The 131,992-nt window shown below is 39.6% G+C and overlaps 2 protein-coding genes and 4 long non-coding RNA genes across 6 annotated transcripts; 5 read left to right on the top strand and 1 right to left on the bottom strand.

Moving 5' to 3' along the window:
* Window positions 1-18,209: 18,209 nt before the first annotated feature.
* Window positions 18,210-19,617, bottom strand: LOC119746189. Its single transcript, XR_005273704.1, has 2 exons — window positions 19,394-19,617; window positions 18,210-18,899 (listed from the first exon to the last, which is right to left on the bottom strand). It is a non-coding gene; the product is annotated as an uncharacterized LOC119746189 (long non-coding RNA).
* A 26,710-nt stretch (window positions 19,618-46,327) lies between these two features.
* On the top strand, window positions 46,328-70,889 carry LOC119744943 (fibropellin-1-like). Its single transcript, XM_038221166.1, has 49 exons — window positions 46,328-46,364; window positions 46,731-46,766; window positions 46,898-47,008; window positions 47,370-47,483; window positions 47,761-47,874; window positions 48,341-48,454; window positions 49,306-49,419; window positions 49,655-49,768; window positions 49,942-50,055; window positions 50,358-50,471; window positions 50,931-51,041; window positions 51,293-51,406; window positions 51,705-51,818; window positions 52,148-52,261; window positions 52,700-52,813; window positions 52,990-53,100; window positions 53,630-53,740; window positions 54,067-54,180; window positions 54,631-54,744; window positions 55,092-55,205; window positions 55,517-55,630; window positions 55,965-56,078; window positions 56,517-56,630; window positions 56,920-57,036; window positions 57,637-57,750; window positions 58,268-58,471; window positions 58,711-58,824; window positions 59,208-59,318; window positions 59,666-59,782; window positions 60,151-60,267; window positions 60,718-60,834; window positions 61,223-61,336; window positions 61,633-61,752; window positions 62,536-62,694; window positions 63,290-63,378; window positions 63,687-63,828; window positions 64,468-64,587; window positions 64,697-64,810; window positions 64,910-65,023; window positions 65,188-65,337; window positions 65,944-66,032; window positions 66,822-66,969; window positions 67,240-67,353; window positions 67,685-67,798; window positions 68,040-68,159; window positions 68,540-68,692; window positions 69,468-69,553; window positions 69,852-69,996; window positions 70,428-70,889. Exons 1-49 carry the CDS (start codon window positions 46,328-46,330, stop codon window positions 70,430-70,432), a joined length of 5,562 nt encoding a protein of 1,853 aa, XP_038077094.1. The 3' UTR covers window positions 70,433-70,889.
* A 2,366-nt stretch (window positions 70,890-73,255) lies between these two features.
* On the top strand, window positions 73,256-75,152 carry LOC119746539. Its single transcript, XR_005273765.1, has 3 exons — window positions 73,256-73,373; window positions 74,007-74,115; window positions 75,047-75,152. It is a non-coding gene; the product is annotated as an uncharacterized LOC119746539 (long non-coding RNA).
* Window positions 75,153-75,272: 120 nt separating this feature from the next.
* On the top strand, window positions 75,273-77,271 carry LOC119746538. Its single transcript, XR_005273764.1, has 4 exons — window positions 75,273-75,416; window positions 75,740-75,800; window positions 76,176-76,246; window positions 76,515-77,271. It is a non-coding gene; the product is annotated as an uncharacterized LOC119746538 (long non-coding RNA).
* A 1,741-nt stretch (window positions 77,272-79,012) lies between these two features.
* On the top strand, window positions 79,013-83,776 carry LOC119718810 (tumor necrosis factor receptor superfamily member 16-like). Its single transcript, XM_038188229.1, has 8 exons — window positions 79,013-79,118; window positions 80,138-80,262; window positions 80,762-80,870; window positions 81,262-81,373; window positions 81,697-81,846; window positions 82,060-82,135; window positions 82,547-82,617; window positions 82,920-83,776. The coding sequence occupies exons 1-8, from the start codon at window positions 79,020-79,022 to the stop codon at window positions 82,943-82,945; spliced, it is 768 nt and encodes a 255-aa protein (XP_038044157.1). The 5' UTR covers window positions 79,013-79,019; the 3' UTR covers window positions 82,946-83,776.
* A 12,411-nt stretch (window positions 83,777-96,187) lies between these two features.
* Window positions 96,188-97,995, top strand: LOC119718809. The gene is made up of 4 exons (XR_005269850.1): window positions 96,188-96,333; window positions 96,541-96,625; window positions 97,095-97,132; window positions 97,444-97,995. It is a non-coding gene; the product is annotated as an uncharacterized LOC119718809 (long non-coding RNA).
* The last annotated feature ends 33,997 nt before the right edge of the window (window positions 97,996-131,992 follow it).

Here is a 131,992-nt window from a genome sequence, read left to right as displayed (position 1 = left end):
TTCCAAATTTGATTTTTAGTCCTTAAAACAAAACCACTACATGTATCTTGATTCCAAAGTGTGAAACTTCAGTGCATATTAGACATAAACTATGTATAAGTACAGTAACTTGACGATTTCAAGTGAAAATATCATTCGAAAAGAGCGAACTTTAAAATCGAGTATTAGGCCTAAAAGAAAAAATATTCGGTCTCTGGTCAGACCAAAGTTCCGGAATTGACGCGGGGACGCGGCTTTTTTTTTTTCTTCAAGCTTGGATTGTACAGACAAGGTGGGGTACTATTTTGCTATTTGGTGTCCTCATGTACATTGGTGTCCTCCATAATTTGCCTTCACGGTGCTCTCGATCATTTGCCTTGGTGCAAATTCCCATTCCTTGGTGCTCTTTGGTAAAAAAAAATTGAGGAAGTGCGGCAATAGAGGGCGCTGTTGGAGCTACCGCGGAACATTTTGGAAAAAAAAAAGATTGACGCGCATGATTAAAATCGACGCGCGCGCTGATTAGAGACCGACTTATTATTTTTTTTGGCCTTAACGCAACTTTTTACAAAGTTTTTCTATCCAAATTAGTGTGATTTTCACTCTAAATTATCTTTAAAATCAAAAACCATTAATTTTTTTAAGTGATATTATTACTAAGACATTCTAATATCGGCTAATTGTTAACGTTCCTGTACTGAATGACTTGTACTGGGTTCGGTGCATCGTCTGGTCGCGGATAGTCGTACTCCAGACTCCCGTTTCCCTCACTGAGAGCTAGGTAGTAGACATGCTGGGTCGCTTCACTTGCCGGCAGCGCGGAGGAGTGTTGCTCGGCTGGTGTCCCGTTGGTCGTAAGTCCCATGTACGGACTGCGTACCTCACCGGTGGGTTGTAACCCCATGTACGGTTCAACTCTGGGTGTCGGGGTTTCATCCTTATCTGTGCTCTCGCGATGTTTGAGGATGCAGTAAACGTTTAGGATAACTAAGGGTATGAGTAGACTGAGAAGCGCGGCAGTCGAAGCAATCCATGGAGTAAGAGACTGACCGTCATCACAAGTCGGCATCGGAGCTGATGCAGGCCTAGTCGAGGGAGGAATCTCGGTGGTAGGTCGAGGCAGAGGGGCTGTTGTAGACCTATTAGTCCAGGCAGGAATCTCGGTGGTAGGTCGAGGCATGACCGTCAAGGAGTAAGACCTAGCTGTCAAAACTGCACCGTCTGTACCCTTCACCCGGCAGAAGTACGAACCAGAGTCATGTTTATCAACATCACCGATGACAAGAATTTCCTCTCTGGTTGTAGAATCTATAGACCGGAGGGAGATGGTAAATCTGGGGTTACGGACTACCCCATTATTGGACAATATCTCCTCGGCATGAGCTGTAAGCACCAGTCTTGCCCACTCCATCACGTAGCCAGCCTGTAGGTCAGTAGCACGGCAAAACAGTTGAACTGCATCACCCACGACCGGATTACCATCGGGTTGTGATCGGTGCAAGGTTAAGGTGCCCACTCCATTGACGACAGGGAATCCACCGAACCATGCAACACAGAACAGAACGGACAACACCACACAAGACATTGTACCCATGGTTGATATCTTCAAGTTGCAATGCTGTGGGAGCGAGAGCGCCTAGGTCTGTGGCTACACGACACCGATGCTAAAATGAAACCAGATTTCCCACGAACCTGACGCAATAGGCTGAACTATTTCATTTCATTTCAGCTAGTACACTGCCACAAAGCCCAGATTTCCTCATTCCGCATAAAGACCCTGTCTTTACAAAGTGACCAGTTGACCATACAATACACGCTCTCGGGCCTTTTGAAAAGTTTTCTATTATATCGCACGTAACGCACGTTGAAAACTAACTGTCCTGACTAATATAAGGCAAAGGTGAATAATCCAGGGGAAAACCCGCCTCCTTTTGGGCAGGACAGACTTTTGTGCCGAACAAATTAGAAAAAGCCGATTATGACATCTTCAGTCAACATGAGCAAACACCATGGAGGGATCCAGAAAACAAACCGGAGGGGCCGGAGCCGGGGGGACGGAGAGGGGTCACGCACCTTACCAATATAAAATGATGTCGGTGACTTCTAACGTAATCAGGACGAGCTTCAATATACTGACCGGCAAGGCCTCGGCGGGGGCAAATTATTTGTACCCAAACAACATACCGTTTGGATGGTTGTTGAGCGCCCTCTGTGACGCTTTTATAATACGTACGCAGGTATATAAATGCCATGAATTACGCTGTCGAGCTCTCCGATGACTCAGCTGGATGGTTTTGAGATCGGAGGACGGTGTGAGTTCCAACCACATTTTCCCCATTGTTTTATCCTTTTCTAATATGCAGCTTTGGATGATTGTTTAAAGAAGGGAAATAAAGTCCGACTTTCAATATAGGTTCGACTTCATTTTTTTTTTTTTTTAGGCCTATATTATTTTTTTCTCATGTTTTTAGGAAGTAATGTCCAAAACCTCATAGCGTACAGCCCATCTGCTTTTGTCGTTTGGAAAAAAAATCGCGGAAGACGGGGGGGGGGGGGGGTCACTAGAAGGCGGTGTCCATAAGGGGAAGGCTAAAGTGGTTAAATTGGAGGAGGATGGGCTGATTCGGCTAAAGCAAGGAAGGGCAGGGGGTTGCCTCCTCATACCTCTGCAGTGAAGAGGACTGATTGTGGAAAAAGGCATGAATACAGACAAAAAGAACAGCAAAGACACTCCTGTATTACGTTTAATGTAAAGTATAGCAGTGCAAATCACTAGGACGACGTTAAGCCGTTATAGACCTACAATATGAAATGTTGAATATTTCTGCCATAAACAATGCCGCCACCTAGAGTAAACAAGTGTCCAACCCCTTCCCACCTCTCTGTTGTTCGAATATGTAAAGTCAGGAAAGAGGATTTTCCCATCACCTTTTCCCCAGTCGTCAACACAAAATGCGTCATTTGACCGGTCCAAGGGTTGTGATTTCCCGCACCAGTGTATAGGCCTACGGCATTCAGGCTTGGAATCCGTGTATCCATCAATCGCCCACACTGGTTTCCTTGTACGATGCATTCACTCAGGCTATAAATACAACAATCCTTTCAAATGATGCCATGGTGCTGACAAAAAGAAATCTGTTGTGTTGATGGCCTTGAATAATTGCACGTAGATAGAAACCAACATCATGAGTTAGCATTTCCAAATTGGTTTATTCGATGTTTGCCATGACACAGTGTTTCGTCTTTCGTCAGTCGGTATTTGGGAAATAATATCCAAAAGAATGACTGGTTGGTACTGGCGTGTATAAGGGATTTCTCGAGCCTGTATAACCGGCATTCATGTTGGGCAATAATGCACCAAAACGCCCACACAAGGATGTTTTGATTCAAAAACTCAAGATACATATTATTAAATTTTTACAATCAATCCATTCAAATAACGTCTGTGTTAACTGCTCAACTTGATTGCGTGCATTATGTTCTGTTTAAAACATTTAAAAAAAATACACAACATTAAAAAATATTTACTGAGTGCCGAATGCCTTTATTCACTCTTAGTGCGCAAAAAATGAACTTGTACGTGTATTTAAAAACAGTCGGGAAAGTAGAAGTCTCACTAAAACATTCGACAATCTGCAATGTTTATGTACTCGGAGGTAAATCTCACATCAGTCGCAATCTCTTAATTAGAAGTAATATTATTCGGAATGAGCAATCAACAAAATGATACACCAGAAAGATCACACTTTCCACAGTTAAAGATCAACTCCTAATAAGTTATAGGAATTTGTTTTATCCATGACAATGGAGCTATATACGGCCCCTTTTATTATCAACATGTTGCATCACATTCATTCAATATTAAAGATCACACACCAAACTTATTTGTATACTATAATATATAATACCCCTTAGTTATTGAATTGTTGACTAATAAAAATGATATACACGTTTTACTTGAAAAAAAAAGGATAAACGAAGAGATGCTGTACAATATAAAACACACAAAATAAAAACTAAAAGTTAAACTTCGGTTTTTCATGATCCCAACAACATAGAGCCGAGTTTTTTTTTTGCATAGGTGAGCTTAAAAACGTTCATAGAAACCAAAATAATGGGTAAGCATTTCCAAACTCAGATATTGCATTATGCAGGTTTTTGGAAAACAATTGAATAACTGATACTGATACTGATTCTGATAAAAATATGAAGAAATTCGTCTCATGTACACTGCCAAAGGTTTAAACACAGAAAAAATAAAATAAACAGATACAAATATATCCAATGAAATCGTCTTCTATCACAAAATAAAAATATATATACAAATAAAAGCAACAGTTATCGAGAAATATTCTGTCAATTATGTTGATTTCGTCTTTCGTCAGTCAATGTGCAATGTTAGGTGAAAATGCTAACAAAGATACAAACTGGATGGCGTGAGTATAAGAGATTTCTCGAGCCTGTATAACCGGCATTTACGATGGGCAATAGTGCACCAAACGCCCGCCCACACAATGAGTTTAGGATCCACAAACTCTTGGTATTGACAATTGCTGAATTTGGATTGAATTCTAGTGCTATATCTACAAAATCGTACGGGCTTTGCGCAGAGAACTAACGTACCGAATGATATCTCTCGGTGAGGTCCCACTGATTTGAATTACATCGCTGTTGATGTTTCATTCTGTGTGACAAAATCTGTACAAACTGTGCGCATTAGGCATTCACGCATCCTTAAAGCTATAGTCCATCATTTGTAATTAGTGCATTTTGTTCGTTTGAAGCAACAAAAGTGTTCAAAATCTAACGAAGGATACTGACCAACTTACTTGATGAAGTTTCAGCTCAGCTTCAGCTTCATATTCCGAGAAAAACAGCATTCTAGGATCTCAATTTAAAATCAAAAGTTGCTAAAGCATGCTTCGAATTGTTTTGAATTGCAGCTTTACGCGATGTCGCGCACTGATCCGACGAATTATAGCAACCGCGCGCGCCTGTGCGTCGTTCCAATGATTGTGCGCGCTGCGCCGAATAACAAAACGAACAACTAGTTTAAATTTTCCTACGGTGCTTCTTAAGAAGCAACGTTGGAAATGCCTTCTTTCGTTGATTTCTTCAAAATGAGAGCTTGCCAGAAAGGATAATTTCACAGGGAGTTTAGTCCCCTTACTACCTTTCAACCAGTATGTTTTTCAACAATAATTACGCCAGTTACTTTTTTGGATAGCTGCAAATGATGGACTCGGACTTTAAAGAAAATAGTAAAAATGTGAAACTGAGATCAGTTTCGTTTCCAAATTTGATTTTTAGTCCTTAAAAACAAAACCACTACATGTATCTTGATTCCAAAGTGTGAAACTTCAGTGCATATTAGACATAAACTATGTATAAGTACAGTAACTAGACGATTTCAAGTGAAAATATCATTCGAAAAGAGCGAACTTTAAAATCGAGTATTAGGCCTAAAAGAAAAAATATTCGGTCTCTGGTCAGACCAAAGTTCCGGAATTGACGCGGGGACGCGGCTTTTTTTTGTACATTGGTGTCCTCCATAATTTGCCTTCACGGTGCTCTCGATCATTTGCCTTGGTGCAAATTCCCATTCCTTGGTGCTCTTTGGTAAAAAAAAATTGAGGAGGTGCGGCAATAGAGGGCGCTGTTGGAGCTACCGCGGAACATTTTGGAAAAAAAAAAGATTGACGCGCATGATTAAAATCGACGCGCGCGCTGATTAGAGACCGACTTATTATTTTTTTTGGCCTTAACGCAACTTTTTACAAAGTTTTTCTATCCAAATTAGTGTGATTTTCACTCTAAATTATCTTTAAAATCAAAAACCATTAATTTTTTTTAGTGATATTATTACTAAGACATTCTAATATCGGCTAATTGTTAACGTTCCTGTACTGAATGACTTGTACTGGGTTCGGTGCATCGTCTGGTCGCGGATAGTCGTACTCCAGACTCCCGTTTCCCTCACTGAGAGCTAGGTAGTAGACATGCTGGGTCGCTTCACTTGCCGGCAGCGCGGAGGAGTGTTGCTCGGCTGGTGTCCCGTTGGTCGTAAGTCCCATGTACGGACTGCGTACCTCACCGGTGGGTTGTAACCCCATGTACGGTTCAACTCTGGGTGTCGGGGTTTCATCCTTATCTGTGCTCTCGCGATGTTTGAGGATGCAGTAAACGTTTAGGATAACTAAGGGTATGAGTAGACTGAGAAGCACGGCAGTCGAAGCAATCCATGGAGTAAGAGACTGACCGTCATCACAAGTCGGCATCGGAGCTGATGCAGGCCTAGTCGAGGGAGGAATCTCGGTGGTAGGTCGAGGCAGAGGGGCTGTTGTAGACCTATTAGTCCAGGCAGGAATCTCGGTGGTAGGTCGAGGCATGACCGTCAAGGAGTAAGACCTAGCTGTCAAAACTGCACCGTCTGTACCCTTCACCCGGCAGAAGTACGAACCAGAGTCATGTTTATCAACATCACCGATGACAAGAATTTCCTCTCTGGTTGTAGAATCTATAGACCGGAGGGAGATGGTAAATCTGGGGTTACGGACTACCCCATTATTGGACAATATCTCCTCGGCATGAGCTGTAAGCACCAGTCTTGCCCACTCCATCACGTAGCCAGCCTGTAGGTCAGTAGCACGGCAAAACAGTTGAACTACATCACCCACGACCGGATTACCATCGGGTTGTGATCGGTGCAAGGTTAAGGTGCCCACTCCATTGACGACAGGGAATCCACCGAACCATCCAACACAGAACAGAACGGACAACACCACACAAGACATTGTACCCATGGTTGATATCTTCAAGTTGCAATGCTGTGGGAGCGAGAGCGCCTAGGTCTGTGGCTACACGACACCGATGCTAAAATGAAACCAGATTTCCCACGAACCTGACGCAATAGGCTGAACTATTTCATTTCATTTCAGCTAGTACACTGCCACAAAGCCCAGATTTCCTCATTCCGCATAAAGACCCTGTCTTTACAAAGTGACCAGTTGACCATACAATACACGCTCTCGGGCCTTTTGAAAAGTTTTCTATTATATCGCACGTAACGCACGTTGAAAACTAACTGTCCTGACTAATATAATGCAAAGGTGAATAATCCAGGGGAAAACCCGCCTCCTTTTGGGCAGGACAGACTTTTGTGCCGAACAAATTAGAAAAAGCCGATTATGACATCTTCAGTCAACATGAGCAAACACCATGGAGGGATCCAGAAAACAAACCGGAGGGGCCGGAGCCGGGGGGACGGAGAGGGGTCACGCACCTTACCAATATAAAATGATGTCGGTGACTTCTAACGTAATCAGGACGAGCTTCAATATACTGACCGGCAAGGCCTCGGCGGGGGCAAATTATTTGTACCCAAACAACATACCGTTTGGATGGTTGTTGAGCGCCCTCTGTGACGCTTTTATAATACGTACGCAGGTATATAAATGCCATGAATTACGCTGTCGAGCTCTCCGATGACTCAGCTGGATGGTTTTGAGATCGGAGGACGGTGTGAGTTCCAACCACATTTCCCCCATTGTTTGATCCCTTTCTAATTTGCAGCTTTGGATGATTGTTTAAAAAAGGAAATAAAGTCCAACTTTCATTATAGGCTCGACTTCATTTCTTTTTTCTTTTTTAGGCCTATATTATTTTTTTCTCATGTTTTTAGGAAGTAAAGTCCAAAACCTCATAGCGTACAGCCCATCTGCTTTTGTCGTTTGGAAAAAAAATTGCGGAAGACGGGGGGGGGGGGGGGGGGGCACTAGAAGGCGGTGTCCGTAAGGGGAAGGCTAAGTGGTTAAATTGGAGGAGGAGGGGCTGATTCGGCTAAAGCAAGGAAGGGCAGGGGGTTGCCTCCTCAAACCTCTGCAGTGAAGACGACTAATTGTGGAAAAAGGCAAACTACAGACAAAAAGAACAGCAAAGACACTCATGTATTACGTTTAATAGCAGTGCAAACCACTAGGACGACGTTAAGCCGTCATAGACCTACAATATGAAATGTTGAATATTTCTGCCATAAACAATGCCGCCACCTAGAGTAAACAAGTGTCCAACACCTTCCCATGCATCCTATGTTTTTCGAATATGTAAAGTCAGGAAAGAGGATTTCCCCACTTGCAACATTTCCCCAGTCGTCAATACAAATTGACGCTATTTGACCAAGGGTTCTGATTTCCCGAGCCACACGATATTCCAGATATGAATCGGTGTGTCAAACGCCCTCACAAGTTTTCTTGTTGTACGATGTATTTGCTGGCTTTGTAAATGTAATCCTTTCAATGTCATGGTGCTAAAAAAGAAATCTGTAGATAACCTTGGACTAAATTTGCTGCGTGCAATTACAATAGCAATAATTGCTTGATAATAGAAACCAAAATAATGGGTAAGCATTTCCAAAATCAGATATTGTATTATGCAGGTTTTTGGCAAACATTGAATGACTGATACAATACATTATTGGTCTCCAGATAAAAATATGGAGAAATTCGTTCTATGAACACTGCCAGAGTTTTAAACACAGAAAATACAGTATACAGATAAAAATACATATCATACAAGCAACAGTTATTGATGAATATTCCGTAAATTATGTTGGTTTCGTCTTTCGTCAGTCAATGTGCAATATTCGCGGAAAATTCTAACAAAGATACAAACTGGATGGCGTGTATAAGAGATTTCTCGAGCCTGTATAACCGGCATTCACGATGGGCAATGTGCACCAAACGCCCGCCCACACAATGAGTTTAGGATCCACAAACTCTTGGTATTGACAATTGCTGAATTTGGATTGAATTCTAGTGCTATATCTACAAAATCGTACGGGCTTTGCGCAGAGAACTAACGTACCGAATGATATCTCTCGATGAGGTGCCACTGATTTGAATTACATCGCTGTTGATGTTTCATTCTGTGTGACAAAATCTGTACAAACCGTGCGCATTAGGCATGCACGCATCCTTAAAGAAAATAGTAAAAATGTGAAACTGAGATCAGTTTCGTTTCCAAATTTGATTTTTAGTCCTTAAAAACAAAACCACTACATGTATCTTGATTCCAAGGTGTGAAACTTCAGTGCATATTAGACATAAACTATGTATAAGTACAGTAACTTGACGATTTCGAGTGAAAATATCATTCGAAAAGAGCGAACTTTAAAATCGAGTATTAGGCCAAAAAGAAAAAATATTCGGTTTCTGGTCAGACCAAAGTTCCGGAATTGACGCGGGGACGCGGCTTTTTTTTTTTTTTTTTGGCTTTTTTTTTTCTTCAAGCTTGGATTGTACAGACAAGGTGGGGTACTATTTTGCTATTTGGTGTCCTCATGTACATTGGTGTCCTCCATAATTTGCCTTGATGCTCTCGATCATTTGCCTTGGTGCAAATTCCCATTCCTTGATGCTCTTTGGTAAAAAAAATTTGAGGAGGTGCGGCAATAGAGGGCGCTGTTGGAGCTACCGCGGAACAATTTGGAAAAAAAAGATTGACGCGCATGATTAAAATCGACGCGCGCGCTGACGAGAGACCAACTTATTTTTTTTTGGCCTTAACGCAACTTTTTACAAAGTATTTCTCTCTAAATTAGTGTGATTTTCACTCTAAATTATCTTTAAAAATCAAAAACCATTAATTTTTTTTAGTGATATTATTACTAATGACATTCTAATATCGGCTAATTGTTAACGTTCCTGTAGCCTACTGAATGACTTGTACTGGGTTCGGTGCATTGTCTGGTCGCGGATAGTCGTACTCCAGACTCCCGTTTCCCTCACTGAGAGCTAGGTAGTAGACATGCTGGGTCGCTTCACTTGCCGGCAGCGCGGAGGAGTGTTGCCCGGTTGGTGTCCCGTTGGTCGTAAGTCCCATGTACGGACTGCGTAGCTCACCGGTGGGTTGTAACCCTATGTACGGTTCAACTCTGGGTGTCGGGGTTTTATCCTTATCTGTGCTCTTGCGACGTTTGAGGATGCAGTAAACGTTAATGATGACTGAGGGTAGGAGTAGACCGAGGAGCGCGGCAGTCGAAGCAATCCATGGAGTGGGAGACTGACCATCATCACAAGTCGGCAGAGTCGTTCCTTGCTCTATGGACAGAGGGGCTGTTGTAGTCTCATTAGTCCACGGAGCATAGTGCTCTATGAACGGAGGAATCTCGGCGGTAGGTCGAGGCATGACTGTAAAGGTTAAAGACCTAGCCCTAACAACTGTACCGTTTGCATCCTTCAAACGGCAGAAGTAATCACCAGAATCCTGAACATCAACATCACTGATGACCAAAAATGCATCTCTCCTTGTAGGATCTATATTCTTAAGGACGATGGCTACTCTGGGGTTCTGGGCTACCCCATTATTGGCCAGTGTCTCCTCTGCACTACCTGTATCCACCAGTCGTGCCCACTCTATCACGCAGCCATCCTGTACGAGGTAATAAGCTACGGCGAGCAGTTGAACTGAATCACCCACGACGACCGGATTATCTTGGTGGGGTCGATATCGGTGAAGGGAACCTAATGAGCACACTCCATTGACGACAGGGATCCCACCGAACCATCCAACACAGCACAGAACGTACACCAACACACAAGACATTCTAGCCATGGTTAATATCTTGAAATTGCAAGGCTGTGGCAGCGAGAGTGCCTACGTGTTTGGCTACACGACACCGATACTAAAATGAAACCAGATTTCCCACGAACCTGACGCAATAGGCTGCATTTTTTTCATTTCATTTCAGCTAGTACCGTCTGCCACAAAGCCCAGATTTCCTCATTCCGCATAAAGACCCCGTCTTTACAAAGTGACCAGTTGACCATACAATACACTCTAAGGTCTTTTGAAAAGTTTTTTTGAAAACTAACTGTCGTGACTAATATAAGGCAAAGGTGAATAATCCAGGGGAAACCCCCTCATACCTCTGCAGTGAAGAGGCTAATCGAGAAGAAAAGGCAAATAGATGTACAGACAAAAAAAAACAGCAAAGACGCTCCTGTATCACGTTTAATAGCAGCAGGCGCGGTTCTAGAACCAATATTTTTTGGGGAGCTAGCAGGGTGGATCCAGAATTTTTTTTAGGGAGGCGCGCTGAAATGTAGACCGGTTACTTTTTCCAGACTCTTAGGCCTCCGAAAATCAATAGGGAGGGGGGGGGGGGGGGGGGGGGGGGAGGGGGGGGGGGGGGCTCATGCCATATTTTCAATGGGGAGCGCAAATAAAATCCTAAAGTCATTCACACTATATTTTAATACAGTGTGAATGATTAAAACTACAAACAACGATTAAAACAAATGATTAAAACAAATGATTAAAACTACAAATGCATCCTTGTCACGACTATTTCTTTAGGGGGAGACCTTTCGCATGTACATCACAATCCTTCTTTTTGCTAATGCAATTTTTTTTTTCAGAATTTATTTTTTTTGGGGGGGGGGGGGCTAAAGCCCCCCCCCCCAGCCCCCCCGTAGAACCGCGCCTGAATAGCAGTGCAAACCACTAGGACGACGTTAACTCGTTATAGACCCACAATATGAAATGTTGAATATTTCTGACATAAACAATGCCGCCACCTAGAGTAAACAAGTGTCCAACCCTTCCCACCTCTCTGTTGTTCGAAGATGTAAAGTCAAGAAAGAGGATTTTCCCATCACTTTTTCCCAGTCGCAGGGCAGGGGGTTGGCTCCTCATACCTCTGCAGTGCAGAGGACTAATTGTGGAAAAAGGCAAATTACAGCCAAAAAGAATAGCAAAGACACTCCTGTATCACGTTTAATGTAAAGTATAGCAGTGCAAACCACTTGGACGACGTTAAGCCGTTATAGACCCACAATATTAAATGTTGAATATTTCTGCCATAAACAATGCCGCCACCCAGAGTAAACAAGTGTCCAACCCCTTCCCACCTCTCTGTTTTTCGAAGATGTAAAGTCAGGAAAGAGGATTTTCCCATCACCTTTTCCCCAGTCGTCAACACAAAATGCGTCATTTGACCGGTCCAAGGGTTGTGATTTCCCGCACCAGTGTATAGGCCTACGGCATTCAGGCTTGGAATCCGTGTATCCATCAACCGCCCACACTGGTTTCCCTGTTGTACGATGCATTCACAGGCTTTATGTAACAATCCTTTCAAATGATATCATGGAGTTGAACAACAGTTGATGACCTTGGACTAACTTTGTTGCGTGCAATAAATATTATATATATATATATATTACAATAACAATATAGTTGCACGTTGACAGTGTCGTCTTAATCTTGCTGGCCACTGCGTCCGCCACCCTGAGCTTGCTGCCCACCCAACCATACTGTGGGAGCCCACCCAGGGCACTGCCTTAAGAGGGAGAAGAAGTCTGACCTTTGTGGACCAGCTCAAGAGGGACACTGATCTCACATCTGCAGAGGAGCTGCGCACCTGCCGGGTAGATCGAGACAGCTGGAGGAAGAGGACTCAGGGACTGGCTCGTGATGTCGTCACAACCCAGGCGACCCCGACATGATGATGATGATGATAGTAACCAAAATCACGAGTTAGCATTTCCAAAATGGGATATTCGATGTTTGCCCAACGCCCGCATATAATAACAAACAACAACCGTTATTGAGGAATATTCTGTAAATTATGTCAGTTTCATCTTTCGTTAGTCAATGCACAATTAATATTTGGGGAAATTACAACAAAGAGAAAAACTTGGATGGTGTGCATCATAGGGATTTCCTGTGAATGTGTAACCGGCATTCGCGTTTGGGAATTGGTGCACAAAACGCCCAGACAAGGATTTTGTTAATCCCGAAACTCAATATATTCATTGGTAAATTCTTACAATCAATCCATTCAATTTCTTACAATCAATCCATTCAATTAACGTCAGTGCTCAGTTCTCAACTTGTTTGCGTGCATTATGATCTATTTTGATTTTTTTTTAAAAAACAAATGACATTTAAAAAGAGTAATATATACTGAGTGCCGATTGCCTTTATTCTTTCATAGTGCGCCAAAAATGTACTTGCTATTTTAACGTTAAGTAACACAATATACGTGTATTTACAAACAGTCGGAAAAGTAGTAGTCTTACTAAAACATGCAACAAACTGCATTGTTCATATATGAGGTAAATCTCACATCAATCGCAATAATTAGAAGTACATTAGTTGGAAAGAGCAATCAACAAAATGATACGCAAGTAAGTTCACACTTTCCACCGTTTTTGTTTGTACCAAAAAGATCAACTCTAATAATTTATAGGAAAATTCCGCTGTACTGGTTAATCAAACTTCTTCCTCGTGTCGGTATTAAAAGCGACTGCAACAGTACTCACAAAGCTTTGTTAGTTGGATAAAACCACAATTTTGCTGGTCCCAGAGGGCCACACTATATATAAAACGATGTCTAGGTTTTAAACATGTTTACATGCACTTTATGTTTAACCCGTTAACCATGGTAAAGGACCTGTGCTCTTCTCCGGTTGCCAAATTTCCTAGGGGGGGGGGGGGGGGCTAGGATTTTTCATGGGGGCGTCGCCCTCAATCTTTGTTCATAATTTCACAAATTAAAAAAAGACACATCTGCAGGTAACTATATACACAATTTTAAAAGTCTATCCAAATGTTTATGCAGAAAGCAAACACACGACAAACCAACTTATTGAACTAAACATCCCATTATCACTCTGTTCATCGTTTTGACAAAAACATGTCAATCCAGATATAAAGAAAATGGAACCATGACCAAGCCAATTGAGCCCCGCTTGCCTTCTGGATATCAACTGGTAGACATTATGTACATGATGTATGTTTTCCGCCTAATCCTCGGCGGTATGTGCATTTTGGGCAAAGAGTTGATCCATTTCTTATAGTCACGTGGAGGGAGTCAGGCGTTTGAATATATCAGACATTGTACATACACTTACTTTCACGCACGTTTTCTATTAGTAATACTACAAAGCAATATCATTGTGAAAGGAGCAAAGTCAAATATCATCAAATTGTTCAAATTCCGAGTACTTTCTCTTGATTTACATTAAAGGGTAACAAAAAAAGCGTCATATATGTTATTCTGATATCGAGGATATTTAATTCTATTTACATCAATTGAAAGTAATGCTTGCATAATCATTATACAATGATAACTCATGTTTCGAGTCTTGGTTGTGATAGCCTTTGATGTTCAGCATGGACGTGTTTATTATATTTTTATCTAACAAACTATTTTAAACTCCATTTATTTTTGCCTTAAAAAGGCTTTAAACAATTATTCGATTAAAGATATAACTTGTCTATGACTACTGTTGGTATCAAAACAGGTGGCCTATACGCACAACTTTGAAAGAAACAGAAATCGCTGCCAATTTCCGAAGAATGAAACTGAAGACAACTAGAATGGAAAAAAAATAACATTGAAATACTTCGAAAAAAGAATAATTTTAATCGAAACTCGATTAAGGACTCCAACTTTTCGTTTGATCAAATTTCTATTTAAATCATTTCCCCTTAATATCAGTGGGATGGAGTTAATTTTCACACGCACGGGGTGAATGTTTTCTCTCTGGGAAAAAAGGAAAAAATTTGGTAATGGTTGTCTAGATATATTTTGCATGACACATTTACTTGATTTCAACCAATTCGTGCTCTGTGCTGGATCTCACCTCATGGAGAGTCTTCTCATCACCCTTGCTTCTCTTCACTGCGTCTTGGTAGCAGACGTGCTGCGACTTAAGATCCATGTAGACTCTGTTCTTGTTGTTTCCTGGCTGTAAGTCCATGTAGGGGTCAGTCTTAGGCACGTGGACTTCCTTGTCCTTCTTAGAGAGGTTAATAAGACGTTTCCGTCTCAGTAAAGCGATGTTGATGATGACAGAGACAATGAACAAGATGAGAAAGGTTGCAGAGATGGCGATCCATGGAGTGTTTGAAGCTTGCTGACGGGGCATTGCTGGGACTGAAGATTTCAATGGATCGGGTGTGGTTGCAGAGGAAGGTATCCGTAGCGGACAGAGAGGACAAAGATGACAGAAGGACTGATCAGTCCGCCGGTGAGATTGAGGAAGCCAGTCAGCTAGTGGATTGGTTGTTGCGGCTGGTAACACAGTGATCGGTCCGATGGTGCAGAAACTTTCTTTATCCAGGAAAGCTTTGGATGTAATCCGACATCTGACAGTATTACCATTATCGTTTGCGCCTACAGTCACTTCAGTAGATTGTTTCTGATCATCGTTGGTGCTCGAGTTTGCCCAATTGTAGAAAACACCGCAAGTTAAGGTCGACAGATGGACTTTAGGGATTCCTATCTCTGTGGTGCAGCTCATTGTTAGAGTGTCACCTTCACGTACAATAAACGGTCCATCTGGCACGCAAATAGGATACATCGGAGTTGGGAAGTAAAGCACCGACAAATCGTAAGAGTCAGTCACTGTAGATGAAGAATCGCTCATTGCCCGACAAATGTACCTGCCCGTGTTCTGCCTGGTAACGTTATACATGTATAGACGAACATTCCTGTATATGTCGGAATACACTCTCTCTGAGGCTCTATATCCATCGGTAAGACTCGTTCCATTTCTCGATAAAATTTCCTCAGAATTCGAGACAAGCCTTACCAATTCAATGACTGCACCGGGCAGCATGTAATAGGCATTGCAAGTAAGTTGCACGTCATCCCCACAAAGGGATGATCATCCCTCTCACAATGATCGTACGATGCTGAATCTTTACTGATAGACACCCATCGCCGACCGTTGACGATGTGTCGACTGATGTGCAACCACAGCACCAGTAAACACAGTAACCAATAACCTCGATTCATGCTGGCCAAGTAATCGTTGAGCTGATAATTTGCAGAATTTCTAAATAACTCAACTACAAATGGAACATCACTGTAGGGAAGATGTATGTATTACTCCCTATTATAGACCTTTCTTTTGCTTGCAACCATTGGCGCCATTTTATACGGGCTGCCAGAAGCACATAAATTGAGGCTATGGTTGGCAACATATTTTTCCAAAAAAAGTCCCCATAACGCCCTTTATACAAAATAAAAGGCCATGTTTAGAAATAATGTTGTAGCTTTGTTGACATTTATGACAATGTTGTATTACCAACAATCAAATAATATTTTGGTTATTGGTAATAAATCTTCTTCATTTTTGCAGTGTTGGACCTTCCATAGTTTTCAACCCGTGGTTGGCAAAAATGCAGTTTGCCAACCAAGCGTAGAAAGGTCAATAATACGTAAAGCTTCCGGGTTCAATGATACGGAGCCCCTAAAGGGACAGGCATGATAACGTTTTTTTTTATTTCGTTCCCTCGAAATATTATTTCGTTCCCTCAAAATATTATTTCATTCCCTCGAAATACATATCGTTCCCTCGAAATAATATTTCGTTCTCTCGAAATATTATTTCGTTCCCTCGAAATATTTTATTTCGTTCCCCTCGAAATAGTATTTCGTTCCCTCGAAATAATTATTTCGATCCCTCGAAGTAATCGCACGGAAGCTCAAAGTGACCATCCACATTTCAGGCGCGTATCGAAATGTTTGTTTGTCCGTTGTGAATGTCTTGCTTTGCCATTTAAAATGAACTAATATAATGAGCGTCACAAAGGATTCCCAAAATTACCAAATGATGAATACTGATTTTGTAATTGAACATCAATGGATTGAAAACCGTTTTGCATCGGACAAACAGACGTTTCACTATTTAGTGGAGCGGCATAGGGACAGAATTGTGCATACGGGAAATGGGTCATTTGGGAGACATTCCTATAGACTTGTGCCCAAAATGTTTCAAACTTCAATGTGCCCTAACCCAATATTTCCTTGTTTTTTTCCCACGAATTTCGGTATGTTCACTAATTAGACCACGAGCAAGAAATATAATCTAATTGCGACGCTAAAATTTTGCCTCTAAAGGGGGGCTGTGACATTAAGGAGACATGTCTCCCTAATGACCGATGTCTCGCATCGTGTGAAGAAATTACGATAAAATATTAATAATGATAATAATAATGAATTATAGCGCTTTACATGAAATCTCAAAACGCTTTACAAAATACCAAAACCACATAAAAAGTAAACCAGTTAATTAAAAAAAGTGGAATAGGTTTTGAAAAATAACATTATTGAAAAAATGTACACTTTAATTTGTAAAACAAATTCAATTTGGCGCTTATTTTGAGAACGAGGTATATCCTGCGTTTATTTTCGCAATAAATAGCATTCAAATAAATTAATGTGCATACAGTTTCATTTAAAAAATTACAAATACGTGATTAGACTTTCTAGGCCAACAGCTGAAACTCAAAAACCGGCTGTAAAACGAGTTTCGTTCCAGCAACACTGGGTCTACTTTTTTAATGCACATATGTGGGGTTCAGTACATCACAAACACCATGTCAAAAGTTCTCCAGTAAATCTGCTGCAGTTTTTTTTTTACACTTCATCAAAGTTTGCCAATGTTATGTACATGTATGTATGCTAAAAACCCACATTTTTCGGTTTGAGGCCGTGGGTTGGCAGTTCCGATTTCAAAACTACAGCACTATAGCGTGTCACATCCTACACTCTAGAAACTGCTGGGTCAGACTGACGTGCTATCTGAATCCAAATCTGCTTAGTCCTTTTCTGGGTCAACAATTTACCCCTTTTGGAGTCATAAATGACCCCTTTGGAGTAAAAAAAGACATTTTTCTCAGTCATTTTGACCGAAATGTGTATTTTTTTGACCCAGAAAAGGACTGAGCAAATTTTGATTCAAATTCTGGGTCAATCTGACCAAGGAGATTTTTAGAATTAAAGAATATGTTTTATGTATATTGGCAATTGGGTAACACAGCACATGACCCTTTGTTTTCGCATCTCGTAGACATTACCACAGTCCGTCTCCCAAAAATATTTCACTGTAATCTAACTCGTTATTTGGCAGCATACAACAATGCAATTATTTTGAACGTTTATAATGCAGTGGTGGAACCAGCTCATCATTAATGAAAGTGAGGGGGTGCCCAAAATGGAGGTGTCTTTAGAGTAAATGAATACCTGTACATGTAACCAGCAGGAGAAACAAGAAAGCAGACAAGACATGCCCCTTCAAACAAAGCAAACTAACATGTCAAAAAAAGAGTGCTATGCCCCAAACCCTCTGGATCTGCTGTGGTGAACCAGGAACCTTCTACTTGTAAGAAACACCACCTTTTTTTGTAATGAAACAGGCTTTAAATACAATTATAAATCAAAGGACCATCAGAAGTCAGTCTGGTTTAATAATTTCAGAAATCAACCATTGTACATGTATTTGCTATCTGATCAAAACAGCCCTGGCCATCTTGGTTTAGAGAAAAGCCTTAAGATCAGTCTTTTGTTAAAGAAAATTTCAGCTATTTATTTATTGATACATTGATTAGCACCGAAAAATGTTTACATGTATATCAATAAAATGAAAACAAAACATTACCTCATGCTATTTTGTATGCTTACACATTAAAGAGAGTGATTTGGATCGTCATATGTGGCTAGTCTCACTGTTAATATTCACAGAATTTGCTTTTCTACTGGTACTAACTTTTAATAAATGAAAAAAATTAAAATAAATAAAACCAACACTAATGAACAGAAGGATACATGTAGTTTTGAAATCTAGAAGTTACTCATTATTTTCATTCAAATTTCAAATGCTAACTAGTCGTGCTGATACAACTTCAAATAAATGTTATCACTTCATCAAACTTCTCATCAACAACAGGATGGAGCGTATGTCTTGCTTTCTAAGCCAAAGTTTCAGTTTTGAATCCTCCTCTGAAGTCCCCAGAGATTCAACCACACCTCCAGCAGATAAAGTAGCAGTGTAGATGATGTCGCATAATATTCAAGGAAAGACAGCTGTGGATATTCTCTTCTAAGCCGATTTGTCAACTTATCAGTTCTGTAAAAAAAAAAATAGTAACATATAGACAGGTTAGTATCTGATGATGAAAAACAAGGATTACTATGGACGTGCTCCAGAAGAAAACAACTTGTTCAATCTAGAGTTAAATTACCAGAAAGATCATGTGCCCGATCGTTTTGCCTTCCACTGTAAATATGTAAACATTGGTAGCTATTGAGAATAAACCTTTTCAGCTTCCAAAGCAGTGGCGTAGCCAGGGGGGGGGGGGGGCAACTGCCCCCCCATGAAACCTTGTCGCCCCCCCAGTCGCCCCCCCCCCACTGAGATTTTGAGTTTCTAAAAAACTTATCATTGATCTACATGACGCTCCCCCATGAAATGTTCCAGCCCCCCAGCAACCCCCCCCCCCCCAACTGAAAAATTCCTGGCTTCTTGATATTCCAAAGCAATATCAAGAAGCTTTCATTTTGAATATTCTATTAAAGTTTATTTTTGTTAGCACTCTGAATATAAAAATCAAAACATCTTACCGGTATAAAGATCCAAGGACAGTTCCTTCGGCTTCTAAATCATTTTCATGATTCCAACAGTTCAGCAAGCTGGGAAATTCTCATGAAACTTAGTTGTTGATTGGGGTTGAACAGTCAGTCGCAGAACATCTCCCTTTTCCTGACGTTCATCCTTTATATATATAGAATGAAATAGTAAATTCTATAAAAAGCTACTTTGCTATTTTATACAAACGGAAAGACTACCCTCATACATCCTCCAAAAAAGTATCCTCCTTCAACAATGGAGAAAGAGACTGCACAACATTTCATTATGGGATTTTGTGCAGTACCCGTTGTACTTTGGCAGCTTAATGTTAGACATTTATTTTCAGTGCCAGAGGTACTCGGTTTGAATCATGGAATTAAAATAAGATCTACTTGTCATTGAATACATTTTCCTTCATTGACTCTAGAGAATTTCCTTAAAAACAAAGTAAAGTCCAAGAACCATTCGGTAGACAAGTGACATACCCCACAGTTGACTGCCGTAGAGAAAAAAGGTGTTTTTTTATTACCAGGTATCTATTATCATTTTAAATGGTATCGTTTGCAAGAAAATGAAATTTTCTTACGCATTTTCAGTTGACGCCATCCAAATCAATGGGGTTCTGTGCATTCACGGTGCATCGTGGTGACCACCGGCTTTGCTTTCGCGTTGCGTTTTCATCGTTTTTATCGTTGTGTCACCCCCCGGTTTCCCTCAAAGAAATTAAAACCTTACCCTTAATTCAAGGCATCCCACTATGTCGTTGGCGAGTCCAATTTAACCCAAACATGGATTTTTTGTTCTCTTTTGGGGCACAATACACAATTGCCTTCATTATAATGACATGTAGGCCTACCTCCAACAGAAGTTCTGCTTGTTGTAGCAGCTTGTCCTTGAATTGAAGTTTTCATCGAAATCGAAATCCTGGTTGAGTTTGTGTGCAGCATGACACAGTTCATGTGGATAGGCAATTAAAAGAAACTTGAACTTTGCCCGGAGCTTTTTAGGTGAAGAAATCTGGGTCTCAGCTGAAGTGTCTGGTTTGCGTTTTCTTGCAGCATTGAGACGTTTACTATTTATAAAAACCGCCACGGGTGAGGCCGGCCGGCCGGACTGCCTTGTTTACATGCGCCGGTAGTGTACTGTCATGACTGTACATAGCAGATCCACTGCCCACACATCGTGGGTATATTCGGCGATGCCACTGTGAAATTCAGCCACTCTTTGGCACAGGAAATGAACTTACTATCACCGGACATCAGATCCTTCGTATTTCTCCCCTCAAACGTGACAGATTACGTGTGCAAACACTTTTTTGCACCGGTCGATGTTTACGTTGACGCACCGTCGGCAATGGACGCCGCCATGTTTGTTAAGTGTCATGACCTGCGACCTCATATCTGGTGTCTAATTTGACAGTTCACATCACGTGGTACGATGCGTCATACGCGACGGATTTTTTCAACGGAGGCGCGGTACGTTTTTGAACGTCCACAATGGACAAATCGCTTTTTTCCGAGTCAAATTATCAAAAAGCTGCAGGACGAAATGTGGAGAACTTCTGTAATATCATTCTTTGGTAATATCATTCTTTGGTAGTTTAAAAAATCTAGACCCGCGATTGCTTGAGCGATCGAAACGAACGAATTTTAGTTCAGTCGGAAAGGGGGTATATCGTGCACCCTCGGAAATCAATTTCTAATTGTCTCTAGGTCAGAAAAAAATGCGTAAAAAACGATTTGCTATGTTAAAAAACTCGAAAAATGTCCAACGTATTGTTTTTATGCAAATTAGTGCCGCCATTACCGAAAAATCTATTTTTAACTATATCTCAGCCAATATTGCAGATAACTAGCTGAACGAACTAGGTGTCTAAACCCATGTTTTCAAGGTCAGAGATCATAATAAAACTATTCTGGAAATGACCACATGTGTCTGTGGCATAGGAATATGCAAATTAGTGCCGCTAATACCGGACAATCATGTTTTTGGCATATCTCAGCCAATATATCACATAACTACACCAGTAAGGTGTCTAAACCCATGTTTTGAGGGTCAAGTATCATTAGAAGACCATGCATTCACGAAGTAATTATGTGTGTCCTTGGCAGGTAAATATGTAAATTATAAAGTGTCGGTTTATCAGATATTTGATTTTTAGCCAATATCTCGGCCAATATTGCACATAACTACACAAGTAAGGTGTCTAAACCCATGTTTTGAGGGTCAGGTATCATTAGAATACCATTCACGAAGTAACTTTGTGTGTCCTTGGCAGGTAAATGTAAATTCTAAAGTGCCGATTTATCAGAAATTTGATTTTTAGCCAATATCTCAGCCAATATTGCAGCTAATGTTGACAGAAAGGTTTTTGATAAGCTTTAATGATCAAAGTTGATTTTAAGCCATCATATTCAAAATAAACTGTAATATTGGCTGAAATTGAATATGATATTGGCTGAAAATCAAATTTTTGATAAACCGGCAGTTTAGAGTTTACATATTTTCATGCCAAAGACACACATAGTTACTTTGTGAATGGTCTTCTAATGATACCTGACCCTCAAAACATGGGTTTAGACACCTTACTTGTGTAGTTAAGTGCAATATTGGCCGAGATATTGGCTTAAACTCAAACATCTGATAAACCGACACTTTATAGTTTACATATTTTCATGCCAAAGACACACATAGTTACTTCGTGAATGGTCTTCTAATGATACTTGACCCTCAAAACATGGGTTTAGACACCTTACTGGTGTAGTAATGAGCTATATTGGCCGAGATATGCCAAAAACATATGATTGTCCGGTATTAGCGGCACTAATTTGCATATTCCTATGCCACAGACACATGTGGTCACTTCCAGAATAGTTTTATTGTGATCTCTGACCTTGAAAACATGGGTTTAGACACCTAGTTCGTTCAGTTATCTGCAAAATTGGCTGAGATATAGTTACAAATAGATTTTTCGGTAATGGGCGCACTAATTTGCATAAAAACAATACGTGGGACATTTTTTGAATTTTTTAACATAGCAAATCGTTTTCTACGCATTTTTTCTGACCTAGAGACGTTGATTAGAAATTGATTTCCGAGGGTGCACGATACCCCCCTTTTCCGACTAAACTAAACATCCAGCTGATAGGGAGGCTTGAGCTTATCGATAGGCCATTTCAAGCTTGCTACTGTACATTCAGTGAGGCCCCTTCAATGGCGAAGCAATTGCATCATCTATTGTATAAATTTCCAAAGCCCAGCTTAACCTCCGTTCCGGCAGCGCTATTTTTGTTCCATACCACACGCTGTTAGTTTATATATAATTGGCCCTATATATATGCAATAGTATAATGTTTACCACATCGATCGAGTCACTGCTGTAGTGTCATGGATATTACATCAGATTAAAAATCCGCTGGTGCGAGTTCGATTCCCATTGGATGCTTTTTGTTGTTTTGAGGGTTTTTTCTCAAGGGAGAAATAAAGTCCGAGAACCTGACTTGCAACTCAACGTATACTTCGAAATACGCCCATATGCATGTGGCACAGAAAAAAAGAAGTACGGGAAAAAATAGCGCGTTCCGGTGTAGCATAAATTAAGGTTTAATGAAATACGGACTCATTGGTGATTTTGCGTATGTACATACGAGAGGGAGCGGTCACGTGAGAGGGTTTAACCAATAAAAGGGAAAAGGAGTCCGATTTTCATACGAGTCCGATTTTCATGTGACACCGGCTCCGGCACCATTGCCAAACTGCATGAACGAAGAAAAAAAGGAAACAAAGCCAGTGTTTGGAAAACGGCGTCATCAACTACCCTATGACGGATTTACTGCACAACAGTCCGGCACAGTTTAAAAGGCGTGGCCTCCGTGAGTGCACAAAGATAGCGTGCTCGGATTGGTCTATATTGAGCTATATCACCAATTAGGTTTTTTTGGGCCGGGGGGGGGGGGGGGGAGCGCAGCGCGGGCAACTTCCCCCCCCCCGGCAGATTTGTTAAATACAAATTTCATTTTTTTTATTAACTATTTTCATAAATGGTAGAGAGGTCTGACATGAACGACAGATAAAGAAAACAAAACCAAAATACACTAAAGGCTTTTGATTTTGCCCCTCCCCTCAACCGACATCAATAGCTGGATACGCTGCTGATGAGAATAGGGCATTTGCTGTTTTTCTTTGAAACATTATGATGTCCACATTACGAATGGTTCATGTTTTCCATAAACTATTTCAACAGCAACCAACACTCACAATCGACTAAAGAATTCTTTTACCCACGTGCGCTTTTCGCTAAGACTCTATGGCGTAAGAAATCGTGTGTGCTACTGGTTACTGTGCTCATATTTGGTTCAGAAAAATTTAATTGGCCAAGGTCGAAAATTGGGACTGTCGTTTGGAAGACAAGATAGGACCCATCATTTCCTTCTCGTAATGTTTACAATCTTTTCTTGTCAAATTCATTTGAAATGATGGATTGAAGTGTTACCGTTTTCGTTCCACACCGCACTAGAAATACGTGGACATCAAACCTAGCTGGGTAAAAATTGTTTACTTGATGCAGTTTTCGATTTTAGGCAAGTAATTCGTAACTGAATGGTTGGATTCTCCGCACGTCCGCAGGTTCTTATTCTGACATACTCATTGATAAATAGATCACCAGGATCATATAATTATAAGGTGTTACGTATGAATAATGGTGAAGGAAGTCAAAATGAATTACAGGAGCTCATTGTGGATTTAGAACGCCCGTGTGGGCGTTCTTGTACGATGATGGTTTCCTTGTACGATGCATTCACTGAGGCTATAAATGCAACAATCCTTTCAAATGATGCCATGGTGCTGAAATCTGTTGATGACCTTGGACTAACTTTGTTGCGTGCAATTTATTTATTGTTTACAATAACAATAATTGCACGTTGATAGAAACCAAAATCATGAGTTAGCATTTCCAAAAATGGTATATTCGATGTTTGCTCAACACCTGAATATAATGACAAACAACAACCGTTATTGAGGAATATTCTGTAAATTATGTTGGTTTCGTCTTTCGTTAGTCAATGCACAATTAATATTTGGGAAAATTATAACAAAGAGAAAAACTAAGATGGTGTGTATAAGGGATTTCTCGTGAATGTGTAACCGGTATTCGCGTTTGGGAATTGGTGCACAAAACGCCCAGACAAGGATTTTTTTAATCCCAAAACTCAATATATTTATTGTTAAATTCTTACAATCAATCCATTCAATTAACGTCAGTGCTCAGTTGTCAACTTGTTTGCGTGCATTATGATCTATTTTAAGGGTTTTTAAAAAAGTTTTTTCTTTAAACAAACAACATTTAAAAAGAGTAATATATACTGAGTGCCGAATGCCTTTATTCCTTTATAGTGCGCAAAAAATGTACTTGCTATTTTAACATAAGTAAAACAATGTACGTGTATTTACAAACTGTCGAAAAAGTAGAAGTCTCACTGAAACATTCGACAATCTTCAGTGTTTATGTATGAGGTAAATCTCACATCAATCGCAATAAATTAGAAATACATAAGTCGGAAAGAGCAATCAACAACATGATATGCAAGAAAGATCACACTTTCCACCGTTTTTGTTTGTACCAAAAAAGATCAACTCCTATAGGAAAATTCCGCTGTACTGGTTAATAAAACTTCTTCCTCGTGTCAGCATTAAAAGCGACTGCAACAATACTCACAAAGCTTTGTTAATTGGATAAAACCACAATTTTGCTGGTCCCAGAGGGCCACACTATATATAAAACGATGTTTAGGTTTTAAACATGTTCACATGCACTTTATGTTTAACCCGTTAACCATGGTAAAGGACCTGTGCTCTTCTCCAGTTGCCAAATTTCCGGGGGGGGGGCTACGAATTTTCATGGGGGCGTCGCCCTCAATCTTTGTTGATAATTTCATGAATTAACAAATAGACACATCAGGTAACTATATACACAATTTTAAAAGTCTATCCAAATGTTTATGCAGAAAGCAAACCTACGCCAAATCAACTTATTAAACTAAAATCCCATTATCACTCTGTTCATCGTTTTGACAAAAACATGTAAATCCAGATATAAAGAGAATGGAGCCAAGACCTAGCCAATTGAGCCATGCTTGCCTCCTGGAAATCAACTGGTAGACATTATGTACAAGATGTATGTTTTTCGCCTAATCCTCGGCGGTCAAGGGCGGATCCAGGGGGGGGGGGCAAAGGGGGCCATGCCCCCCCCCAAAAAAAAACCAATTTTTTTTTTCTTATGTGACATCGCAATAAAGGCAGGCAATGAGTACACCACCATCCTTTCCTCAAAAAAACATTGGTTAATAGGTCAGAAATTGCCTCAGATAGCACCACAGAGCATCTAGAATCCAACATTTTTTTGACCCACTTTTTGGGGGACCAACATTTTTTTTGGCCCTCCCCAAAATTGTGTTCTGGATCCGCCCTTGTCGGCGGTATGTGCATTTTGGGCAAAGAGTTTCTTCATTTCTTATAGTCACGTGGAGGGAGTCAGGCTTTTGAATATATCAGATATTGTACATACATACTTTCACGCAAGTTTTCTATTAGTAATACTACAAAGCGATACCATTGTGAAAGAAACAAGGTCCAATATTATCAAATTGTTCAAATTCCGAGTACTTTCTCTTGATTTACATAAAAGGGTTACAAAAAATCGTCATATATGTCATACTGATATCGAGGATATTTCATTCTACTTACAACAATTTTAATAATATGCTTCCATGATCAATACTTATATACAACGATAACTCATGTTTTGAGTCATGGTTCTGATATAGCGTTTGATGTTAAGCATGAATGTGTATATATATCTTTTTTTTTTATCTAACAATCTATTTTAAAAACAGGGTGCCTACGCACAACTTCGAAAGAAACAAAAAATCACTGCCAATTTCCGAAGAATGAAACTGAAGACAACTAGAATAAAAAAAATAACATTGAAATACTTCGAAAAAAGAATCACTTTAATCGAAACTCGAATAAGGACTCCAACTTTTCGTTTGATCAAATTTCAATTTAAATCATTTCCCCTTAATATCAGTGGGATGGAGTTAATTTTCACACGCAGTGAATGTTCATTCTCTGGGAAATAAAGGGAATCGGTAGCGATTGTCTTGATATATTTTGCATGACATATTTACTTGATTTCAACCACTTCGTACTCTGTGCTGGATCTCACCTCAGGACGAGTCTTCTTATCACCCTTGCTTCTCTCCACTACGTCTTGGTAGAAGACGTGCTACGACTTAAGATCCATGTAGACTCTATTATTGTCGTTTTCTGGCTGTAAGTCCATGTAGGGGTCAGTCTTAGGCACGTGGACTTCCTTATTGTCCTCAGGGAGGTCATTAAGACGCGTCCGTCTCAGTAAAGCGATGTTGATGATGACAGAGACAATGAACAAGATGAGAAAGGTTGCAGAGATGGCTATCCATGGAGTGTTTGAAGCTTGCTGACGAGGCATTGCTGTGACTGAAGATTTTGCTGGATCGGGTGTGGTTGCTGAGGAAGGAATCCATGGGATGCTGCTAGAAGGAGGAGCTTGTTGCGGACAAAGAGGACAGAGATGACAGAAGGACTGATCAGTCACTGATGAGATTGAGGAAGCCAGTGGATTGGTTGTTGCGGCTGGTAACACAGTGATCGGTCCGATGGTGCAGAAACTTTCCTTATCCAGGAAAGTTGTCGAGCTAATCCGACATCTGACAGTATTACCATTATCGTTTGCGCCCACAGTCACCTCAGTAGATTGTTTCTGATCACCGTTGGTGCTCGAGTTTGCCCAATTGTAGAAAGCACCGCATGTTAAGGTCGACAGATGGACTTTCGGGTTTCCTATCTCTGTGGTGCAGCTCATTGTTAGAGTGTCACCTTCACGTACAATAAACGGTCCATCTGGCACGCAAATAGGGTACATCGGAGTTGGGAAGTAAAGCACCGTCAAATCGTAAGAGTCAGTCACTGTAGATGCAGAATCGCTCATTGCCCGACAAATGTACCTGCCCGTGTTCTGCCTGGTAACGTTATACATATTCAGCTCCACAGCTCTTAATCTGTTGGAAATAAGTGTGTCCGAGGCTGTATATCCATCGATAAGACTCGTTCCATTTCTCGTTAAAATTTCCTCAGAATTCGAGACAAGCCTTACCAATTCAATGACTTCACCGGGCAGCAAGTCAAGGGCACCGCAGCGAAGTTGCACGTCATCCCCCTCAAAGGGATGATCATCCCTCTCACAATGATCGTGCGATGCTGAATCTTTACTGATAGACACCCATCGCTGACCGTTGACGATGTGTCGACTGATGTGCAACCACAGTACGAGCACATACAGTAACCAATAACCTCGATTCATGCTGGCCAAGTAATCTCTGAGCTGATAATTTGCAGAATTTAAATAACTCAACTACAAATTGAACATCACTGTAGGGAAGATGTATGTATTACTCCCTATGATAGACCTTTCTTTTGCTTGCAAACATTGGCGCCATTTTATATGGGCTGCCGCAAGCACATAAATTGAGGCCATGGTTGGCAACATATTTTTCCAAAAAAAGTCTTCATAACGCCCTTAATACAAAATAAAAGGCCATGTTTAGAAATAATGTTGTAGCTTTGTTGACATTGATGACAATGTTGTATTTTCAACAATCAAATAATATATTGGTTATCTGGAATAAGTCTTCTTCATTTTTGCAGTGTTGGACCTTCCATAGTTTTCAACCCGTGGTTGGCAAAAATGCAGTTTGCCAACCAAGCGTAGAAAGGTCAATAATACGTAAAGCTTCCGGGTTCAATGATACGGAGCCCCTAAAGGGACAGGCATGATGACGTTTTTTTTAAATTTTGTTCCCTCAAAATATTATTTCGTTCCCTCGAAATATTATTTCGTTTCCTCAAAATATCGTTTCGTTCCCTCGAAATATTATTTCGTTCTCTCGAAATATTATTTCGTTCCCCTCGAAATATTTTATTTCGTTCCCTCGAAATATTATTTCGTTTCCTCGAAATAATCGTACGGAAGCTCAAAGTGACCATCCACATTTCAGGCGCGTAGCGAAAGGTTTGTTTGTCCGTTGTGAACGTCTTGTTTTGCCATTTAAAATGAACTAATATAATGAGCGTCACAAAGGATTCCCAAAATTACCAAATGATGAATACTGATTTCGTAATTGAACATCAATGGATTGAAAACCGTTTTGCATCGGACAAACAGACGTTTCGCTACTAGTGAGCGGCGTAGGGACAGAATTGTGCATACGGGAAATGGGTCATTATTTTGGGAGACATTCCTATAGACTTGTGCCCAAAATGTTTCAAACTTCAATGTGCCCTAACCCAATATTTCCTTGTTTTTTTCCCACGAATTTCGGTATGTTCACTAATTAGACCACGAGCAAGAAATATAATCTAATTGCGACGCTAAAATTTTGCCTCTAAAGGGGGGCTGTGACATTAAGGAGACGTGTCCTTAATGACCGATGTCTCCCATCGTGCGAAGAAATTACGATAAAATAATAATGATAATAATAATAATATAAATAATAATGTATTCTTAATAATCATAGCGCTTTACATGAAATCTAAAAACGCTTTACAAAATATCAACCACATAAAAAGTAAACCAGTTAATTAAAAAAAGTGGAATAGGTTTTGAAAAATGACATTATTGAAAAAAAATGCACATTTTAATTTGTAAAACATGAATTCAATTTGGCGCTTATTTTGAGAACGAGGTATATCCTGCGTTGATTTTCGCAATAACTGGCATTCAATTTTATATTGCATCATTCAAATAAATTAATGTGCATAACGTTTCATTTAAAGAATTACAAATACGTGATTAGACTTTCGGTTTCACGGGTGCGATGCTGACTATGACGAATTAAATTCGCAGAAATCGATTTTTTGTAATTGTAACACAGGCTGAATTGAACATTCTTTTTCATTTGTTATTGCGCTATTTAAATTTTTTTTTTTGCATTCAATTTATATAAAGTAAACAGGCCTACAGAGATCATGATACAGCTTTGATAAATTTAATTAATTAATCAATGTATTGTAGGCCTAATTGATCATTAATGTATTTGTTCTTATACACAAAGGCCTATTTGAAATGAAAGCAAATAAAATGTTAAACTGATTTTACCAAAATAAAATCAATCAAAATAATCTTGTAGGCATATTATTGGGACGGTAAAGGGGAACATGACGTGTCACGTAACATGGGATCTGGAGACTTTTCAGTGTTGGTTCGTTGTCTTAATTGTATTTTAATGTCATTCTGTATTTCTTAAAATGGTTTATTTAAATCACTGTCATCGTCGTTGATTGAGAAACTAAGGTTAATGACGAATCAAATTGTTGCTGGCATGCAGTACACACAAAATAAAGATTATGAACAAGTACAAGACAATACATCATGCATAATAAGGATTTATAGTTAGGTGATTCAGTAAATATGGGCTACGGTACAGTTGATCCATTAAAGCACGGATTGATACTTGCCAAATGTTATGAATTCAGACCGCCTGAAATGCGGATGGTCACTCCGGGCTTCCGTATAGTTATTTCGAGGGAACGAAATAATATTTCGAGGGAACGAAATGATTACCGTTAACCAGGGTAAAAGGACCTGTGCACTTCTCCAGTTGCCAAATTTCCGGGGGGGGGGGCCTACAATTTTTCAATGGTGGCGTCGCCCTCAATCTTTGTTCATAATTTCATGAATTAAAAAAAAGACACGTCAGGTAACTATATACACAATTATAAAAGTCTATCCAAATGTTTATACAAAAATCAAACACATGCCAAATCAACTTATTAAACTAAAAATCCCATTATCACTCTGTTCATCGTTTTGACAAAAACATGTAAATCCAGATATAAAGAGAATGGAGCCAAGACCAAGCCAATTGAGCCCTGCTCGCCTTCTGGAAAGAAACTGGTAGACATTATGCACATGATGTACATGATTGTTTTGTATGTATTGTGCGCCATGAGCATCTTGCTTGTTTTTCGCCTTATCCTCGGCGGTATGTGCATTTTGGGCAAAGAGTTTCTTCATTTCTTATAGTCACGTGGAGGGAGTCAGGCTTTTGAATATATCAGACATTGTACATACACTTACTTTCACACAAGTTTTCTATTAGTAATACTACAAAGCGATATCATTGTGAAAGAAACAAAGTCAAATATCATCAAATTGTTCAAATTCCGAGTACTTTCTCTTGATTTACATTAAAGGGTAACTAAAAAGCGTCATACATGTTATTCTGATATCGAGGATATTTCATTCTATTTACAGCAATTGATAATAATGCTTGCGTAATCAATATACAATGATAACTCATGTTTCGAGTCTTGGTTGTGATATAGCGTTTGATGTAAAGCATGAACGTGTTTATTATTTTTGTATCTAACAAACTATTTCAAACTCCATTTTTTTTGCCTTAAAAAGACTTTATATTAAAGATATATCTTGTTTATGACTACTGTTGGTATAAAAACAGGTGGCCTATACGTACAACTTTGAAAGAAACAAAAAAAATCACTGCCAATTTCCGGAGAATGAAACTGAAGACAACTAGAATGAAAAAAAAAATTAACATTGAAATACTTCGAAAAAGAATCACTTTAAGCGAGACTCCACTGAGGACTTAAATTTTTCTTTTGAACTAATTTCAATCTTAATCATCCCCCCCGAATATCAGTGGGATGGAGTTAATTTGACACGCACGGGGTGAATGTTCTCTCTCTGGAAAATAAAGGGAAAGGTTTTGGTAGCGATTGTCTTGATACATTTTGCATGACATATTTACTTGATTTCAACCACTTCGTACTCTGTGCTGGATCTCACCTCAGGGCGAGTCTTCTTATTACCCTTGCTTCTCTGCACTACGTCTTGGTAGTAGACGTGCTGCGACTTAGGATCCATGTAGACTCTGTTCTTGTCGTTTCCTGGCTGTAAGTCCATGTAGGGGTCAGTCTTAGGCACGTGGGCTGCCTTATTGTCCTCCTTCTTAGGGAGGTCATTAAGACGCCTCCGTCTCAGTAAAGCGATGTTGATGATGACAGAGACAATGAACAAGATGAGAAAGGTTGCAGAGACGGCGATCGCTGTGACTGAAGATTTCGTTGGATCGGGTGTGGTTGCAGAGGAAGGAATCCATGGGATGCTGCCAGAAGGAGGAGCTTGTTTCGGACAAAGAGGACAGAGATGACAGAAGGACTGATCAGTCACTGGTGAGATTGAGGAAGCCAGTGGGTTGGTTGTTGCGGCTGGTAACACAGTGATCGGTCCGATGGTGCAGAAACTTTCCTTATCCAGGAAAGCTGTCGAGATAAATTGACATCTGACAGTATTACCATTATCACCTGCACCTACAGTCACTTCAGCAGATCGTTTCTCTTCATCATTGATACCGGTACTTGAAATTGCCCATGTGTATACAGAGCCACATGTAACGACTGACACGTGAACATGAGGATTTCCTATATCGGTAGTGCAACTTATGTTGATCTTCGTTCCTTCTTGAACAGTAAACGGACCATCAGGGGAGCAGACGGGGTAGATAGCAGCTGGAAAGTATATAACTGACAAGTCCCTGTCGGATGACGCAAGGGTTGAGCTACCATCTCCTATTGAGTTCTTTACACGACAAATGTAGCGACCTGAGTTTTGTTTAGTAACATTAGCGATGGTAAGAATTTCATACCGATTCGTAGAAGCTATAAAATCCAGTGAAGCAGTATATCCACTGATCAAGGTTGTGAGGTTCCTCGCTATTATAACCTCGGTATTGTTCACAACTCTCGCCCACTCGATGATATTCCCTTCTTGTAATTCGAGGCCGTGGCATTGCAGTACCACTGACTGCCCCTCTCGCCTGGAACCCGAATAAAGAAACAGAAATGCGCCTTGTCGTTGTCCCCGCACAATGAGCGGACCAGTGAGGGAAAACCAAATGCTTATCAGGAGTAGATTCAGCAACCAGAACTTTCGATCCATTGTAACAAGGCGATCTCTGTTTTCGAAATATTCTGTAATTCTGCGACAACAGCCAGATACGTACACCCGAATAGGCCTACACTTACATGTAATAGGACAGCGAATATGTGAAACAGTGAATTACATGTCGTTGATTTTATTTCACATTAAGTTTCCGGGTATATCCATCGTTTGCTCCATAAACATAAAGCCCGGTTCATACTTCACGCGAAAGCTTGTGCGAAGCCTATTGTTGACGTCACGAATTTCGCTTCGCTTTCGCTTTCGCGTTAAGTATGAACCGGGCTTAAATATCTGCGACAAGCAGCTAGATACGTACGTACCCGAATAGGCCTACACTTAAATGTAATAGGATAGCAAATATGTGAAACAGTGAATGACATGCCGTTGATTTTTGTTCACATTAAGTTGTGTTTTTTTTGGTCCGGGTACAACAATCTTTGCATTTTCCCATATCCGATACTCCGATCGTCCTCAACAAAATAATCTGAAGGAAATTATTCGTTTTATCCGTTGGGATTTATGTCTCAATTTTTGTCTCAAAATTTGACAAGGTTTGGGCGGAGTCATGCGTCTTTTAATAGAGTGCACACGGGGGGGGGGGGGCAGAATAAAGACTAACATGTTTAGGTCCTCGCTTGGTACGTCGTTGGGAATCGTGTACAAATCAAATGAAAGGATTTGTAAAAAAGAAATGCAAGTTTGAGTATAAGATCAACTGGAAGTCCTCAATTGACTGCAGTATTGTGCAATGTCTTCAGAACTTAATTTATGTGCTTATAAAAATATCATTTATATTGATAAAGTTGACGAGATGATTGTTAATAATAACAATTATGTGGCATTTATGAATTTTTCAAAGGTGAATTTCAGCGTGTTTAACAGTGTCATTGAAAGTCCTAATTGTTTGGGGAATGTTTGGTTATGTTGCAAAAAACTGATTCCATGGGGGGGGGGGGGGCTAGCAACCGTTTCGTGAACAATTGAACAAACAAATTCCTTGCAACAGAATAGTAGCTTCCAGAATGGCAAAAATAGCCCAAAGGTCAACATGTACCTGCACATTACTGCCATTATAGCTTTCCCTTTCTGATCCAAAACGAAACCTTGCCCCTGAAGGTCACATCCGTTACAAAAAAATTATATGAACGCACAACCTAACAATACGTGGCATATCTTTCGAAACCGATATTATAGCTTTCAAGATTATATCTAATTTTAATTCTTTCACTTGCAAAATTGTGCCCTCCGTTTAGGCCAAAAAAAAAAGTCTCCGGTTTCTGGTATGGAGCTTGCCCCAAAAGTGGTGCGGCGACGCGGCTTTTTTTTTTTTACCTGGTTTTTTTTTTTGGGGGGGGGGCTTCAAATGTCGGCTGATGACTGCAAATGGTGCCCGACTAAACTTAGTGCAAATATATGGGAGTCCAGAGAGGCCACATAAAGCTTATTCTCGATAATAATTCCATTTAAAAACACGTAAAAATTGTGCAGCAGCAGGATACCAGTCAAACCAGTGAGTTTGGCGGTTTGGAGACATCATCTTGTATTGAAAAAAAAAAGTTTTCCATTTTGCCGACGCGCAAGGCTACGGCGACGCGCGCGCATACCAGAAACCGGAGACTTTTTTTGGCCTTAAAGGTAAAATCTACATATCTTTGCCACTATGATTATGCACAATTAAAGCGAAATTACATTGAACGATACATTTTTCCTTTGAAACAAAAACCATCCTCTATATTCAAACCGCATTTACAAACCACAAACGAAGAATGTCCAAAATGACTTAAAAAACCCTCTTTTTTAAGAGAAAGAGACGCGTCGCTCTCAATCTTTGTTCATAATTTCACGAATTAACAAAAAAGACACATCAGGTAACTATATACACAATTTTAAAAGTCTATCCAAATGTTTTTGCAGAAAGCAAACACACGCCAAATCAACTTATTAAACTAAAAATCCCATAATTACCCTGTTCATCGTTTTGACAGAGTCGATCCAGGTATAAAGAGAATGGAACCATGACCAAGCCAATTGAGCCCCGCTTGCCTTCTGGAAAGCAACTGGTAGACATTATGTACATGATGTATGTTTTTCGCCTAATCCTCGGCGGTATGTGCATTTTGGGCAAAGAGTTGATCCATTTCTTAGTGTAACGTGGAGGGAGTCAGGCTTTTGAATATATCAGACATTGTACATACACTTACTTTCACGCAAGTTTTCTATTAGTAATACTACAAAGCGATATCATTATGAAAGAAACAAAGTCAAATATCATCAAATTGTTCAAATTCCGAGTACTTAATTTCTCTTGATTTACATAAAAGGGTAACAAAAAAGCGTCATATATGTTATTCTGATATCGAGGATATTCTATTTACAGCAATTGATAATAATTCTTGCATAATCAATATTCAATGATAACTCATGTTTCGAGTTTTGGTTGTGATAGCCTTGATGTTAAGCATGAATGTGATTTTTTTTTTATCTAACAAACTATTTTAAACTCCATTTTTTGGCCTTAAAAAGGCTTTATACAATTATTCGATGAAAGATATAACTTGTCTATGACTACTGTTGGTATCAAAACGGGTGGCCTATACGCACAACTTTAAAAAAAATCGCTGCCAATTTCTGAAGAATAAAACTGAAGACAACTAGAATGAAAAAAATAACACTGAATTCATTCGAAAAAGAATCACTTTAATCGAAACTACAGTGAGGCTTTACATTTTTCTAAACTAATTTCAATCTTAATCATTCCCCAAAAACATCAGTGGGATGGAGTTAATTTGACACGCACGGGATGAATGTTCACTCTCTGGAAAATACAGGGAAAGTTTTTGGTAGCGATTGTCTTGATATATTTTGCATGACATATTTACTTGATTTCAACCACTTCGTACTCTGTGCTGGATCTCACCTCAGGGCGAGTCTTCTTATTACCCTTGCTTCTCTGCACTACGTCTTGGTAGTAGACGTGCTGCGACTTAGGATCCATGTAGACTCTGTTCTTTTTTCCTGGCTGTAGGTCCATGTAGGGGTCAGTTTTAGGCACGTGGACTTCCTTATTGTTCTTCTTCTCAGGGAGGTCATTAAGACGCCTCCGTCTCAGTAAAGCGATGTTGATGATGACAGAGACAATGAACAAGATGAGAAAGGTTGCAGAGATGGCGATCCATGGAGTGTTTGAAGCTTGCTGACGAGGCATTGCTGTGACTGGAGATTTCGCTGGATCGGGTGTGGTTGCAGAGGAAGGCATCCATGGGATGCTGCTAGAAGGAGGAGCTTGTTGCGGACAAAGAAGACAGAGATGACAGAAGGACTGATCAGTCACTGGTGAGATTGAGGAAGCCAGTGGATTAGTTGTTGCGGTTGGTAACACAATGATCGGTCCGATGGTGCAGAAACTTTCCTTATCCAGGAAAGCTGTCGAGCTAATCCGACATCTGACAGTATTACCATTATCGTTTGCGCCCACAGTCACTTCAGTAGATTGTTTCTGATCATCGTTGGTGCTCGAGTTTGCCCAATTGTAGAAAGCACCGCATGTTAAGGTCGACAGATGGACTTTAGGGTTTCCTATCTCTGTGGTGCAGCTCATTGTTAGAATTTCACCTTTACGTACAATAAACGGTCCATCTGGCACGCAAATAGGATACATCGGAGTTGGGAAGTAAAGCACCGTCAAATCGTAAGAGTCAGTCACTGTAGATGCAGAATCGCTCATTGCCCGACAAATGTACCTGCCCGTGTTATGCCTGGTAATTTTATACATGTATAGACGAACACTCCTGTATGTGTCGGAATACACTCTCTCTGAGGCTGTATATCCATCGATAAGACTCATTCCATTTCTCGTTAAAATTTCCTCGGAATTCGAGACAAGTCTTACCAATTCAATGACTTCACCGGGCAGCAAGCTATAGGCACTGCAACTCAGTCGCACTTCACTCCCCTCTAAAGGATCGCTCGATGGTGAATCTTTATGGATCGACACCCATCGCCGACCGTTGACGATGTGTCGAATTATGTGCAACCACAGCACCAGCAAACACAGTAACCAATAACCTCGATTCATGATGGTTAAGTAATCTCTGAGCTGATAAAATTGCAGAATTTCTTAACTACAAATGGAACATCATTGTAGGGAAAATTTACGTTTTACACTCCCTATATTTATACGCAAAGTTTCCGGGTTCAATGACAATTTGGCACTGTAAACATGCATCTTGGTGTGACCTCTTCAATAACCTCGATGTCATTGTCACTTAAGACTTGCCTGCCAACTTGCTAAGCTGAGTTCATGACAAACTTTGCATAGCATGGATCTATATACAGCGAGTAATTATTTACTCGCTGTATATAGATCCATGCTATGCGAAGTCTGTCATGAACTCAGCTCAGCAAGCTGGCACGCAAGTCTTAAGTGACAATAACATCGAGTTTACTGAATTTTTTTGGGTGGCCTCCGCCCCCCGCCCGGATCCGCCCATACTGTCCTCAGATATTGCTGAAGATTTTCCAAGTATTATTTGGAAAATCTTCAGCAATATCTGAAGACAGTATGGGCGAATCCGTGCGGGGGCGGAGGCCACCCAAAAAAAATCGGAGTAAAGACGCCCGTTTGTCTTAAATTTTCAGAAAAAAATAGAACGTTGCGCATCTCCCTCGCAAGCCACGCACTAATTCAGCCATCTTGAAAATTAGGTTTTTGATCCACCATCGAATACAATAAAGTATTTCCTTAAAGAAAGTTCCCATAATTCCATCTGATTAGACTTTTAGTTTAATCTTCGAAGTTTAAGCCGGTGGATCACTTCTTACTTAACGTAACTTTTAAATTGCGGAGATGACACGTAAGGAAACAACACCAAACTCAGCGAATGCAGAACGATACAACACACAAAACACTCGATCCCTTGTAACAAGACGATCCCCAAAGGACAAATAAAATTCATCAGCTCTTTCTTTCTTTATTTCAAGGCAACATTTTTTATATTTAAGTTCTATTTCCGGCATGGGAAGCCACTTTACGCTTCTGTGAAGCAGTGCATAGCTGCATTACCATCCTCAAAATGACTTCGCAACGATAAATCTTGACATCAGTCTTCCGGGTTCATTAACCTACAATCAGAACACTCGATTCGTTTAACACCAGCAAGGACAACGTTTAGCATTTACATGGACAAAAACATGACTAATAATCAAACATGCAACGATTACAACTGCCAAGAAAAAGAGAAAACTTCCCAGTTTCAACTGAGAATCGATTAATACGTGAAAGAGAATATATCTATGAAAGGATCGAATACAGAGTATCGAAGCTATTCTCCTCAGACGATCGTACAAACCGAGGAGCAATCATGTGCAAATATTGCCCTAAAAAAATCTTACTTTTCTTATAGTTATACTCGGTAAGTTCATATTACGAACACCACCACAATACTGAAAACTTGCTGAGCTGATACGAATGCACGATTGAAACTGGTCCGCTACTTTACAACGACTATACACAATACCATGTCTTATGTGTAAAAAACACTTTAATCTGTAATTGCCAAACTTCCAAACTGTTAATATATATGGAGGGTTCTTGAATCAGGGGGGCTTGAGCTTATAGACCAATTCAAGCTTGCGACTGTACATTCAGGGAGGCCTCTTCAATGTCGAAACAATATTGTATCATCTATTGTACAAAAGCCGTTTTTCAAACCCCAGTTTAGCCTCCGTTCCGGCTCCATCACCATTGCAAAACTGCATCCATGAACGAAGCGAAACGGAGACGAAGCCGGGGTTTAGAAAACGGCCTCAGCATACCCTATGACGGATTAACTGAACAATAGACCGGCACAGCTGAAAAGGCGTGGCCTCCGTGAGTGCACAGAGATAGCGTGCTCGGATTGGTCGATATTGAGCTAAATCACCAAATTAGGCCCCCCCCCCCGGTTTCTGGTATGGAGCTTGCCCCAAAAGTGGTGCGGCGACGCGGCTTTTTTGGGGGAGGGGGATAAATTTTTATTTCTTCAAATGTCGGCTGATTACTGCAAATGGTGGCCGACTAAATTTTTTGCAAAATGTATTGGAGCCCAGAGAGGCCACATAAAGCTTATACTCGATCTTAACCCCATCTAAAAACACGTTAAAATTGTGCAGCAGCAGGATTCCAGTCAAACCAGTGAGTTTGGCAGTTTTGAGACATCATCTTACATTGAAAAAAAAAATGCCGACGCGCATGGATACGGCGACGCGCGCGCATACTAGAAACCGAAATCTGGCGAAAGTGATGACGCCTTCTCGGGTATGTGTTAAGATAGGTGCCCTCTACAGCCGCTGCATAGAGCGCCCTCACCGACAGTAAGTCTTAGTTTTTCTGTGATACACATGAATGGATTTCCCCTTCACTGTGCTTTTGATTTGGTCCCCCCCCCTGGCCCCGATATCAAATGCCCGAAAAAAGCCCTCGACTATAAAGACTTTTGAGTTTGCCCTCCCCCCCCCCACATCAAAAGCTGGATACGCTGCTGAGAATAGGGTGTTGGCTGTTTTAGATTTCCTTTGAAACATTAGGACGTCCACATTACGAATGGCTTATGTTTTCCCGTAAACCATTTCAACAGTAACCAAACACTCATAATCGACTAAAGAATTCTTTTACCCACGTGCGCTTTTTGCTAAGACTCTACGGCGTAAGAAATCGTGTGTGCTACAGGTAAACTGTGCTCATATTAGGTTCAGAAAAATTGAATGGGTAAAGGACGAGAATTGGTACTGTCGTTTGGAAGACAGGATAGGACCCATCATTTCCTTCTCCTAATGTTTAAAATCTTTTCTTGTCCAATTCATTTGAAATGATGTATTGAAGTGTTACCGTTTTCGTTCCACACCGCACCAGTAATACGTGGACATCAAACCTAGCTGGGTAAATAGTGTACTTGATGCAGTTTTCGATTTTAGGCAAGTAATTAGTAACTGAATGGTTGGATTCTCCGCACGTCCGCAGGTTCGTATTCTGACATACTCATTGATAAATAGATCACCACGATCATATATAAGGTGTTACGTATGAATAATGGTGAAGGAAAGTGAAATGAATTACAGGAGCTCATAATGGATTCAGAACGCCCACACTGGTTTCCTTGTTGTACGATACATTCACTGAGGCTATAAATACAACAATCCTTTCAAATGATGCCATGGTGCTGACAATAACAATAATTACACGTTGATAGAAACCAAAATCATGAGTTAGCGTTTCCAAAATTGGATATGCGATATTTGCCCAACGCCCGCATATAATGACAAACAACAACCGTCATTGAGGAATATTCTGTAAATTATGTTGGATTCATCTTTCGTTAGTCAATGCACAATTAATACTTCGGGAAATTATAAAAAAAGAGAAAGACTTGGATGGTGCGTAAAAGGCTAAAAAAAGTCTCCGGTTTCTGGTATGGAGCTTGCCCAAAAAGTGGTGCGGCGACGCGACTTTTTTATTTTTTTTTATTTTATTTTTTTTTTTACCGTTTTTTTTTCTTCAAATGTCAGCTGATGACTGCAAATGGTGCCCGACTAAACTTAGTGCAAATATATGGGAGTCCAGAGAGGCCACATAAAGCTTATTCTCGATCATAACCCCATCTAAAAACACGTTTAAATTGTGCAGCAGCAGGATTCCAGTCAAACCAGTGAGTTTGGCGGTTTGGAGACATCATCTTGTATTGAAAAAAAAACTGTTTCATTTTGCCGACGCGCATGGCTACGGCGACGCGCGCGCATACCAGAAACCGTGCGGAGACTTTTTTTGGCCTAAGGGATTTCCCGTGAATTTGTAACCGGCATTCACGTTGGGAATTGCTGCACAATACGCCCAGACAAGGATTTTTTTTAATCCCAAAACTCAATATATTTATTGTTAAATTCTTACAATCAATCCATTCATTTAACGTCAGGGCTCAGTTCTCAACTTGTTAGCGTGCATTATGATCTATTTTAAGTTTTTTTTTAAACATACAACATTTAAAAAGAGTAATATATACAGAGTTCCGTATGCCTTTATTCTTTCATAGTGCGCAAAAAAAAATGTACTTGCTATTTTAACGTTAAGTAAAACAATGTACGAGTATTTACAAACGGTCGGAAAAGTAAGAGTCTCACTAAACATTCGAAAATCTGCAATGTTTATGTACTTGGAGGTGAATGTCACATCAATCGCAATAATATTAGAAGTACATATGTCGGAAAGAGCAAGCAACAAAATGATATGCAAGAAAATTCACACTTTCCACCGTTTTTGTTTGTACTAAAAAGGATCAACTCCTATAGGAAAATTCCGCTGTAATGGTTAATAATACTTCTTCCTCGTGTCAGCATTTAAAGCGACTGCAACAGAATATACTCACAAAGCTTTGTTAATTGGATATAACCACAATTTTGCTGGTCCCAGAGGGCCACACTATATATAAAACGATGTTTAGGTGTTAAACATGTTTACATGCACGTTATGTTTAACCCGTGAACCATGGTAAAGGACCTGTGCACTTCTCCGGTTGCCAAATTTCCTAGGGGGGGGGGGGGGGGGGGCTAGGATTTTTCATGGGGGCGTCGCCCTCAATCTTTGTTCATAATTTCACAAATTAAAAAAAGACACATCTGCAGGTAACTATATACACAATTTTAAAAGTCTATCCAAATGTTTATGCAGAAAGCAAACACACGACAAATCAACTTATTAAACTAAACATCCCATTATCACTCTGTTCATCGTTTTAACAAAAACATGTAAATCCAGATATAAAGAGAATGGAACCATGACCAGGCCAATTGAGCCCCGCTTGCCTTCTGGAAATCAACTGGTAGACATTATGTACATGATGTATGTTTTTCGCCTTATCCTAGGCGGTATGTGCATTTTAGGCAAAGAGTTCCTTCATTTCTTAAAGTCACGTGGAGGGAGTCAGGCTTTTAAATATATCAGACATTGTACATACACTTACTTTCACGCAAGTTTTCTATTAGTAATATTAAAAAGCGATATCATTGTGAAAGAAACAAAGTCAAATATCATCAAATTGTTCAAATTCCGAGTACTTTCTCTTGATTTACATCAAAGGGTAACTAAAAAGCGTCATGTTATTTTGATATCGAGGATATTTCATTCTATTTACAGCAATTGATAATAATGCTTGCGTAATCAAAATAAAATGATAACTCATGTTTCGAGTCTTGGTTGTGATAGCCTTGATGTTAAGCATGAACGTGTTTATTATTTTTTTATCTAACAAACTATTTTAAACTCCATTTTTTGGCCTTAAAAAGGCTTTATACAATTATTCGATTAAAGATATAACTTGTCTATGACTACTGTTGGTATCAAAACAGGTGGCCTATACGCACAACTTTGAAAGAAACAAAAAAAATTCACTGCCAATTTCCGAAAAATGAAACTGAAGACAACTAGAATGAAAAAGAATTAACATTGAAATACTTCGAAAAAGAATCACTTTAATCGAAACTCCACTGAGGACTTAAATTTTTCGTTTGAACTAATTTCAATCTTAATCATTCCCCCCCCCCCCCGAATATCAGGAGGATGGAGTTAATTTGACACGCACGGGGTGAATGTTCACTCTCTGGAAAATAAAGGGAAAGGTTTTGGTAGCGATTGTCTTGATACATTTTGCATGACATATTTACTTGATTTCAACCACTTCGTACTCTGTGCTGGATCTCACCTCAGGGCGAGTCTTCTTATCACCCTTGCTTCTCTGCACTACGTCTTGGTAGTAGACGTGCTGCGACTTAGGATCCATGTAGACTCTGTTCTTGTCGTTTCCTGGCTGTAAGTCCATGTAGGGGTCAGTCTTAGGCACGTGGGCTGCCTTATTGTCCTCCTTCTTAGGGAGGTCATTAAGACGCCTCCGTCTCAGTAAAGCGATGTTGATGATGACAGAGACAATGAACAAGATAAGAAAGGTTGCAGAGACGGCGATTGCTGTGACTGAAGATTTCGCTAGATCGGGTGTGGTTGCAGAGGAAGGCATCCGTGGGATGCTGCCAGAAGGAGGAGCTTGTTGCGGACAGAGAGGACAAAGATGGCAGAAGGACTGATCAGTCACCGGTGAGATTGAGGAAGCCAGTGGGTTGGTTGTTGCGGCTGGTAACACAGTGATCGGTCCGATGGTGCATAAACTTTCCTTATCCTGGAAAGCTGTCGAGATAAATTGACATCTGACAGTATTACCACTATCACCTGCGCCTACAGTCACTTCAGCAGATCGTTTCTCTTCATCATTGATACCGGTACTTGAAATCGCCCATGTGTATACAGAGCCACATGTAACGACTGACACGTGAACATGAGGATTTCCTATATCGGTAGTGCAACTCATGTTGATCTTCGTTCCTTCTTGAACAGTAAACGGACCATCAGGGGAGCAGACGGGGTAGATAGCAGATGGAAAGTATATAACTGACAGAACGTAGTAGTCTGTCGCAAGGGTTGAGCTACCATCTCCTGTTGAGTTCTTTACACGACAAATGTAAGGACCTGTGTTATGTTTAGTAACATTAGCGATGGTAAGCCTTTCATACCGATTCGTAGAAGATATATAATACAATGAAGCAGCATATCCACTGATCAAGGTTGTGAGGTTCCTCGCTATTATAACCTCGGTATTGTTCACAACTCTTGCCCACTCGATGATATTCCCTTCTTCTACGTTGTAGCCGTTGCATTGCAGAACCACTGACTGCCCCTCTCTGGAACCCGAAGATATATACAGAATAACACGTTGTTGTTGTCCGTGCACAATGAGCGGACCAGTGAGGGAAAACCAAATGCTTATCAGGAGCAGATTCAGCAACCAGAACTTTCGATCCATTAGGCCTATAACAAGCCGATCTCTGTTTTCGAAATATTCTGTAATTCTGCGACAACAGCCAGATACGTATACCCGAATAGGCCTACACTTAAATGTAATAGGATAGCAAATATGTGAAACAGTGAATTACATGTCGTTGATTTTATTTCACATTAAGTTTCCGGGTATATCCATCGTTTGCTCCATAAACATAAAGCCCGGTTCATACTTCACGCGAAAGCTTGTGCGAAGACTATTGTTGACGTCACGAATTTCGCTTTGCTTTCGCTTTCGCGTTAAGTATGACCCGGGCTTAATTATCTGCGACAAGCAGCCAGATACATATGTACCCGAATAGGCCTACACTTACATGTAATGGGATAGCAAATATGTGAAACAGTGAATTACATGCCGTTGATTTTTGTTCACATTTAGTTGTGTTTTTTTTTGGTCCGGGTACAAAAATCTTTGGATTATCCCATATCCGATACTCCGATCGTCCTGTACAAAATAATCTGAAGGAAATTATTCTTTTTATCCGTTGGGATTTATGTCTCAATTGTTGTCACAAATTTGACCAGTTCTGGGCGGGGTCATGCGTCTTTGAATAGAGTGCACACGGGGAGGCAGAATAAAGACTAACATGGTCCTCGCTTGGTAAGTCGTTAGGAATCGTGTACAAATCAAATGAAAGGATTTGTAAAAAACAAAAACAAATGCAAGTTTGAGTATAAGATCAACTGGAAGTCCTCAATTGACTGCAGTATTGTGCAATGTCTTCAGAACTTAATATATGTGCTTATAAAAAATAAGTTGGCGAGATGATTGTTAATAATAACAATTATGTGGCATTTATGAGTTTTTCAAAGGTGAATTTCAGCGTGTTTAACAGTGTCATTGAAAGTCCTAATTGTTTGGGATGTTTGGTTATGTTGCAAAAAACTGATTCTATGGGGGGGGGGGCTAGCAACCGTTTCGTGAACAATTGCACAAAAAAATCCTTGCAACAGAATAGTAGCTTCCAGAATGGCAAAAATAGCCCAATGAGGTCAACATGTACCTGCAAATTACCGCCATTATAGCTTTCCCTTTACCTATGTATGTTCCAAAACGAAACCATGCCCCTGAATGTCACATCCGTTACAAAAAAATAATATTAACGCACAACCTTACAAAACGTGGCATTTCTTTCGAAACCGATATGATAGCTTTCTCAGTATCTTACAAGATCATTTCTAATTTTAATACTTTCACTTGCAAAATTGTGCCCTCCGTTTAAAGGTAAAATCTACATATCTTTGCCACTATCATGCACAATTAAATCGATACGCATCAACGATACTTTTTTCCTTTGAAACAAAATCCATCCTCCATATACAAACCGCATTTACAAACCACAAACCACAAACGAACAATGTCCAAAATGACAAAAAAACCCTTTTTTTAAGAGAAAGAAACGCAGTCAACGCAGTCCTCGGGATAGGGCGCCCTCATTCGAGCGGCGCTTCAATGGAGATGCTTTCCCTCTTTCTTCTACCTACTACCGCCCTTTATAACATTAACATGGTCTTGATTCCGGAAAGGTATTACATTTGCACTCTAATACGAAAGGATTCCTTGGTTGTATTGCGCATACCTGAGCAAAAAGATTTAGAACAATTAGTCACGTGTGAGAGTAATTAGAGCCCAACATATAGGATGAAATTGATCAGATTTCATAGGACACCCACATTATACGACAACAAACTGTCTGAGTCTATTTGACCTGGACATAATTGGGTCAGGGAAATCGGATTCCTGGTTAATCCAATCCGTATTGTCTTCTAATTTATCAGCAATGTAGACCTACATGCAAATTAAAAAAAATCCTCGATCGGCTGTGGGACATTTATGGGTCGGATGCTTTGGCTGTTTTACGTTGCTCGTCAAAATCTGTTGTTGGACAATCGACCAAACGGACACAATGGGCGTGAACAAGCGTGCACAAACCAAAACCACCAAAACAAAAACCCTTATCAACGACAGGGCACTTGGTCAGTAACTGGATTCGAACCCTTGATCCTCCGATTGAACAGTCTAAACCACTCTGATGTGCCCCCAAACCCTGTGACTAAAATATGAGCAGACCATTTTGGGAACACTATTCAACAGAACACCCACCATTGTATTATGGGGAAAAAAACACATATAAAGTTGTTGAACATAGACAGTAGAGTTAGAACAATGGTATACAGTTTGTCTCTGGTTTGTTTCACTCAACTAATAATGTCTGTGAAGGACAATACATTTACATTTCAATCTTTTCTTTTCAAATTCGTGTGATGAAGGATTTCCGTTTTCATTCCACATCCACACCACACTAGGAATACGTGGGCATAAAACTTGGCTGGGTAAATAGTTCCATTAAGTTTACTTGATGCAGTTTTCGAGTTTAGGCAAGTAATTAGTTACTTAATGGTTGGATTCTCCGCACGTCCGCAGGTTATTCTGACATACCAATTGATAAATGAATCACCAGGATCATATATAAAGCACATGCATGAAAAATGGCGAAGAAAGTCGTAATGGATAACAGGAGCTCATTATGGATTTAGAATTTATTTCACTACAATAATTTCACACACACACAAAACTACATTGAAAAAAAAAAATAGATCTGATTCCGAAAGTAGGCGTGACCACATTCAAAAGTATGGTTTGAATAGTGCTGAAAAAGCACAATCGCCGACACAAATTGCAAACGGGTCCATATTTACTACAGGAGAAAACTAATTGATACCCTGCACCTGTTGCATAGCGAAGCTGTTAATGAAGTAATTAATGTACATTAATACAGAGTCGATGTCATTTATTCGTTAATTTTCTTTGCATTGTTTAAACATCTCTCGAATTGGCTCAATTGATGGGATATCTAGAATTGATCGCTTTCATAAATCTTTCCAGCGGATGATATAAAAAGAATGTGAAAGGAAGTCCCGTTCACTTCGGGCAGGGCCGAGATTCCAACCACCATGGATGCAGGGCTACTCTGTACGGTTCTCGTACTTGGTAAGTCGTTGAATCATTTTCATTTAAGTCCTAAAAAATTCAAATTCCATGTATCAGTCAAGACTTTAAGTGGCAAAAATCACCACCTCCAATTCAAAACAGAAAACGTCGTCGATGTACTTATATGTGTCTTGGTCGCATGTGTAACGCCAGGCTAGGCTGGGTTAGTACACAATATCACTGCCTGATATCCTAAGCTAAGTGTTAGCTGACAACCTCCCACATTGAAACAGTTCGTGGTGGGCTGGCATCCCTGCCTGGGTCCCAAGTTTTCTCTCATCCATGGCAAAACTGAGTTAACATTAAACATTATGGTAATGCTTATATAAGTAATCTAAAGTGTTTTCGTCCATCTTTATTTTCTAGGTCTGTCTCTCTACGTAAAAGAAGTTGCAGCTATCGGTAATAATTTCATATTTCGTTTTTGAACAAATAGACTAAATTTAGAAGTGCGCTTTCTAGGAAGTATTTCTCTTTAATCCGGATTTCTAATATTTGTGTCTGTGACTCACTGGTTTCCTGCTATATTTCAGATCATCCGTGTGCGAACAGCCCGTGTCTTAACAATGGGCACTGTATCGCTACGGGACCAGGGTACTTCTGCTTATGCATCAATGGATTCTCCGGCGACTTCTGCGAGATAGGTACAATTAGAACTCAAGTCATAATGTTATAATTCCACACGGGCCAATGAACCTCTTCACTTGAAGAAAGTGACTTGCCGTGTATTCTACTCCTATTATTTGAGGGAAATTTAGTTTGCTAACAGCAATCTTAACGACAGTAGGTCTACTGACAATGAAGCAATTTCAGAATAACTGGACTAGCTGCTACTATCCTCCATCCTATATCAATAAATGATATGATAACTTGGACATATTCTCCGGAAGAAACCATACTGTACATATTAAAAAAACCAAAATGAACTCTTTGCTTTGCAAGATTACCCTTAGAGCATCTTCAGGGGATCTAATGTCATTATATTGATTTTTGATTGGACGGCAGAGGCGAACGAATGTTTACCCAACCCATGCCTGAACGGTGCAGTATGTCATGATGTCGTGGGTGGTTACCAGTGCGAATGTGCACCAGGCTACGAAGGAACCATTTGCAACAATGGTAAGTGGTTACTTCATTTGTAACAGTGGTAAGGTCAATACGACCCAGAGCCTATCGTTAAATGACAGTCACTTGCCAGCTCCGAATACATGTAATACATACGTAGCACCATCACGCGCTAATTCAAACACTTTCTGATAACCAAAACTTGTATAAAACGGATTGGAAGATACAGCAAAATATCAAAACTTTGTATCTGTATCTGATGACGTTTAAAAGAGATAAGAATATCCACTCCCTTGCTATATATGTATTTCAATCTCAATTTTTCATCCAGAAATTGACGAGTGCTTACCTGCTCCGTGTAAGAACTGGGGACATTGTATCGACCATGTTAACGACTACGAATGCGAGTGCATGCAAGGATTCACCGGCAAAAATTGCGACCGAAGTAAGAGTGTCAACCATTAAATCTTACCCCACAAAACAACGATATTTGACATTAGAAATCAATGCACTACCTTTTAAGCAATCTTGTTATGACAGTTAAGTAATGACATGATACTTGGACGTGTATTAGGTGTACTCAATATAACTTATAATATCAAATATTTCTGATGGGCAAAACTTGTATAGAACGGATTGGAAGCTAGAGTAAAATGTCCAAACTTTGTATCTGAGACGTTAAAAGACATCATAATGTCGACTCCCTTAATATATACGTATTTCAATCTCATTTTTTTCTTCCAGAAATTGACGAATGCTTACCTGTTCCATGTAACGGAAAGCGCATATCATGCAAAATATACAGAGAATATTACTGTAACGAATATTCAATTTGTTAGGCTAACAATTTCATGAACAGAAGCACAATGAAAAAGTTCCATATAATTCATGCACCATTGTTATCGTTGCAGATGCCAACAATTGTGATCCTAACCCATGTCAAAATGGTGGTGTGTGTTCTGATGAGGTCAATGGATACTCCTGCGCATGCGCGGCAGGATATGAAGGAGACAACTGCGAGACTGGTAAATTATACATTTTTACATTTAAAATCAATATTTGATGTCTGATATTCAGTATTTGTTATTGGGTAATTTGATATTTGGTACATCCCTAACGCATAACTTTTAGGTTAGTTTCAGTCTCTCATACACCTACTTTTAATGGCAGTACCTGCACACATAAACAATTTGACGCCAATTATGTTGGAAGTCGAATATTAGAAATAACCCAAGGAAACCCTCGACGGGAGGCCGTGTGTATTAATTGTGTAAGCTGGTATGACTTGATATTCGGCTAAAACTCTACCTATAATATGTGTTGGTAAACAGCATAACATAATGTTTTGGAAGCTGCACTGCACAAACAGTTAAAGTCGTTTTATAATGTTTTTGAAATTAGCTCACATCCAAAGACTCACGACACTTCGAAAAAAATAACTTTTTCCTTTTCTTTATTTGTTGGACAGACATTGATGACTGCGAGAACGCCGAGTGTGTACATGGATCTCAATGCGTAGATGGTATCAACCGTTACGAGTGTATATGCACTGCGGGCTACGTGGGCGTACACTGCGAAACAGGTATAGAGACATCAACTCACCATTTTAATACACAGCAGTTATCATGCAACACGCTGCTATCTTGGTTGCGCAAGAGCATACTAAACAGACAATTCCACCAATCTATCCATGTGATATGCATAAGGTGCTAGACCCTTAGCACCTTGGTCTTTTATGTGGGTTGCGAGGTGAGAAATAAATTACATTTTAAATTTCAACATATTGTGAAAGTTTACGGGATGAAATTAAGCTTCGCGATATGTTTAGTCCTCAACAGGATCTGCTCTCATTGTTTTGTTGCCTTTGCTTGCTTAGATATTGACGACTGTGCTGGCAATCCGTGTCAGAATGGTGGATTCTGCTGGGACATGGTAGCATCTTACACCTGCTACTGTCCTCCAGGCTACGAGGGAACAAACTGTGAAATCGGTAACGATCTTATGATCAATTCTTATAACGGTTATGATGTCATAAGCATTCTCAGACTGGAATCACAGACGAAATTGCCAATTCTATACAATGAGTGTAAATGACGTAACGGAAACGAAAGTCTAAGACAGGCCAAAGATTTGGACAAGAGAATGACCGAGAAAAAACCTCAAAAACGTTTCTCGTAAATAATGTTTCGAAAGTGTGTAAAGATTGGTTCTTGTGTTTTCAACAGACATTGACTACTGCGCAGACCATCCATGCCAAAATGGCGGAGTATGCATCGATGGCGAAACCTCCTACACCTGCAACTGTATTCCCGGATACGATGGCGTTAACTGCGAAATAGGTAGATAAAAGTGTTTTTGTTTGGCAATATATTTATTAGGGCCTGCAAATGATTGTTAAATCAGAGTAATGCTTCCACTGCATGCACTAACACTCTACTAAAAATAAAGGTGGATAAATTCTTTACATTTCGAGAGTAAACTGCTGATACGCAATTCATGTTCTTACGGACAGATATCGACGACTGTTTCAATGTTGAATGCTTCAATGGTGGCACTTGCATCGATGAAGTCGATGGTTACCACTGCGCATGCGCTGTGGGTTTCGACGGAAACAACTGCGAGAACGGTAGGTAATTAAGTCGAACAAAATATGAATATTTATGAGCTACGATGGTCTTGACCCTTGTTAATAGCTCTTGATGTTTTTGTGACCGTTACAAATATTCGATCTTGTACTTTAACTACATGTGCAACAAGATGCAATTCATCGTCCACATTAATCCATAATTTCCACTTTGCTGCGTCCTTCCAATCTCGTTTGTTAAGTTAACAACTGGTAATTATTTTTTTTTAATTTCTTTCCCCTTTTGAATAGCTTATTGTGCTTATTTTCACATTTTCCCTGCTTAATATTGTCCTTTGTTTCAGATATCGACGATTGCGCTGGTAGCCCGTGTCTTAATGGAGGTATATGTCATGACGAAGTTAACGCCTACCGATGCACCTGCGTGCCTGGATACACCGGCACCCACTGCGAAGAAGGTACATCAACCAATCAAGAGGCCTGAAATCTAATGACGTCACGCTTTGTTTCATGTGCGCTTTCCTATGTGGTAGACGGTCCCTACTTCGTCTGGCGTCCCAACTTCGCTCCCATAGGAAAGCGCATATGTAAACAAAGCCATTACGTCATTATGTCTTATACCTATTATGGAACTCATGTCACTCGGTAAAAAAATAAAATCTTAACAATTTTGGAACGTCACCAAAGAGATTAGGAACATTTACAGGTTATCTAAGGAAAATTTGTGGCCATACAAACAGGTTTTTTTTTTTATCAACAAAGACACGTCTGCGTTTCTATTGATTTTCGTTTCGTTTGAACTAAATTTACAGATCACACAACTATTTCACTTCTCAATTTCAGCAGGATATGGTTACCTTTTAATATATCACTCAATACATCACAGGATATTTTCTTATTCTTTTTTATCCCGTTAGATATCGACGAGTGTTGGCCCGACCCATGCGTATATGGAACTTGCTACGATCTTGTCAACAGCTATCGATGTGAATGCGACGCAGGATACAGCGGGTTTAACTGCGACATTAGTACGAACCTTTCACAGTTATTATGACTGTCACTTTTACTTTGGTCTGCTGGTCATCTTGGTCTAGAAAAATACAAATTATTTAGCTTTTTTAAAGCAATTTCCCTTTTCTTTGATATACCTCACCCTTTATATTAAAATCAAATTATCATTGTGACGATGGATCAGATCTTTCATCGATTGCTTTGTTACTTGACTTTACACTTGTGGCAACGATTTTATGGTCGATGTTTTTTTAAAATTTGTTTTCAGACATTGATGACTGTGATGGAGCTCAATGTTTCAATGGTGGAGTATGTATCGATGGCATCAACTCGTTCACATGTGAATGTGCGGTGGGATACGAAGGACCACGATGCTCAATCGGTAAGCAAAAAAAACCACACAAGTTATTGTCCCTGATAATCCATTAAATGGCAAAACCTGGCCATAATTGTACTATTTGATAAACCTGGCCATAATTGTACTATTTGATAACTCAATTAATCAGAAAATGTCTGAAATGAAAATAAATGAACAGTGTTTTGTTCCCAATAAGTTCGTTCAGTTTACATTGGAGTGTGACTTAACGTTACAAATGTGTATTATTTCAATTTTAAGTTGATACTTATTTAGTGTTCCCCAAAGAAAGCAGAATTAATACAATGTATTTCCACGGTTGCAGATACTGATGACTGTATCGGCGTGGTATGCTTGAACGGAGGCACGTGTAAGGACGGACTGAATACCTACACCTGCAAATGTGTCGCGGGATACACAGGGACACATTGTGAAATTGGTAGGACTCATATTATTCCCAAGACCAAGAGAAATATTCCTTTCTAAACCTGTGCTTCAGCATCAAGTTACATTAGTAATACTTAATTTGCGTATTTTTTTTTTACATTGAATTCACATTGAGTTAGCATTAAACTGTGACTGTCGTAACATTAAGAAAAATATATCATTTTGGAATGTTCGACCAAAATGATTTGGAAACAAAAACTTGCTGTTTAGAAAAAAACAGGATGTTAAAAGGGAGTCAGTCTACGATGCAATTCGTTTTCAATTGTTTTCCATTTTAGTGTGTACATCTAATGCAATTTGTAATGCGATTGTTTTGACTAGACATCGATGAGTGCCTTGGTGTGGTTTGTCAACACGGAGGCGTTTGTGAGGATCATGTTAACGGCTACACGTGTGTATGCCAGCCGGGCTACGATGGAAACCACTGTGAGAACGGTAAGTAGCATCCTCTAAAACAGGTGGTTTTTAAGTGGAGAATACCACAAACTTGACAGCGACAGCAAACGTATTCAAATGCTTGAAGAACATCCAATATGACAATATCACCTTCCTGACGCAAAATTTCATCTTAATTTGTTGATTTTGGTACCCGCTGCTACATCAGATTCGAACCGGCCGACCGACCCAGGCATAACGAGTAGTTGCGTGGTAAGACGTCGGCCATAGTAAGCGCGAGATCGCTGCTTCCATCCTACTTTACCCATTCTATTGTTGCTCACAAGTCCTCGGAAAGCTTCGAGTGTACAGTGTTTATAAATCGGTTTACATACAAAAAAATAGCCATTAAAAAAAAAAAAACATTGAACATTTTTCCAACTTTCGCCCCTTTAACGAATGTCTTAACGAATGTCTTTTTATCCTTCTCTCGATAAGATATTGACGACTGTCTGTACGCTAACTGCCTGAACAACGGAGTGTGCATTGATTTAGTGAACGATTATAGATGCGACTGTCGGGCTGGATATATAGGAGACCGATGTGAAATAGGTAACGTATTCATTCAATTATGACGTCAAATACGTGGTCTTTGATGTTTGTGTATGTTTAGTTCCTACTATCGCAACGTCTTAGGGAAATATATAACAAGTGCTTCACATTTAGACGAATCACTTATTTCTAAAAGATTCAAAAATCTTGATCTTGTTTTTTTTCTTTCTCTTCAGATATTGATGACTGCGCAGGTAATCCTTGTGTGCATGGTTTTTGCATGGATTTGGTCAACGACTTCATGTGCACGTGCTTACCGGGATATGAAGGCAGACATTGTGAAATCGGTAAGAGTGATTTGAAGCCTATGAAGGACGTCAGGGAAGAACAATAGTCCTGAGACCTAATGACGTCACGCTTTGTTTACATGTGCGCTTTCCTATGTGGCAGCCGGTCCCTACTTCGTCTGGTGTCCCGACGTCGCTCCCATAGGAAAGCGCTTATGTGAACAAAGCCATTACGCCAATAGGTATCAGGTCTATTCGTAGAGGCCTGTGTACTAAAAAATTTTACAGTTTGTTTACTTGAAAGATTGTAGGCATAAAATGTTCAAAATAGACAGGTGTGCGTTGGTACACCGAGTGTACCATAGTCAATGAGAGTCAAGCGGGGGTGTCTCTCGGTGCATTAGTTACATAGGTATGTTACTGAGGAAAGACCGAGTGTTTTCGTTATGTCTCTACATCATTGGGATGTGTTGTTACTATTTATCTATGCTTGAATTTCTTTCTCCCTTTATCGACGTTAGATGGAATTGATCGAAATTTAATTAGCTGGATCATATTATTATATATTCTTATATGTTTATTTTTGCAGATATCGACGAATGTCTGGGCGTTGATTGCAACCAGGGTCATTGTGTTGATGGCGTGAATTCATATACCTGTGTGTGTCCTGCGGGCTACGAGGGAGTTCACTGTGAAATCGGTAAGGCATTATTCAGACGTTTAACGCACTATCCAGTTCTGTTTATAACTTGAAGAGTTTAGTCATTGAGTGTGCGTCTTAAGTCAGCATTGACGTCTGTAGCTGAACACATCTTATTGAGTTATCTCCATCTTGAAATGCTCTCAACGCATTTAATGCTTTGGAATGTTTCTGATCACACGATCCTGGGTGTGCCAATAGCAGAGTGGAGCATAAATCGATACGTTTTGAGCCATAATAGTTTAGCTCCGTTCCATACCATATGATTGTTTTGGGTAGAATATTCATTAACCCCTTCTTTTCTATTTCTGTCCCTGTCGAAACAGATATTGATTTCTGTTTTGGTGTCAACTGTTATCATGGCGGGACGTGTGAGGATATTGTGACGGACTACAGGTGTATATGCGCCGAAGGCTGGCAAGGACGACACTGTGATGAGAGTAAGACAACAGTATTCAAATATATCAATTCATTATCAAACACAGACTCTTTCAAGAACTATTGCTGTTCCTATGTAAAACAGCAAGTTGATGACTCCACTTTTAACACAAACTGCCAAATCCAATTCATCTGTTTTCAATGACGTCTTACCTAATACTGTGAATTTTTTTCTGCGGAGGGAAAAACACAGACCAGACAAATTACAATGAAATCGGACCATATTTGTTCTTCGTATGTTTGTTTTGCTTTGTTTGTTAGTGTTTGTTTGTTTTGTCACTTTCTTCTAAACAAAACCCAAATAAATTTATTTCAATCGATATAGGTACAACAATGTACTATGTGTTAAAAATTTTGTAGATAAAAGAAAATACTTATTTCATTTATTATCATACAACAAATTAGGAGATGGGATTGTCGCGCTAACTACTGTCCTAATTGCTTCCACACAGACCCTGATGACTGCGCTGTCCACCCTTGCCTCAATGGTGGACGATGTATTGACGGAATTGCAACATACACCTGTGAATGCCTAGAGGGATTTGAAGGCCGTGATTGCGAAATCGGTCAGAAAAATACTTCTTCTCTTAGATCAAAAGTAGTTTACGGAGTTATCATCTTAACATTGCACTTATTTATGTAAAACATGATTCAGAAATGATCATGAATAGCTAAGATGCTGCAAATAAACAACTGAATGTCTACTTGTATTGTTTTCTATAATTCACGGTATCCAGAGTGTAGGAGAAAAAAATAATAATTATTTGAATACTTATCTGCTAAACACGATATTTTCATCGAATTGGGAGTTATGTGTATTTACATAAGATTACAATTTGCCTGTTGAAGCAACAAAGAGACATCGATTGGCAATTCAGTTTCGACTTGATTTTGATTTCGTTCTTACGTTTAGATATTGATGACTGTGCTGACAACCCGTGTTTGAATGGAGGGCAATGTTTCGATAAAGTCAACGGCTATGACTGCGCATGTCCAATAGGCTACAAGGGCAGAATCTGCGAAAAAGGTACAAGACTGATCCAACATTCCTGCCTGTCGGGAAAGTGCTCATTTTTTTTCGTACAATATAAATTGGCATTAATTTGACGCATTAATTAGGTTACAACTGGAAAAAAGTGACCTTGATGTAAAGGAAACAGATATTGTACTGATTGTGTTTTAGATTCACTATAGCGTAGCTGGTGGATAACATCTTGGTAATAAATGGGACAAAATAGTTTAATGTAATCCTTGAAGGATTAAAAACAATAATACCATTTGTGGATAGTTTACTTCATGTTACCATTTGTAAGTATCTTTCATATATCTGTTTTGCAGACATCGATAATTGTTTCTCCGTAACATGTCTAAATGGCGGTCATTGTGTGGATGAAGTCAACGGTTATCACTGCGAGTGCTTTGCAGGATACACGGGAAGGCACTGCGAAATTGGTAAGAACAAAGAATTATCGCTGGCACTGGCAAATATGAAAACTGTTTAACAATGAAATAGTGAACATTATTTTGAATGCCACCATTAAATACACTTGTAAAATTTTTTTTCACTTATCTTACGCGGAAAAAGCGGTTTAAGTCCAGAAATCTTAGCATTTTTTTTATTTTCTTTAAATCTGCAGTGGTATCATAGAGCAAAGAAATTGATGGATTTATTTTCATTTATCTTTATGCTTCATCCCATTTTTCATTCACAGACTTGGAGAGAATTTTATTAATTTTTTATAAACAGTTCTTCAATAAATTGTGACCCTGTTCTTGTCTTTCAAAGATATTGACGAGTGTGCCACTGCTCCGTGTCTTAACGGTGGTGTGTGCATTGATTTGGTGGATGGCTACTCGTGTCAATGCCTGGACGGCTTCGAGGGAATTAACTGTGAAATCAGTAAGATAGTTGGTTCATCATCCGTGAAAAATACAAATCTTTGCAAATTGTTTTGTCGCACATTATGTTTTGCTATAGCCCCAGAGGGGGCCAGCTTATAGTCAATTTTGTACCTCAGTGACTCACGGACTGAGCCCCTTACTGACTGTTCCTAATTCTGACTTTGCCTGGTAGTTGGCTGGTGAAGACAGCCGGGCAGTGGTAACGTACAGGATTACCCTGTCATACACTAAATCCCACCCATTGTGTAGACCAGATGGATACAACGGCTTCTAATAAATAGCCATCCTAAATCAACTTGGACCAGCTTTACTTTAGCATGCCTTGTCTTGTTTTGATAGTAACCCGCCTCGTCACCGTTACTTCATTACGTCTTTACAGTTTTATGCACCTGTTGAGCTTTGAAGAAAAACAAACATGTTTCTGTTATTGCTTCAGATATTGACGACTGTGTTGACCATCCATGTCTTAATGGCGGTAGGTGTATCGATGGAATCAACAGCTTCCGATGCGAATGTCCTGCAGGCTACGAGGGCGACTTCTGCCAGATCGGTAAGTATATCAAATAAAACAATACATTCACATCTCTTGTGTTTTGTGACAGGTGGAGCATCAAGTTACGATCCTCTGTCGCTTTATACTACTTCTCTTTAACCTTCGACTCTCCCAGATTCTTAATCCATGTTTTGGAGGATTTGTAGGATTTAGGAAGGTTGAAAATTCAGCTCCCCATAAATCGCGAAGTGTTTAAGAAAGTTCATTTCATAGTGATTTGGTTCCTAGAAAACGAATTTGTAGGTATTAAGGAATAATGTAATTTTCTTTGGTACTTCCGTTACAGATACTGACGACTGTGCCATTCCTTCCACATGCAACAATCACGGAGAATGCATAGACTTGGTGAACGGCTATGAATGTCGATGCTTCGCTGGCTACACTGGGATGCGCTGTGAAATAGGTATCAAACTTAAAGCTGTCTCATAAAGAGGCTTTCATCAAACGCTCCACATTTGCAATGTTCCTTTCAAGGCGTTTACATTTGCAAAACTTTTTCTTCCGACTTTAATTTATTCAAAACTTATTTTAGTTTAATCCAGAAGGCAACAATTTAGAAAAAAATTAACACCTTTACAAAGAAGACTACATCAGTATATTTAGTTAAGAAGCATCCGTTGCCATGCGTAGAATTTCACGTTACCGCTTGGTATTAGTCAATCCATGTTTGGTGTTAGTCAATCCATGATTGGTGTTAGTCAATCCATGTTTGGTAAAAGTCAATCCATGTTTCGTGTTAATCAATCCATGTTTGGTAAAAGTCAATCCATGTTTGGTAAAAGTCAATCCATGTTTGGTGTTAGTCAATCCATGTTTTGTGTTAGTCAATCCATGTTTTGTGTTAGTCAATCCATGTTTGGTGTTAGTCAATCCATGATTGGTGTTAGTCAATCCATGTTTGGTAAAAGTCAATCCATGTTTGGTGTTAGTCAATCCATGTTTGGTAAAAGTCAATCCATGTTTGGTGTTAGTCAATCCATTTTTTTTTAATTGTTCTCCTCAGATATCGATGACTGTGCCGATTGGCCGTGTCTGAACGATGGTGTATGTATTGACAGGGTAGATGGATACCATTGCGAATGCCTGGCAGGTTTTACTGGCACACACTGCGAGGAGAGTAAGTAACTAACGGCACAAAAGTAATGTCTTATTGACGATCAATACCAAGTTCGCAGCCACTGGAACAATCCATACTTTCCAAGTATAAGATACTGTTGTTGTTAGTTGATCCATGCCAGAAAATTAAATAGCAGAGGTAATATTGCCAGCTCCTGGACTTCTACATGTCTTATTCACGGCCAAAGCAAAATCCACTGCTACTGTCAAAGTTTAATACTGACTCGACGTCTCGGTAGATTCCACTGGTGCTGCGGCAAATATTTGTAAATTACGGTTCATGTTTTTGGCCCCAAATACTTCAACAAATTACGTAAGCCGGGAAATCATTGCAATCATATCATCATACTATGATGGCGCATGAGTGAGGACAGACTCATAGGTGTTTCAATAATTGGAATAAAATGTCAATTTGGTGAGTAATAGCCGTATGAGTTTCTTCACATTGTGTTTACAAACTGACGTTTTGGATTCCATCAAACTTTACTTTGATACTTTGTTGTGTTTTTTTCCCTCAGATATCGACGATTGCTACGAAACAGCTTGTCTGAACGGCGGGACGTGTATTGATGGTATCAATGGATTCACATGCAGATGCCTGTTGGGATTCGAAGGAGAAAACTGCGAAACAAGTACGTCTGCGCAATCATCCTTGAGAATTCGTAATATACATGAAATTAAGACTTGTTTCAAGACATCACAAGTCATCACGTCATTCACGAGTCCACAGTAGAGCGGCAAGTTTAATATCCAAATGACTTCTGACATTAATGCATTCCTTTGTCCTTGGGACATCTCCTGTGACATGACTTGAGACTTAAATTGAGATTGACCCGATGCCGATGAAAACTCTGATATACCTTTTACTGTCTTGTTACCGTAAACTATCTACAACCTACTTATCTACTAACTCAACCTGCCTCGGAATTTAATCTCTTTCCAAAATCGAATTTACAAACAGACACTGATGACTGTGCGGGAGTAATCTGCCAGAACGGAGGTCATTGTATCGACGAAGTTGCAGGTTATCACTGTCAATGCGTCATAGGTTACACTGGAAACCACTGTGAAATCAGTGAGTATTTTTATCATCTCTATTTTCATGGATTAGTAGTAAACGAGTGACCAAAAATGCCTTATGCTCAACACAATAAGTATTCCCATATTAGACATTCAAACTATAAATTCTCACTGACCTTATATTTACGAACAGCTCCATTTAAAAATTGATCAGCGATGTAAATACATGTCGTAGCTTCATTAATAGTTACAGACATGGTGAGATAAATATACCAAGAAGAATCAAGTAATTATTGCAATAATCAATACTCACATTTCAACTTGCTCTTTGACATCGACACACGAACTTGGGTGGAGACTTCCACTGTGGAGTTTAGTGACGGCTGTTTTATGAAAGAAAACAAAATACGAGAATCTTTTATAATTTCTTTTTCCCAGATGTTAACGACTGCTCAGGTAATCCATGTGCCTTCGGTATCTGTGTGGATTTGGTCGACGACTACGAATGTGTGTGTACCCCGGGCTACGAGGGTCGCCACTGTGACATTGGTAAGTTGGTCAACTAGGAAATTGTTGAAGTAATATAGCGCCCTCTTTACAATGTCAAATTGTGTTCAGCTGAATTTCACTAAACAAGGAAATGGTCATGTTTGTATTAAAATACTGCAAAAAATAACAACTGAAATATTATGTAAAATTGCGCTTATCCTGCAGTGCCTTTTAGACATACATTTTCAGTGCTAATTATTGTTTTGTAGAGACACCAAAAGTACTAAGAAAAATCTAAGAGATATTAAAAGGAGTTCGTCAAGAGAAATCTGAGTGTCGGATTAACGTCTGAAATTAATGCATTTAATGGTTTTTTTTTTAATGATGTTTGTTCTGTTCTCGTGCAGAGATTGATGAGTGTGCCATCGAGACGCCATGTTTCAACGGAGGAGTCTGTGTGGATGAAGTCAATGGATATAGATGCGAGTGTCTGGCTGGATACGATGGGGTTCACTGTGAAAATGGTAAGAATTTGTTGCATTTGAGATGTACGATTCCTGTATATCAGTAGCACGTTTCACCTGCACTGTTGAAAAGTCAAATACTTTTATGAATGCCATAATATAAAAAAAAAATGATGAATTTTGTCCGTTGTATAAAAATGAATTCAAAAACACAATTGGCAAAACAAACCCATAATAATCGTTGGTGATGTTTTGTGCAGAATTGAGTGCCCTTACTGTGTTAGCTGTTATTTTTCACCTTTTTTCCCTCTATTTTTTTCTCTCGAGATGCTTTGGGGCATAAATGTCAGGGAAGGTTTCATGATATTATGAATAACTCAAGATAGACGATTGATCAGGCTAAACCTAACCTGTTTTTCCCTCCGTAGATATCGATGACTGTGGTCCATACGCCGTTTGTTTGCACGGAGGGAAATGCGTCGATGGAATCAATGAATACACGTGTCAATGTCTGCCTGGCTACACTGGCCGATACTGCCATATCGGTAAGCAAACCAGTCACATGTAGTTTCCACAATACTTTGTGTTGTAGATTACTGTCTACCATATATTTAATCTAACCAGTTAGCATTAAACCTTTCTCGTGTGTTTCATCTTCTCAGCATGGTAACAGTGTCAGTTGATATTTATTACATCTGTGTAATATGAGTGATATAGAATATTTATCATGATAAGCACGTCAGGTGTACATAAATCCACAAGACTTAACCTGAATTGAAACTGTTATTCACTTATTTTAGTTTTAAATTAAACTGTAATCGACTATTTGGGCTTGATAGTTATGAATAAATATAACACTCAGGGTCGAGAAGTACAAGGTAGCAGATAAAAATTGCCTTCTTTTTCCTACGGGACACTGAACCGACACCCCCCCCTCCCCAATGTCGGTCATTTTGTTTAACCTCATTTGATAACTGTGTGTTCATTCAATGCAGACGTTGACTTCTGTCAGCCTGTCAACCCGTGCTTACACGGAGGATTCTGCGTCGACGGCGCAACCGATTACACCTGCGAATGTGCTACTGGATACACTGGTCACGACTGTGAAATTAGTAAGTACAAAGTCATGTACAACATTACTTTAAGATATGTGCACCTGTTTGTGGAATTACAGCCAGGATCGTGGTATCAGGCACTGTAACTTATATAATTTGTATGCCAGTTTACTAGTTAAGCAGTTTTTTTAATTCTTACTTTCAGATTTTTGTCTAACAACTATAATGGATGCGCAAAGGTTTATCTTTCCACTGAAAAGTAGTTATGTATTAAAAAAACCTAGAGGACATTATGCCCAAGCGCCTGGTTGTGAATTACTGGTTCCCAAGTCACCTACGTAAGTCACACATATCATTGTGTTTTCCGTTTTGGAAATTAACTCAAACAATAACTATGTTTGTTTGAATTGCAATATTTTGTTTGATTGATTGCTCCTGCCATTAGACATCGATGACTGCGCACGTGATCCTTGCTATAATGGCGGCGAGTGTATTGACGGAATCAACGAATACACCTGTAACTGTCTGCCCGGGTTCCAGGGAAGCAGGTGTCAAAATGGTAAGATTATAGGGACGGACAAACAAAATCTTCTCATGAATAGATTTTCTGTTAAGCGATGGAAAGAAGCTTTCGGCTCTTTATTTCACCTGACGTTTTTGTGCTGGCATTTCCTGATAAAAACCTGTCATCAAATAATCCCACAGCCTATTCTGCTTCTCCAATCGCAAGAATTAATTGATGACGATTCCTGTGCGACAAGTATCTACAACAACAAAATATTCTTCACCGACTTACAACGAATAAATACCTTAATTATTCTTTAATATAGAGCTCATTTTCATTTTTTACAACAGAAATCGATGAATGTGCCGGCCCTACACCGAGATGTTTGAATGGCGGCGAATGCTTGGATGGGATTAATAGCTACACCTGCGTGTGCGCCGGTGGCTTCCAGGGGGCTAAATGTGCAGAAGGTATTAGATAAGAGCATTCTGATTCATCAAAAGACCGATCCATTATTAAGCTCCGCCCATTGCACACGTCACGTGGGTAACACAACGCGCGTGTCCTCCAATGGAACGCCCATAGATAATGAAGAAAAGTTTGTTCATTCCATATTTATCCGGTTCGTTAGTGTGACGTCAGTTCAGTTTAAACCACGCCCATTGACCATTAAGTATAGCATTGGAACCATTAACTGGAACCAGAAGCGTGTATGACTTTTTACTACGAACCGGATGAGGCATGGGCACACCTCACGTTAAAGACGCGCGCGTTATACGCAAATATAGCCATATTGAACGGCTATTATGATTGGTCACAACATCATTGGGCCGGGGTTAGTGATCAGTCTATTCTCGCAAAACTTTTCTAATTAACAGCTAGTCTTGATGCAAGACGTTCTCAGCGGGGTAGTTCGGGAAAGACGGTCCAGCCGTTGTACCGCACCCGCAGCAGTATGCATGTTCCCGTTCACTAACCTGACTCGGTCGTCGAACTGCAGCTTGTTTACGTGTGTGTAAAGAGCGCCCGCTTCGGTGAAATGCTGCATATTATATAGTCCAATGAACCCGGGTGCGCTGAACTACGTACCGCTAGCACTATAGGCATCTTGGAACCAAGATTACTTACAAACTTGACATAAAACAACAGCGAATTGGCTCAAGCAGATTCGAGTTGACCACAACTACAGACTGGTCATCTACAATTTCAGACTGTTCCTTTACGATGCTTATTGTTATGTGTTTCCTTCACAGAGATTCTATGCCAGGCGGGATGGGAGCGCTACGAACTCGGCTGTTACTTCTTCGAGCAAACCCACGAAAAATCATGGGATGAAGCTGAGCTGACCTGCGTGTCATATGGTGGTCACCTGACCAGTATCCATAGCGACGGCGAACGCGATTTCGTCTTTGGTAAGTTGACAGAGTGCTTGCCTGTTATATGGACGATTAAAATAAGAAATCACATTAGAGGTAGACTTGTCCAAGTCCAATCTGGTTCGTGAGTATGGCGTTACTTCAGTCTAAACCACGCCCACTGCACATTGAGTAGCATTGGAACCATTGGAACCGGTGCAAGTGGCATGTCTAGCAATGGTGGTGCGTACGCGTGTATGACGCAGTACATGTAATACGAACCGAATAGGGTTTTCAAATGACATTTTAATAACACAGTCAGCTTCAGCGCCCCTATTTAAGAACGCGTGGACATCCGCGTAAGCGAGATACCATTTCAGTAAAGTCAATTGACGGCTAAGTCATAGACACAATTATTTTTTTAAACACAATTATTTTTGTGCTGTAAGATGAATGGTCGTCCTGGTGAGACTTTTAGAAGACGCGTCGACGTCGCATTTTTCGGCGTCGCATTTTAAAGCTCTGGCAGGGATCATTTTGATCGATTTCATGCAAGACTTTCATGCAAGACTTCTTGCAACACGGCACTGGCACTTGTTTAATTATTACTCATTGATTTTATTTATTACTTTTTTTTTGCTTTCTTCCTTAGAGCGCCTGGACAGTCAGTATCAATACTGGATTGGACTCACGGATATAATTGTGGAGAATTTCTGGCTCTGGAGTGACGCTACACCAAGGGTTAGTGACTATTGAACTATGATGAGCGGGATTCGAACCACCACCCACTGAATTGCATTCCTTGTTTGGACATAACTCGAAAAGTAATTCTGTCTCCATAGGTAAATATAATACGGAGGGGCAGTGTTGCGAGATGGGAATTCAAAGGTTTCGGGAGAAAAGTTAAAATTTCGGTTCAAATTCAATTCAGATAATCTGAATTCGAAACCGGCAACCCACTCTTATCAGCCTAATAATATACCAGAAATACTCTATGAATCAAATGCAAATTACCAATAAATGTTATGGAGTTTGATTTATTTTGACAGGATTACAGTCAATGGTTTTCTGGTGAGCCCAACAACCTTGGTAACGAAGACTGTGCAGAGATGCATCCTTTCAGGTTTGGCAACAGGTGGAATGATGCTAAATGCTATCTGACAAACCGCTACGTATGCAGGACTAGAAGAGGTATGCTAATCTAACAAAATAAAAAACAATTTTTGGGAAAAACAAGGTAGATTCTACCTTTACTTGTGTGTTTTAAAATGCTTGGAAGCCAGTGAATCTGCTCGAAATGTTGTCTGCTGTTATTTCAATACTATGTTGATTCGGATAATTTTGAGTCTTAAATTGTTAAAAGGTATTAAATAGAAAGAAGTCGTGATCTTTGCAAAATGAGCTGACGAAAACGTATAGCAATATTGATGGATGCCCTAAGATCTTTCAATCTAAGTGAAGCAAAACAAAACATGGTGAATCCTAGGGCCCATGTTAGGTCAAAGGTGAACAAGCTGGTTCTTTTAACTGAATTTAAAACGCAATGATGGGAAATGAATTGACGAAATAACTTTCAATTTATCGCATTTGTGTACAGAAACAAAATTATTTTAAGGTTTGGTGCCTGTCAAAATGTTCTTCACTTATAGGTGCGTGTGCAATTTCAAAAATATGTCAACATGATAGTAGATGTTCCTTTTGTTTCTAGTCATTAAGTGTCATTTTGTGTCAACGAGCATCAGTTAGCAAAATGTTCAACAAAGTCCAGAAATGTAATGTTTGTTTTCTGAATACTGTTTCTTTGTTACATATTCATGATTTGTTTGTTAGATGTAGACTTCTGTGCTTCGGCCCTCGAGCAATGCTACAACGGTGGAGTCTGCTCAGATTTAGCTCAAGGCTTCTCCTGCGCATGCGCAGCCGGATTCTCTGGTGATAGATGCCAAATAAGTACGTGAATACACTTTACAAAATGTTGATTACATTTTCAATTAAAACTATATCACCTTAACTGTATCTAAGCTGGAATGTAATAACTCGATATATTATTTTCTCACAGATAACAACGAATGTGACCCAAATCCATGTCAGAACGGAGGGGCTTGCAATGATCTGGTGAATGGTTACACCTGTGACTGCGCTCCTGGATATATCGGAGTTAACTGTGAAACAGGTATGCTGCCAAAAGGTCAACTGAATACCCGGGAAATATACTTAAAAATACACTTGCGAAAAGAAATTATTGGAATATTAATGATTTGTTTTTAAACAGACGAAGATGACTGCGCGTTAGCTGCTTGTTTGAATGGAGGAGTGTGCACCGATTTAGTTAATGGGTACTCCTGCGCATGCTCAGACCGCTACAAAGGAGATCGATGTGAAACAGGTAACTTTCCAGCTTTCCTGTAGAGATGTAGAAAGATTGCTGAAAATATAAATGAAGGTGATATGTTCAACCTAAAGTTTGTTTATACGCCTACTTCATGCAGAAGGGTCACCCAATATTCTCTTTTATTATTGACACTTTCTTGTGGTCTGATTTCCTTGCAGACAAATGCGCGGGAGATGAATTCTTTGTTGACTCTTGTTATGAGTTCATTTCGACAAGTCGTACATGGGTGGATGCTGAAGCTGACTGTGTAGGGAGAGGAGGACATCTTGCAAGTGTCGCGAGTGCAGAAGAGCAGAATTTCTTGCAAGGTTGGTACCCGCAGATACCATAACATACTGAGAAAATGATGATTTCACTGGTACCAGACGGCCAGTCTGATGTTCTCTTTGTACATAGTTTATCTCACTGACTGAGTGTCACATGCAACTGGTTACCTACGTAGGTGGTCAAAAACAAAAGGAATGGCATCCTTCTACTACCCTGGGACTCAAACCACATACCAATGCATGGTGAATCTTCTTAGAAGAAAAATGAAACCGACCTCGCCCAATTCGGTCCAGTTGTTTTTGTTCTAGGGCCTATTTTGTGAAGTAAGGTGGGGTAATTTTTGTCCCGATGAATAATACTAAACCGCGCCTGGGAACTTGACTTGCATTGTATTTGATAGAGGGACTGTTATGTAATACATGTAATACCAACCTGAAAGAAGTGTGCTTCACAAAATAGAGACTGAATCAGGATATTATGGTATTAATTCTCCTGAACGTATTCTCCATCAATTGGTGCAGGTAGTTTGAGTCCCAAGGTAATGAAGTATGCCGTTCCGTGTTTTTTGATGATCCTGCATAAAGGCTGTATAATCTCACCGATAAATGTCGCTTATGATTGATGCTATTTCTTTTTGAAAATTCCAGCGCACGTCGACGGAAATGTTTTCTGGTGGATTGGTCTGAATGACAGAAGCAGTGAAGGGAATTTCGTCTGGAGCGACGGGACAAGCGTCGTAAGAATTCGTTAATCGCGTGTTTTCGGGGGTTTATTGCATTTTGTTTTGTTTCTTAAAGGGAAGATACAGCATTCGCAAACATCAAAATTATCACGAAATAATTATCAAATTATCACAAAATACCCTACTGGATTGTTAGGGAATGACAGTCTAAAGCATCCTGTTTAAATCGTGGCTCCTGGTAAGTTGCTGACATTTTCAAGAAAAATGTGTTTGTCCAACGCTGGTCGGCCGACCAGCGTTGGAATTGTTTTCTTCAAAAATGCTCCTTAATGTTCATATTTAGTTATTCCGCACTTTCTTTGCAATTCATTACACACCTGTAAATGGGTACAAGCCCTACTAGACTGATTCTCTGACCTTACAATTTCCCAAAGTCTATAAACTGCTCCGTTTCATCTTTAGTGGGGTCAGGGAACCTAACTACGAGAACACGATTTGTTTTCTTGGTTTTTTTTCAGCATCTACCGGCCCAAAATGGGAAACAAGTCAGATTAACAATTTTTGCTATAATATACCAAACATTCGGAATCCATTTATTTCTGAAAATTGCAGCAAAAGCAAATGCTGTGCATTCCCTTTAATTCTTTTTAACGGGCAAGAGTCGCTAAGCGTAGATCATGAATCACGAGTTAATAAAAGACAAAAACTGAAAACGGAATAATTAAACAAAAACGTTTATTAAATGAAAGTTGACATTACAAAGAGGCGCATCTCTTAAATACAAATTGCTCTTTCAAAACAAAATCAGCAATCACAGCACATTTTGCTTGATTTTATCCACAGGTGTACACAAACTGGCAACCCAACCAGCCCGATGATTTCCAGGGTATTGAGGATTGTGTACATTTTCATACGGCACAGTACGGCTACCAATGGAACGACTTGCGATGCACGGATTCGCTCCATTACATTTGTGAGAGACCAAGCGAAGGTGTGTATATGAATGATGACGCACTGACTGTTGAATCAATCATTATCCAATCTGATGAGATGTGGTTATTTTCATGTTAACTTGGACATTTTACGTAGTTATTGATTGAACTGATTAGAATCAGTAGAATCGTTAAGATGACTTCATTGGGTTGTAAATTATTAATTTCTGAAGCTTTATATGTATCGGAAACGGTTAAAACAACAAAAACAAGTCCTCTTGAAAGAATTGAGAATTTCTTCCATTTTTGTATCTGTCTGTTACATGTAGACCACTGTGCTTTGGTTGTCGAGCCATGCTACAACGGTGGAGTATGCACAAATTCAGCTCAAGGCTTCTCTTGCGCATGCGCCGCCGGATTCTCTGGTGAAAGATGTCTAACAGGTGCGTGAATTCATTAAAAAGAAATTAACTCAACAGTGCTTCAAGTAATTCCAAAATTGATTCACAGATATTACTAAAGTTCACGGACATTACTACTAAGTTAATTTTTTTTTAATCTTATCTTATCATGATTTGAACTTTGATTGTATTATTGAAACCTTCTGATGTAATCCTCCCCAGGGTGACGAGGTATGTTCCTTAATTTGTGGAATAAAACAAGAAACAAAACTTTAATTCGCCTACAGGTCGATGTAAAGCTCAATTAAAATAATGATCACGTTTTATGTTTCTTATTCGATTTCATTGTTTTTATCCTGTGACATTTTGATAGATATTGACGAATGTTCAACGAATCCGTGCCAGAATGGAGGAATTTGCGAGGACCGAGTCAACGGTTATGTGTGTTTCTGCATATCTGGATTCATTGGCGACAACTGCGAAACAAGTACATTTTCATTAAACATGTCAATTACTAAAGTTTCCAATAATTTCGTCGGTCTGTTTAATTACCTTTTCAGTCACTATCGTCTAGTTACAAAAATTGTCTCGAGTAATTATAATTAATGTAATACGAAATGAATCGTGATGAAAGGTCGAGACAGACGTACGGCTTTCAGCTTATAAACCTTAGTTCATTGTAGTTGAAATCCCCGTCTTTGATGTAAGTTGACCATCTGCTTTTGCAGATGAGGACGATTGCGCATTGACCCCTGAACCTTGCTTCAATGGAGGAGTCTGCTCTGATGGGGTGCATGGGTTCTTCTGCGCATGCTCTGATCGATACACAGGGGACAGGTGCGAAATTGGTAGGTATTTGGTTATATTTATCAATTTTACTTGCATTTTGCAAATACGGGGCCTCCTATTTTTGGCGCGAATAATCAGCGTTGTCACAGCACATAATTGAGAACCATAAATGAAATGATATATTGTACACAATGTCCTCTAAACCCCCGTAGTATTGGCAGAGTGAGGTGAACAGACCTAATCAGCATTCTGTTCAAAAGATGGAATTTGCGTCGGATGATTTAAATTCTATTTTGGGTTTGGGCTCTTCACCACGTAAGTGCTCACTGTATATGCTCAGCATTGCTCCGAGTGATTATGAGGGGAAAAATGGGAATGTGATCAAGAGATATTTTAGAATGCCAAAGATAATTTCCATGTTCTGTTTTACTTTTTCCAGATAGGTGCCCTGATTGGGAATATTTCCAGGAAGCCTGCTACAGGTTCTTCAAGACGCCTACAATGAGTTGGTTGGATGCTGAAGCTGACTGTGTCTCAAGGGGTGGACATTTGATAAGCGTTGCCAACGCCCAAGAGCAGACGTTCCTACAAGGTAAAGCCTTATATAATGACTTGGGCTACTGTCCAAGTCTTCGACGATTACAACTTCTTCAATATGCTAACAGTTAACCGATTCGTTAGGCCCCGCCCCTTGCGCACCACGAGGGCAACAACAGTAACACGTGCGTCTCTCCAATGCCACATCACACTGCACGTTCAAGCCGCGCGCGTCATGCGCGCACGCGCATGTTGGACTTTGTAGCACCGATGTCGGACATTCATCATGGCTGTGATTGGTCAAAATACTATGGGGCGGGGCTTAATGTATCGATGTGTTGCCCTAGGTCTAGAACCCATTGATTTAATGAACCGCAGATTGATTCATCTAGGATTTATTCTTAAAGCCACGTGGGCTGTTTTGGGGCCGAACTTTGGTTAAAGAGACACCAGATTCGTGAGACTAATAATCAACGTTTAACCCCGTGTTCTTCTTTCGACACCACGTGCCTACAAAATACAATAACAAATGAATTCAAAAGTTCACGGATAATGTTGCGTAAGAGACCAGATTTAAAAAAAAAAAATTGGAAAGAGAAAACAAACAATAATTTAATTTGTACGCCAATAAAAAGCTATGTTGGTGATTAACTTCTTTTTGACAAATTTGACGCTTTAAGGGCCTTTTTATAAGAAAGGTTTTCTAAAGCCTTAAACTTTGTACAGTAGTTAGTGTAAAAACTAACAAATACTTGAATCTGTCATAGCTATTGCCATGGAGTGTTCGAACCATTATTGCGAACAGTTTCATTTGTGTTTTCTTATTGCAGATAATCTTGATAACGATAGTTGGTGGATCGGACTGAACGACAGAAACATAGAGAGAACCTTCGTCTGGAGTGACGGAACAAACTCTGTAAGAACGTGCTTGGCCGAGACTTACTCACATGATCAAGCTTGTAAAGACCAATAAAACACAACAAGAAAATGCGATTTTATTAAAAGGCTACTCTTGATACCAGAAATTGAATCGAGAATGTCACAAAATGGAAAGAAGCGGAATAGAGTAAGACAGATTTTTAATTGGAATATTGCTGTGCGAATCGCAGTTTGAATACCGAACTCTATATTATTATCCCTTTGAAGCAAAATCTTTTCATTTATAAGAAGTAATTTCAGCTAAGGTGGTTTTGTGTGTATATTTCCCCCACCAGGCGTACAGAAATTGGTACATTAATGAACCTAACGATCTGAATGGCGAGGATTGTGTGCACATGGAGAAGCAGCGGTTCAACAACCAATGGAACGACTTACCTTGTGAAGGGTTAGCCAGTTATGTCTGCGAGAGACCTCCGCAAGGTATGTAGTAGGGAGACGGTTTCAGGAGACTGAAGAGTTGTGCTTGATGGCGTGAAGCAATTTTGACATGAGGTGCTAGAAGATTGATGCTGATATTTGTCATAATACCAAATATCATATCTTGAACAAAAACGAAGAGAAAATCCAATGAATCCGAATACTTTCCTTAATGACGTTTAGTATGCATCATTAATACAAGGACTCAAACGTGACAATGATAAATCAGTTCTTATAACAGCGCATTAAACAACAGTTGTTATCATTCATGATTTATAACAAATTAATGATGACTCTAGATAAAGCAGATTTATTGCCACAAGAAAATCAACCTCACTTTTGGACCATTCAAATCCAAAGCTACAGGTGGTGCGTGATTTAAATCTACTATGAAGGCCTTTAATAAAAACATTCATTTTTTTTGTTAATCACAGGCTAACCGCGGCGGATCGCAGCATGCAGCTAAGGACCGGGAGTACACCTTTATTTGAGATAGGTTCTATGGACGACGATGATCAGTTTACGCTGCTCTTAACTATTCAATTATGATGATTTTATGCTTACCATCCATTATCTTTTACTAAAAGAAATATTGTGCCCGATCTGACTTTTTTCTTGGAATATTGCTTGCTATTTTGTCTTTTAATGTGCTTAGTCGTTCATAACATATTTCTTCCAAATATTTTGAATGAATCGAGTGGTGTTATATTTCAGCGACATTGGAACCTTATAGGAAATATCAAATATAAGATAAATATTTAGAATGCTGATATTATAGCTTGAACACCTTTTCAATTTTGAAGTGTTATTTCGAAGAAGTAAAAAGTATACTTAAGAGCTCAACATTTATTATTTAAATTTAAATTTTTGACGACGGGCAGAGCATACTGTCCGAAACGTTGAGTTCCCTCTGGCTCTTCTCAGAACCACACATGCAAAGGAGATTTGGCAAGACATGGTGCTACGGTAATCTTATTTGTTCCCTTTCACCCATTCAAACCTTCAAATCTTGTTTCTTTTCTTATTTATGTCCTTCCACATTTAAAGAAAACTGCTTAAAATTGATTACATTTGTTTTGAGTTAATGTTTGTTTATTCAATTATACTCACTTTATCAAATACTTAATTAGTTTTTCAATTGTTAATGTAAGAATGTGTTCTGGTTAAGGGAATGTCGGATCAAAGAAATGCACATTTTAAATTCGAGGTGTTGCTCTTGGCCGACGTAATTTTCAAAGCAGTTTTCATTCAGAGCTCTCCGAAAGCTTGTGAGGGACAAATTAGTCGGTAGAGGGCATGCTATAATATTTAAAAGTTTAATCGATAAACAAAACCTTTCAAGATCATTAAAAGACGAATCAAGGATATTCAAGCAAATTTAAAGTCCTTGTGTATTTAATTTGTCTAACCTGTTACATGTTGAAGTTCCAAAATAAAAGAATTAGTTCGTCACACACGGCAGCAAGAATAAAATAAATGGGAAGAATAAAACAGCAAGCCAAAAAAGGAGAGGGATATATTGAACAACCAGCAATTAACAAGGCAGGGAAGCAAGGATTTTAAGCAAATAAATTACTGTGCACGAATTCTAATAATGGTCCAAAGTCAACACACATCAGAGCGAGAGTAATTACCAAGTAAATGAATTTAAAATACAAATTTATACAATCATAACTTCAGAAATTGGCCAATGCTGACGTAAATCAGCAAAACATTCCCGGTGAACTCAGGAGAACACAGGAAGCCGAGTGCGAATTATTTTTTCCCCAAACAACATCCGCATTACATGGGTGTTGAGCGCTCTCTACGATACATTTACGATATGTAGGCCTGTACAACTATATTACCACGAATTTGTAGTATTTGTCGAGCAGATCGACAGCTCAGTTGAATGGGATCGTGATTTTGTATCGCGAGGGATCCTCGTGGTATATGGCTTCGAATCACCAACTTTACCCACATTTTTTTTCTTTTCTAATCTGAGGCTTCGGAGAAAATAAGGTGCGAATTTTATTAGGATCGAATTCTTTTTTTTCTAATTATGTATGTTCCTCATGTTTTAAAGAGAGGTTAAGTCCAAACCGTCATAGCAAACACCCAATGTGGATATCGTTTGGGAAAAACATTGCGCCCGGGCGAGCCCCGTTACAACCCAATACACACGTCATCGCTATAAAGGTGAGCTGTATAGGGTCACAAGTTCAAAATACACAAAGTCCACGCAACCACGCCGAATGAAGGCATTGAACCCTGAACACTGTTGTACTAGCTCATGCAAAGGCATCGACCATTTTGTAATGTAACGCAAGCGAAGTAGCCATGCCCATTTTTCAATACTCTACGTTTCTCTTCGTTCTGCTCGGATTTAGTCTTCAAGTGAATGCCTTAGAACTTGCCAAACGAGCGGTGGATGACGAGGTGAGTCTGTTAGGATTCTGTCTACGGCTACTTCGCCCAACTTTACTGGAAGTTAAAAAACTTTTTCACCCCAGGGATTACGCATCGTCGTGCATGCCCTACGTTATGGCGAAACATGTACATGTAGGCCCTATGTATTCACTCTGTACACGGTTTTTCGAGTATTATGAAAGTGGGTATTTTTTTTCTCGTTTGTTCGTCTATTGTTCAGTATTCACAGTAGTTCTGATTCTGAATCCAGACATCAACAAAAATCTATTGATAGCCAAACACGTTACGGATTCTAATTTTGAAGGGAAAAAAAACCAACCCTCAAACAAATACAAAACTAATGAGCTTCATCCTCAGCCGTAATACATGTACATGCAACCTACTGATGTTTTCTTCACGTTAAAATTATATTTCGAAGATGCCAATTTTAGGCTGAGGTTTATAAAGATATTTTTAAGTAGTAAAAGCGTGACTGGCCTTTGATTCACTGTCACACGAACCAGTCTCAAGGTCTTGTTATATCGAATGAAGTGCGGGTAAATGCCTGCACATAAGTGACGTCATCATGAAAATATAATCCATTGTCGAAACTTCTTTCATGGTTCAAAAATCCATTAAAGTGTTAGGCATTGATAACACATATTCGGTGATAACTGACAAATCTTGAATATATTAGGGAATACACCTATTACAATTTCTTTTAAAATTGTCCCCAATTAACAACTTGAACACTACTTTCATAACAGGGCCCATGCTCGGATTAATTAAATTTCATAAAGCAAATTAGTCTTATGTCTTAATGGAGAGGACAGCTTTACTCTAACGTTTGATGCCGTTATTTCACAGCCACAACCTTACTGCATATTGGGTTCAGACGAAGAAGGTGTGTCAAAGTTTCCTCTAGGAGGCCAAGAATATCTTATATGCAGCAGAGGCAGATTCTTCAACTTTGAGATTGATCCAAATACTTTGTAAGCACATGTATTTATATTCGCAGGTCTTATGATCCAGTGCGGACATTACATGTACATGTATAGGCCTGTCCCTAGCCACCCTATATTTAAGTGTTTATTTTTTTTGTTTATTGTTAAGTAATGAAGGTTTGCGGAAACACCATGTGCGAATAATTTCTCAACTAAGAGAATGGTTCTGAAAAGAACCAGAGGTATAAACTCGACGTTCCGGTCAGTATGCTCTGACCGTCTTCAGGAGAGTGCCTAAACTCTAAGAAAGTGAATACTTAAGTAGCCAAGGGCGAAATCAATGATTTGTTTATTGTTATGTATTTCTTATTTCAAGCGTCTTAGCAGATACAAATTAATTGTAAAATGTGCATGGTTGAATGAGATGGCATTGTAAAGAAATCACATTAGTTCAATTATTATAGTAAATATTATAAATCATTCTGCCGTTTTGTTTTTGCAATTCAAATCCCGTCTTTGTTTCTAGTAGTATGTTTTTGTGCGCACATAAACGTTCATTTCTCACTTTTATTTCCCATCTATTGTATCATTATTCTTTTGCACGCTCATGTTCATTACTTGACTCTTGTGTCGACGTAAAACCAGCACAATTTCAAGTATCATACTCTCAACTTCACACAGGGGTCCGATAGGATGCACGATATGTCCTCAACACACCCATTACATGGACAGCAGAAACTTCTGCCCACAATGTAAACAGTGCACAGTCTGCGGTGACAATGAAGTGGAGGTAATCGTACCATTCTCGTTATCAAATTATAACATTCTGCTTCATAACTGTACAAAGGCAGTTATGATACGAAGGCCTGATAGTGCCATTGAAAGTATACATTGTATTCATGAAAGTGTGATTTCCCACCTTGTTTTTTGGCAGTATATTTTTTTCAAAACTCTTTTTTTTTTTGGCAGTAATAGTTTGCTAATATGGCTTTTTTGACAGATAGTTTTTGGCAAATCTTGTTTTTGGACATACCTTGCTTTTTGTGTGTATATTTGCAAACCTTGTGTTTTGGAAGTGCGTCATTTTATAAATAAGGGGTCCGATAGGGAATATTGTCTTTTTTGTTTAATTTAATTAAATAGAAAATGTATTAAAATTAATGACACTTTATGTGTAACAAACTCCAATATAACATTGATAAAACCAACATATTTGTTATCTTGATCCGAAAATTCTCATTTTTTTCCAAAAAAATGGGACAAAAAGTACAGTTTCAAAATATTAACATTTTTTCAAAACACAAAGTTTGCCAAAAATGTACTTAAAAAACAACAACAATGTTTGCAAAACACATACTTGCATACTTTCAATGGCACTAACGGGCCTTCGTAGTATCTTAATGGCTTTCTGCCAAATTATCCATGAATATCGATCCTTGGTGTTATATGCTCTAGACCATGTTACACTTGTTTCCAAAATTCGATGTTTTTTTGTGGTCACGTGATGCCATCTCACAGCAAACGGTTCTCTTCTGTACTGCATGTATATATCTCTTGAAATATGAGTGTCGACACAATACTGATTAAGTAATGTGGGCCAAGTAACACGCAAAGGATGCTTTGAATGTTGGGTATGCCCGGTGGTTGTCTGTCGGCATGACGTCACAGGGCGCATGGTTCATACGGTTCTTGATGTGCATTTCCCCCCTTCTATTCAATAGATCCAACCCTGTATCCCATATCGCAACAGAATTTGTGAGCCAACAATCATCGCTCCATCCAACGTGACAGTTGGAAACCAATACTATTTAACTACCCTGGATTCGACAACTGGTAATGTTTTTATTTTCAATTCTTGTGTTTAATGAATAGGTTTTGGATGATATCATTACTACTCTTATTTATTTTATAATATTTTCCATTTGTTATGTATCAATCTAGACGCATTCCCAACACTAACATCAGCACAATTGCCAACCTGTCCACCGTGTGTGTCATGTGCACCAGACCTAGCCGATCCGTCCACACTGACATCGATAACACGAAAAGCGGGTGACTCGACCAAACAAAATGAAGGGGTAGACCTAAATGGTAAGTTCCCGATATACCTGCTTACGTTGCTGAGAGTCTGTTCAGCTGCTAACTTAATGAACGTTTGTCACCCTGCTTTTTGATAGGCCTATAGGTGTATATACTTTAAAACAGATTGGTTAAAATAACCAATATTGGTTAAAATGTGTATAACCAACCAGATTGGTTGGACACATATTAAACAATTGTTGGTTATTTTAACCAATGTTTGGTTATGTTAACCAAACTGTTTTATGTACGTTACGTTCATATCACCTATTCGATAATAGTGCAAACAATCTTGAAAAAAAAATGATTTCGAGTTATCCTTTGTTTTTTTGCAGTTGTGTTTCTTGCGATAAATTTTACAGTACTTGCTGCAATTGTAGTGCTTCTTGTGTGGACGTAAGTCAGATATAATTATTGTAAATTGTGTTATTCATTGATATCAGAGTTTGTTTTATTTGTTAGGTCCAGAGAGCCAACCTTGTGTCCTTTTGAACCTATCTGACTGACTCTCATTTGAGACTTAGACTAGTTTTAGATTGGCACAGACAGCCGGGAAGTGCAATCGTATATGATTACCTAGTAACGTCAGTGAATGAGCAAGTTCACTGTGAAGACCACCTGCATGCAAGATCTTTTATATGTTCATCAGCTTCTTTAAATTTATTGTCATCGTTTATTCCGCGATATGATGCTTAAGTAGGTTAACTTGAAGAAGAACTATGATTTCCTTTTTACAGAGGTTAATCTGTTGATTCGTTATGTTTTTTTTAGATGGAGAAATCTGCGGAAAGGAACTATTCCCGACCGAAGCAATGAGAATGAATACAGAAGTGTGCAATCAGGTCAGACGTTTTAGGTCATTACATGTTATTCTACATATTTTAAAGTTTTGCTGAAGATATTTTTATAGCATAATTAATGTTTTAGACATCATTCTCACAACCACTGCACAATTGATAGTAATTTTGCTATCGTCATACATTCAAGTAAAATTCAAACAAAAATAAATCATTCAGCTATAATCTGAAAAGGATTTTTCATAAAGCTGACTGACAGTATTTCTTTGAAATGATTTCTCACTCTTAATTTACTCAATTTGTTTATATGCAGAAGAAACAAGGGAGACCCCTGTTTGAGCAGTGGCATTATGGATCTGAAGAAAAGCTTCAAGAAGTATCAGCCATCATATTACATTTAGATTTAAAGAGAGTTTAAGAAAGGTTTATGCAATACACACCTATATACATGTTCTTTTTTTCTTCTCACTTTTTAGGGCTTTTAGTTTTGTGTTTGTTGTCCACACATTTTAAAACAAATCACTCGTTAGGCACAAACAGTAAATAAAACATTAATCTATAAACTTTTTTTCGCTTAAACTGAGGCTGAATAATTTCATCATTATGAAACTGTAGCAGGGTTTAAAAAAATATGCTATCATGCACGATTGAAAACTGCAAGGGGGAAGATTATTTACACTATGTATATGCCTTTTTCAAAGTGCCTTTGGAAAAGTTTCTTGCTCAAAAACACTTCTTTGATTATAAGAAAAAACATGTTTCGGGAAACATAATGCCTTCTTTAAGTGTGTGGTTTGGCATGCACAGAATCTAATCACATAAGTTGCATTCTGTTCATTTGTCAAATGTGTGTTTTTTTACTATATTTTATATCTTATTTATACTATTGGACTTTCCACTGTTGCAATTTGTGAAAAACCAGCAGATAGGCGGTACAATAGAAACGCACCACAACTATAATGACATGGTGCATTAAAACAATTAATCGTTTTCTTCTCTATCAGACAAAGCTTGAATCACAATGTTAAAGAATGTAAAGCAATCATTAAATCGTTTCTTTTTCACGTGGATTCATTTGAGTTTGCATTTTGTACATTTTGTTCCTGTCTCCATTAAAGTGACACTATCCAGTTATCTGTTATGAGCTTCTCTGTAAGTTTTATAAACAAACTAACAACCATGAATCTTTTTGAGATTGAATTACTAAATTTTGTTAAATTCAACAAAGGATGTGCAATTCCAATTTGAAGTGCACTACTCGTGGGACAAATCCCATTCAATCATCCGTTGAACAATAAAGTCGTGTATTTGTTTCTTTACCAAAACCCCAGGCATGCGTGACAACCCTGACAATGGCATACCCTGGATTACCCCATACCTGCTACATATCTGCCAGCTCTATCCATTGTTGCGCTTTACTCGGTACAAGAATATACCCCACAACCTAATTTGGTTTTCCAGACTTGATGTGTACAGACCAGAAACCAAGAAAAAAATATCAGCGGACAAAAGATGAGGGGTCAATGCATGCATGTGGAAAAGTTTTCTGTAGGGTTGCAGTCGGGTATAAGTACGTGGCATTGCAATTTGCTGATAAATATTGATAATAATCTTATTAAATATTGGCCTAACAGTTAGTTTTTATGATATTCAAAAGTAAATTTGGAAATGCATGTTGATGTGAATATACAAAGAATGAGCTTGGCATGACGCAAATAAATACTTCGTTCCTCACTTTTTTGTTTAATGCAAGTTACCCATGAACGATCGAAACTCATATATGTTTTTTCCGAGTTCGTATGCTGTGCATTAGGCCCCCCCCCCCAAAAAAAAAACAATATTTGGTCTCTGGTCAGACCAAAGTTCCGGAATTGACGCGGGGACGCGGCTTTTTTATTTTTTCTTTTCTTTTCAAGCTTGGATTGTACGGACAAGGTGGGGTACTATTTTGCTTTTTTGGTGTCCTCGTGTACATTGGTGTCCTCCATAATTTGCCTTGGTGCTCTCGATCATTTGCCTTGGTGCAATTTCCCATTCCTTAGTGCTCTTTGGTAACAAAAAAAAATGAGGAGGTGCGGCAATAGAGGGCGCTGTTGGAGCTACCGCGGAACATTTTGGAAAAAACATATTGACGCGCATGATTAAAATCGACGCGCGCGCTGACCAGAGACCGACTTATTATTTGTTTGGCCTTATGTAGGCTTATTGAGAACGATTCACGATCTTGCTACTTTTCCCTCGTTGAAATTGATATTTAAATAACTTATGAATTCCAGGGGATCTATTTCTAATCAAGTAAAACCATTGTCGGCAAACAACTTTACACGAGTGACGTTTCAGTCAATTTCCTTTTGCAACACGTAATGATTGAAAATTTCAAAAGTACCTTAACGCTGACCGCATTGTCTTTAGGCCAAATATGTTGTTATTTTTTTCAGTAAAAGAGAAGTCAAACTGTAAATGATCATTTCCTTATTTTGTTTCGTTTTTTTAGCATCACGTGTACCATATTGGTTCAATTGACGATTTTTATGTCACCATAAAAACTGACGATACGCCTAAAACCACTAAATCCGCACCCGCCGAATCGCCAAAATTTATCAATGAATGACAAAACATAACAAAAACAATAACAAATCATGACAGCTTACACAATACACACGACATCACATCACACCATATTTATAAAGGTGCGCAGGTAGATGAATAGGGTCACAGTTCAAGTTCAGTGCACACAGTGTTTGCCAAATAGTCTGAGTACACCTTGCTGACTGCATGGCCCACATCGGCCATTTTGATTCGCAACTTACTAGCAGCCATGCCCCGTTTTCAATACTCTCTGTTTTGTTTGGTTCTACTTGGATTTATTCTTCACGCAAATGCCTTAAAACTAGCCGAAAGAGCCGCGGATGACGAGGTGAGTCTGCTAGGATTCCTTTTACAGTTATTTCACCCAACTTAGTGAAGTTTTAACAAAAGTTTCTCACAACAGTGAATACGCATTGCTGTGCATTACGTTTGATATATGACGAAACGTGTATCGAGGGTATGAAAGGCGACCGCTCTATGTTCCGACACACCCCTATGTTCCGACATCCCTATGTTCCGACAACCTGCACATAAGATTGTGTTATACTGCCGTTTAGGGTTAAAAGGTTAGGGTTAGGGTTAGGGATATGAGCAGTCGGAACATAAGGGTGTCGGAACATATGTCCATATATGTGTAACCTTATGAAAATGTTTATTTTTCTCGTTTCCTCGTCTGTTGTGGTGATTTTACTTTAATTGTGATTCTGAATCCAAAAAAGGAACAAAAAATCCAATGAAAGCTAACGATTTAACAAATTGCAATTTTATTGTTTACGTCGTGTTTCGTGATCAAAATGTTGTGCTCAAAATGTTTCGTGATCAAAATTCACTAGGTTGAAACTTCTACCAAATAAGTTTTGATCATTCTTCTTTGGATTTTGAGTGGTGTTATTATGGGAAACGAACAAAATGCACGATAAGTAAATAACCAAATATGCCTTTGATAAGAGCGGGTAAAATACCTGCACATGAGTGGCATCATCATGAAATACCATCCATTCAGAATATTGTAGTCAAAACTATTTTCGTTTTTGTCTTGAGTACAAAGTCCGTCAGAGTGGTATAATAGTGATAAACGTGAGGCGCGTGCTGGAATTTTATTTTACAACTGACGACGCATATTGCATACAGTACTGACAAATTTGGACTATATGAGGGGATGCGCCGTCAATGCAAATTTCTTAGAAATTTGTCAATGATCAACGTCCTGGATTTTACTTCATGGGGGCCATGGTCAAATATCGCTGGTAATGTGACGATTTCAGTAGATTTCATATAGCAAATTAGGCATGTCTGTTATGGAAGGGACAGCCTTACACTCTCACATTTGATGCTGTTTTTCCACAGCCTCATCCTTACTGCATATTGGGGCCAGACCAAGAAGGTGTGTCAAAGTTTCAACTAGGACCAGGAGGCACCGAATATCGTATATGTCGGAGAGGCCACTTCTTTAACTTTAATCCAGGACCTTTGTAAGTATATGTATTGGTTTATATTCCTTGAATCAGTAGGCAAATGGATTACAGTCAACCTATCAAATTATTTTTTTTGGGGGGGGGATCCAGTGACAATTGCTTTTGTGTGTCTGTTATTTCAAACTTCTTATCAGACAAAATTTAATTGTATCACGTGCATGGTTGAATGACTTGACAATGTACAAAAAAAATAGTCTAAAAGTATGTTTCTATAGGGCCTAAGTACATGTGTACTACGTGCTTATTTGTTGTCAGACACGCCTTAATATGGTTTACGAATTTTCACTTTTATATTATGAAAATCAATCCCCACTTTTGAAATTCCAATTCCGTAAGTGTTTCTTACTTTAAAAAGGGGTTACTTTCTTCTTTTATGTTTTAAATAATTTGTATCACGATTGTTCTGCATGTTCATGTTGTTTATTTCTTGACGCTGGTTTTAACGTACAAACCGCACAATTTGAAGTACATGTATTCAACTCCAAACTTCATACAGGGGACCAATAGGATGCACGACATGTCCACGAAACACCCATTACATGGACAGCAGGAACTACTGCCCACAATGCAAACAGTGCACAGTCTGCGGTGACAATGAAAAGGAGGTAATCGTACCATTCTCGTTATAAAGGTCATGACATTCTGCTTCATTACTGTACAAACACAATTACATACGGTATTTTGATGACTTTTTGGCACATTATCCTGGGATATGTAATTTCCCTGATGTGACCGTGGAGTTTTATGCTTACAGACCATGTTACATTTACAAAATAGGGTGTTGTGGTCATGTGATACTATCTCTCACATACGGTTCTCTTCTGCACTGTATGTATATCGCTTGAAATGTGAATGGTTTAACAGTGTTGACATAAGTAACAAGCGTAAGATGCTTTAAATGTTGGGGTTGCCCGGTAGTTGTCTGTCGGCATGACGTCACAGAGCACATGCTTCATACTGTTCTTGATGTGCATTTGTTTTGGTTCTATTCCATAGATCGTATCCTGTACCCCATATCGCAACAGAATTTGTGAGCCAACGATCATCATTCCATCCAACGTTACAGTTGAAAATCAATATGATTTTACAACCATGGATTCGACAACTGGTAATTATATTTCATTTCTGTTGTACAGTAAGTTATACATTAATTTTTTTCTACATGAATGTTAGCACTCCTCATGTTTAGAAAAATTAAGATGACTGTGTGATGCCATGGTGACGATGGTGGTGATAGGGTGGGAGTGGTTCTGTTGACGATGTAATCGATTTTCACAATGATTACAACGCTGCTGATGATTACACAGAAATTAGATGACAATGATTATTAAAATGTTAATATTCTGACATCAGTGATTTGATTCAGAGTTAGATAAATTAATAATGAACAGTAAACTAAACAATATTGTTTTGGTCTCTTGTATGTACCAGCACTGGCAGATGCTACATTAACATCTACAACACCGCCAACTTGCCCTCCATGTGTTTCACGAGCACCAACCAACAATTCTTCTTCAACAACATCGGTAACAAGAAAAGAGGATGAATTGACACAACAAAACCAGTGTATAGACCAAAATAGTAGGTTCATTACTATTGTAAATTTTGCTTCTAGATTGCTCTTTGCTATTTGAGAATCATATTTCGACAATTGTGTTTATAGAAGAATACCATTATAGAGGTGTCAATATTACGATTCCTTTGAATCACATTTTTGATTTGTCCTGGGTTGCAAACCAACTAGGTTGCAAACCAAAACGAAACTTATCTCGATATATTTTGTGTTTCTTGCAGTTGTGATAGTGTCCACATTTTGTGGTGTATTTGGACTAATTGCAGTGATTGAGTTTGTGTTGATTCTATACTGCAAGTAAGTCACATTATTTTAATGTTTTCTTCAGTTGTATCGTTTGTTTTATTGACTGGTCTAGACAGCCAGCCAGTTCCCTTTGCACCTATCTGAGTGAGTGAGTGAGTGAGTAAGTGACTCTCACTTCAGATTTGGACTAGTTTTAGATTGGCATAGAGAGCTGGGCAGTGTTCGTACACGATCGTCTGGTAACGCCAGTGAATGGGATAATGCAATTCCATATTAAAGACCACATGCATATTAAACAGACTTGAATAACATGTGGGCTCTATGAGACCAGCTTTTGTTGATGAATTTAGTATCTAAAATTAAAATGCGATGTGATGCTGAAGCAGGATGATTTAAAGAAGAACACTATATTTACTATATTTCCTTCTTGAGAGGATATTAATATGTCATTATCCTTTTTAGACGGAGAAAAAAACAGGAAGGAAACAATCCAAACAATGGCCCTGCGGATGCATACAGGAGAGTACCACCAGGTCAGTCACTTCATTTTATTGTTCATATTTCAAAGTTAGCTGAAGACGTTTTAATAACATAATGTTTTAGATATCATTCTTGCACCCATTTCACAATCATTTATGGAAATTTTAATATCGTCACACATGTACATTCAAGCAAACTATTATTTAAAAGCAGTCATTCAGCTAAGCCATCTTGCAAGTGACACAAGCACAGTTTGCTGAATTAAAATTTTTCTTTTGTGCAAAGAACCGACTTATTAGCATTTCTTTGAAACGAGGACTGCTCATTTTGGATTACCGATTTTGTTTCTATGCAGGAGATATCTGTCTTCAGAATTTGTAATCAAAGTGGCATCATGGAATGGAAGTAAACACCGCAAGAAGTTTCAGCCAAACAAGATGAGAGCAGAGTTTATAAAATGTTTATGCAATATGTTATGTTTCGCTTAGCATATTAAATAGTTATATTGAAGCACCAATTAAAGACCATACCGAGGCTGAATCGGATTACTTTGAACACGTAGCAGGGTATTTTGATTTGAAAATTTATTATCATAAATTTATTATTATCATGCAAGAGCAAACACTCTCGCTTTTCAAACGGCTCTTGTCTACAGGTTTTGGTAATAATTTGCACTCATTTAGATTCATGCTTTGTAATATGCCTGTGGGATGTTTATCAGCTCGGAGAACACTTATATGTGATTATGGAAAACAAAATTTTCGAAGCTATACATGCCTGGATAAAGTGTGTGATGCAGGCACAGAATGTCATATGGTATATTTTCACGACTATAAATTATTTCTTATTTATTCTACAGAGCTTTCTATTTTGGCAATTTATGAAAAAATAGTGGAGAGGCTACACGTACCATAGGCATTATGTAAAATTATGCTGCATTAAACCAGACTTCTGAGTTCTCCTCTCCACCAGACAAAGCCTTAATCTCAATTGTGGAACATTTAAGCAATAATTCAATCTTTTGCACACGGATTCATTTGAGGTTGCATTTTGTACATTTTGTTCGTGTCTCCATTGAAGTGCCACGATGCAGCACAGAGGGACATTACAGAGTGTTTGGAACGTTACAATATTTCAACAACGAATGCCATTGATGAAAATCAATCACTTAAGGACTTTTACCGTGAATAAAATCCAGTTGTCTGTTTACGAGCTTCTTGGTCAGTTTTGTGGACAAAGTAACAAATTGAATAACTTTACGAATGTGTTGAATTTCAACGAAGGATACACAACACGAAGGGCAACAACTAATATTAATTTACATCACCCCGACGCAAATTCCATCTTATGAATAGAGGGATACATAGTTCCAGTTTGAGCGCAGGCCTTATTATTAAACACTCATAATACGTTGGTTAAAATTTGGTTGGTTAAAAAAAGTGGTAAAATTTTAACCAACAGTGTGTAAATGTTTTCCAATTTGACCAATGCAGGGTACATTTTACCCAACGTTGGGTAAAATGTGGTCATTTTTAACCAACTTTTTGACCAACTGTTGGGCTGTTCACCTGGTAACAAACGGTTGATTAAAATAAGTCATTTTGGGCCCACCCAACGTTGATTAAATTTAACAAAATTAACAAACGCTAAGTATTAAGTTTAGCTATTTTAACCAACCGTTGATTACCAGGTGAACAGCTCAACAGTTGGTTAAACAGTTGGTTAAAAATGAATCAATTTACCGAACGTTGGGTAAAATGTACCCAACATTGGTAAAATTGGAAACATTTACACAATGATGGTTAAAATTTCAACCAACGTTTTTAACAAACCAAATTTTAGCCAACGTTTTGAGACTGTAGGTTTTTTTCTGAATTAAAACCTCAGACATGCGTGACAACCCAGGCAATGGACCTGGACCATGGATTATTCATGGCATACGTGCTACATATCTACATTGAATACATTAAAGCTGCGTCAGTTGAATTTTGCCCTAAAGAGTGAATGTATAGGCCCCTTGAATTCATAATTTGAGCTATGTGAGGGTTATAGTTCCTACAAACCGAGTCATGTTTGACTGGGTAGGCTACACAATTATCCTCAAGATTAATTTGTCAGACATCACATCTAGATGTAGCTCATGGGGAAATTACTCAACTAGAATAATAATCACCACTAAACTTTGAAAACCTTGAAATGTACAGACCGGGAATAGAACGAAATTAATTACATTTTCCCTTAATCTTTTGTTGTGTTCAGCATTAGCTGTATATACAGCTCAAAATAGCTGACTACCTCACCGTTCGTGAGCTTTTTCGGATTGAACTTTGACACTTTAGGCATGGTTTCTTTTCAATACAAATAGTGATCATATCCACCATTGTGGAGTCGCAATAGCGTATGACAGGTAGCATCATGTAGTAAACCGAACGTTATGAACATAAACGTCATACGAAACCATTGCACAGTTGACATCTGTCTCGACATTTAAAAAAAAAGACTTTACACCCATATTAAGCACTTTAAACTTCCGAAAGGACTTCGGAACTTCTGTATATAAAAACAAAAATGAATCAACATACAGTTTTGCATACACTATTGATCTTTTTGTGGTGTTTGTCGGATTCAACCAGACGCATGGTTGTCACTGCAGAACCCACAGTGACTGCGTGGATCGTAACACCGGAGGCTGATCGTAAGGAGGGCGGGCGAGTGGAGATGAGATGTGAGGCTACAAACCTGGAGGCTGATCACATCGTGGAGTGGGCGACTGAGGATCCAAAATTGACTCTTAGATGGGGTAACATTACTTTAGCAGGAACTGACAGGCGATTGATGTTTGAGACGAAGCAAACGGGCGATAGAGAAATTACTCAAGAATTCAACATCACAGATTTACAACGGAATGACACCGATGAATACATTTGCAATGTTAATGATCCAAAGGCTGGAGGAAGACATAACATTGTAGCCACTGCTAAGCAGAGTTGCTGACTCGAGTCATGTTACTTGGACTCGAGTCGGACTCGAGTCGCTATTTTTGTGACTTGTGACTTGACTTGTAAATACCAGCTTTGACTTGTGACTTGACTTGGACTTGCAAACAATGACTTGTGACTTGACTTGGGATTGCCAAAAATGACTTGTTACCAACCCAAGTCAGACGCTACTCGAGCGACCCAATACACTTTAATTAAGCTATTATACTTTTAATTAGCTATTCGGTTTACGCCTTACGTGCATTAAAAAACGGACTTTGGCTTGCGCGGTTTCTACTTCGCCCAGCTGCAGCTGTAGATCATATCAGTGAGCTGAGCTGTTACGTTGCGTACGCGCGCGTGAGTGAAATAAATAGTGACTGCAATATGTCATAATTGATAAGCAAGCATGGCGGCTTCTAGCGGTGTTGTTCCACGGGTGGCACGTGTATTCAGTCATGGAGCAATAATTATGAGGCCACACAGAGCAAAGTTGAGTGATACTATGCTATCAAATCTTGTTTATTTAAAGTGTAACAGTTTGTACATGAAAAAAAAAAAATAAATTGAAGTCGCACAACACAAGGCCCCAAAAGGCCACTCAAGGTGTTTATAAATGCAGTTTATAGATGCAGCGAGAAAGTTTCATTCCAGAAAATAGACCTCAGTGACTGAATCCAGTAAAATGAATAGTTCCCACTAGTTTCAAAAGTTTTCAATAAGACTGTCACAACAAACTACAGTTTTCAATGACCAAGTCTCTTGCTTAATGTAATGGTTGAACAAACTTTGAAAGGAACCTTTCATGAAAAGAAAGCAGGCCTTTGTCAATTGCATGTAAAATACCGGATAGTCTAACCCATTGGTAGGCGTTTTAACAGTATACATGAAAATTGAACAATAAAGTGTTAGTATACTACATGTAATCGAGTGAGCGAAGTCTTTTTTCATGTCATCTCTACATTTATTTCTACAATGTAAAGTAAATTTATCAAAGTATATAAAGTATACAAAGGGCTAATATCCGACAGATATGTGATAAACTACAAGAATAGTAATTGCAACACATTGAAAAAGGGGAATTAAGGAGGCATGTTCAAAATAACTCGGAAGTTGACGCCAGTTTTTTTTTAGCTTATTACAGCTGGACAAAATAATGTGCAACTTGACGTGTTCTTGGACAAAGATACTTGTGACTTGACTTGTTTTTAGACCAAATGACTTGTGACTTGACTTGTGACTGGACCTAATGACTTGTGACTTGACTTGTGACTGGACCTAATGACTTGTGACTTGACTTGTGACTGGACCTAATGACTCGTGACTTGACTTGGACTTGCAAACAATGACTTGTGACTTGACTTGGACTTGCAAACAATAACTTGTGACTTGACTTGGACTTGCAAAAAATGACTTGCTACCACCTCTGGTCAGGTCCACCTTAGCAGCAGAGGTGGCAGCAAGTCATTTTTTGCAAGTCCAAGTCAAGTCACAAGTCATTGTTTGCAAGTCAAAGTCAAGTCACAAGTCATTAGATCCAGTCACAAGTCAAGTCACAAGTCATTAGGTCCAGTCACAAGTCAAGTCACAAGTCATTTGGTCTAAAAACAAGTCAAGTCACAAGTATCTTTGTCCAAGAACACGTCAAGTTGCGCATTATTTTGTCCAGTTGTAATAAGCTAAAAGAATTAACCTGGCGTGAACTTACGAGTTATTTTGAACGTGCCTCCTTAATTCCCCTTTTTCAATGTGTTGCAATTACTATTCTTGTAGTTTATCACATATCCGTCGGATATTAGCCCTTTGTATACATTAATAAATTTACTTTACATTGTAGAAATAAATGCTGAGATGACCGTGAAAAAAAAAGACTTCCTCACTCGATTACATGTAGTATACTAACACTTTATTGTTCAATTTTCATGTATACTAAACGCCTACCAATGGGTTAGGCTATCCGGTATTTTACATGCAATTGACAAAGGCCTGCTTTCTTTTCATGAAAGGTTCCTTTCAAAGTTTGTTCAACCAATACATTAAGCAAGAGACAATTGGTCATTGAAAACTGTAGTTTGTTGTGACAGTCTTATTGAAAACTTTTGAAACTATTCTCACAATTCTTTTCCAATAAGACCCAGACCATCATTGCCGAACTTGATAACGCTTCAACAGTTGAGACAACAGTACCAGTGGCCGACTCGTGCGAGACATCTTTCACTGGATTTGACATCCTTTCTGATAGTACTGTCAGAAAGTTGATCACCGGGTCACCTTCAACAACATGCAGACTTGATCCAATTCCCACATCGTTACTGAAGAAGTGTCTAAATGAACTCACTCCCATCATGACAACAATCATCAATCTCTCCCTTGAGAACGGCCATTTTCCTGATGCTTTCAAATCTGCCCACGTCACCCCCCTGCTCAAGAAACCCAACATGGATCCGGAACCACTAAAAAACTACAGACCTATTGCCAATTTGAAATTCCTCGCTAAGATAACTGAACGCGCAGCTTCGTCTCAGGTCCAAGATTATCTTCTAGAGAACAGTCTTCACAGCAACATGCAGTCTGCATACAAGCGTCGTCATAGTGTGGAGACGGCTCTTCTCCGAGTGAACAACGACTTGTTACTAGCTGCTGACAAGGGCCAAGAGGCGGTTCTTGTCCTACTGGACTACTCCGCAGCCTTTGACACCATCAACCACGAGATCATGCTTCATCGTCTTTGTCACAGGTATGGCATATCCGGCCATGCTATCAATTGGTTCGAATCCTACTTCAAACACCGTACTCAGCACATTTCAATAAATGATGACCTATCTGACGCTTATGTCCCTGAAGTCGGTGTCCCTCAAGGATCTGTGCTGGGACCCTTGTGTTTCATAATGTACACATCCCCCCTTGAGGACATAATTGAGGCCCACGGTGTCGGAAAAATGATCTATGCTGACGACACTCAAGTTTACATCATTTTGAAAGAGCGGGATCGACCTACAGCCATTCCCCAGTTAGAACTCTGCCTTAACGACATCAAATCATGGTCCACAGCAAATAAACTGAAATTAAATGCAGACAAAACGGAGGTCCTTCATATAACATCCTGCCATAGAAGCCATACTCAACTCCCCCCTGTTCATATCGGCAACTCTTCCCTCCAGCCCGTTTCCAAGGTACGAAACCTAGGTGTTACAATGCAACCTAATCTACAAATGGACACGCACATCAATAGCATCTGTCGGTCTGCATCATTTGCCCTTCATAAAATCGGACAGATCCGCAAATTCCTCGACCCGCACACAACAGAAAAGCTTGCTCATGCATTTATTACTTGTCGCCTAGATTTTTGCAACAGTTTACTTCAAGGGCTACCAGACTCACAAATCGCCAAACTCCAACGCATCCAAAACTCAGCTGCAAGACTAGTCACCCTCTCGAAGCCCCATCAACCCATATCACCTATTCTCCGTAATCTGCACTGGCTCCCAGTCAAGAGGAGGATAATCTACAAAACCCTTCTCCTAACATACCAATGTCTCCATCGTCTCGCCCCTACTTACCTCCAGGAATTAATCCATAAATATGAACCCCGTAGAAATCTTCGATCAAGCTCACAATCCCTGCTCGCCTGCTCCTCAACATCGACAAGGTCATACGGTCAGCGAGCGTTTTCATCTGCAGCCCCAACCCTCTGGAACAAACTACCCAATCACATCAAGGAAGCCCCAACCCTGGACGTTTTCAAAGCTAATCTTAAAACCCATCTGTTCACTGCAAATGAAATATAATGTTAGTGTTTTCCTCTGTTAATTGTTCAGCGCATTGGGACCCCGTGTAAAATGCGCTTTATAAGAATGGTTTATTATTATTATTATTAAGGTCTATTTTCTGGAATGAAAAAGCTAATTAAAAGTATAATAGCTTAATTAAAGTGTATTGGGTCGCTCGAGTAGCGTCTGACTTGGGTTGGTAACAAGTCATTTTTTGCAATCCCAAGTCAAGTCACAAGTCATTGTTTGCAAGTCCAAGTCAAGTCACAAGTCAAAGCTGGTATTTACAAGTCAAGTCACAAGTCACAAAAATAGCGACTCGAGTCCGACTCGAGTCCAAGTAACATGACTCGAGTCAGCAACTCTGGACCTGACTGTGTTGTACTTCCCCGATGAGTCCTTCCCTATCTGCTCCCCTGGACCTATTACGGTAGACACTGGAACACAGTTGATGTTAGTTTGTTCGTTCGACGATCGTCACTCATCAAATGTTTCCATAAAGGTTTCACCACATGTAATCAAATCTAAAACCTACCCGTGGGTAACATCACCTAAAAACGATACAATTACTTCATCGCTCAATCTAACAGTATTTGCTGCAGACAATAATGTGACATTCGAATGCATCGTGTCCTCCGTATATTTCCCTGGCGAGAGAAGTTCCTGTACCATCGGACCGATCATTGTTGGTTCAAATACACCTGTCGTTGATGGGACATCTTCTCCCATTGCTTATGTAGCAGGTGGAGTTGCTGCACTTGTTCTCATAATCCTAATCCTTGTTGTGATTTCTTGGAGACGTGGACACTGCAACATCCGACTAAAACTTTTCACATCCAACTCGGACCCGAACGCCAATACAGCTCTTTCAACTCAGCAAGTAGAACATTATGCCGAGACTAGACTTTACACTCGCAGTGACCCTTCCCGTGATTCACGCGGGATTAACCAATACCAAGATGGCGTGACCCTGACGCAGAGTTCCCTTCAAGAACCAGGAACCTCTCCTGCAAGACATGTAGAATGGGGAATAGGACGATACCCAGGGCTGCAATACGAGCTGTCTCAACCTAATTCAAGGAGACCACGTCAAAGTCACCTGGTTGCTGAGCCTGGCTACGCCAATCCCCCATTTGTTTCCAATGACTCAGAAACCACTCCGGCAATTGACGACACCAAAGTTGCAGCCATAAAGCCAATAGCAAGGGCTGTGCCTCCTAAACCCAAACCGAACAAGCCCAAACCGAACAAGCCCATACCAAACCGGCAGAATAGCACCGAAGACAACACTGTCTTCCTGCAGGATGACTGGATGTCATCCCCTTCCACACCAGCACCTAAACCGCCGCCAACACGGCACAGCATACCTCCTGATTACATGTATAATCAAGGAGGAACCAATGAGGCTCAGTCTACACCTGTCTCGGAGGTGCCAGCTTATGCACAAGTCTCAGTCATCAAGAAAGACATCACAGGAAGAAGAGTACGATCTGATGATCACATCGTGTACGCTGACCGCTGAAAATGGTGATGTGCCATCGACATCAACCGCACTGTATGTTTCTATCACCGCATCGTAATAGAAGACAAAGAAAAACATCTCTAAGTAATATTCTTGAGGACTTCTTGAGGACATGTTCACTGTTATACCAGGGCTGTTTGATTTAATTTATTTAATTCAAAGCACGATTTCAAACACTCTAATAAAAAATGTAAAAACAAATCTTAAAACGAATTGAGTCATAACAGTTTTTAACAATGGCATGATACGCTCGTATAGATAAGAGCTTTTAATTAATTTTAACCCAATTTGAATACACTGATGTTATCTTGTGGATCTTTCCATCTAGTATGCTCTTCTGACATTTCCTGGTTGCTACAATGTTATACTTCCCCAGGTGACATTGCAATTTGCTGATAAATATCGATTATAACCTTATTAAATATTGGCCTAACAGTTAGGTTTGTGATATTCAAAAGTCAATTTGGAAATGTATGTTGATGTGAATATACCAAAGTACAAAGAATGAGCTTGGCATGATGCAAATAAATATTTCGTTCCTCACTTTTTTGTTTAATGCAAGTTAGCCATGAACGATCGAAACTCATATATGTTTTCTCTGGGTATGTATGCTGAGCATTAGGCCCCCCCCAAACAAAAAATATTCGTTCTCTGATCAGACCAAAGTTCCGGAATTGACGCGGGGACGCGGCTTTTTTTTTTTTTTTTTTCTTCAAGCTTGGATTGTACAGACAAGGTGGGGTATTATTTTGCTTTTTTTGTGTCCTCCTGTACATTGGTGTCCTCCATAATTTGCCTTGGTGCTCTCGATCATTTGCCTTGGTGCAATTTCCCATTCCTTGGTGCTCTTTGGTAAAAAAAAAAAGAGGAGGTGCGGCAATAGAGGGCGCTGTTGGAGCTACCGCGGAACATTTTGGAAAAAAAAAGATTGACGCGTATGATTAAAATCGACGCGCGCGCTGACCAGAGACCGACTTATTTTTTTTTGGCCTTATGTAGTCTTGTTGAGAACGATTCACAATCCTGCTACTTTCTCTCGTTGAAATTGACATTGACATTTGAATAACTTATGAATTCCAGGGGATCTATTTCTAATTTTTCAAGTAAAACCACTGTCAGCAAACGACTTTACATGGGTGACGTTTCAGTCAATTTCTGTTTGCAACAAGTAATGATTGAGAATTTCAAAGAATCTTAACGCTGACCACATTGTCTTTAGGCCAAATATGTTGTTATTTTTTTCAGTAAAAGAGAAGTCAAACTGTAAATGTTCATTTCCTTATTTTGTATCGTTTTTTTTTAGCGTCACGTGTACCATATTGGTTAAATTGACAATTTTCATGACACCATAAAAACTGACGATACGCCTAAAACCACTAAATCCGCGCCCACCGAATTGCCAAAATTTATCAATGAATGACAAAACATAACAAAAACCAGAACAAAGCGTGACAGCTTACACAATACACACGACATTAAATCACGCCATATTGATAAAGGTGCGCAGGTAGATGAATAGGGTCACAGTTCAAGTTCAGTGCACACATTTTTTGCCAAATAGTTCATGTGCACACCTTGCTGACTGCATTGGCCCACATCGGCCATTTTGTTTCGCAGTTTACTAGCAGCCATGCCCCCTTTTCAATACTCTATGTTTTGCTTGGTTCTACTTGGATGTATTCTTCACGCAAATGCCTTAGAACTTGCCAAACGAGCCGCGGATGACGAGGTGAGTCTGTTAGGATACTTTCTACGGCTTCCTAGCCCAACTTTACTAGTTTAAATAAAAGTTTTTCACCACGCATTGCCGTGCATTACGTTTACGAAACGTTTACACCGTATGAAAGCTAGGTGAACACCCTTATGTTACCGCTACCCGTACACTCCTGGTTAGGGCTATCATATAGGGTTGCGGTTAGGGTTATAGAATAGGAATATGAGCAGTCGGAACATAGGGGTGTTGGAACAGGTTTCGGAACATATATAGGTGTGCACCCGTTTGGAAAATGTTTATTTTTTCTCGTTTCTTCGTCTATTTTGTTGAATTTTATTGTGATTCTGAATCCAGCAGAAAGCAACAAAAACTCAAATGAAAGCCAACAATTTCAGCAAAAAGCAAATGATCATAAATATGCTTTTGATCGCATAAAGTGCTGGTAAAATACCTCTACATTAGTAACGTCATCATGAAAATATGCTATCCATTCAGAATATTGTCAAAACTGCTTTCGTTTTGTATCGCGTCCAAAGTCCATCAAAGTGGTCGCCATCAGAAAGAACAGTGATAAACGTGCGGCACAATTCTGGAATTTTATTCTACAACTGATAGCACATAATGCATACATTACTGACAAATTTGGAACATTTTAGGGAATGCGTCATCAATGCAAATTTCGTTGAAATTTGTCACCAATCAACGGCCTAGATTTTAGTTCATAATACGGGTCATGGTCGAATAGCGCTGGTAATGTGACGACTTTATAAAGCAAACTAGGTGTGTCTGTTATGGAAGGGGCCAAGCTTACTCTCACAATGATGCCGTTATTTCACAGCCTCATCCTTACTGCATATTGGCGGAAGACGAAGAAAGCAAGTCACAGTTTTTACTAGGACCAGTAGTAAAACCCACCAAATATCTTGTATGCAGCAGAGGCGAATTCTTTAACTTCGACATTAATCCGGACACTTTGTAAGTAACTTTTATAGTTTATATTCCTTGAATCAGTAGGTAAAGGGGATTCTAACCTATCAAAGTATTTTAAGGGGGGAGGGGGTTTCCAATGACAAACACTTGTGTGTGCTTCTTATTTCAAACTTCTTATCAGACAAAATTTAATTTATGACGTGCATGTTGTACTGACTTGAAAATGTACACAGAATACTTTAAAGGTATGTTTCTATATTCAAGAGCCCATGTTCTACGTGTTTAAGTTTTGTCAAGCACACCTTAATATGGATTTACAAATTGTTCTCTTTTTGATTATATAAAATGCCCCTTTTGAAATCCCAATTCCGTAAGTGTTTATAGTTATACGTTTTCCTTGTGTACACTTAAACAAAGTGTTAGTTTCTACTTTTCTTGTTTTCAATCGTTTGTATCAGTATAGACCATTATCATGTTACAGTCATTGGATTTCCCCCATTCGAATCAATGTAACCAAAGCGAGGCTGGAAGGAAAATATGGTTTGGTTCCTTTATACTCAAAGAACATTATCATTAAGTACTGTATTGGATATAGGGAACATGACTGAAAGGGTAGCAGCATGATAAAGGTCTATTGTTTTACACGTTCATGCATGTTTATTGCATGACGCTTGTTTTAACGTAAAACCCGCAGTTTCCAAGTACATGTATCATACTCTAAACATTACACAGGGGTCCGTACAAATGCACGACATGTCCGCGAAACACCCATTACATGGACAGCAGGAACTTCTGTCACAAATGCATAGTCTGCAAAGTCTGCGGTGACAATGAAGAGGAGGTAATCGTACCATTTTCGTTATAAAGGTTATGACATTTGGCTTCAGGACTGTATGTACTACACAAAGTTATACACGATAGCTTGATGACATTCTGCTATAGTACCAAGCGATGAACAGTTTCCCTGATTTGATCCCAAACGACTTAAGTACATCGCCCTTTATTGGTGTTTAACGCTCATACTGGACTTGATGTATGTGTTTCATTTTTTTGTTCTACTCCATAGATAGAACCCTGTACCCGGTTTAGTGACAGAATTTGTGGGCAGAGAATGCCAACGCTTCCAACTATCGCGACAAGTGAAAATCCACGAGTTTTAACAACCTTGGATGAGACGACTGGTATTCTTTTTCATCTCTTTTTAATTAATTTATTTGTTACCTCAGGCGACAAAGTAGATACATATTACAATAAATAACCCAATAAGTTCAAGTGTTAAGAGTACCACGCCCGTTTACGACATATAAAGATGAACATGAATGAAACTGCTACAAACTGCCCACTGACTGGATTGACCCGAAAAACACAAATCAAACTAGAGATGTGTTTGTGGACAAACACAAGCTGTTTCGGATATTCAAAATACTCTGTGCACGTGATGAACAATCAGTGACGTCACTAAAAATGTCATCTATAACAGCACATTATACGTACATGTCAAGTTATAACCAAATCGAACATATAGGTCTGTAAATATAGGCCTATGAAGAACAAAATGCCCCTTTAAGGGACGTCACATGACATTTGATGATGACATCACATGAATTTTCATCTATAACCCATCTCGGCATTGGTACGATCACGAATTTCTTCTAGGACCATCTGCGGGTGGTAGTCTAAGTGTGTACCAGGTCTAACGTCGATCGCATAATTTACAAAAGTGCCAAAGTAGAGTGTTTTAAAACGTGTACAAACCCTATGGGGAAAAATGCATCTTTAATGTGATGTAACCCAACACCTGATGACGTCACGATCGCGCATTTCTTCTAGGACCATCTTTGGGTGGTGGTCTAAAAATGTATCAAGACTGAGGTCGATCGGATTTACGAAGGTGCCAAAGTGGAGTGTTTTAAAACGTGTACAAAACATATGGGGAAAAACGCATCTTTAATATGACGTAACCGAACACCTGATGACGCCACGATCACAAATTTTCTTCTTGGACCATCTGTGGGTGGTGGTCTAAGTGTGTACCAAGTGTAACGTCGATCGGATTTACGAAAGTGCCGAAATGGAGCATTTTTTAATACATGTACAAACCCTATGGGGAAAAATGCATCTTTAATGTGACGTAACCTGACACTTGATGACGTCACGATCACGAATTTCGTCTAGAACCATCTGTGGGTGGTGGTCTAAGTATGAATTAAGTTTAAAGTCGATCGGATTTACGAAGATGCCAAACTGGTGTGTTTTAAAACGTGTACAAAACATATGGGGAAAAATGCATCTTTAATGTGACGTAACCTGACACCTGATGACGTCACGATCACAAATTTCTTCTAGGACCATCTGTGGGTGGTGGTCTAAGTATGTACCAAGTCTGAAATGAATCGGATTTAAAAAAGTGGCAAAGTGGATTGGTAGAAGAAACGTGTGTTAAACCTATGGAGAAAAAGTCTGAAAAAGGAGGGGGGGTAAAAAAAAAAAAAGAAAAAAAAAAAGAAAAAAGAAAAAAAAAATCTTAACGAAAACAAGAGCTGTTTCGGTGTGTTACCGAAACAGCTAAAAATGAAAGTGCCGGATATTTCACTTGTAACAAGATATTCGTCAGAGGCAAATGACCTGAAGATGAAATGATATTTGCAAAATAATGACCTATTACGATCATTTAACATTTGCTATTTTGTATTTCAATGTAGAGGCAGGCCTTGCATTGTCATCTGCACAATCGTCAGCTTGTCCACCTTGTGTGTCATGTTCATGTGCACCAGCCTCAGATAAGCCGTCCACAACATCGAAAACTCCAAAAGAGGGTGTAACGACCACACATGGAGAAGAGTTAGACCTAAATGGTAGGTTTATTATACTATTTTATGTCTGCTTCTAGGTCGTTCTTTCCTTTTTGAGAGTCGATTTTAGACAACTGTATATGCGGCAGAATGCCATTACATGTATGTATATGGCGTCAATATTATGATTCTTGTAAATCACGTTTTTGTTTGTCCTATAGGTTGCAAACCTAAACGAAACTTATCTCGAGAATCTTTTGTTTCTTCCAGTTTTGGTGATGTCGATAACTTGTGCAGTACTTGCTGCAATTGTAGTAATCCAGTTTGTGTGGATATGCACTGGCAAATGCCACAAGTAAGTCACACGTCTTATATTCTAATTTGACTTATTCATTGATATCAGCGTTTGCTTGTCCAGAAAGCCAGCCTACCGTCCCATTTGCCCCTATCTGACCGACTGAGTGACTCAATGACTCACTCGCTGACTGACTTACTCTTACTGGAGACTTAAATTGGTTTAGAGAATGGACTAGTGCTGCCGGCCGTATACGATTACCTGGTAAATGGGCTGAATCAAGTCCACTGCGTTGACAAGATGCAGAAAAAAAGACTTGCAGTGAATAGCCATTCTTGATAAATTGACTAGAATTTTGTGCGCTCTGTGACCAGCTTTACCAGTTTAACAAACAAAATGGTTCTAGCATTTATCAGCTTCTTCAAATTTACTGCCGTATTTTATATGGCAGAATGATGCTTACGCTGAGTTGAAGAGGCACAACTTTCCTGTTCAGACATGTTTACATGTTATTTTGTTCTATACGCAGAAACAGAAACAAAGGTGAAGCAGAACAAGTGCAAAATGGTAATCTCTCTTTATGTAAATCTATTTCATTCTAATCTAATATAAGTTTAAGTGAGTACATTTTGATAAAATAATGCTTATTCTAGCAATCAAATAACAAACTGATGGGAATTTAAGTATTATTAAATGTTTAACCAAAATACGACTTATGACAAGTGCATCAACTAATGCTTTTAAAACAGGCACCGCTATATTGCTAGTGACTGAGTCTTTTATGTAAAAAAAATCTGGTTATTTTGTTCAAAGAAACTGACTTATTAGTATTTCTTTAAAACTATGATTGCTCATTTTGAATTACGGATTTCGTTTAGATGCAGAGCAGTTCCCTCTTCAGCGTCGTGGATCAGAAGAAGACACATGAGAAGTATCAGCCATACAAGATTAGAGCAGCGTTTATGTAGTTTATTATTATAAAAAGTTTATGCAATATCTCATGTTTTCCTTAACTTAGGTCTTTGTTGTGCTTGTGTTCTCTAAATGGACATTGTGTTGTAAAAGCACTTTCGCTTAGGACATTAGTTTATAGACAGTTCTATTGAAGCATCAATTATAGACCTTATGACGAGGCTGAATTTCAACATTATGAATACTCAGCAGGGTATTTTGAATTGAAAACATATTATCATGCAAGAGCGAACACCCTCGCTTGTCAAACGGGTCTTGCCTACAAGTTTTGGAAATGTAAATTATTTATACTCATTTAGATTCGTGCTTTTCAAAAAGAAAACCAAACTTTCGAAGGTAATTCCTGGATAAAGTGTGTGATGCAGGCATAGAATGCTTTCACTTTCATCATGTGGTATAGATATTCACGACTATATATTTTCTTATTTGTTCTAATAAACTGTCCATTTTTGCAATTTATGAAAAATAATGAAAAGGCTATACCATAGGCATTATGTAACAATTATGGTGCATTAAAAAGACTTCTGAGTTCTCCTCTCAATCAGGCAAAACCTGAATCTCAATTGTGGATCAAATAAGCAATAATTAAATCTTTTGCAAACGGATTTATTTGAGTTTGCATTTTGTACATTTTGTTCGTGTCTCCATTGAAGTGCCACGATGCAGCACAGAGGGACATTACAGAGTGTTTGGAACGTTACAATATTTCAACAACGAATGCCATTGATGAAAATCAATCACTTAAGGACTTTTTCCGTGAATAAAATCCAATTGTCTGTTTACGAGCTTCTCGGTTAGTTTTGTGGACAAAGTAACACATTGAATAACTTTACGAATGTGTTGAATTTCAACGAAGGATACAAAACACATAGGGAACATCATAGTATTGATTTACATCATCCCGACGCAAATTCCATCCAATGAATAGAAGGATATACACAGTTCCACTTTGAAGCGCAAGCTTTATTATCATACACTCTCAAAACGTTGGTAAAAATTTGGTTTATTAAAAAAGTTGGTTAAAATTTTAACCAACAGTGTGTAAATGTTTCCACTTTGACCAATGCTTGGTACATTTGCCCAACGTTGGGTAAAATGTCATTTTTTAACCAACTTTTTTGACCAACTGTTGCGCTGTTCATCTGGTAACAAACGGTTGATTAAAATAAGTCATTTTAGGCCCACCCAACGTTGATTAAATTTAACAAAATTTAACAAACGCTGGGAAAGTTTAACTATTTTAACCAACCGTTGATTACCAGGTGAACGGCTCAACAGTTGGTTAAACAGTTGGTTAAACAGTTGGTTAAAAAAATGAATCGATTTACCGACCGTTTGGTGAAATGTACCCAACATTGGTCAAATTGGAACATTTACTCCATGTTGGTTAAAATTTTAACCAACTTTTTTAACCAACCAATATTAAACCAACGTTTTGAGAGTGTAGTTTTTCTTCTGAATTAAAACCTCAGACACGCGTGACAACCCTGACAATGGACCTCCCCTGGGATATTCACGGCATACCTGCAACATACCTGCGAGCTCTGTCCATTGTTGCGTTTTACTCAGTACAAGAAATACAAGTATTTACCCACCAATCTGAATTTGGATTTCAATGCGTGGATGACTTCAATGGCTTGCAAGTATGCAGTATAAATTGTGTATGGTAACCAACCATGGAGGCTCTATTAACGTTGGATACCGCTTTTTATACTTTCATTATGTACAATTTATATAGAGACCGAAGACTAAGATCTTTTATTGAATACATTTAATCTGCGTCTGAATTTTGCCCTAAAGAGTGAATGGATACGCCCCTTGAATTGTCATTATTTCAGCAATGTGAGGGTTCTCTATCCCTATAAACCGAGTAATGTTTGATTGGTTACACAATTAGCAACCATTACCTCAATATTCATTTGTCAGACATCACATATAGCTCATAGGGAAATCACTCAACTAGAATAATAATCACCACTATACTTTGAAAACCTTGAAATGTACAGACCAGGAATAGAACGAATTTACTTACATGTTACTTCAATCGTTTGTTGTGTTCAGCAATAGCTGAATATACAGCTCAAAATAGCTGACTACCTCACCGTTCGTGAGCTTTTTCGGTTGAACTTTGACACTATAGGCATGGATTCATTTAAATACAAATAGTGATCATATCCAGCATTGTGGAGTCGCATTAGCGTGTGACAGGTAGTATCAGGAAGTAAACCGAACTTTATTAAAAACGTCATACGAAACCATTGCACATTTTTCTCGACATTTTTAAAAAAGACTTTACACCCGTATTAAGCACTTCAAACTTCCGAAAGGACTTTGGCCCTTCTGTATATAAAATAAAAATGAATCAACATACAGTTTTGCATACACTTTTGATCTTTTTGTGGTGTTTGTCGGATTCAACCAGACGCATGGTTGTCACTGCAGAACCCACAGTGACTGCGTGGATTGTAACACCGGAGGCTGATCGTAATGAGGGCGGGCGAGTTGAGATGAGGTGCGTGGCTACAAACCTGGAGGCTGATCACATCGTGGAGTGGAGGACTGAAAACCCAATCAAGACACTGAGATGGGGTAGCATTACTGTAGCAACCGACCGGCGATTAATGTTCGAGACGATGCAGACAGTTAATAGGCAAACTACTCAAAATTTCACCATAACTGATGTTCAGAGGGGTGACACAGATGAATATATTTGCAATGTTAACGAACCTAAAGATGGCGGAGGAAGCTTCATTGTGGCCACTGCTACAGTGAACCTGACTGTGTTGCACGACCCCAGTAAGTCATTCCTTACCTGTTCCCCTGATGGACCCTTCAACGTAGACACTGGAACACCATTGATGCTACTTTGTTCGTCTAACGATGGACACTCATCACAAATCTGCATGGAGGTTTCACCACATCCAATCAAATCTAAAACCTACCTGTGGGTAACATCACCTAAAAACGATACAATTACTTCATCGCTCAATCTAACAGTAAATACTGCAGACAATAATGTAACATTCGAGTGCATTATATCATCTGTTAAATTCCCAGACAAGAACAGTTCCTGTACCATCGGACCAATCATCGTTGAATCAAATACACCCGTCGTTGATGGGACATCTCCCATTGCTTATGTAGCAGGTGGAGTTGCTGCACTTGTTCTTATCATCCTAATCCTAGTTGTGATTTCTTGGAAACGTGGACACTGCAACATTCGATTAAAACTTTTCACATCCAACTCGGACCCGAACGCCAATACAACTGTTTCAACTCAACAAGTAGAACATTATGCCGAGACTAGACTTCACACTCACAGTGACCCTTCCTGTGATTCACGCGGGATTAACCAATACCAAGATGACGTGACTCTGACACAAAGTTCCCTTAAAGAACCAGGACCCTCTCCCACGACACAGGTTGAATGGGGAACAGGACGATACCCAGGGCGGCATTACGAGATGTCACAGACTTCAAGAAGACCTCGTCAAAGTCACCTGGTTGCTGAGCCTGGCTACGCCAATCCCGCATTTGTTTCCAATGACTCAAAAACCACTCAAGCAATTGACGACACCAAAGTTGCAGCCATAAAGCCGACGCCAAGGGCCGCGACTCCTAAACACAAACCGTACAAGCCCAAACCGAACCGGCAGAATAGCACCGAAGACAACACTCTTAACCTGCAGGATGACTGGATGTCACCCCCTTCCATACCAGCCCCTAAACCGCCACCAACACGGCACAGCATACCCCCTGATTACATGTATAATCAAGGAGGAACCAATGAGGCTCAGTCTACACCTGCCCGGGAGGTGCCAGCTTATGCCCAAGTCTCAGTCATCAAGAAAGACATTACAGGAAGAAGAGTACGATCTGATGATCATATCGTGTACGCTGACTTGGACTTGAAATCAGAATCGTCTGATGATGATGATGATACTGATGGTAATGTGCCATCGACATCAACCACACTGTATGCTTCCGTCACCGCATCGATATAGAAGACAAAGAAAGACATCTTAGTAATATTTACCTGTAATTGTTAGAATGAATTATGGCATACAAACTGCATGATGACATGTGCACCTTTTTACCAGGGTTAAGTTTGAATAATTTAGCCGAAGAAATCACGATTGAAATTGCTCTAATAAACAATGTAAAAAAAATTCAAAAATATCAAAAGTCATATAAAAGTTTTCAAAAATCACAATGAACGATCGTAAAGATGAGAGCTTTTAATGAACTTTAACCCGATTTTACACTGATGTTATCTTGTGGATCATTTCATCCAGTATGCTCTTCTGACATTTCCTGGTTGCTACAATGTTATACTTCCCAATGATTGTTGTATTTAAATTGTTGATTTAAACATGGATGCAAGGCACATTAAAATAAAAAAAAGTTTAAAGAAGTAGGGTCCAGATAGTATATTGATTATTACAACTACAATGTAGTTACATGTACAGAATCAGCAAACTTTCTTATTCAAACAGAAAAACCCCACTTTAGCAGATGGCAAAGTTGTGTTCCATATTAAAGTGGTACTCCACTTATGTGCAGTGTTCCATAATTTCATAAATCCCTGGAATAAAGTGAAGCTGGTGAGAGGGTGAAATTCTCTTAAAAAGTATAAATTAAATATAAGATTTGAGGCTTTGCATGGTGGGGTATCGGTATCGTTTCGGTTTGCGGTAACACCATGTGGTAATAACTACTGCTTAGAAGATATTAGTTCTGAGAAGAACTTGTCCTGCTTATTATCAACTTTGCTAAGTATTTTTTTGTTCTGTTAAGAACAGTCCTGCTGTAAGTTCTAAACGAACTTGTCTTTGGTCTCAACGTTTCGACTAGCCTGCTCTAGTCATCGTCAGTCATCCTGACGATGACTAGAGCAGGCTAGTCGAAACGTTGAGACCAAAGACGTTTCGACTAGCCTGCTCTAGTCATCATCAGTCATCCTGACGATGACTAGAGCAGGCTAGTCGAAATGTTGAGACCAAAGACAAGTTCGTTTAGAACTTACAGCAGGACTGTTCTTAACAGAACAAAAACTACTTAGCAAAGTTGATAATAAGCAGGACAAGTTCTTCTCAGAACTAATATCTTCTAAGCAGTAGTAATTACCACATGGTGTTACCGCAAACCGAAACGATATAAATTAAATGTAAAATACACAGAGTTTACAGATGGCTGTTGAATATGTGCTGAATGTGACAAACACATTGGATAACTCATACAAATTTTTAAAATTAATAGCAAGTTGCCTGTAAGTTGCCTGGAAATTCAGAACATTGTTCTCTCGGAAGTGTTTAGGACCAACATGAAGTTGTGCAAAAGATAAAACTGGGCAACTTTATCGTCTTTGGTTGGCGGGCAAACTTTGCCGTTTTGAATGGAAATAACAATTGGAAAAGTGGTTTGACTGCTTCCTTTTATTTTGGAGTATGAACAAAAACATGTTTCCTTAATTTTTCTGTATAATGTCAAACACAACCAGTTTTTATTTGATAACTCAGTATTATTCAATGTACAGTGCTAAAACTGTGCCCAATCCACAGCCAGTCTCGATGGCTTATGCCAGACTTTTCAGTTACATATTCTGTATATTACGTACATGTACCTAACTCTGGTGAATTATTGTACACACAGGTATTCGGTTTATTGTGTATATAAATAGACATTTTTTATGAGGATCAGACGAGGTTGCATGTAATAGGTGCCAAACCGAAAGGGTCTTTGTGTAGAGTACAATGAAGCCATCACGGTTGGTTGTGTGGTATAAAAGAGTGGTTCCCGGTATGGATGGCAGCGATTTCCCCACATATCAGCGGACAAAAGGTGAGGGGTCAATGCATGCATATGAAAAAGCTTCTTTAAAGTTGCAGTCTGGTATAAGGTGACATTGCAATTTTCTTATAAATGTTGATAATAACCTTATTAAAAATTGGCTTATAACAGTTAGTTTTTTGATATTCAGAAGTAAGTTTAAAAATTTATGTTGGTGTAAATTTAATAAGAAATGAGCTTGGCATGATGCAAGTAAAAACTTCTGTCTTCACTTTTTTTTTAATGCAAGTTCCCCATAGTTTTGATATTGCTGACAATACCAATAGCTATTTTAAAATGCATCCGTAAGTTTTTCTCTATTGAAAAATAAATCACCCTCTGGGTTAATCACTTATTTTCGTTTCATGTGTACGGTGTAGACTTGTAAATGTTTGTAGAAAGTATAACTCACAATTGGTTTTGCAATTGCATACATGTCTATGCACTATTTGAAAATGACTCGAAAGAAACTCAAAAAGTTACATCAGCTGCTAAATTTGCTATCACGTAATCCTTGTGCAAATGCAAAAGGTAGTTTCCCTTTCATTTACTGGCCTTCAACCACGAAATCACCAATAAAAAAAATCTTCTTACGAAAGGGTGACACAACAGACTATTTTTGACTGTGTGTACAAAATTCGCCCTGGTCCGGAAATATAGACAAGGTCTAATCAATGAGGCTTGACACGGTCCACTATAATAAACACCAAACGCTACGTGATGAACGTGCCAGTACAGTCCAAAGAGCTTTGAAGTGAAAACAGCCTTGAAGTGCGGCACATCTCCACCAACTGGTCCTGACCACAGATTCATTCTCCTGCCATCATGAGTCAAGATTCCCGTCTTGTGTTTCTGCTCCTACTGAGTGTCTGCTGTTCTGATGTGACTGCCACAGGTTCACCTGCAGTACACATCAGTCGACTATCTCCAACACACTACACTGTGAACCACGGGGAGCTGGTCCAGTTATCCTGTGTGTCAACCAACCTGCCAACGGGGTATTTTCTAGCATGGTACAAAGCTTTGATCTACCCCGTAACAATCGCAAGAAATGGGACCAGCTTGAACTCAAGGTACACAGTAAGTGTCGCTGATCTCAGCTCAACAACGAGAAATGAGACCTTATATTTCCACGCCAGTGGGGAAGATAACGAATTTTACAGCTGTGGTATAGTAAATAACATCGCAGGAAGCTATGCTTTTTTAAATGCCTCGTTATATTTATCCGTGTTGTACGACCCAGCAGGAACTTATCCCATCTGCTTCCCCAATGGACCTTTCACTGGTCACGAAGGAACGAAGATAAACATGAGTTGCACCACTGAGATAGGAAACCCACCGGTAAGGTTTTCAGAGGCGATTGCCACCTGGAATTACTCTGTCTTTGGTCATATCCAAAGGAGGTCCAATCAACTGACTGTGAGTGCAGCAGATGATGGTAGGATGTTCCAGTGTAGAATAACCTCCATTCCGCCAAACTATAATGTGGATAGATCCTGCACCATCGGTCCAATCACTGTGATAAGTCCATACACAACTACATCGTCAGTTCCCTCTACCTCACGACCAACACATCTGTCTAATTACGCTGTGACCTCGCAACATCCATCAACAAGCAACCCCACATCAACTGCCTCAGCACAGCCTGCTGCAGATATGTCTGGAAGAACCTCCACATCAATTCGTGTCACTGATGAGTTGACTGCAAGCATCACCACAGGCCAACCATCTACCTGCACAAGTCAAACATCTCGTCTTCCATGGATCGCTGCTTTCATTATCACCCTCATCCTCCTCATTGCCTCCATCATCATCAACAGCTTCTTCATCGTCAGTTTACGTCATCGTAAGAGTCTCTCTGAGAAAGGAACCAACGAACTGAGGGTTGAACCGTACATGGAGCTGCAGCCTACCAGTGATGAGAACAGAGAGTACATTGACCCCGGAGTGACGGATCCACCGTCCACACAGCATACCTACTACCAAGCAAACGTGGCAGAGGATGACTACGAACAACCAAGCAGCAACAATACACCCACATATCTAGAGGTTGTCTGACAACAAAGATGGTCAAATTGATACCTCGGTTGGACAAAGAAAATTGACTCCGAGTATTCGGACCTTCGATCTCAAAAATATAAACAGGACAGGCGCTTCATCAACAAAATGATATGATACTCTCATTCTGAAAATATCAAAAAGTTACAAATATCCCAAACCCCAGGGTTAGATAAAATGCATTTGAACAGCCTCGGTTTATACTTAAGGTATCCCCGATTTGCTACAGACGCAGCAAACTATAATGTTTTCATGTTAAATTTCTAATGAACTTTTGCATTCTCTACAATAGTGTTTGTCTTTATCATGATGTCACTTTATTAGTTTTTATTTTTTTTCCTAAGCTTTGTTTCATAGATATCTGTATCTGTATCATAGTCGGCAAAACATCCTGGGGGAAACATCACGCCAACTTAGAGAGAATACAATGAGAAGAAATTACAGTTTTAGAGGTGGGAGGTAAAGCCCAGAAGAATATTCCGGGGAAAAGCCCACAGAATCAGGTAGGGACTGAAAACCCAATCCACATATTGGCCTAGGCGGGATTCGAACCCAGGTCACGGTGCAGGCGAGGAAAGTACCGCTACGCCAACCTGACTCCCCATATTGATGCATTATTCAGTGAATTTGTTTTGAAATTGGACTTGTGAATATTTTACCAACTTTTAACGGTTATTACAAGTTGTGATGACAAATCCAGTGTAAGTAATCCATATGGCGAAACTAAGGTCATTTGCATATTGTCAACGGGAAAAGTACTGTGTGGACATTACAATGAAGTTATCAAGATTGACTTGAGTAATCTCGGGAATTCACAAGATGGAATTTTGCGTCGGGGCGATGTAAATCAATATTAGGTTTTGCCCTTCACCGACGCATAACAATGTATACTCAATACCTCCCAAGTAAAAGTTGGAAAAAATCACTGGGTTGGGACTCGAATTAACCCACGACCTCCTCATCGCCGTAAGCTCGGTGGTCGAGTGGTAAGACGTCTGCACTAGAAAGCAGAAGGTCGGTTTTTTTTTGCAACTTTCACTCGGGAGGTTACACACTGAGTATACAGTGTTTATCCGTTGGTATAGGGCAAAACCTAATATTGATGTAATCACATGAAGTTCACCAAAAATAATTAACAGTCACAAAAGTTTCATACATTAAAAAGTTTTGTAAAGGAATCAGAATTAGTATTTGAAACAAGAAAGCTAATTTGGTGATTTTAAACTAGCACATTCACTCTAATCTTAAGTCTCTGTTTTGTTATAAGTCAAATATTGGGTACATGTTGTTACCTTGCATGTTGGCCTTGACATTCAGATTTTCGGATAAAAGCAAAGCAATAAAATAATGGTGCCCTACTAGCAGTATCCAAATTGACCAGGACCAAAATTGAGGGCGCTTTTCGAATCCGATTAAAGTTATTATCAATTTTCCCATTGGTTGTGGTATATGGACAAATCATACTAGAATTGTGAATTTAGGACACGGAAAACGTGCGCATCTATTGGCAGAGCTACGACTTCACTGATCATATTTCCATGTGCATCTTGTAGTATCTGGGTGTCGGACGCTTCGCCCCATTTCCACGTCGCCCCATGTCACTTCGCCCCTAACCACTTCGCCCCATCCCCACTTCGCCCCATCCCCACATCGCCCCATCCCCGCTTCGCCCCATCCCCGCTTCGCCCCATCCCCACTTCGCCCCATGTAGATAGGTTCCTCCAAGAGTGAAATTAGGATGTCAAAGGTATTGTCGTTCTCAGATAAGTGGGAGACGGGTTGGTATAGCCATGGAGGATTATTCCTCCATGGTATAGCCGGGTCTTTTTAGGCCAAAAAAAAAAAAAAATATTCGGTCTCTGGTCAAACCAAAGTTCCGGAATTGACGCGGCCACGCGGCTTTTTTTTGGGGGGGGGGCTTTTTTTTTCTTCTTCAAGCTTGGATTGTAGCACAGACAAGGTGGGTTACTATTTTGCTTTTTTGGTGTCCTCATGTACATTGGTGTCCTCCATAATTTGCCTTGTTCATTTGGTGGGCTAATTCTTTCCGTTGGTTAGCAATTAGTGTATCTGTTGGAATTGTTTTTAAGCCAATAAAATAGATGAGATTTTTTGTTACTTTTTACATGTAACGGTTGGGGCGAAGTGGGGATGGGGCGAATTGGGGATGGGGCGAAGTGGGAATGGGGCGAAGTGGGAATGGGGCGAAGTGGGAATGGGGCGATGTGGGGATGGGGCGACGTGGGGATGGGGCGAAGTGGTTAGGGGCGAAGTGACATGGGGCGACGTGGAAATGGGGCGAAGTGTCCGACATTCGCTGGTCTGGAGGGTGCTGGTGAGTTCGGATTTTATGTATATATATTTTTGGGGTAATACAACGGACAGCCCTTCTTTAACCATTTTTTTTTATCGTTCAAGTTCACGCTTAGCCACCAAAAATCCTCTACAAAAAATATTCCAAAAACGTTCATCGTCCTTCACAAAAACGGCTAAAGGGCATTTTTTTTTGTCTAGACCTTTCACAGGACTCGAAGCACAGCTCGTAATTAATAATCGATCGTGCTTGGTCCGTCGCATCGGAAAATGTTCCCCTTAAATACACTCCAACTGTTCAGTAGTGCCAACTTTGTAGTTCTTTCACCTGGATTCTTTTTCTCAACTCCTATTTTGAAGTGTTGTGTTTTAAGGTCTTTTTAGTGAGAAAAAAACGATAAACTTTTGTAATGGTGAAATGATATTCAAATTTTAAATATGTTTGGACGAACGTCACTGAGAGGCTGTTTATAAATGGATTTATAAACAGCGAAAAGGACTGCAAAACAGTCAACCTGTTATTTTTTCATCTCTGTATTTATCCAGGGTGGGAGTGAACCCAAACACCAAAAAGGTGATTTTCATCAGGGCCCTGTTATGTGGGTAAAGAAGCTCACTTTTTGTTTCTATGACAGAAGTACATTTACAGCGGAATGCATCAAAGTATTGATTTGGACCACAACACTATATCTGTTCAGGACTCCAATTTAGAAACCTTTTGCAGTAGGAAATATACAGTTTCATAAACTAAACAGTTCCATTGTCAATTCCACTGTTTGATTTATAGGAATGAATCGGAGCTTGAACAGTTAAATAATTTCATTTTATTCGATGAAATTAACCTACGTCTGAGGCAGGGCGCCCTCTATAACTACGCATCTCATTTCGGGGAGTGCTCACAATTATACCATTGCCGCGTTTCATTTTGTTTTGTGCATGCGTCATTCAGTGTGCGCATTGTAATCGTGTTCACAAATCAATAGGTATAAGTAGAAATTTCGTTGAGTTCACACTTACAGAAACTTGTTGGTAATGGTTACCATTGATCGTGAACACAAGGAACACCTACCGAGTCAGTGAACTTCATGAATCAAGGCAATATTGTATGAAGTATTCATCAGATGATGACTTGAACACGGAAGGTTTTTTCCCGGATCAACGAAGTTGCTGTGACGACAACATTGTCTCCAAATCCACATTACGTGCGACACACGACTGTTCTGTCTGATTGTACGAAGAAGCTCTGCACACCAATCTTAGCTTGCTTGGAAACCTGCTTTCACTATGGATCGAGTGTCTGGCTTGTTGTATCTGTTCATGTTGTGTGTTTGGTGTTATCTTTATACCAGTCCACTCACCGGAGTTAACGGACAAGGTGTGATTTTATCTAAACATTCATCAGGTGATCCAACAGCGGGTGACGCGGTGCAACTGCGGTGTGAAGCTTATGGGCTGGAAACGGGAAATGTTATTGAATGGTTGAGACTTGTTATGAATCATGATGTCATGATAGCAAGGAGTTCGATGAGCGGCAACTCAACCAAATACGCAGTTGCTCTATCTAGTCTGTCTCAGACAGAAAGGGTTGAAATCCTAACTATTTACGACTTGAGTAAATACGATGCCACTAATTACTATTGCCGTATAATAGAATCAGATAGTGACAGTGCCACAACTCGAACACAAAGCATTTACTACGTGTCAGTTTACTACGTTCCTTCTGCCATCTACCCAATCTATTCCCCTAACGGATCATTCACTGCACAAGAAGGAACGACGATAAACATGACTTGTATGACCGAGGAAGGTTACCCAAATGTGCCAGTTGAGATCATAACATCATCGGATCCTGCATATTCCTGGACTTATTTAAATTTGAATGGTGAAACAACTTCATCACTGTAATTACAAGTGGGCATGGATAACAGTGGACAAAGCTTTGAATGTAGAATTAGTTCATCATCATTCCCTGGTATGCACCAACCAAAGTTGCACGCCTTCGTGCAACAACTGATAAACAGGTGACTGGGACAGAACAGCATCAGTCTAAGTTGACCACTGATACCATGATGATGGTGATCTAACTGGAGAGTCACTTTGTGAACGGTGTATGTCAACTCCCTGTATCAATCTTGACCATCAAGCATCTCTCATTCCTTGGATTGCTGCCTTCGCTGTCATCCTCGTCCTGTTCGTTATCTCTGTAATCATCAACATCTCCTTTATCATCAGACAACGCCATCTTAAGAGTCCCATTGAGAAGGAAGTCAGTGCACCGAAAGCAGATCCTTACATGGAGCTGCAACCAAAGGAGGAGCAGAACAGAGACTACATGGGACTTGAAGCACAAGGGACATCTACTGAGCAGCACACGTACTACCAGGAAGTTGCATCACGGAGTAATAACCAAGAAGACGATGACTACGAGCAGACGAAAGGCAAATCTACTACTGAATATGAAGTGGTGGGAGTGTTAGAATATTAAAAAGAAATTGTATGCATGGCCAACTTGAATTTAGCACGAGTTTGTTGCTATGGTTTTATTGGAGAATAACTTTCAACTTCTACATAAAAGCTAGCTGATACTACAGTTGTACATTCACTTACAAAATACTGTTCAATATCTTTAGATGCAATCTGCCCACGGATTCCACCACACTTCGTTAAAAACGTCAAGTTTATGATTGATAAAACATGGACTACTTTAAAGAAAACGTGTCAATTTTATGATAAAAGATGCAAATGTATAATGAAGGTTCGGCTATGAAATCAAAAATATTGTTGCTTATTGGACACATTATTATATATTCCTTTGTTATACCCGTTAGGTGCGAATGACGAGCATGCAAACGTCACATTGAAATTCTGTGATTCAAATGTATTAATGAGAAATGATATTTAAATTTGTAAACAAGTCTGCCTCCTAGTAAATATACAATGTAAGCCCTCTTTTTGAGGGGTTTTGAAGCTCACTGTCAAAGCGCCAACTAAACTAAACTTCTAATAGAGAAAGCTAGGACCACAACATTTGTTTAAAACTGTCAGTCATCAAAGTCCCCCCTCTTTGCAACGGCATAGCCAAGGGGGAGGGGCGTGAGGGCGACACACGCCTCCCATAAATAAAATATACGCCCCCTAGTCGCCCCACTGAAAAATCCTATGAGTGATGCATGATAAACGTGTTTAACAGCAATCCACCCCCACCACCACTGTTACATCCAGCCCCATATCGCCTTCATGGTGCGATCTCTGGATGCGCCGCTGGCTTTTTTGGAATCATGTAACGCTAAAAACAAATTTCATGAAATGTGTAGAGCTTTCTCAAGATCTCAAACATAGATTCATTTGAAACATGAGTTAGGTCGTGACATTCGTAAGGGTATAAGGTTACACTCCAGTGATATCTTGTCATTAATAACAAATTGTTCCTATAGGTTTTTGTATTTGCTTTCCCTTCGTTCTATTTTTAATTAATTTAGTTACTATTTTTACATACAATTTGTTAAACAAACTTAGCTAACTTTTACTGTTTTATGTTTTCCTTGCTTTATGTTCCTTCCTTGGCCGATGCATTGGATGTAAAATACGAACCAGGCCTGCAACAAGCCTCGGCTACATACATTGGAAGTGAAATGCACTCAGGACAGGTGCGGATATGGGGGGGGGGGGGGGTTACAAAGCCACCCCGGCTCTGTCAATTTTTTTTTCTATACATACTCATATAAAAATAATGCTCAACCCCCCCCCCCCCCCCCGCTTTGACACCCAAAAGCAATTATACTGGTATTAACATATACCCATGCACGAAATACGGACACAGCCTGCTGTGGTTATATAGTGTTAATAATCGTCACATTTTAACTAGGGTCCCATTGAAAGTATGGTGTGAGCTCCCCCCCCCCCCCCACTTGATTTTATGGAGCCAAGTGTCTGAACAAAAAAGAACTGGCTACATTCCAGCATTGATTTGCCGATAAAACCATCCCCCTGAAAAAAAATCCTGGATCCGCCCCTGATGATCAGAATCTCATTGGAGTAGGAATAGAAAGTATTATCAAACAACTAAAAATATTTAATTGTCAACTTGACTGTTTGACTAACAGAAATAGTTGTGGCTTGAAAAGGCAAATACTTTCACGTTCTATATTCGACAAAATTGACTACACCTGACACAGGGCACCCTCTATTCACAAACTCCTTTCAGAAAACGAACTTGACAAGGCCATTGTCGCGGCAATTCGTTTTGTTATTTTTTCAATGTTCACAGTTGCATTGCGCATGCGTCAGCGGCGTGCGCATTGTAATCATGTTCACGGTATGAGTATAAGAAATTTACTGCTGGAGTTCCGACACTCGCATAAACTTGTTGGTCACCACTCGTTAACACCAGGAACAACGACACCTACCTTGCCAGTGAGCTTCATGAATTAAAGTACAGCCGGTATGAACTACTTATCATACGATGACTTGAACACGGATACTATTTGTCACATTTTCCCCTGATCGGAGAGCTAGGATGCAGTAACTGCGCCAATTTCTCAAAATCCACATAACGTGCAACACACGACTGTTCTATCCGATTGTACGAAGAAGCTCTGCACACCAATCTTAGCTTGCCTGACAATCTGCTTTCACTATGGATCGAGGATCTTGCTTGCTGTATCTGCTCATGTTGTGTGTTTGGTGCTCTCTGGATACCAGTCCACTCATCGGAGTTAACGGTCAAAGTGTGATTGTATCTAAATATTCATCAGGAGATCCTACAGCGGGTGAATCGATTCAACTGCGGTGTGAAGCTCGTGGACTGCAGTCGGGAAATGTCATTGAATGGTCGAGACTTGTTATGAATCACAGTGTAAAAATAGCAAGGAATGGGATGAGCCTCAACTCAACCAAATACGCAGTTACTCTTCTTCAGTCTGGGACAGAAAGGTTTGAAATCCTAACCGTTCATAACGCGAGTAAATACGATACTGGTGATTACTACTGCCGTCTGAAAGAAATAGATAGTGACAGTGCCGCAACTCGAGCAGAGGGCAGTTACCGCCTGTCAGTTTTGTACTTTCCCTCTGCCATCTACCCAATCTGTTCCCCTAACGGACCATTTACTGCACGAGAAGGAACAACGATAAACATGGCTTGTTTTACCGAGCAAGGTAACCCAACTGCGCAAATTGAGATTATAACATTGGGTTTTGTATATACTTGGCCAGTTGTAATTTTAAATGGTGAAACAACTGCATCACTGCAACTACAAGTTGGTATGGATAATAGTGGACAAAGCTTTGAATGTAAGGTTGGTTCAGCATCATTCCCTGGTATGCACCAATCATGTTTCATCGGACCAATCACGATAGGGTCTATGACATCAACACTAACTACACAATCAAGTAATTTGAACACTGACATGAAAACAATGACAACAGATTTGACAAACACAAGTCTCCAAACCACCACGCCCAGAGGGACTACTCTTGCAGCTACCACCACCACCCTGCTCGACATCACGAGCACCACTGGTATGAAACCACCAGGGACCACTCCTGCTGCAACTGTCCTCCCAATTGCCATTATTGCAGGGGCGGCTGGTGGAGGTGCAGCTTTACTTCTCTTGCTATTGATACTCTGCATTTGTGTTTGTGGATGCAAATGCTGTAAAAAGAGAGACCAGAAACAGGGTCCACAAGAGATGTCACCGCCTTCCGAACTCATCAACGAGCCCATCAGCATCGAACCTTATGATTACGTCCATCATTACACTAGCATTTACCTAGAGTCCACCAGCTCATTTAAGAGCGGTCAACAGGAGATGAAAGAAATCGGTCACGACCAATTGGTATCTGGCCGCCGAGAAACGGAGCTATCGGACACACCTAATGTATCACAAACGCAATGTTAACTATTGAAGCCCCTTTACAAAAGCAGAACTAGATCCATGCACTGGAACAGGCATACGATGAGATATCAGAATTCAAGGTAATGCCAAGCTCTGATGCAAAATTTTCCGTCCTTGGAACCGTGGATGGACAACGACAACATGTAGCAGCCTCGACTTCTGAAGAGTCTGATCATAAAAGCAGCCCACCTGAATATGCCGAAGTGCAGAAAAACAGAGCTTCACAAGCAGACAACCCACCTGTATATGCCGAAGTGCAGAAAAATAGAGCGTCCCTTTTAGATGAAAAGGAAGAGCAGAAAGTTGGAGCTGACACCTCAACGAGTAACGTCCCTAATCACGGCCAACCTGTCTATGCCGAAGTGCAAAAAAAAACCGCAAGACGAGTCCTTTTACTCCACATCTAAACCGACAGCTATTGTAAAACCACTAAATGATGGTCAACGACCGTCTGTGGCGTCCAAACCCAAGAAGAACCACAAATCGTTGAGCAACTGTGGGACTAAAAAAGCTGAATCGCCGGTGGTGGGAAACAAGCGAAATATCAAAAATTTACACCCAAGCGTAATGAGTTGACCAACCCCGATGATGTTTCACCGCCTCCTCCACCAGGACGAGCAACAGGTGAACATTCAGAAAGACGACCATCACGAGGCATCAGCGAATCCTCAAGACCCCGATGAGAACCCTGCCTCCAAGGAACATGAAGTCGTGTATGCTGAGCTTGATTTAGAACCAGACACATCGGGTAAGTTGCCTACACCCACTGAGGAACCGACAATGTATGCCACCATCAAGGATATGCCTTTGAGATTTACCGTTTGCAGCTGTTTCAACAGTTGGTAACTGTTCCTGTTTTCAACTTTTTTTGTACAGAATCACGGATATTAAGGGAAAACCATGCTGAAACTGCCGGCAAAAAATACATGGAATGGCTAGACTCATATACCATTATTCTCTTTTGGGGGGTTTATTTCCGTGTGCATATTGGGTTTATTTAACACCAAACAATATCAGAGAAAAGAAAAACGTAAAATCCTACACTAAAAAAATCAGAGCAATTTTTCTGATTGGGTTATTTCCTTGCCGGGGAGAATTTGTACTGCTTATGCCTACTTTTAGGTATTTGACACGATTTTAGTCGCAGCCATATAGCATGATCTATTCACACTGGCAACCACCGCTCAAGGCCGGCGTGAGTTTTGTTCCTTATGCAACCAAACGGCGGGTGGTATGCTGAGGGAATTCTTATAAAAATCACAGCGACAGAAACCAGTCAAGCGCATCATTTAAGTTGGGGAAGTAAGGTACTACAAATGTGCATGATATGCCGTTTGGGGGGCTATTTTCTTGAGGTTTGTTTCCAAAATGTGAAATGGCGACTGAAGGTTGAATGAAAGAACACATATTTGGGCAAGATAATAATTATTGATTGTAAAATCGAAATAACAAATACATATATATTTTTTCGTGTTTTCCTAAACACTTATGGGTGGTAAGCAGGGTATACTTTTTACTTCCCGAGTGCTGCAGGGAAATAATCTACATGTATTTATCTCCGGTGAGATTCGAACCCATCACGATCCCTGCTTTGTTGAATTGAGTACATGTCTTAACCAATAAACCACCGAAAGTACCGGCGACCATAATTAATAATAATCAATCCTTTAAAATCCCAACTTAGCGTGCATCGTAACGGTTCACCATGACGGTTCACCATGCCATTTTGGCCAATAACTGTACAAAATACAGTTTGTGTTGAACTTGAAAGGCTCTTATAGGATACACAAACAAAATACAATCCTTTCGAATTTGTTTGTATTCACTATGTCCGTTATTTTGCCGAAAACTCCGTCGGTGATCCATCCAAACCAATATATAAAGGAAGACAGTGACTCTCCTTCTTATATAATTTACAGCGGTGAACCGTGGTTATACTATGGTTTGGATGGATTGTTCGTCCAAACAACGGAATAGCGGAGATAACAAGTTTCTAAAAACAGGGGCTCATTGCAACTCATTGCAAACAGTTTATTCATTAATTCAAGTTATACGCAGATTTGTAAATTGCCAAATTATGATTTATACAATATCTGGAAATATTTAAGTTGGCTCCTCTTGGCTTAATATGTAATTTGTATTTAAAACTGAAAAAAAAAAACCAAATAAGGGAAAAAAATCAGTCGGCAGAAACATGTGTAAAAGATTGAAGTGATAAATAGTTCCTAATATCAGTGTAACATTAGTCGCAATGTATGTCTTTTGTGCCTTGTATAATAGTTCTGTATATATATTAGATCATCAGAAAGCAAATTAAGCATAACATGCATCAATATTGTTACTAGTACGAAACAGCCAAATGTGATTTAAATGTTACTATCCTATGCAAATGTACGCTTCTGTTAAGCAAAAACAAAAAAAAGGTAAATTTGGAATTGGTTTGAAATTGTTTATAAGCTGCGTTTGTGTTTGTATAAGCTTGATTTTTCTCAGTAAAATGTTACTGTCGTTATGGTAATTATAGTGACCTGGTTCCTTGAAATTACAGAATAGTTGGAAATTTCAATGTTTTAAACTCACTTTGTCAGCCATTTAATGGAATAGAAAAGAAAGTTAGATTCATAACTGTCTGATTCAAGGAACACATTAAGAACTGACAAGTCCTGTAAAACAATTGAAAAAAATGAATCTGAAAATCGGACGATCTAACAATCAGTCAAAAGCACATTGCTGTGACTTCACATGATTTCATAAAAACAGGTCACAGGTCACAATTTCACAAAGCCCTTAAAGTACAACCATTTTGCAATCAACCATTTGTATCCAGTGCCCTATTCAAAACTAAATGATGATGGCCGAGCTCTAGGCATATCTGAATTACGTGGCTACGGCTTGCCATGACGCATGCGCCGATGGAACTTGCTGAAGCCACTACTCATAATACTTGGCTACGGCTAGCCGTCACACATGCGCCTATGGAAGCAGCTGAAGCCACTTCCCATACTACTTGGCTACGGCTAGCCGTCACACATGCGCTTATGGCAGAAGCTGAAGCCACTACCCATAATACTTGGCTACGGCTAGCCGTCACACATGCGCCTATGGAAGAAGCTGAAGCCACTTCCCATAATGCTTGGCTACGGCTAGCCGTCACACATGCGCCTATGGCAGAAGCTGAAGCTACTACCTATAATACTTGGCTACGGCTAGCCGTCACGCATGCGCCGATGGTTCTTGCTGAAGCCACTACTCATAATACTTGGCTACGGCTAGCCGTCACACATGCGCCTATGGAAGAAGCTGAAGCCATATCCCAAAGATGTGTGTATGACTGTCCGCCATAGACAGGTAATTCTGACCGGACCTCTTTCACAAAATATTGAGAAGAAAGTGTCAGGCATTGTGGGTAGTCACGAGGTATGCCAAGCGCCCACACAAGGGCGGATCCAGAACCACATTTCCGGGGGCAAGAGGACTAGTTCATTGCTATTTCCCCAAGAATATAAAAGTTATTAACTTTTGAACGAGACATTGAACAAAAAACAATCCACTGACGATTGGTTAACGAAGAACGAAGAGCACAATAGCTTTAAATGTACCGTTTGAATGTATTGTAAGCTCGCCAGTTTCCATAAGATGTACATTTGTATCACAAACGCCCCCCCCCATTTGGTGCCCCCCTCCCCTGGGTTACAATTCTAAAATGATTTCGCGACATAGAGCTTTAGGATTTAGATCATCCCCCTCACCCCACACCCCCACCAACTCGCCGGCACGGATTCACGCCGCTGCACGTAGATAATTCTTTGTAATAACATTGTAATTACCAAGATCTCTGGAAATAAATGAATAGCAAAAATCAGGACTTACGGTACGAATGTTTCTTGTTATTCAATTACCGAAGACGTTTTTGTCGACCAAGGTTTACCAATTTAATACAAATCGATTTTTTTTCCATTAAAATATCTGTCACAACCTCAAAGTTTACTTGAAACTAATTTGAATGAAAAAAGTAATCATGTGTATTTATAATTTTTTTTTGCGTTTTTCATGTGCGCAGTGAATGAGACAAAAAAAAAATGTTTTATTATTCAGTTTGTTATGGGGTGAAGAAATTGCAATTATCTTTGAGAACACTACATTAAAGTGGAATGCACCAATTAATTGATTTGGACATTTGGACCACATCTAGCTACTTCTACCCAGAGCGCCGTTTGAGAATTGTTTAATATTAGATATAGAAAATAGTATGAAATAAAAAAGGTTCAATTGTCAACCTGACTGTTTGACTTATTGGAATAAATTGTGGCTTAAAGGTGAACTACTTGTGCATTTTATTCTATTTATTCTTGCGCCCTCTATAACCATGCATCAATCAATTCGCGAACTCTTTTCGGGAGTGCTCATGAAAAGGCCATTGCCGAGTTTCAGTTTGTTATTTTTTCAATTTCACAATTCCTTTGCGTGTTGTGCATGCGTTATATAGAGTGCGCATTGTAACCGTGCTCACAAACCAGTAGGTAAGAGTAAAAGAAATCCTGTTCGAGTTCACACTCACAGAAACTAGTTGGTTACCATTGATCGTGAACTCAAGGAAGAACGACACCTACCGAGTCAGTGAGCTTCATGAATTAAGGTACAACTGTATGGACTATTCATCAGATGATGAATTGAACGCGGAAACTATTTGTCATATTTTCCCTGATCGGCGAGCTAGGATGCTGCGACGGCAACATTTTCTTTCCACACAACGTGCGACACACGACTGTTCCGTCTGATTGTACGAAGAAGCTCTGCTCACTATAAATCTTAGCTTGCCTGGAAATCTGCTTTCACTATGGATCGAGGATCTTGCTTGCTGTACCTGTTCATGTTGTGTGTTTGGTGCTCCCTCAATACCAGTCCACTCATTGGAGTTAACGGACAACGTGTGAGTTTATCTAAACATTCATCAGGTGATCCTACAGCGGGTAAATCGGTGCAACTGCAGTGTAATGCTAGTGGACTTCAGCCGGGAAATGTCATTGAATGGTCCAGGCTTGTTATGAATCAAGTTGTCAAGATAGCAAGGAATAGGATACGCCTCATCGCCATCTTAAGCAAATACTCAGTTACTCTAGACAGTCAGTCTGGGACAGAAATGTACGAAATCCTAACTATTTATAGCTCGGATAAATACGATACCGGTACTTACTACTGCCGTATATTGGAATCAGATAGTGACAGTGCCGCAACTCGAGCAGAAGGCAGTTACTACCTGTCAGTTTTCTACTTTCCCTCTGCCATCTACCCGATCTGTTCCCCTAACGGATCATTCACTGCACAAGAAGGAACGACGATAAACATGACTTGTATCACCGAGGAAGGTCAACCAACTGCGCGAGTTGAGATTATAGCACCAGGTTCTCTATATTCTTGGAAAAATGTAACTTCGAATGGTGAAACAACTGCATCACTGCATCTACAAGTGGGCATGAATAACAGTGGACACAGCTTTGAATGTAGGATTAGTTCATCATCATTCCCTGGTATGGACAAATCATGTTTCATCGGACCAATCACGATAGGGTCTCTGACATCAACACCAACTATGCCAAAGCAAACAACAAGCAACTTGTACACTGAAATGATAACAATGACAAACGATTTGAATAAAACAAATCTCCAAACCACCACCCCAATCAGAGGAACTACTCCTGCTGCTACCGTCCTCCCAACTGTCAACACCAGCACCACCCCGCTCGACAACATGAGTACCACTGGGATGATACCTAGTGAGACTACCGAAGGTGCTATCGTCCTCCCAATTGCCATCATTGCAGGGGCGGCTGGTGGAGGTGCAGCCTTAGTTCTCTTGCTATTGATACTCTGCATTTGTCTTTGTGGATGCAAGTGCCGTAAAAAGAGACACCAGAAACCGGGTCTACAAGAGATGTCAGCGCTTTCCGAACTCATCCACGAGCCCAGCATTGAACCTCATGACTTCCATCAAAACATTTACTCTGAGTCCACCAGCTCATTTAAGAACGGTCAACAGGAAATGATAAAAATCGATCACAACCAATCGGCATATGGCCTAGGAACGGAACTGTTGGCCACACCTAATTTACATACTGACACCAACCGAACGGTTCTCATTAATGCCCCTCTACAAAAGAAAAATTCGATTCATGCACTGGAACAGGCATACAACGAGATATCTGAATTCAAAGAAATGCCAAGCTTTGAAGCAAAATCTACAGTCCTTGAAACCGAGGATGGACAACGACATGTGGCAGACTCGCCTTCTGAAGAGTCTGATCATAAAAGCAGCTCACCTATATATGCCGAAGTTCAGAAAAACAGAGCTTCAAAAGCAGACAACCCACCTGTCTATGCCGAAGTCCAGAAAAACAGAGCGTCCCTTGTTGATGAAAAGGAAGAGCATGAGAATGTTGGCATTGATTCCTCAACGAGTAACTTCCCTAATCACGGCCAACCTGTCTATGCAGAAGTGCAGAAAAACAGAGCTTCAAAGAGAGACAAAATGGAGGAACAATCAATAGCTGGAGCTGATAACCAACCGGCTAAGCCGCCGGATCAATAATTGACTGACCATCATTACATCAATCTTGCCTTCGTTTCGACTGATGAGCAACACGAGTCCTTCAACTTCACATTTAAACCAACAGCGTGAAACCACTGAATGGTCAACGACGGTCCGTAGCGTCTTAATCCCAGAAGAACCCTAAACATTTGAGCAACTTGAAATCACCTGTGGTGGGAAGCAAGTGGAATATCAAAAATTTCACACCAAAGAGCGGTCAACTGGCCAACCCCGACAATGTTTCACCGCCTCCTCCACCACCATCATCCCAACCATCTCCACTGCCTGCATCATCAACTGAACCGCCACCTCATCAGCAGCCTCCATCTCAAGCTAAGGAGCAGATGAGTACTCCAGCCTCCTCATCAGAGTTACCGCCGCGCCCACCATCATTTATCCAGAGACCAACACCTCGGGATGAGCCACAGGTGAACATCCAGAAAGACGACCATCACGAGGCATCAGCAAATCATCAAGATCCCGATGAGAACCCTGCCTCCAAGGAACACGAAGTCATGTATGCTGAGCTTGATTTAGAACCAGACACATCGGGTAAGTTGCCTACACCCACTGAGGAACCGACAATGTATGCCACCATCAAAGATATGCCCAAATAATTCATGATTAGCTTTGAGATTTACCGTTTGCAGAAAATTATATTCCTTTCGTTGAATGATTTTTCATGAGGCACTGTCTTGCGAAGACCTGTCTTGTCGGAAACGAAGAGGTCTTTTGAAAAAATGCCCGTCTAAGTTCATCAAAATCAACTGCAAACAACATTTAAAAAAAATTAATGAATATAAAGGCTCTCATTTAGTTACATGCGAAGTAAGTGAAATTTCTGTTGAATAATCCTCATTGTAATTTGGAGTAAACATTGAGCGTACATCTTTTTCTGGTTTTGCTTCCATAGATACATTTTCGTTTAATCCTACTGGCATATACTTAAATTTTTTGAATGTTTCTTTTTTGTTTTACTGTATAGCTCTTTGGAAAATGAATTTGTAATTTCATCCGTGTACTTTAATCTCGCACACTGTTCCTTATATTTGGCTACTGGGTATAAAAAGTGTGTGAATATTCAAGTTGATAATTCTTGTTTTACACAGTGTTATGATGACAACGTTTTTCAGTTATCTTCAATTGTAAATACTTGAAACTCTTTCATCGCAAAAGGAGTTGACTACAATCTATATTATAGTAAATTAATATGATTGTATTATTTTACACAGAAAATTATGTATGGTCGAGTAATTTAGGTATATAGTATGATTTAGAGTAAAATTATCAGTACAATGCGGAAACACTTGGTGACACATTTTTTTCCTATGTGGGCTGTACCTTATGGAAATACTTCGTTACCGTCACATTTTTTTTTATAAAACAAACTTAGTGCAAGTGTGAGGTGGATTTAAAAGAAAAGGTCCACAACTGCGGGTAATTCAATCCTTTTCCCTGTACGAATGACTTACAAAAATCAAATAGTTTATTTTGCCACTTTTGTTTGACAGGTAGGCATACACCTTTTTTCTGATTTACTTTTAAATGGGAGGCAGTGAGTAATTTTACAATTCTTAAATGCTACTCACTGTAAAAAGAAAAAGAGACAACATGAGCTGTGAACACAGAACATACAACTTTAATCCCAAGATTGGCGGCTAGATGAGGCACGATGTTATCTTCAGTTCTGTTTCAAAGTTGCTAATTGTTCCTGTTTCAAACTTTTTTTGTGCAGCATCACAGATATTAAGGGAAAACCATGCTGAAACTGGCAAAAAAAATACATGGAATGGCTAGACTCCTACACCGTTATTCTCTTCTGGGGGGTTTGTTTCCGTGTGCATATTGGGTTTATTTAACACCAAATAATATCAGAGAAATAAAAAAACGTGAAATCCTACACAAAAGAAATCAGGTCAATTTCTGATTGTGTTATTTCCTTGCGGGGGAGAATTTGTACTGCTTATGCCTATTTTTAGGTATTTGACAACTACGATTTTAGTCACAGCCATATAGCATGATCTATTCACACTGGCAACCACCACTCATGGCGTGACTTTTGTTCCCAATTCAACCAGAAAGCGGGTGGTATGCTGAGGGAATTCCCCATAAAAATCCAACGACAGAAACCAGTCCAGCATCTTTTGAATTATGAAAGTAAAGAAGTACAGCCTCTGTATAAGCTTGCACTCAATACACAGGATCCCGTATGCAGCAGGCCTCACTTAGCGAATGTAGGTTTTTTTGGCGGGGGTGGGGGCGGTGCAGTGATGGGCCATATCTGGAAAATTGGCCTTGTTTATTTTCGTTATAAAATTGCTAAAAGCAGCGGCTGGGGTTACCACTTTACAGTTGTAAGGTGTTAGTGCTATCATTTAAAAAATGAACTTCAGATAAAAAAAAAGAAAAAAAAAAAGGCCAAAGCCCCCCGGTGCCCCGGAACACCAAATTTGACACGGATTAATATCTGATTGAAAAAAAAGGTGGATTTTGGGATTAGTCCCAAACTAGGTCAATGCATGGTCAGTCATAAATGTTATATAGGCAGTGGATATTAATCAGTGTTTTCCATTTTTAATAGCATTGCCCATTTGCATCGTAATTTTGAAGAAATGCTTTACATGTTTTCCTCAAAATTTGTGCAGACGAAACCGACCAACCTTTGAACCCCGCACGCTATTATGACTGGTTCCTGCTTCTCTTATTATAATGTAATGTTAAAATAACTACTAAAACATGACATCATAGGTTAAAATGGTGTTGCAGATTAAACTGGTCTACACTTGACTTGCATTGTTTGTATAAACGTTTCACTTTGTTTGGATTTTGTGTATTGCTCTATCTATGTGAAAACAAATCTAACAATGCTGAGCTATTAATTGCTTAATTACTTTACTGCAATGGGATTGAAAATGCATTGCTCACAATTATGTATACTATTACTTAAATGTTTGCATAAATGCTTAAAAGATGTCTACGTAGTAATAAGGGGGGTGTTAACATATTCTTCCACGCTTGATCGTGCATTTGCATTATGTACCCAGTATATGTAATGTATATTTTGTAACAAATTTATGTAATGTAAGTTGTAACAAATTTGTTCTTTTTTTTCAACTCTTGCTGCTCAATTTACAATTTCAAGAAATTGTATATAAACATTTTACTCAGTCATTGTTTAAATGTGTTTTTTTTTAAACACTCATTGCACACATTTTATTGATGAATTCAACATATACACAGATGTGTATATTGCCAAATAATGATTTTATACAATATTTGGAAAAAAAATTCAGTTGACTCTTTTATGGCTTAATTGGTAATTTGTGCTTAAAACAGAAAAAGACCAAATAAGGAGAAAAAACCCGTCGGCAGAAACATGTTTAAAAGATTAAAATGATAAAAAGGGCCTAGTTAATAATATAAATGTAAATTTAGTGCAATGTATGTCTTTTGTGTCTTGTATAAAATTTTGTACATATATTAAATCGTCAGTAAGCAAATTAAGCATAAAATGCATCAATATTGTCACTTGTACGAAACAGCCAAATGTGATATAAATGTTACTATCCTCTGCAAATGTACGCTTTTGTTTAGCAAAAACAAAAAAGGTAACTTTGGAATTGATTTGAAATTGTTTATAAACTGCGTTTGTGTTTGTATAAGCTTTTCTCAGTAAAATGTAATTACTGTCGTAATGATAATTATAGTGACCTGGTCCCATGAAATTACAGAATAGTTGGAAATTTTAATGTTTAACATTTTACTTTGTCGGCCATTTAATGGAATACTGGATTGACGTCTCTGAAGATGATGAACGCAGTAGAATAAAAGAAAAGAAAGTTAGATTCATAACTGTCTGATTCAAGGAACACATTAAGAACTGACAAGTCCTATAAAACAATCGATAAAAATGAATCTGAAAATCGGATGATCTGACAATCAGTCAAAAGCACATTTCTGTGACTTCACAGGATTTTATAAAAACAGGTCACAGGTCACAATTTCACAAAGCCCTTAAAGTACAACCGTTTTGCAATCGACCATTTGTATCCAGTGCCCTATTCAAAACTGATGATGAATGCCGAGCTCTGGTCACATCTGAATTACGTAGCTGCGGCTTGCCATGAAGCATGCGCCGATGGAACTTGCTGAAGCCACTTCCCATAATACTTGGCTACGGCTAGCCGTCACACATGCGCCTGTAGAAGCGGCTGAAGCCACTTCCCATAATACTTGGCTACGGCTAGCCGTCACACATGCGCGTATGGAAGAAGCTGAAGCCACTTCCCATAATACTTGGCTACGGCTAGCCGTCACACATGCGCCTATGGAAGAAGCTGAAGCCACTTCCCATAATAATTGGCTACGGCTAGCCGTCACACATGCGCCTATGGAAGAAGCTGAAGCCACTTCTCATAATACGTGGCTACGGCTAGCCGTCACACATGCGCCTATGGAAGAAGCTGAAGCCACTACCCATAATACTTGGCTACGACTAGCCGTCACACATGCGCCTATGGAAGAAGCTGAAGCCACTTCCCATAATACTTGGCTACGGCTAGCCGTCACACATGCGCGTATGGAAGAAGCTGAAGCCACTACCCATTATACTTGGCTACGGCTAGCTGTCACACATGCGCCTATGGAAGAAGCTGAAGCCACTTCCCATAATACTTGGCTACGGCTAGCAGTCAGTCACACATGCGCCTATGGAAGAAGCTGAAGCCATATCTCATATCTATGTGTGTGTGTATCACTGTTAACCGTAGACAGATCATTCTGACCGGGCCTCTTTCACAAACTATTGTGAAGGAAGTGTCAGGCATTGTGGGTTGTTACAAGGTATGCCAGGCAGCCACACAAGGGCGGAGCCAGAACCACATTTCCGGGGGGTGGCAAGAGGGCTCAAGTATTTCATTGCTATTTCCCCAAGAATATAAAAGTTATTCACTTTTGAACGAGACACTGAACGAAAAAAATCCTCTGACGATTGGCTAACGAAGAACGAAGAGCACAATACCTTTAAATGCACAATTTGTATTGTAAGCGCCCCAGTTTCCATAAGATGTACATTTGTATCATAAACGCCCCCCCCCCCATTGGTGTCCCCCCTCCCCGGGTTTTCGTTTTTTACGACATGGAGTTTTAGGATTTAGATCATCCCCACCCCCACTGATGCACGACGCTGCACGTCGATAGTTCTTTGTAATAACATTGTAATTACCAAGATCTCTGGAAATAAATGAATATCAAAAATCAGGACTTACGAATGTTTCTTGTTATTCTATTGCCGAAGACGCTTTTGTCGACCAAGGTTTACCAATTTAACACAAATCGATTGTTTTTTCATTGAAAATATCTGTCATCACCTCAAAGTTTACTTGAAAGTAATTTGAATGAGTAAAAAGTAATCCTGTGTATTTATAATAATTTTTCGTTTTTCATGTACGCAGTGAAAGAGACAACAAAATATTTGTTTTCGTCAGTTTGTAATGTGGTGAAGCAATCGCAATTATCTTTAAGAATGCTACATTAAAGTGGAATGCACCAAATAATTGATTTGGACATTTGGACCACATCTAGCTACTTCCACACAGAGCGCCGTTTGAGAATCGTTTTATAATAGATGTAGAAAATAATATGAAATAAAAAAGGTTCAATTGTCAACCTGATTGTTGACTTATAGGAATAAATTTTGGCTTAAAGGTGAAATACTTGTGCATTTTATTCTACAAAATTGACTAAAGTCCACGTCTGAGGCAGGGCGCCCTCTATAACCATGCATCAATCAATTCGCAAACTCTTTTCGGGAGGGGTCGTGAAAAGGCCATTGCCGAGTTTCAGTTTGTTATTTTTTCAATTTCATATTTACTTTGCGGGTAATTGTGCATGCGTCATGCAGTGTGCGCATTGTAATCGTGCTCACAAATCAGTAGGTAAGAGTAAAAGAAATACTGTTCGAGTTCACACTCTCAGAAACTAGTCGATTACCATTGATCGTGAACTCAAGGAACAATGACACCTACCGAGCCAGTGAGCTTCATGAATTAAGGTACAACTGTATGAATTATTCGTCTGATAATGACTTGAACACGGAAACTATTTGTCACATTTTCCCTAATCTGCGAGCTAGTATGCTGCGACGGCAACATTGTTTCTCCACACAACGTGCGACACACGACTGCTCTATCTGATTGTACCAAGAAGCTCTGCTCACTATAAATCTTAGCTTGCCTGGAAATCTGCTTTCACTATGGATCGAGGATCTTGCTTGCTGTACCTGTTCATGTTGTGTGTTTGGTGCTCTCTTGATACCAGTCCACTCATTGGAGTTAACGGACAACGTGTGAGTTTATCTAAACATTCATCAGGTGATCCTACAGCGGGTGAATCGGTGCAACTGAGGTGTAATGCTAGTGGACTTCAGCCGGGAAATGTCATTGAATGGTCCAGGCTTGTTATGAATCAAGATGTCAAGATAGCAAGGAATAGGATACGCCTCATCGCCATCTTAAGCAAATACTCAGTTACTCTAGACAGTCAGTCTGGGACAGAAATGTACGAAATCCTAACTATTTATAGCTCGGATAAATACGATACCGGTACTTACTACTGCCGTATATTGGAATCAGATAGTGACAGTGCCGCAACTCGAGCAGGAGCCAGTTACCGCCTGTCAGTTTTCTACTTTCCCTCTGCCATCTACCCAATCTGTTCCCCTAACGGACCATTCACTGCACAAGAAGGAACGACAATAAACATGACTTGTATCACCGAGGAAGGTCACCCACTTGTGCAAATTCAGATCGTAACAAAGGGCTTTGTATATACCTGGCCAACTGTAACTTCGAATGGTGAAACATCTGCATCACTGCAACTACAAGTGGGCATGGATAATAGTGGACAAAGCTTTGAATGTAAGGTTGGTTCATCGTCATTTCCTAGTATGCACAAATCATGTTTCATTGGACCAATCACGATAGGGTCTATGACATCAACACCAAGTACGCCACAGCAAACTGCACAATCAGTCACTGTAGGGCAGCCAATGTCCACAATGTCAGCCCAATCGACCACCGAAGCTCGCCTTCGTGCAACTACTGAAAAAGAGGTGACTGGGACAGAACAGCATCAGTCTAAGTTGGCAACAGATACCATGGTAACTGGTGATCCTACTGAAGAGTCGCTTTGTGAACGGTGTATGTCAACTTGCTGTATCAATCTTGACCCTCAAGCATCTCTCATTCCTTGGATTGCTGCCTTTGCTGTCATCCTCGTCCTCTTCATTATCTCTGTTATCATCAACATCTCCTTTATCATCAGACACCGACATCTTAAGAGTCTTACTGAGAAAAAACTCAGTGCACCAAAAGCAGATCCTTACATGGAGCTGCAGCCAAAGGAGGAGCAGAACAGAGACTACATGGGACTTGAAGCACAAGGGACATCTACTGAACAGCACACGTACTACCAGGAAGTTGCACCGGGGAGTAATAACCAAGACGATGACTACGAGCAGCCGAAAGGGAAATCTACTACTGAATATGAAGTGGTGGGAGTGTAAGAATATTAAAAAGAAAATGTATGCATGGTCAACTTTAATTTTACACGAGTTTGTTGCTATGGTTTTATTGGAGAATAACTTTCAACTACCGTTGTAAATGCACTTACAAAATGCTGTTCAATATTAAGAATTAAGCAATCAGCCCACAGTCAAGTTTATGATTGATAAATATGGACTGCTATAAAGAAAACGTGTAAATTTTATGATAAAAGATGTGAATGTATAATGAAGGTTCGGCTATGAAATCAAAATTATTGTTGCTTGTTGAACACATTATTATATATTCCCTTGTTATACCCGTTATTAAGTGCGAATGACGAGCATGCAAACGTCACATTGAAATTCTGTGATTCAGATGTATTAATGAGAAATGACATTTACATTTTTAAACAAATCTGCCACCCTGGTAAATATAATCCCTCTTTTTGAGGAGTTTTGAAGCTCACTGTCATAGCGCCACATCGCCAACTAAACTAAACTTCTCATAGGGAAAGCTAGGACCACAACATTTGTTTGAAACTATCAGTCATCAAAGTCCCCCCTTTTTGCAACGGCATAGCCAAGGATGGAGGGGCGTGAGGGCGACACACGCCTCCCATAAATAAAATCTACGCCCCCTAGTCGCCCCACTGAAAAATCCTATGAGTGATGCATGATAAACGTGTTTAACAGCAATCCACCCCCACCACCACTGTTACATCCAGCCCAAAATCGCCTTCCCCTATATGACGCGAACTGTGGATGCGCCGCTGCTTTTTTGGAATCATGTAACGCTAAAAACAAATTTCATGAAATGTGTAGAGCTTTCTCAAAATCTCAAACATGGTCATTTGAAACATGAGTTAGGTCGTGACATTTGTAACGACAGAGGCTTTATTTTCTCATGAAGTAGAGTTTTTTTAATGTGCGTGATTCGATTTTGCATCTATTTTACCAGAGTGTTGTCCAGTCAATCATTTCTTTTAGTTGCATTGTATGGTACAATAACTTAACTGTAAATAACTGGAAAAAATTGAGCGGATCACAAAAACTGCAAGAAAAATAATTGGTCTGGAAGTGAAACAGGCGAACGAAATTGTTGAAACAAACTATCTCCCGAAACTGCAGACCATAGTGCCATTCATCTCTATAATTCTAATTTTATCAGACAAATACTGTCTGTTGCAGTGTTTTTACAATTCAGATTAGACCTTTTTTTTAATAAATAACCTAGCATGTCAGCATGCAAAATTTGAATACTTTTTTTTAACAATAGGGTTTTTGTTTTCAAGCTTCTCTTTTTTTCGAAGTAGGGATTTTTGCTGGTGGTGGATTTTTGCTGTTTATACTTATCACTTTTTCATAAACTGAAGTTTTCGCCTTATGTAAATTTGTATGTGTCTAAATATATGTATATTGTTTTTATGTGCACATTGGGAAGACGAATTTCACCTTTAAAGTCTTTTAATTGTGATGACATAAAATATTGTATTGTATTGTATTGGCATAAGGTTACACTCCAGTGAAATCTTGTCATTAATAAAAAAAAAATTGTTCCTATAGGTTTTGCTATTTGCTTTCACTTCGTTTTATTTTTAATTAATTTAGTTACTTTTTTTACATACAAATTTTAAAAAAAACCTAGCTATAACTTTTACTGTTTTATGTTTTCCTTGCTTTATGTTCCTTCCTTGGCCGATGCATTGGATGTAAAATACGAACCAGGCCTGGAACAGGCCTCGGCTACATACATTGGAAGCGAAATGCACTCAGGACAGGTGCGGATATGGGCGGGGGGGGGGGGGGTCAAAAAGCCACCCCGGCTCTGTCAATTTTTTTTTTCTATACATACTCATAAAAAAATAATGCTACCCCCCCCCCCGCTCTGACACCCAAAAGCAATTATACTGGTATTAACATATGCCCATGCACGAAATACGGACACAGCCTGCAGTGGTAATAAAGTGGTAATAATCGTCACATTTTAACTAGAGCTCCATTGAAAGTATGGTGTGATACCCCCCCCCCCCCCTTGATTTTGTGGAGCCAAGTGTCTGAACAAGAAAGAACTGGCTACATTCCAGCATTGATTTGCCGATACAACTATCCCCTGAAAAAAAAATCCTGGATCCGCCCCTGAATGATCAGAATCCCATTGGAGTAGGAACGGAAAGTATCATCAGACAACAAAAAATATTCAATTGTCAACTTGACTGTTTGACTTACAGGAATAGTTGTGGTTTGGAGAGGTAAAAACATTCAAGTTCTATATTCGACAAAATTGACTACACCTGACACAGGGCGCCCTCTATAACCATTCACGAACTCCTTTCAGGAAATGAACTTGACAACGCCACAACCGCGTTTCATTTTGTTATTTTTTCAATGCTCACAGTTGCTTTGCGTGTTGCGCATGCGTCATGCAGTTGCCGCATTGTAATCGTGCTCACGGTAAGAGTAAAAGAAATTTACTGTTGGAGCACAGAAACTAGTTGGTTACCATTGATCGTGAAAACAAGGAACAATGACACCTACCGAGTCATTGAGCTATATGAATGAAGGTACAAATGCATGAATTATTCAGTAGATGATGACTTGAACACGGAAACTATTTGTCACATTTTTCCCTGATCGGCGAGCTAGGATGCTGTGACTGCAACATTTTCTCTAACTCCACATAACGTGCTACACACGACTGTTCTGTCTGATTGTATACGACGAAGCACTCTGCACACTAATCTAAGCTTGCCTGAAAATCTGCTTTCACTATGGATCGAAATTCTTGCTTGCTGTATCTGTTCATGTTGTGTGTTTGGTGCTCTCTGGATACCAGTCCACTCGTCGGAGTTAACGGACAAAGTGTGATTTTATCTAAGAATTCATCAGGTGATCCTACAGCGGGTGAATTGGTGCAACTGCGGTGTGAAGCTCGTGGACTGCAGTCGGGAAATGTCATTGAATGGTCGAGACTTGTTGGGAATCATGATGTCACGATAGCAAGGAATGCAATGAGCATCAACTCAACCAAATACTCAGTTACTCTTCTTCAGTCTGGGACAGAAAGGTTTGAAATCCTAACTATTCATAACGCGAGTAAATACGATACCGGTGATTACTACTGCCGTCTGAAAGAATTAGATAGTGACAGTGCCGCAACTCGAGCAGAGGGCAGTTACCGCCTGTCAGTTTTCTACTTTCCCTCTGCCATCTACCCAATCTGTTCCCCTAACGGACCATTCACTGTACAAGTAGGAACGACGATAGTCATGACTTGTAGCACCGAGGAAGGATATCCTACTGCGCTCGTTGAGATCATATCATCGGGTACTATATATTCTTGGACAACTTTAACTTTGAATGGTGAAACAACTGCATCACTGCAACTACAAGTGGACATGGTTAACAGCGGACAAAGCTTTGAATGTAGGATTAGTTCATCATCATTTCCTGGTATGCACCAAGCGTGTTTCGTCGGACCAATCACGCTAGGATCTATGGCATCAACACCGAGCACGCCTAAGCAAACAACAAGCAACATGTACACTGAAATGATAACAATGACAAACGATTTGAATAAAACAAATCTCCAAACCACCACGCCCAGAGGGACTACTCTTGCTGCTACTGTCCTTCCAATTGCCAACACCACCACCACCCCGCTCGACATCACGAGTACCACTGGGATGAAACCAAGAGGAACTACTCCTGCTGCAACTGTCCTGCCAATTGCCAACACCATCACCACCACCCCGCTCGACATCACGAGTACCACTGGGATGAAACCAAGAGGAACTACTCCTGCTGCAACTGTCCTGCCAATTGGCAACACCACCAGCACCCCGCTCGACATCACGAGTACCACTGGTATGATACCTAGAGGAACTACTCCTGCTGCAACTGTCCTGCCAATTGGCAACACCACCAGCACCCCGCTCGACATCACGAGTACCACTGGTATGATACCTAGTGGGACTACCGATGCTGCAACTGTCCTCCCAAATGCCAACACCACCAGCACCCCGCTCGACATCACGAGTACCACTGGTATGATACCTAGTGGGACTACCGATGCTGCTACTGTCCTCCCAATTGCCAACACCACCAGCACCCAGCTCGACAGCGCGAGTACCACTGGTATGATACCTAGTGGGACTACCGATGCTGCAACTGTCCTGCCAATTGCCAACACCACCACCATCCCGCTCGACATCACGAGTACCACTGGGATGA

Source organism: Patiria miniata, unplaced genomic scaffold (assembly GCF_015706575.1).
Source record: "Patiria miniata isolate m_02_andy unplaced genomic scaffold, ASM1570657v1 HiC_scaffold_7, whole genome shotgun sequence".
Taxonomy (NCBI): Eukaryota; Metazoa; Echinodermata; class Asteroidea; order Valvatida; family Asterinidae; genus Patiria; species Patiria miniata.
Note: the sequence above shows the minus strand (reverse complement) of the source record. Positions and strands in the feature narration are given on the sequence as shown.

What these genes read in the sequence shown, in the direction of transcription:
- LOC119744943 (XM_038221166.1), top strand. Translation starts at nt 46,328, where the DNA reads ATGGATGCAGGGCTACTCTGTACGGTTCTCGTACTTG. An exon ending in CTGTACGGTTCTCGTACTTG is followed by an intron (nt 46,365 to 46,730) that starts GTAAGTCGTTGA and finishes TTTATTTTCTAG; the next exon opens with GTCTGTCTCTCTACGTAAAA. An exon ending in AGGAGACCGATGTGAAATAG is followed by an intron (nt 52,814 to 52,989) that starts GTAACGTATTCA and finishes CTTTCTCTTCAG; the next exon opens with ATATTGATGACTGCGCAGGT.
- LOC119718810 (XM_038188229.1), top strand. Translation starts at nt 79,020, where the DNA reads ATGCCCCGTTTTCAATACTCTCTGTTTTGTTTGGTTCTACTTGGATTT. An exon ending in AACCATGGATTCGACAACTG is followed by an intron (nt 81,374 to 81,696) that starts GTAATTATATTT and finishes TGTATGTACCAG; the next exon opens with CACTGGCAGATGCTACATTA. An exon ending in CCAGTGTATAGACCAAAATA is followed by an intron (nt 81,847 to 82,059) that starts GTAGGTTCATTA and finishes TGTTTCTTGCAG; the next exon opens with TTGTGATAGTGTCCACATTT.